Raw genomic sequence first — 113,988 nt, forward strand, 5'->3', positions numbered from 1 at the left:
CATCATCTTGCTTTTTGCGCCTCTCGCACAGTTGTGAGAGGCGCGGGGTGGGGTGAAGGGGGGGGGGGGATTGGACGTTAGCCAGCCGAACGCTACGCCTGGCTTACACTGACATTTATTAGGTAAAGGAGAGAACCCTCCTTGTGTGTGCTGATGAGATGTAAAGAGCGGCCATGTTTGGTTCGCTAAGTTATGTTTTTTCGTTACCTCCGTCCCTGCATCTTTGTAGCGTACATGTTCCTATTGTATACCAGTGTGATTTACGTCTTGCAGTTTACCGTGTCAATAAATTTTTCTTTAACCCTGTGACCTCTTTCCATTACTGTTTCGGCTCCGAAATGGCTGATTGAAGCCGAATTAGGTGTTACGTGCAGTTCCTTGAGTGACCTCTGCAGGATAAATGGAGGCGTTGTGATCGCCATTTGGCGCTTCAGCCGGGCTCTTGGGAACGAATAGTTATGAAACGAAAATGTAGATAGCGCTTCGATCGACGCTTGGCTAGAGTGCCTCAATGTAGCCGGCAAGCAACATTGAGGCACTCTACGCTTGGCTAGAGTGCCTTCATACACACGCGCGCTTTTGCTTGAGTGGTGACATCTCAGCCATTTTTTCGCCCAATCGTTTTTTTATGCATTTTGAAGTGCGCACAATCCGGTGTCACTCAGCTCGAGCGCGTAGCTCTGGCTGATGCATAGACGCCATCTTACCGCCCAAGTCACGCACCGAGTGCGCGAGAGCGTCACGCGCTGGCTTCCGGACAACAATGGATGTCTTCACCCTGAGACAGACAGACATCTAGGCACCCTACGCTTGGCGGTTTAGAGTGAGTGAGGGGGTACCCCCCTCCGCGGGAGTTCCACGTCTGAGGCAATCTAATAACGTTGGCGCGGGCAGAACTAGGGCGTGCACCAGACGCATGAACGAACTGTTCAATACACGCGCCCTCACGAGCTCCCGTTGCCGAGCCGCTCCGGTCCCAACACCACGACCAACTCTTGTGCCCAACACTACCCAAGCATTCTAGTACACTGAACCGAAACTGAAACTATGTCAGCACCTGGTAATGGCGCTGACAGATCCGTGAGAACTATGTATAATCAAACACACTCAACGACGTGCCAACGCTTGCGGACATTGACACGTACAGTAATCTTTTCTTCTGGGTTAGACGAATAAGAAACAATCGAATGCTACCCTGAGCAAATATCGATTTAAAATCTTAACATCAAACGAAACCAGACAATCCAATCCAGAATGCCCGTGAGTGATCAGAAATGTGTTAGAACGTTGTTTCTTACGTAAATGCGAAGTATAACCAGTATAACGTCGCTGCCACAGAGCAAGAAGATCGAACGTGCCCCAGCAGTGGGCTTCAGAACCATGAACCGTCTTTCGCGCACACTTGGGTTAGATCGGCGCGTTGTAGCGTGTTCACTTGAAAGCTGACAACGAGCAGCTTGTGCACTGTGTGTTTCCCCGGGATTTTCGACAGTCGTACTACAGAGACCAGTACCCTTTCTAGCCTCTGTAGTCGTACTCCCCCGAGGGCATTGTAGCGCCTGCGGCACCGCAATGAGGAAGTGCTGCGTCTTTACGTGTGGTGCCTGCGAATCCGACGGTGTTTCGCTCTTCGACTTTCCCAGGAACCCTAGACTAAGGAGTAAATGGATTCGGATGGTCGACAGGGATCGCTCTGACATCTCCGATTCCACCGCGGTGTGCTCTAGACACTTCCCAGAACACCTGACAGGGAAGAAGGCCAATCCCAGACTGAAAACGGGCGCCTTTCCGACGCTTCAGCTCCAAGGAGCGCCGACCGCGAGTACCGGAAGAAAACGACTGCGCTGTCGTGCCGGTAAGGGCCTTTGGTGATCGCGGCTTGCCGGTTTAACCAGTCGGATTGCTGTACTTTGTTTCACCTGAAATCAGAGTGTTGCCGACGTTACAAGCTAGTAGGGCCAATGAAACAGTAACAAAAAGCGCGTCATGTTGTTTGCCAACTTTGCTGAAACAGTGACCGCAGTGAATGCCATGACCTGGCGTTTTTTAGGGTGTGTGTGCTTTTTTTTTTTTTTTATATATTCCAGTCTTTGACTACTCTCAGACTGGCATAAACGGAGGGGCATAAGCATAGAGTTATTATAATGTACGCTAAAGGTTCAACTGGCGCTAGTGTCTATGCGACTTCCGTGACGCAAATTGAAGCAACCAGTCTACTTTTCCAGTCTTTCTGTGTATTCCTATGGGAAAGCGCGCGTGCATTTTGTCTCTTCGCCGGAAAATAACACGGAACACTTTGGTTATTTGGGTGGTACCGAATAGTATGTACCTTGATTAACACTGTAAAAGTGTAATTGCTTTAGTTAGTGCATTTTTCTTCATCAGTGACCGATGTTTAACTTCACTACATTTCAGTCCCAAACGTGTGTTCCGCAGCAGGTGTGTAGAAACAAGTGACGATTCGAAGCAAAATTACAATCAAAAGGAATGTAGAGTGTGTTCAAGGCTCTCCAGCAATCCGGTGACGCTTATTGATAATATACCAGTCCTGTCACTATATAAAAATGACCCCGTCGTGCATGAGCGGATAAAAACATTCAAAACGTAGAGAATAAAGTCCGTGGGCTATAAAAGTTGTCTCTTCGTATTGTTTTCTCTGCCGGGCAGCTTTTATCGGGCACTTGTTCTCAAAGATTTCGAGCGTGCGAGTGATATTTTGAACGTAGAACAAGCAGCTTCGCTCAGAGCAGAAAGAATAAAAACGGTACTTACTTATTTAAAATAGGAATAGATTACGTGGCCTTCAATTAATTTTAATCGTATATGCTCGTGTAGTTACTGATCCGGTGTTACTGCGTAGTTCTTGCCGTCTTTTTTTAATTTCCAGATGTTCTTCGTTCGTTTGGCAGGTATATCCCCCACGCTCAAAAGCGTCGACGTCGTGTTCGCGCTAAAGTGTCCGGCAGTGCACGTAAATACACGAACGAAGCTTTTTTAGCACCGTTTTTAATGCGATGAATTTGAAATAAAAACACCGTAACTGACCAATTATTTCGTCGGCCTGACTGAGAAATGTTCCAAGCTACCTAGTACGTATGAATTCGGGATATTTGCTCTTATGATCGAGCGCAGAGAGAAAATGCACTCACTTTTTCCCGTAGAAATGCATTACCGCGTTGATCGACTAATTCTGTTTTTATAGTATGAAAGAAACTTTCAGCAACGCGGAAGTCAATTTTCGACTGGTTGCTGTCTGCTTCAATTTGCGTCAGCACACTAGCGCCACTTGAACCTCTAGCGTACATTATAATAACTCTATGGGCATAAGCGCAGCAAGGGGGGGTTCACACATGCTCCCATTATTCGCTAAAACGTCGATTCACTCAAATGTCGCTGTTCGCTAAAACATCATTTTGCTGATGTCATATGGATCCCAGTTTTGTTCGCCTTGCTGCCACACTTCTAGCGCACATAGTGCTGATAGTCTCGCAGTGGCAACAGTTTTATGCTGTCTTGCTCAGCACTGCCAGGACAGAAGCTACCTGATGTAAGGATTGTAACTTCACGCACCGAGGACCGGGGGGAGGGGGGTCCTTTTTTGACCTGCGACACTACCAAACCTATCGTGACTGACATGTTGTAAACTCGGCTAACATAACTATCACAACTAGTTTATCTAGAAGGCTGTCTGACTGCAGCAGCATATTGTGCAAAGTACCTTCATGATCTCTGCTGTGATTGAGAGTGGGCAAGCATGATATCCCTGCTCATTCAAGAAACTAATGAATACAAAATTATTATTGTAATGGCCCGAGAAATAGCCCACCTAAAATCGAGAGAAAATAAGGAGGGGGCTAGCTTTCGTTGTACAACCAAGAAAAGTTGAAAAAAAAACTATTTTTAGATACTGTTTTTCTGTCAAACTTCTTATTGTGGCGAGGGACAATGAAGCAAAGACGACGGCACTTCCCAGTCAGCAGTGTACGCTTATATCCCGCCATAGCTACCTAGACGCATTTACGCCGAGGTCATTATTGATCCGAACACTACTATTACTAGGAAAGGGCTATCTTTCGGTGTTTAAAAGAAAATAGCATATCAAGCTGAAAGTAGGGGGTGGGTTATCTTTTGGGGGTGGGGGATCTTTCAGGATATTGTAGTATGTGTTTTGGCCAGGGTTGTCTATTTTCTTATTTACAAAGTACCTAATTTTCCCTGTGGGCATTATCATACTTTTTTTAAAATATACTCTTAAGTGAGAAAAGAACAAGTCATAATCGTCAATTGTCACAATCTCTTTTGGAAGGTTGCTTCACTCAATTGCGGTTTTAACAAAGATTTGAATTGGCAAAACTGTCAGTTCTATAACTGGGTACTGCAACTTTTTTAAATGTAACCATATCGGGACGAGACGTAGGATGGCTCCAAACGATAGGCGGTTTTATCAATCCCTGTTTTCTGATGAAACACACAATGGGAGTATTTTAACAGGGTGTCAAACCGAAATGATTTTCGTTCCGGTTCAGGAAAAGCGGTTCAGCTCCGGAGTGAAAAAATAAAGGTTCGAACCGGTTCGTACTCATATGCTACAAAAACATTTGACGACAGCTTGTTTGCATGCATAGTTTATCTTTTATCCCAAAAGAAAAACTATGCATGTTTTATGCAAGTGTTACATATAAAAAGCAAAGGCTCACATTACCATGTGAAACGTACGAGCTAGTGCTGGGGCACCTCGGGACGTGGGAGAAAGCGCAGTTGAATGTCAGGCAGCTGACCAATTAAAGAAGCAGGATGTTGTCAAGCATATCCGGGGAAAGACGGCACCTTTGAGACGATAGAATGAACTTCAGTGCTGAAAAGGCTCGCTCCACGCTAACCTGGGCAGCAGTCACTCCCATGGCTACTTGCGCCAATGCTTAGAGTTCTGGATGGCGTTCCCGTCATTCCTTCCAGAACTGTAACACGTTTGCGTGCCTTGAAAGCCGCCTCTCCTTGTCTAGCATTTCCAGGAGCAATGCCATATCAAGTGGTTCACCTTAGTTAAACATATAAAATAACGCAAAAAAGACAAGAAGAAGTATACAGGACAAGAGCTATTAAGTGGGCTACTGGTACTGCGAATGTGCACGCCAGCCTCAACCTTTCTTTCCTTGAGGAGCACTTCCGGCATGTCTTCCGGATCTTCTGAAGCCGCCGCAGTTTTCAGAAGACAGGGTAGAAACTTGCTCTCATTGTAGAGCTGTGATCCGCCTCCAAGTCTTTGACAAATGCAACGTGGCCCGGTACTTTTGCTCGGGGGGGAGAAGGCGGTAGCGGGGATCCATGTATACTGCTCCACAGAAACATCCATGTCAAGAAGTTGTCGCTCCCTCTTTTTCATTGACTGGACGAAGGCCTTTGCTAACGGCGAGGATATCTTGGAAGAAGTGTCCATGGAATATGTCAGCCACGCTTTGTAGAAGAATCCTACAGTGATCTGTTTCTCCTGCAATGTCTTCGTCGCCACTTCTGCCGGGCGAAGTGATACTGCGAGCATTTCGACTTCCGCCCATGCGTCTTCAGTCGCCCCGGAGCTTTCTTCTTTTGAGAGCAACCCTCCTGCGAAGCCTCCTAGTTCAAGTAGTCTGGTGAGCATATGCAGCGTGGAGCGTGGACACCCACCGCGTTCGACAATCAAGCACTGGTTTCTTCAATCCTAGCTTTCTGATCAGGGACATAACACATTAAACACATAGTCTCTTAACAAGCGCACGGCTTTCCCTGGTTTGTGCGAAAATAAGATTAGTTTTCTTTACATTTTTGGTTTATTTTTTGGGGGTACTGTGTTTTTCGCCACACATTTTTTACGTGACCTGACTTCATGTATGAACCGAAAACCGCATGGAAGACATATCGGTTCTGCTCCGGAGTGAAAAATATTATTTTGTTCTAGTTCAACCGCAGTTCGTGCGAAAATGATGTTTTTTTTCCGGTTTTCGGTTCACGGTTCGGGTTCGGTTCAATACCCTGAATTTTAATTTTAGTATTTTTTTTTCTTCTACATTTGAGCGTTTCCCCATCTCACCTCAGTTTTGATTTCTGAAACATTAGCATAAGAATCATTGTTAAGTACAAAGCGTTCTGCCTAATTCTGAATTTTCTCGAGTTTGTTTATAGGCAAGTGTTGATACGGGTCCCACACAACGCAAGCGTAATCTAGGATCGTCCTTACTAAAGAAAAAGTTATGTGTTCCCTTATTGTTGCATCATGCAGAACTAAATTTTCGACACAAAAAATAATTTTTAGCTTTTTCTATTGTTTGTCCTCTATGAGTGCTCCATTTTAGGGTCTGTAAATAACACTCCAAAGTAAACACACTCGAATACCGTACTTAAAAATTTAAGGTACCGTTGTTTAGGTAGCTTTAGGAGACGTGTGGCCGACATCTCGAGAGAGATATATGATTACATTTATTCAGACTTAAGCTCATTTTCCACTGACTATACCAACTAGAGAAAATGCTTATGTCGCTTTGCAATGTGGCAAGGTCGTCTGACGAATTTATCTCCCTCTATAATATGTTGTCATCGGCGAATAGTTTAATATGAGACTGTACATTTTCGACAACATTTTTTATGTATATAAGAAAAAATAAAGGCCCAAAGACACTTCCTTGTGGCACTCCCCAAGTAACCAGAGTTAGTGTGGATGGGCTATTATTTAGAACAACAGGCTGTCCTCGACCTTCTAGATAATTTCGTATCCAGTTCAAAACGCTGTAATCTATGTTTAGCATTGTGAATTTGCGCAACTATAGCTGAGGTGGAACCACGTCGAAAGCTTTACGAAAATATAAGAACACGCAGTCAACATATTTCCTGCTATCTAGTGATCCGGATATCTGACAATAAAAATTCTACCAACTGTGTATTGCAAGAATATCCGCTATGAAATCTGTGCTGTGAATGGGAAAAAAAAAATGTCTTGAATCCAAGAAGTAGTGAAGGTTACCATAAATAATGTATTCAAACAGTTTGCGCGAGATCAACGTTAACGAAATTGGGCGATAATTTTCAACATTGGCTTTAGATCCGGGTGTAAAAACAGGCATGACGTCTGCTATCTTCCAATCCCTTGAAACCACCCCCGTCTTCGAAGACTCAACGAAAAGATACCGTGCTACATATACGCACATTTAAGAAAGGTAACGAGAGAAATACTACCAGGTCCAACGGCCTTCGTAGTGTAAATTGCGCCCAGCAGCTTACAATACAGTTCATATAAATTTTCATTTTGGGCATTACGCCTGCCCTGTAAAGTAAGCCACAGGAGCTGCTCTGTGCGTAAAGTCTTTAAAAAATACTGTGTTAAAACACTCAACCTTAGCATTATCAGTCACCACAGCACCACCATCAACCAACAATGCTGGAATAGAGGTGTCTTCCTTTCTGCTTGCATTTACAAGCTTCCAAGATACTTTACGATTTTCTTTTCTAATTTTTAATAAACGTGTCAAACAACGCTTCCTTGTTTACCGTAATATCCCGAGTCATCGCCCATCCCCGAGCCATCGCCCACCCCATTTTTTGGGCCAATATCGATTTCCGAAAAAACACCGAGTCATCGCCCACCCCTTCAAATACCCCAGCGCGGACTTTGCGATCCCGAACACTCATCCTACCCGAATGACGCGGCCGCGGACCTTACAGTTGGAGGACGTCCGTGACAAAGTAAAACGAAGGAGGGAAAGACACTTCTTTTTGTTTACGCATTTCCTCCGTGAGCGACCCCAAAGTGGTCGTGTATCCGTGCGAAAAGAAAACGATGGAGATAACAAAATAAGAGTTTGTTAATGTAACCGCGGAGTGTTAGGTCAAAGTCTGTCTCCGCCGAAGTAAGGTCACCGCGAACCCGCTTCTTCTTCCCGCCCGTCGCGACCGCGGTTGTGCAATATTTTAGGCAAAGCCAACGCGTAAATAAAGCTTTGCTGGAACGCCCTACACAGACGTTTGCAGAGCGTCCCAACCGTGCATTGATAGCCCGCCGTGCACGGACGCACGTATGTACGCACCAAACAAGAAAGTTGCGCAAGAGCTTGCAATTGACAAGGCGCCCGACTGGGACCGACGCCAAAGTATTTGCCAACGCGACCGCCGGCTTTCCCAGCATTGCTCTTGGTCGCTTCTTTGGTCCGCTCGCTCGCTCGCTCGCTCGTTGCGCCTGGTCGGTTTTTCTATTTTCTTGTAGACTTTTCTTTCTTTTTTTTACTAACTAGGAGAACATAGTGGTGACATTAATTTACGGAACAGACGTTCGCGCTCTATGCAGATCGGCGGTGTTTCTAGCGCGTATGCAAGCAACGAACTTCGCTATAGTAAAATATTCTTTCGTGAGCATTTTTTTCTATAAAACAATGAAACTAAATCGAGTTTTGAGTTTGATGTATCTCTTGTGCATTAGCGCTAGATACGCAGAAAAAAATAGGCGATTTTTTCCACTTTTTTTTTCAAGTGTTTGTGCTCACCCGAGACATGGCCCACCCCCCTTTTTTAATGAATTTCAGGCGGTAGGGGGGTGGGCGATGACTCGGGATATTACGGTAGTTTTATTTGTATTTTAAGAAGCTTATTAACCTCTTTGTACCTCTGCTCATCGAGCACTGACCAACTTTTGCAAAGTTGTAAGTTTATAAATATCTGCGTTAAACCGAGGTTTATTTTTTTATGATGCTTTATTTGTTTTGAGCTAGAGGTATGGCTCCTTGCCTTTTGCGATAATGGAGCAAAGAGCTCTCCTCTGAGTTTGCTTTGTATTCTCTCTTACAGGGCCTCTCAACACTCCTGATAGTTCAGTCCGTGTGGTCTTTTCTTCTGAAGATGCTGATGGTCTGTCATCTTTGAATGAGCACCTGAATCTAGACCAAGCAACCATCACTGTGGTCAAGGAAGGCAAGCTCTTCTTCCAGCACAACTCTTGCTGCTCTATAGAGTGTCCAACCAGGGGTGGTGAGAAAGCTGAACACTGAAGCATAATGGAGCATAAAAAGTTCCTGAGCTATCAGAAATTACGTCAACCTTCATGTCTCACGTGCCATTGGGCAAAGAAGTTCCTCAATGTTACGAGCACAGGTTACTTTTTGCCGATCGTGGCTATCAGAGCTGAAATATAATGATATGGCTTCATCTTCAGACCTACTCCTGCCATTTGAGCCCTAAAAATCGATGAAGGGTTTGCGGTAAGTGCCACGCTTGCGAGCTTGCACCAGGTTCATTCGTGGCTGTCAGCAACGACGACGCGCCGTCTATTTTATGCTTGACTTAAGAATTGCTGCTACGGAGGAAAAAATACAAACACAGAAACCAAAATGTAGTCGTCAAACTATCTATGAGGGGGTGCAGTTAAGCTGGAAGCTCCACGGTAATTTGAAACGAACCTCAGTGTCCATCGATCACGGGTGATCGACACCCCATGGGAGCAGTCAGGGAAGAGTGAAGGAAAATGGTACAGGATTTAAAGACATACTTTGTAAACATGCATCATTGTCAAATATTCAGGGTGTCTAGCAAACGGGAAAACTGGGAATCGTCAGGGAAAATTTAATTACCGGGAAAAATCAGGGAATTATCAGGGATATTTTCAACAAGTCAGGGAAAATGAGCTGGAAACGCCATTGAGTGCCCTGAGCAAAGACTTGAGGACTTGGGTGCAGAAAAATAGGTAATTAATTCTGCTTAGAGTGGAGCGCGGGCTCTGCTCACCCGATGTAGAATGTGCTAGCCGATGCAAAGGGAACCGCCGACAAATTTAGTCCAAGCCATGCATTGGATTGGATTGGATTGAATTGAGGGCGCGACACTAGGCTAGATCCAGTCAAAGCCACTAGATTTAGTAACAAATGGAAAAGCCGCAGACCGCAATCCAATCCGAGCCGAAAGTATCCGAAAGTGTGCATCTGGCGGCCGTGCATTCGGTTATTGACGTGTGCGGTTAAGCGTCGTGTTTTCATTGTGTTTTTAAAAGTGGCCTCTTCGCTGACGATGTCGGCGGCAAGAAAGTGCTTGTTTAATCCGGACTCAACAAACCCGAATATTTTGGAATATGCAAGTTGGATTAAGCCCATGCAGAATGATTCTCACAGTGCTCAATGCTCAATGCCTTGTGTTGTAATGGTCTTATATATCTAACCGCCTCTACAGTGGTCAGGGAATTTCATCTGAAATTGTCAGGGAAAACCTGGAAATGTTGGGGAATTTTAAAATGATAATTCACTAGACACCCTGGATATTATATTTTCAAGGCCTAAGGGTCATTACATAAATGGGGTACATAAAAGGGATACTGAACTGAAATTTGGATATCGCAAGATAAGGCCACAGAAGCGTTGAACGGGATACTACTAACTCCAAAACATCACTTGTACATTGACATCTCAAAGAGATGGCTGTATTTTTGGAAATGAAGGGCGCGATCAAGTGAGGACTATGACGTCACAGTCCTCTTGGAACAGTTGACAATCAGTGGAAGTGGCCTCGCTTCTCTCCTCCTCTCGTCGGTTTACCAGCTCGAGGGGACAAAGCAAAGAGGAGAGGGAATGAGAATCGCGACGTCACATGTCTCGTCGGAGTGCACTTCTTTTCCAAAAATACGGCCATCCGTTAGAGATACTGCTGTATGAGCAATGTTTTTGGGTTTTGCAGCATCCCGACTATCACTCCAGTCTTGTTTTGTGAGCTCTCAATTTCAGTTCAGTATCCCATGTGTTTTTAATTAGTCCAGAATTAAATGCATAAGGAACTGGCAGTGTGTTTTTCTTACACAGTGGCCCAAGTTTCTGACCATGGTGGCTATTAGAAAAGATATGAAATGGTAAACTAGCTAATTAACTAAAACATTTCAATTACCTTTGTAAATTTTCGATTTTGGGGCAATAATGTATTTGGAAAATTGGAGCTTGAACTTTAACACAGTCCAGTCATTTCATGAAATGTTGCTTAAAATATCTTGCCGCTGTATTTCAAACTAGTGATCGAGTTGTCATGTGCAGAACTGCATTTTATGAGGAATACTTTGGGTGCTGGCGTCCAGTCTCGGCTTTTCTTGCATGTACTGCTGTGTCTTTTCAAAGCGTTCCCACCTCCACCGCTCCCATTCTTTTTTTGTCGCAAAACATGTGCACACACTACGAAGGCAATGCACAGAGCGAGGTGAGGGGCACAAGAGCATTGTTTGGGGTGACTTTGGAATGTATTGATGTACGGCACATGTGAGGACGTCCAGTTCAAGGACAGTGGAGGCATTTGGCAGCTGGCCAACCACGTGACACTTGACACGGGTGCTTTCGAAATCTGACTTTGCTTCCAAACAAATGCAATATAGCTTTAAGAAAAAATGAAAGCCGTTTACAATTCCCTGTAACGCCAAATCAGAGTGCAGGCATCCATTTTCTATATACTTCAGACCCCAAAAATTTCAATTACTATAGTTAATTAGTTTTTAGTTAATTAGCTACCTAATGAACTGATTTCATCTTCTAGTGGCCGCCGTGGACACCAGCTGGGTCTTGGGGCTAGAAAAACCATAATGCAAGTTTCCATTAAAAAATAATTCTGGACAGACTAAAGAAAAGACACCTTCTATGTCTGCTTGCATTAGCTCCTCTTTGTTACACAGAATGGTGTTTCAGTCTCAAGGAATTGCTTCTACTGTATTAATTTTACAGTCAAGAGTTGCTCATAGGCACATGGCTACATAGCTTCTATGCATTAAAGGGACGACTCTGACTCCAGTGATGTTGTGCAATTTTAGAATGTTCTCGGAGCATGTATATTTCATTATTGCCCTTAAGTGTGGACGTGGAAACCATTTTAGCAGACGTCTAATTAGCTATGCACCAGCTGCCGTATGTCAAGCTTCCCTCTGGTAACCAGGTGGTTACTCAACGTCTGTTTTTGGGTAAGTGGTGCAAGCTACCGCCCATTATGATTGGTACTGCATTTAGCACCATTCCATCCATCCGCATTAGTACCCACAGATTGTGACAGCTGGGGTATCTTTTGACAATCTATCATTCATGATCACTTGTTAATGGCCACTGCTTACCTATTAGTGTGTACCACAGCACATCCTCGTTACTATAGTCGGTGACAGGCTAAAAACGAAGTGGAAGCTCCTCCTCCCTCTTTCCACTTCAGTAGAGTGAATGCTAGAGAGGAGGCGACCTCCTTTCCACCGTTTGCTCAGCTGAACTGGAAAGGGATGGGAGGAGCTTCGACTTCGTTTTTGACCTGTTATCAGCTATACATCATATGGATCTTTCCCTGTCTTTTTATGCATATTTTGTGTTCTGCCAATGGTAGTTATGTACTAGGTGCACTCCATCAGCTTGGTCATAGTGGTCATTACCATTTTGTCTGTCGAATATGTCTCTTTGGGCCAGACTCAAAGCAACATTCCTGTGCTGTCTTTCCCAACAGAACCCGAGGAGGTACTAAATACTCCAATGGGTGAAAGTCTGCATTGGGAGGACTATGATGGAGTGTCCACCACTCCAACGCACTTGGAAGATGTGAACAAGACTTGTCCAGTGAAACAAGGTGTGCTCTCCTGATTGTCGTTATGAGGCTTCAGGAATGTTTCTTGTTATGACGAAGTGTAAGCAAAAGTCATGTTCTTGTTTCGAGGAATCTAGCTGCAAAGAATTACCGCATCTTGTGAAATATAAATAAACAATTTTAGACTTAAAAAACATTGCAGGGTTGACTTTGTAAAAAGGGAGACCTCCGATTTGCATACCATAGAGTTCCGAAAGAACGCCCGCCCATAATGAAGAGATAAATGGTGAAAAACATGGGGGTGAGCTATCTTTGAGTATGCCACAGCAAAGCTTTTTCACAAATTAATGATGAACACCCTGGCACCGGGTACGAACCACGTGACGTGGAAACTGATATTGCATATTGCGGACGCCGCAAATTCGCGTTTCACGATGCAATAAACACGCGGAAATTTGCTACAAACTCCTGTGTCCTGGGAAAGGACATTGCAGGTTGCAGACACAGCAGATTTGCGTTTCACGGTGTGAAGGATTCACAGAAACCCGTTGAAACTCACTTCACAAGAACAAATGCTGCAAATCGCGGACGCAGCAGTTCCAAGTTTCATGCTGCAATGAACATGCGGGAGCCTGCTATAACTTGCCTGTCACGGGAACCGATATCGCTCGCGCAGATCGTGGGCGAAAACACAGTAATCCACTAAAACTTGTAGGTTACGGAAACCAACACCGCAGGTCGCGAACACAGCATAATCGTATTCTAAGATTTAAAATAGAAGTAAATAATATTTGGACAAAAAGATATCCTCAATTTGTAACAGATAATCAGTATTAAAAGACATTTCTGCGGCGGCTTTTGGCAGTGGCAGCCTTGCGATTGACAATACTACCGCAATATTCCGAGACTTAGCCCACCAAAAATCAAGAGCGAACTGTGCGAAAATTGGGAGTGGGCTAACTCTCAGTGTGCAGTAAAAAATGTTGAAAAAATACTATCTTTAGGCTATGTGTCCCTGCCAATCTTCTTATCGTGGTAAAGGTTAATAAAGCAAAGGTGACCACATCCCAGTCAGCAGTGCTCGCGTATATCCCACCGTAGCTAACTAGCCCCATTTATGCCAGGACCATCATTGATCCAAACACTACAATACTAAAAGTGGGCCGTTTTTCTGTGTTGAAGAAAAAAGGGCATATCAAGCCAAAAACAGCATTGGGTTGCCTTTCGGGGGTGGGGCATCTCTTGGGATATCACTAGGTAATTGTCCCACCATAAATCGTGCAAACAAGTGTTGCTTCAACGAATGTTAGTACTTTCAAATAGCCAAACTCCTGCACACAGTTGTTAAGAAACTTCTCTTCCCCTTTCATGAAACCTACATGTCAGTGATGGAAGTGCTGCGCCATTTGCACCAAATTGCGCCATGAACGAAAGTTTGCCACATTTTGCGCCAAAATGCCATTTTTGGTAAGAATTACACCACACCTGTGCCCAGATTGGCTTAGATTGAAAATTTTTTTATTGTTTTATTATTGGTCGAGTCTAATATTTGGACACGTAGAAAAAAAGAAATTGTAGAAATATGAATTTCACGGCAAACACACATGTTAAAAAAGCGCAAATCACGGGACATTCGCTGCACTTGATTAGTTTAGCCTATGAAAGAACTCGTACAAGGAGGGGACGAATGCCATAATGTCACGCTTTGATGCTGCGAATCATCGGGCCAGAGCCATTGGTGATGGACATCAACCGCTCTGGCCGGTTGATGCGCTGGTTGGTTGATCGCTGACATTGTCTGAATTTCCGTACGATGTCGTTGATGTAAGCAACTAAGGATCCTCAGAAAACTTTACAGAAGAGTAGGATTGTCGATTGCGGCTACTGTGACAAAACCGAGCCAGGGTCTTGTACTCCTGATAAGATCACTCGCCTTCGTTCCGTGGCTGCAGAAGACCGTACCACTTGAGCCGCTCGTGTCTTGAGCCGCTCGCCTCAACCTTCACCTCTCAGGAGCGTGCGCGCGTTGAGCTTCACCGTTTTGCACCCGAGTGCTAGCAGCAACGACTGCTACATAAACTGCTACAAAATGTCAAATGCCGCTTCCATCACTGACAGGTTCACATTGTCCACTGTTCTAAAATTTCAACTCTATCTAAGAAGCACAAACAGCATGATCCAAACTGGAAGTGTGTTGACATACTGTACAAACCTTGTCGAGGTGAACGGGAAGCTCTCTTTCAACAGTAGCCCAAGATTAAGAAAAGAAGCTAAATTGGCCTCTCTTTAGGATTGCTTTTTAGGATCACTTCCAGCAGGCAGCTTTGAGATAGCACATACCGATATTTGTGTTTACGGGCTGGGATCCATAAAGGTAAGTACACAGCACTGGTTACAGACAGCTAATGCTGCTAGCACTGCAGTAAACTTTTAACTCCACTCTTTTTGTGCACTCTGTGATATGAACTCGTGTGGCGTCCTTTCCCACGAGTCACCTCTTTGTGGAGGTCCCTTGCCGTGAAGTACCAGCGACTGTGAACCTAACAGCGAAAGAAAATGTTGGCAGGCAATGTCTAAATGAGAGTTCCCCGGACATTAATTGTGCGACACCACATTTAATTTGCTTTTGTCTTAACGAAGAACACAGTCAGTCATGTCATGCCCTTTCAGTTCCACTGAGCCAGATTACAACCATTGGCTTGTGTTGTTCCCCTGATTGTAGTAGAATGCGCCTACATATATAGGGTTTCTCTGCTATTGCAAGCAATAAGATAGAGGATGCTCGGTGAGGATTAAATGATTTCTCATTTCCATCAATGTTTTTGTGAAAGGTAATAGACAGGTGTCTTGTGCTTGTTTCTAAACAGAACCGGAGGAGTTTGCTGCCACCCTTGGGATGGAAGGTGAGGGCAAGACCTTTGAGGCCTTTGACTCCATGCCATTATTGCCAGTGCTGCTGGAAGGACAGCGGAGGGACGGTTCCCTTTGTGTGATTGAAGGCAAGCTCTTCTGCCCTATTTATTCTTGTAGGCACCATTGATATCATCAAATGAGAAGCAAAGATTGATTGTTTGTCTTCCCTTTGGTGAGTTGACATATCAACATGGTAAAGAGTTTTCTCATTGCCCTAACTCCCTAAGATGGAACGGCGTGAAATTCTTTGAGTGCAATATAATATTTAGGTTTGGACAACAGACTTACTATGTTTGACCCTCTGTACCCTGAGCTTGACTACAGTATTTGAGAATCGTCATTCAGATATGATGCTGTATGGCAGGGGTCTCTAAACTCTCTGGCTAAGGGGCCAGGTCGGATATCTGTTGCTGTCTCGAGGGCTGGATAATAAAGAAGTAAATATAAATTGGAAATAAACTTAACCCATTCGCTGCCGTTTGCGTCGCACGCTGCCGGGCCGTCTATACCATACATTTTTCCCTTAAAACAGGGCCACACTAGGCGTGACTGTTTTGCTTGTATAATAAGCTTTTACGGTAAAACTCAGTGCAGAAAACAAGGAAACATGTTTATTTGCATGCTTAAGTGGTTTGTTCAAGTCTTTAAATCAATAGACCCTCACAGATTCTTCCTCGTATGAAATATCTCGAAGCACTGCATCCTCGGTCGCTTAGGCGTCGCACAACTATTGCACTCTTGTCGTGATTCGGACTCCGAAATGCTGTCTGAATCGCTCCCGTCGTCGACAGAAGGCTCCGAAAACTCACTATCCTTACCAGACGTCCCATTATCATCGCTGTCGAAAAGGATATATATGATTTCATCGTCAGAAAGGCCACACCGCACACTGGACGCTGCCATCTTCTCCAAGCAGACAGTGATCAAGTGGGAAAGACGACACACAAAAGAACAAGCTCATACAAACACAGCGGACAGAAAAACCCTCGCCACCTGTTGGTAATGTATCTAACTGCACTACCCCAAATCTACATAGCACGTCATCTATGAATGGCTCTTTAAAACAGAAATTCATGCAGACCAGCGAATCGCGGGCAAACCGACGGCACACCCGGCGGTTTGCCGGCTTTGGTAGCGAATGGGATAAATAATCATAGATCAGCATCTAAATACAAAACTGAAAGTTATGGTAAAAAAAGAGAATGTATGGGGGATAAAGATATACTTTATTTCGAAATTAAATATTTAGCTAGAGGCAACATTACACAATAATGGGGACCCAGAAAACTCACAAAGCATAAATCAAAGCACATAGCAACTTTGGCATGTTCACGCGCTAGCGCAATATACATGCAAACAGGGGTGAAAGTGCTGCGCCATTGTGCGCCATTCCACTTTCGCTGCGCCATCCTGCTCCCAAGTGCAAATGTTGCACCAAAACTAAGTGAAAAAGTTTTTTTTTTTTTTCTTAAATTTAAAATTGATTATAAAAATAGTAAATTTTTGTTTGATGAAAACAGGCACCAAGTGCCAATTTTTATCTAACGAGAATGATCATGATTTGCTCCGGACCAGGTACAGTGTAGACCGCATATAACGTATGTCGCGGGAGTCACGAAAATCCGCACTATAAGCGGTACCGCGTTATAACCAAAACATCAATTTTTCAGGCCAAAATACATGCCATGGGACAACCTACCTTTGTAAAAGAATTTATTTTATGTTAGATGAAAAATAAAGCTTAGTTTGAGGAAAGTCTTTATTTCACCAGACTAGTACATATCTCTCTCAAGTGTGTCACACATTTTGAAAGAGATAAGCGGCTTTTGCCTGGCGCAGCCTTTTAAAGGCGTCGCGGGTTGCGGACGGACGTTGCGAGCGTTCAGGATTGCTAACCCTAATCACTTTTCTCCGGAGATAAAAACGCGTGGTAATTCGCATCCTTCATACGGTACGCGCCAGTAATACCTTGAACTTGAGCACAGGCATGAAATGCTCCAAATAAGAAATCCGGACGATGTTCGAAAACACAAATGCTTAGAAAGCACCACTTTAGCCGAAGTAAACAAACACGATGACACGGGCGTTTCTGCCGTCTTGAGGGCGCCGCCACATCGCCGCACGAGTAGGTGGATCTTCCCTTCTAGTACGTGCTGGGTTATCATAGCGACACACAACGAAAATTCACTGTCAAGGATAGCGTTTTTACGCGGAACGATGAGATGAACGCCACAACCGACGCCATGTTTGCGGACAGAAGCCGCCGGCCCGCGATTGGCATGCAACGCGCGCGAACACTTCTCGACCTGCGATTGGTCTGTCGTTTCGGTTGTTTGTTTCCAACGCAGCGGAGGGACGCACACACATGAACAACACGTGCGTGCGTTCTTCCGTCGCTATGGCAAATGAAGCCTCTCTCTTCGCTTCCTCGAGCAACCTCCTTGCCCCGCGAGTGCCGTTTGCGGCTCGCGCCGTTATCTAGTGTCGCACAGGGAAGCGTGCTTGCTGCTCCGGTCGTCGGCGCGGTCGGCGGGTTGTGCCAGAAACCGCACTATAACCGGTATTGCCCTTCGCGCGCCTGCATTTTAAGCGGTATGTAATTACATGGAGTTCTATGGGAGGCGAACCGGTGGTTTAAATAAACCGCGTTATACCCGGTCCTGCACTATAAGCGGTTACGTTGTAAGTGGTCTATACTGTAAATAAAAAGTGTTCCATTTCGTTACCCAAACATTACCCCATATTTTTTACCATTTATCTTTTCATTTTGAGTGGGCGTTTCTTTTTTTTTTTAAGACTCTACGGTATATAAAACATGTCTAGAAGCCTCCTGGCATGTGTTCACCTTTCATCTAATCTTTAGGGAAAGCAATAACTACTCTACAAAATTAAACAAACTTTTGGCATAATTTTTTTTTATTGTTTGCGTCTTTAAGGTGTTTGCTTTTGCTGAGACCGCTTCCGTATTCCTCATCCCTGTCCTAAACATAACAACAAAGCAATAAATGGTTGCCTCATCTGTAACATTGTATGTTTTGCCTGCCACCTAAACAAGCTTTTTTTTTTAGTCTACTCAGTCATGCTTGTTCTAGTAAGGGTTTAAAGGGACACTGACAGGCTATTTATGCTCGCCGAGGTTTTTAGTTGTACGTGACACATGAGAGCCCAGCTTCCCAGAACAGAATTTGCTGCTCAAAATTCAGATTTCGTTTCGCCCGAAAACCGCTAATCGAGAACTGGCCGGTTTGAGTCGTGCTCACTCTCTTTTCTGTTTTCACGAGCCGTTTTCTAAGGTTTAGACACAACCACCAAATTTAATCAAAGTCGTAGGTCGTTGAAGGCACTCACACAATATTAAAAATAGAAAAAAATATGAAACCCATTTTTTATGGCTTCTAAAAAGCTGCGAATAGGTTTATTGAAAAGGAAGGATGTGACAGGCATGTAGCGCCCTCTCCCATGCACCCGTCGATGGCCGCCAGGCTCGGCGGGCAACATTGGTCACCACGCCAAATAAACGGACCGGGGTGGTGTACGCTCCGCGGTGTTCCAACTCTCCCGGCGGCGTGGGCCGAACCGTGCACATTGGTGTCCTCCAGTGCCACGGTTCCTCGTCGCCAGAGAGAGTGTGAACACTGCGGACGAAGGGGGACCAGAAGCATTCTGTGTATTCACTGCGTAATTCTCAACATGGCGTCGTTTCGCGTATCGTGGGGCTCGCGGGGACGGCGATGGCAGCAGACGACGGGCGTGGAACCTCTACTTCAGAACTGTCGTTCGCGGTACTGGCGAATTTTGTCTTCCTTTAAAAGAGAAATTTTGAACCGATCAAAAAAATTGGTATTCATCCCGTATGACATGCCCGACCACCAAGCCGATTTGCACGAAGATGTCGCCGAGCTGTTGCCGCCTTCTAGTGGTTGAAGACATTGCTTGCGCAAACGTCAAGCATGAAGTGTGTACTTCGGATTGAATATGCACGTGTACGATTTCTTTACTGCCGTAAAGTCCCATAAGGACGCCCACCCAAAGTGAAGAGATAGAAAAACATGGGGTGGGCTGTCTTTAAAGATGCAACACCAAAACTTTATAAAAAAAAGGCGAAAAGACACTGGGCTATATGCTACAAACCACATAAAGCGGGAACTGATACCGTGGACTGCGAACATGGCAGATTTGTGTTTTATGATGCGATAAATACGGAGGAACTTGATATGACATCCTGTGTCATGGTAAAAGGAATTGCGGACGCAGCAGATTCACTTTACCGTGTTTGCACGATTCTAACGCGCTGGCAGATTTAGCTTTCAGATATTGGAAAAGTAAATTGTGGCTGATTTTACCGTGCAGGTAAAATAATGAAGATTGAACACGTAGCTCATAGAACAGATATTATTAAACGAGTGCCAAAACAAAAATAAATGCCATGCACTAGTTGCCGTTTTCACAGTCCGATGACGGTTCTTTGCTGTCTACAGAGGTGATTTCTGCTTTCATCTAAAGCGTTCTTTCGCATGTGCATACAAGTGCGCATTCGTCGGCTTGGGGGGGTCGTCTTCCAAACAACACTGCGAGCTCGTCGGGTCGCTTGGACTGCGAGGCCGTGTAGTGCTGCTCCTTTGTTATCTTTTTTTAGTTTTTTTTTTTAAATAAAGTCTTCTAGTGAATTTTGTTTTCCCATCTTAAAAACGGTGCGCACAAGTCTGTAGACGCGAAAGAATGCACACAATACGAATACCAAAATGACGAATATAAAGAGAGGGTCACGATGGCATTGAGGCTAGCCACCTTATACCAAGTACCGTTTATACAGTTTTTAATTAGTTTTGGTTTTTGGTTTTGATTGTATTGCACATGTGGTTTGGGGCACCGGTTTTGGCGAAAAGAAGTGCGCGTTAGAATCACGCAAACACAGTACACGGTGCAAAAGTCACGCAGGAACCTGCCGCGAACTCGTATGTTACGGGAACCAATGATGCCAGTCGTGGATGCAGCAGATTTGCATTTCATGGGGCAACAGACGTACGGGACAACCCGTATGTCACAGGAATTGATATTGCGTGCACCGATCGCAGGCAGAAAACGAGGGAACCCACTACGAACGCGCATGCCACGGGAACAAATAACGCTGATTGCGGACGCAGCAGTCTCGCATTTCACAATGCAATAAACACGCAGGTTTCAACTTGCACATTACATGGACCAATATCGCGTGCCTAGATCACGGACAAAAACGCGTGAACCCGCTAGAAACTTCCTTGTCAGACGTACCTGTACCGCAGATCGCACGGTTGATATGATTCCTGTTGGACATTGCGTGATGTCTGAAGGGAATAGGGGGTGGGTGATATTTTGGAATTTTTATGTTTTAGATATTCAGTAAAAAAAACGGGATGGGCGTTCTCAAGGGCGAGAGCGCTCTTAGGGGGTTTTACGGTAGGTGCGAATGTGGTTAACGCTTGTTGCTGCCCGACTTTGGACCCGGGAGTGCTTTTGATGGAGGAAAATCGGCAGCAAACTTTCCAACCTACAGCTGACCGGCTGCATTATTACTAACGAAAACGTTTCTCCAGTAGCTCGGTGGAAAGATGTCCGCTTTTCACATGCTGCGGAACCAGTTTCAATCCCCGATGTGGGCGGTACTGTTTTTTTTGTTTGTTTTTTTTCAAACATTTTGCGATATATACATTTCTTTTTTCTACAATTATCACTGAAAAAAACAAAATGTAGGGGGCAAAACGTCGCTGAACTAAATGGTATGAGATTTCCTTTTAGACACCTGCGAACTCAATGTATTCACTTTTCACAAAATGCAAGGAGCATATAAATCAGGTAGCGTCCGCTTTCCGAGGTGCCCGTAAATGTTCTACAGGAATTGCAGTCAGCCATTGGTGTTGAACTTGTTGATCTATCGGAAACTTCTGCAGACTCTGCCGCACAATGCCACTTTTTTCGGACGCAGGAGCTCTTCACGCAACATCTTGGGGGTATTCTTTTTGGAGCCGATCACGGAAATTCACCACGGGCACTGACTACTCATCACGGAAATTCACCACGGGCACTGACTACTCATCTCCAGCTTTTCAATGTAGAAAACAACTTATCTTGAACTGCAGAACAGCGAGCGGAACAAACATTACAGCAAAAAAATCATACAACAAACGGTTCCCCGCCATATATGTCATCTGCTGCGCGCAAAAAAAAAAAAAAAAAAACAGAGGGGAAAAAAAGCGCATGGTCGGGTGTAGCTACGTGACTTTCACCACTCACTTTTTCCTCTCCACTTCTCCGAGCTCCGTCCGCAGGTTTCGGTTTCGAGCAGTTGCATTTTTTGGCTTTATTAAAAATATATGTGACTCTGTTGCAAAATATTAATTGGGTAGTCTTCCGACACCATAATAAATCGCGTGGCAAGAAATTAAAAAATCTTTTGGGGGGGGTGTCAGTGTCCCTTTAAGCGCATATGTATGAGCAAGGATGATATCATGAAGTTTTCAATATTTTGCATTTGTACTTTTATCAGATAGGGTAAATTTGTATTTTGTTAACTTGAGTGTTGGAATACGCTTGTGTTTGCTAAACAGGGTCTTTGAACATTTGTATTTCCTAAAAATGAAATGTGTTGTCAGTAAGTATTGGAATTTATTACCTAACATACTATTGCATGCCTACTATTGGAAATCCCTAAGAGGAACCAACCCGCTACCAGGACAGTTCTCAATTGCTGTCATTCAGATAAATTGGAATTACGCTGTTTGCTTTTTATGCTATGGACATGAATATATTTAAGGAAAGGGTATGTTTGGAAATGGTTCTGGAACATCACATGGAGATGCTTTTCCATTGTGATATTTTTTTGCATTTACAAGAACACCTCCACATTTATAGCCCCAAGTTTGACCTGGGTGACCAGCTCCAAGATGTACTTACGCTGCTACGAAACTCGACTCTCGTGGCTCCAGAGCTGCTCGAAATCCGAGCTTCTGCTGTTCCAGAGCTGCTCCAAAAGGGCATATTTGCTGCTCCCAGACCTGCTACAAAAGGCTGTGAAGCTTGCTTCCAGCGCTGTGCAAAGGCAAAGGAATTTTAATGTAGTTACACATTTCTGAAGCAGGGGACTAAGAATGGTGATCGTGGTGATGACAATGTCCAATCAATAATATGACAAGAGGACACGCTTTATTGATTGGCAGCTTTCTCTCGTGTTTTTATTTATGATATCTTGGTTTACGCGATTGGTGTGCTTTGCGACACCGTTCCTTTACGTGGGCTTATTTTTGCTCCGATAGCGGCGGGCCTGCTGAAAGCGAGCCACAGGCAGGCTTCATTGGAAGTATGCGGCCAGCCGTGGGCCCGGGTTTGGAGACCCCTGCTGCATGGGCACCCCATTGACTCCAGTAATGATTGATGGGAGAAATACAGGCATTGAGGCATTCTTGTGAATATCAGAGTACGCTCCTAACAAATAAATTACAGAAATGCGATTTATTTTCCTCTCACTGCGTGTGAAGTCATGTGAGGAGACGCACGCCTTTTTGCGACTTTGACTGTCGGCAACAGTGGCATGTCATTCTTTCCAATAGTGCCGGACGAGATACTGCCCACTCCAACGGGCGGAGGTTTCCGTTCAGAGGACTGCAACAGAGTGACTTGCCCCCAGCTGGACCTGGAAGTACACAACAACAGCTGCTTTGTGAAGCAAGGCAAGCTCGGCTGCACTTTACCTTGTCATCATGAACATAACCTTGTCATCATCATTAGCTGCAACGAGTAAAAGCTTCCTTGTTCTCATGGTTTGAAGAAAAGCCCGAAGGCAAAGAGCATGAATGCTTAGATCTGGTGCCACAAACCAGCTGCAGGAAAACATCTCTTCTTTTTAGCAGAGTTGAGTTTTTCAGAGTCAGCGTGCTTCGTCTTTAGAGCTGCAAGCCTGGTACTTTGTGCCAATTTGCTTGAATGGTGCCCTTATATTTTTGTACCAGGTCAAGAGTGTGTTGTATACTGTCGAATGCACTTATGGCAATCATACATATCTGTGCCTCCAGTCTGTAGCTCGCTGTCTCACTGTGGAATCGGAAAGCGCTGTAGTGAGGACGCCCTGGTTCTCTTGCTCAGCGGGCACAGTAGAACAGCTCGCAATCATGGCTCGCAAACAGTCATTACTAAATGCAAGCAACCCTCTTCACTGTACCAATGCAGTGCTGCAGCCGGTATTGGTTACCGTATTTACTGGCACAATGAACGCACTCGCGTAATGAACGCACCCCCAAAGTTGGCTCTCAAAATTTCGACTTTTTTTTTTTCACTCGCGTAATAAACGCACCCCCAACTCTGACGTCAAAATTTTGACCCCCTCCCCCCACGCGCGCGAAACTTGCGAAAATGAACGCACTTTTCTATCCTGGTGCAGCGAGGTCGCGAATGCATGGGCAGTGTGGGCGAACAAAACGCCTTGCAAAAGGCGTTAAAAAAATTCGCAAAGATCCAGCGGAAGCAAGAAAAAAAACATGGAGAGGAGCTTTTTTTTTTTTTTAACACAGCGCAGCCTGCACGTTAGGGTTCGCGCGCCGGCGCGCGCAAGCAGGTAAGAAAGTGAAGCGCTCTAAGCGAACGAAATAGCTCGCGAAAGGCGGCAAAAAGAAGAAAAAAAAGAAGACCCACTGAACTAAAAAAAAAAAAAAGCTTTTTTTTTTCTTTTTTTTTTTTGCACAACGCAGTATGGTTACGGGTGGTCGCGCCGCGCGCAAGGAGGTAAGAAAGAGGAGCGGAGAAGTCCTCTAAACAAAGGAAACAGCTTGCAAAAGGCGGCAAAAAGAAAAAAAAACACGGAACTGAGAAAAAGGAAAAAAAAAAGAACCTTTTTTTTCTCTTATTTTTTTCGCACAGCGCGGTTTAGTTATGGGGGGTCGTGCGTCGCGGGCCGCGCGCAAGGAGATAAGAAAGATAAGCGGAGAGCCCACCCTTGCCTAAGCAAACAAAACAACTTGCAAAAAGCGGAAAAAAAAACAAAAAAAAAACATTAAGGAAGTAAAAAAAACAAAGGAATTTTTTTTTTTTTTTTTTTTGCACAGCTTAGTTTGGTTACGGGGTTGGGCGCCGCGCGCAAAGAGATAAGAAGTTACTTCGATTTTTCGGGATAAAAGGTCGGTTCATTATGCGAGTAAATAAGGACGCAAAAATTTTACTTCGCGTAATGAACGCCCCCCCTAACTTTGCATCGATATTTCGGAAAAAAAAGTGTTCATTCTGCGAGTAAATACGGTATGTTGTTAATTACGGGCTTTATGGCACAAAGCTATTATGGCCATACTGCGCCAAGCTATTGGTTATGTGTGTTTGCGTTAGAGTTGCATGCTCCACGCAGCGCATGCACATCGTTGTCATGCACCATTTCAAAACTGTAATTTTGGACTTTGTACACGTGCATTGTGGAGCATGCAATGCTAACGCAAGCACACAGTGCTTACATTCGCTCGTATATGCAATACTAAAACTCAGTACTGTTGAGACCGGTTGTAACGAAGTCGACAAGAATCTGAAATCTTTTCGCTATAGTATCCGCTTGTTCGTTATAACCGCCTTCGTTATAAACCGGTCTGGACAGTACTGTTTTACGTTTTTTTTTTCCAACGCCAACGAAACGTGCTGCAGCAAGGAGACATGCAAGCGGTTAGGCGTTCCTTTTCACTGGGAAGGGTGAAAGTGGCAAAACAATAACCCTACAAAATTTAATTACTAAAAAAAAAAAAGACTGAATTTTTTTATTTTTAATTTGGGGTATTTGGTTCAAGAGGATTGGAGGTGAATTTGGAAGTTTGATTGTCAAAAGTTGTGACTTCGATAACACAATATCCTTTCCCACAAATATTTTTTTTTAATTTTACGTGGATTTCTCAGACCAGCTAGAATGTTTTAATTGATTTTACACTACTTATATTCTCTAACTTGTTAATTAAAAATGCTCCATTTGGCACCAGTGAGCATAATTCACAAACTTTGAATTGCCATAGTTGTTTGCCCGTTTGAAATAAGATAATAAGCAACAAATTACATTAAAGCTTAAAAACATTTCATAAAATATCTTCTTTGTATTATTACCACAAATTGTAGTGATGTAGGCCCCCAATAAACACCACCATCACATAAATATGCTATTTAACCATAATAGTCTTTATAGAAATATTACTTTTTCCTTTTAGCATATAAAAAACTGACATCATTATCAAGATAGACATAAACACTGAGTGTAATATAAAGTCCTATGTGTCACCCGTTGCCTTAAAACCACTTCTGTTGTCTGTCTTGGTTTCTTTTTGGGGGTTTTTGTGCTGAGAACAGCGTTTTGTTTTTAATTTATATGTTTTGTGAACATATTTTAAACTCATCACCCATGGCAATATTTTGTAAAATTTGGATAGATTCTGTTATTCTTCTGCTGGGAATAATGCTAAAGCAAATAGCCATCTAAATGCCCAAAAACCCATTAAAGGGCATGTCGCTCATTATTTCACATAACAATTATCTGAGTGCAAAAAGTCAGCCAAGAACATGCAAAAAGGTATTATCAGCACAGATTTTTTCGACAAATACAATATTCTATGTTAGCTCTAAGCTAACATGTATGAAAGACCCTCTCTTTAAGGAGTTTTCTCTATGTTTTTTGAGCTACCAAAACATACTGCATTTTTTTATTAACTGGGCTTTAGTCTTCACGATATGCTATTTATTGTCTCAAAATTCAAAGTAGCCATTGAGAAAACCGTAAATGAAGATGATGCAGAAACCAACATTTAAATTTCCACGCGCTCTCCAGTGTACCGATGTCAGAAACGGTACAAACTTTCAGGTCGCGCAGTTAGTCTCAAACGGAGTATGTCGAGCGTTTTTTCATGCTTTTCAGTAAACGAGCATCCAAGCATTCTTTTTCCACTGTCAGATCTCTTGTAATTTGTTGGGAACATTGTTTACTGCCCACTTTGCACCGTTTCTGTCATCACACTTCAGTATTGCCAGTAGGGGCTCTCGGTTTAAAAAACACAATGAGAACGGAATTCTAAAATTTAATACCTTTGCAATTTTTTTTTTATTTTCACACAATACTTGGGGGGGCTGGTAAATCGGCAACCATAAACAAGTCGCTGGAGTACCCCTTTAAGGGACACTGAACACTCGTAAATATTTTCAGGTGCCGGGATCCGACATGCATGTCACAAAATAAAGCTTCCACTGACAGTTCCTTTAACTCAATAATTATGCAGCGAGACACATCTTGAGTCAGCAGAAAAACCAAACTTAATACCTATACCAAGAAAGTTATTCCAAAATAGAAGTTAGTTTGGGTTTCCCTCCTGAATTATAGCGTGCTTCGTGGCGTAAATATCACGCTAAACACCGTTTTTGTTTTCAGGATAAAGAGGTGACCTGCATGCATAACACCCTAGCTTCCTCGTACAAGCGGGAATAACTTATGTCGCCCACTGAAGCCAGCACACTGAACAGGCTCAGCAACCGGTATACCAGCATGCATCTCCGACTCACACAATAACCGCCATTTTCGAAGACGAGTGGCACCACCTATAGACAGTTGGAGTCGCAAATAGCGATCTGTAGGTTATATTTACTAGATTTAAAAAAGTCTACGAATTGGAGACGCTAGCTATTGAAATTGTATCGAGATGTGGCAACCATTTTTCGAGCAATCGAGAAATTCCCGGAAATAGAGGAAGCAAGAAGACCATGCTAAAATGCTTTCCGTGTATCAACCTTTAGCTCAATTGGCTCGAAAAGATTTCTCACTTACAATTTTAGAGCGCAGCTCTTAGGGGCCCGTTTCCGGCTTGAGCGGCGTCGGAGTAAGCGCGCGGTGCATTATGGGAAATGTCCCATAATGCACCGCCGAGTCACGTGACCCCCCAAGGTCACTTGACCCCCCCCCCCCCCCCCCCAGTACCTTTCCCTCCTCCTCCTCAAGAGCTGCGCTCTAATTCGGTGTTACAGGGAGTTGTAAATGGCTTTCACTTTTTTTGGCTGGAAATATTCCAAAGCCATAGCTTGTGTTTCGAAATTTCAATTGAATGCCCATGACAGTGCAGTGGGAGCTACCTACACAATCGCTTCCACTTCATTTTCTGACCCCGCGCTCTGAGCAAGGGTATGGGGCAGGTGATGTAATAGTGTTGTGAAAGGTAGACAGATCACGTGACCAACAGACACGTAGCTTCCACCTCACTGTCGACTTAGGGGTAAACATAGTGGAGCGCTCTTCAAGTTCGAGTGTCAAGGTGAAGGGGTGGCTTCAAGGAAGAGGGACAGTGGGGGAGCCTGGAGGCACAGCTTTTTAATTTTTCAGCGGGTTTACTAAGTGGCCGCTGTACTAATCTTTTCTAATCCTAAGCGGCGACGGGAAAAGGAGGGGTTATTTCCATGTTTTGAACCCTTAGATCCGAGAGCAACACAGGAGGTGTGCTCCTCCGAGTCAACCAACTGGCAGAGAGAGGAAGGCGGTTGCTTATATAGTGATTGCCTCCTCTCCCCCCTCCGACATGCCCCCAGCCAATCCCAGAAGGGAATGGGCGGAAAAGAAGTGCGGAAGGCGTGAGGGCATGTCGGCGGGGTTCTGCGTCGTTGGGAGCCACTTTGCTCTTAGGTCTTTCTTTATTGTTAGTGCCGTCATGGCTACAGTCAAAGTCCACGGAAGGGCACGGAGATGTCCACTCGTGATGGCACACCGCAGGGCACGGTTGTCCGTGAAGATCAGGGACGAGGGCGGTGCGAGGAGGGCCGCAAGGGTCCAGGCGACGGCTTCCCTCAAGTAGATGCGTGGGTCCGGCGTTGTCAGGATGGCGAGCGCGGAAGATGGGGTCACTACACCAAGTCCGTCGTTCGAGGCGTCCGCAAAAAGAAAGTGCACAGGCGGTACGGGGACGAGCGGGAGGGTGTGCGGTAGGGTGCGCCAAAGTTCTTTGAAAACAAGAAGCCACTGGAGAGGGGGGGGGGGGGGGGGGGTTGTAAAAGTCGAGTCGAAAAGCGGCCGAAGGGCGCTATAGCCAGATCTATACAATGAAAAGTAAAAGGCCCAGAGACCTGCTAGGCGGCCGTATTGGGCACGAGAACATGGGGTCCTTAGCAACGGGAGAGTGTCCGCCAGGCACTGAATACGTTGGGGTGTGTGCCCGATCGTGGAAGTGACAGTGTCCAAGCAAAAGCCAAGGAACTTAATGGTCTGGCAGGGTAGGAGACTAGTGTCCTTGGGGTTAATACGGAACCCACACGCAGTTAGCTGTTGCACAAAAAGTTGTGTCTGTTGTCTAAGGAACGAGGGATCTGGGTGTGCGAGAAGAAAGTTATCTATGTACGCCCACGCCCAGATCCCGCGTGACCGAAGGGTACGAGAAAATGCAGTTGCAAGAGACTGCATTAGAAAGGGCGCCGGTCGGAGACCGAACGGTAGACGCGTAAAAGAAAAATAGGCGCCGTCAAGGCGAAATGTTGTAAGCCGTTGAGCAGAAGGGTGAAGAGATACATGATAAAAGGCCTCCGCCAGGTCCACCTTAGTAAAGTATGCATGTTTGGGAAGGGGGACCTGGAGGAGGACTTTAGGTAGTGGGTCAAGGCGAAATGGTGGCGCACTGAGATGCGGGGTAAGATGGCTAGCATCCAAGATGAACCGCGACTCTGTGGCGGACTTTGGTGCCAACTGTATTGGACTGAGATAGGGTCCGCGGTGAGTACGCCTGAGGATGCCGGAAGTGGCCATCGAAGCGACTGCAGCGCGCAGAATGGGCAACTGGTCGGAAGGGGGGGGCGGTTGTTGACCACCGAGGTCGCGGTGCAGCGGATCCTCAAGTTGGCGTAGTCGGCGGGAGGGAAGAACCCAAAGGTTTCGGAGGTAAGATCCCAGTTAACAACTGGGGGAGGAGCACTGGCTCGTACTGGTTGCCATGGAAGGCCAGGTAAAATGGGAAGACGGGAGTCTTCCTCAGGCGACTCATCGTCCCCGTCAGAGGGCTCATCAGAGTTTTGGTCCTGTAGCCACCGCAGGATGCGGTCGGCCACGAGGACCCAGGTGTCCTCCTCCTCCGTCTCCGAGGAGGAGAGGGAGGAGGAGGACAAGGAAGGGGCCGAAGAGGATGGAGCTGGCGAGGCTCGTCCTTGCAAAGGAATGTCAGCGGCTTTAAGCGCTTGGAGAAGGAGGTCTGGCGGATCTATAACATCCTGAACAACAGCCACTATGTGTTGGCCGGCAATGGATACTAAGACTGGTTGAGGTTCATGTAGGACTATGTCTAGGGGGTCTATGAGTTCTTGCACAAGAGGGGGAGGTAAGTCAGAACTCACCACTGTGGGTGGCGGTGTGTCGGGGAGGGGTGCGTAGTCCACAGAGTCCCACAGGGGGAGACGCTGGAGCAGGGAGTCAGGAAGGGATGCCGTCGTCCGTCGCAAGGGCGGAAACAGATCACTCAGCGGCGTCGGGGGCGTCGCGAGTGCGGGTGGCGGGCTGGCGTGGACGGCCGCCACGGTTTGCGGTACCTCTTCCTCTGTTGGTTGGCCGGGAGGGCCTGTCGGATGCTGGAGGGGGGGCCTGTGGAGTGGGGAGCGGGGCTCCCAAAAGGTAGGAGGCCGTGGGGTCAGCATACCCCTGGAGGGCGGCTTGCCATCCTGTGAGCGCGACGTGGTAAAGGAGCCGCACCCTGTCGAAGACTCTGAGTTTTGCGGAGGCACGGAGGGAGGGGTCGGAGTCCCAGACCTGGAGGAAAAGCTCCAAGGTCTGGAGCTCGACCACGTCTCGAGTTCCGAAGAAACGTGACTGGCGGCTGGCTCGGTCCACGTACAAGAGGGCGTTGCGGAAGTCCCGGCGTGTCGGGGGGTCGTGCGTGGTGAAGAGCCGTTGCCCACGGCTGCCGGTCGGGGCCCGGGATGGACGGATATGTCTTGGATACTGACGGTCTCGGCGCGGCGGGGTGTCACCGCTGCTACTGGAGCTGTGGTCTGAGTCGTCCGGGCTCGGTACCGGCCAGCGGGGTCTTGGCTGGAGGGATATCCTCTGAAGATGAGGTCCTCCTCGTCGTCGTTGGTCGTCGTGCCGGCGATGGGCTGAGCCACCTCGGAGATACGAGCACGTCGGGAAGAAGGCGCCTCCGGGAAGGCAGCCCTAAGGGCGAGTGTGAGGGCGGAGACGAGCTCCTGGGTTGCCGGCGCCGGGGTGCCGGAGGGTCTGGAGGCCACCGGGTTGGATGGCGGAGCGGGAATGGAGCTGAAGGGGACCCTACTCTGAGGGCCAGGCGGCGTAGCTGCTGGCACAGGGCTTCCATCCTCGGGTGCCCCACTTCTGGATGTGGGTGGGCGGGCTGATTGAGATCGGAGGGATCTCTCGGCTTTTCTTGGGGGCATCGGATGGCGTCCGCGCGTTGTCTTGAGGTCTCGACGGCCCCACTGAACCCTTAGATCCGAGAGCAACACAGGAGGTGTGCTCCTCCGAGTCAACCAACTGGCAGAGAGAGGAAGGCGGTTGCTTATATAGTGATTGCCTCCTCTCCCCCCTCCGACATGCCCCCAGCCAATCCCAGAAGGGAATGGGCGGTGAGAAGAAAAAGAGGGCTGGCGAGGATGTGCTCCCTCCTGTCTTTTTGTCGGTCAACCTTGTGGGTTTCTTTACGGAGATCCCTCTACTAGTAATCACCGCCCGATCGGTATGCGGTCCGCCCGTCACCAAGGGAGTTACACACTGCAACGAGAAGACAATGAATGGGTTTACTGTACCTCTCGGTTGCCCGTCGTCGAGAGCCGGTAGTCCCGGCCCGCCGACCTTTGTTGTCGCCCGTCGATCAGAACTCACAGTCGGGGTCCGTGTCCAGGCCTGCAAATCGCCTTTCCCACGCCGGCGCTGCGTAGGCTGGCCGTCCCGAGCTATCAATGCCCGAGTCTCGCTGCGGAACCACCCCGGGATCGTCATAGCCCAGGTCATATGGCCCGGGCTCGCCGTTTCCACCGGTCTTGCTCCAGACCTCGCTGGTGGACCGCTCCGGGGTTTGTTATGGGCCAGGCCAGGCAGCTTGGCTTCGACGTTCCTTGTCCAGCTACCAGCCTCGCTCAACTCGCACTGTCTCGCCTAGCTCGTGCCTTCTCCGTCGACCGCCTGTCACGTGCCCTCTGCCTCGTCGTTCACCCTCGGCTCCCACAACCTAAGCATCATTTTAGCAGATGTGAGCCTCTCATTGATGCATGATTATGAGCCAAACAGTCCTTACTCTGCATTATTGTTTAAAATGCTTCTAGGCTTCTGTACAGATGTATCACGTCACTCCCAAGTACTAAAGGGGTTCCCTGGTCGTCTATGAAGAGAAATTAAGTTTTCTCGAGAAATTGAGAACCCCTGCACTAACGTCTACAAAAAAAAAAACAATGCATCTCATGTTTTTTTGTTTTGTTGTTGTTGGAAGCATAGCAGCTGGAATGAATTGCATCTAACATTGCATAAATCAAATGGGGTGGGGTACACTTTGGAATTTTAACTCTGTGGATATTTAGCTAGAAACACGGCATGAGCGATTTCTCAGAGGATCATGTTTATAGTACATAGGTTTCTATGGAATATTCAAATAGTCAGGAGCTCACAGGTGCAAACATCCTTGAGAAATGAATTGCTGGAAAATAAGCCCTTCCTGTATTGTCGAAAGCTTTATTGGCATTGTTATTTTTTTCCATACTATACTTTTTTTATTTATGGTTCAATAAAAAAAAATCAAAGCCGTTTACAACTCCCTTTAACGCCGAATTGGAGTGCAGCTCTTGAGGAGGAGCAGGGAAGGGTACTGAGGGGAGGGTAGACCCCACCTCCCTCCGTGGGGTATACCCTCCCCACGGGGAGGTCACGTGACCTTGGGGGGGACTCCGCTCAAGCCGGAAACAGGCGCCTAAGAGCTGCGCTCTAAAATATGTCTAGGATTCTGCTGTATATAAATCTCTATAACATAACGTGCGTCGAGCGTTTCCTTTTTTTTTTTCGTTGCAGTTAATGTGAAACTATTCCAACCTGCTTAAGTTTTTAATTGGTCAGGGTTTACTGCAGGTCTTTGACATATGTACATCTGTCTCCTGTAAGGTGTATGTAACTTTTCCCCTTCCTCAGTTGGAAACAATGGAAGTTGTCCATTCTGTCTTTTCAACAGAGCCGGTCGATATGGCAGGGGAGAGCTCCGACTGTGGGGGAAGCAACAGCTTGTCCTCTTCCAAAGAACGATCGGACCAGGAATGTCTGGACAAACAGGTGAATCCAAGAGATGGCTGTGTTTTCGGAACCTGGTCCAGCATCTCCACAAGCAAGATCATTGTGATTGAGGGCACACAGACGGAAGAAGGGTCTGAGAGGCATTGCTTAACTACTTCTGAAAGGGTTCACACTGATGAAAGGCCCTTTAAATGCTTCGCCTGCCCTAAAGCATTTAAAACAAAGTCATGCTTGACGAAGCACAAGATATCTCACAGCGATGAAAAGCCATTTAAATGCCCCATCTGCCCTAGAGCATTTAAAATAAAGTCATACTTGACTGTGCACAAGATATCTCACAGTCATGAAAGGCCATTTAAATGCCCCAGCTGTCCTAAAGCATTTAAAATAAGGCGAAGCTTGATTGTGCATAAGCTATCTCACAGCGATGAAAGGCCATTTAAATGCCCCAGCTGCCCTAAAGCATTTAAAACAAAGTCACTCTTGACAAAGCACAAGCTATCTCACAGTGATGAAAGGCCGTTTAAATGCCCCAGCTGCCCTAAAGCATTTAAAATGAAGTCAAACTTGACTGTGCACAAGATATCTCACAGTCATGAAAGGCCATTTAAATGCCCCAGCTGCCCTAAAGCTTTTAAAATAAAGTCAAGCTTAATTGTGCACAAGCTAGCTCACAGCGATGAAAGGCCGTTTAAATGCCCCAGCTGCCCTAAAGCATTTAAAATAAATTCAAGCTTGACGAAGCACAAGCTAGCTCACAGCGATGAAAGGCCGTTTAAATGCCCCAGCTGCCCTAAAGCATTTAAAATAAATTCAAGCTTGACGAAGCACAAGCTATCTCACAGTGATGAAAGGCCGTTTAAATGCCCCAGCTGCCCTAAAGCATTTACAATAAAGTCACGCTTGACGGAGCACAAGAGGTCTCACAGTGATAAAAAGTGGTTTAAGTGCCCCTTGTGCGCAAATTTGTACCGTAGCAGAGCTTCCCTGAGTGTTCACAAGAGTCTTCACCACAGAGATGAAAAGACCTTCAAATATGGAACCCTTGAAGGAGCATTTGCAAAGAAACAGCTCTTGACCCATCATGAGCTAATTCATGCGGGCCCAAGGCGCTTCATGTGCTCCACCTCTTCGGAAGAGTTTCGTTTTCGGTCTAAGATGAATGCTCACGAACCTATTCACGTGCCTGTGGCTTTTAAATGCCCCACCTGTCCGAAATTATTCCGTGCGAAGTGTTACTTGGATGTTCACGAAAAACTTCATAAAAATGAAACGACTTGTCTAAGAGACATCTGTCAAAAGTCGCACATTAGTAGTCACAAAACAGTTAATGAGTATAAAGAAACTAGCAGATCTGACACGTGTGACAAAGTTTTTGAACAGGAAGCAGGACCAAGTAGGGTCCAGGCTATGCATAAAGATGAAAGGCTACTTAAACGTGGCACCTGCTTAAAAGAGTTCAAGGTAAAATCGAGCTCGAGTGAGTCGCATTTGACTGCCCGTGGAAAGATTCACCAAAATGAACTGACCTACAGACCTGGGACTCATGCTATAGCAGTCACTGACCAAGAGCACCTGAATGCTCACCAGGCTGTTCACAAGAGTGAAAGTCTATCCAAATGTCCCATCCAGCCAAGAGCGTTTAAACTGAACTTCCCTCTTCAATCAAAGCTTTTTTTTCAGATGAAGCTTCCCTTGAATCTCCTTTCAAATTACAAGGGTACAATCTACAAATGCAGTACTTGCACCATGGCATTCACTGATGAACAGCACTTGAATGCTCACCAGGCGGTTCATACAGGATGAATGCCCTACAGTGCATCACCTGTCGATGAGTTTCACAGAATGTCTACCTAGCATTGTTATGAGTTTGAGGCTATGCATTTGATACCTGTGAACTGGCTTCAGATGAAGTAGGAGCTTAGAAGTGCATGATTCGTGTATAAATGTGTACAAACCTGTGCCCACTTTGAGGTGTGCGAAATGCCAAAGCCTTGTCGAAAGGAAGCTCTTGCTGCCGGCGGGACAATTGAAGCTTCTACCTGCTATTCTCACCTTGTCAGTGACTATTGTGCGTTTTTGTTAAAAACAGTGACACATGTCAGTACATTATGATCAAGCATCGGTTTTTACAAGAGCTGACCCATCATCTCACTATTTTTGTATATAAAGAAGGGAGAATGCTCTACATTCCTCTCACATGGCTGCTTATTAGTAAAAAGAAATGTCTGTCAGAGACGAGGTGTTTGTTGTGACATGATTTTGAGTGAAGTGTTGCTAGATCCTAGAATAGAAAGGAAGAACTGGAACATTTTTTGGATAACATTGACATGCTATTAGGCTATACCTTGTTTTAGTGTGTTATTTTATTCAGAGCACCTTTCTGTATCGAAGAGGCTGCATTTTGATTTCAAAGTAAAGAAACTCTGCTTTTGGAATTATGTCCGATGCGAGTCAGTGCATTACATATAAAGCCGCACCTGCTGTGGAACCATTGTCGGAGGACTTCGCTGTGTTGCAGCCCTCCCATCATTCAACTACTGCTGTGTTCCAGTCCTCCCATCATTGCCCTCTTTCAACTTGGAACTCCCTAGGTGTCTACACTAGAGATGGGGCTATAAACAATTCTGTATTTATTTTTTTGAACAATGTGTATTAGCAGTTTGACCTGTTTGGCACGTCATATAGTTTACTCGTAATCCTTGAATACATTGAAAACAAGCTGGGGAGGTTATGATTACCAGATTCTTGACTTTGCTATGTTGTATGTATGTTTTATGCGGATAATTGAATAAATAAATGCTTTTTACTTTAGTTGCTCCTACTGACGTCTGCCTCTAAAAACAAACTGTTGCTTACTGCTTTCAAGATTATATCAGGCGTTTCTGCTAATAGTTTCAGAAATCCCTACGATAAAAATGGTTAAGCAAAAAAGAAGAAAAAAAAAACTTGGGAAGAACCTGTCGGTCAAAGTGCTCGCGGCACTTGCGGTCCAGAAACAAGACGTCAAGTAGCGACCGAAGTGGGGGGCGGGGGGATGGGGGGGGGGAAGGTATGTGTTTTTTTTTCATTCTTAGACGATTTAAAGAATACTGCACACAACAGCTCCACATCACTGGTCAGTGCTGGCTTATTATCAACTTACTTAATTGCACTTGACGTTTGAGCTCAGCTCGCCTAATAGTGATTGGTCGACAGATTGCACTAGATCATATGGGCCGCGCTTCAAAGATTTTTATTCTCGCCGTCTTGTACTTTAGCCTCCGAAAACCCTTCTTGCTCCACAGCGTTGCTCTATTCATGCTCCCATGTGATCCGTTATAGTAGATTTGGAGCATAGCCATGGTTAAAGGGGCCCTGCAATCATATTTAAGCGTCTGCCTTTCTTGCGGTTTCCACATCCCTCGGGGTTCAGGCAAGCCAGCGGGCACGGAGAGGGCGACTAAATATCAGTGCGTCATATTTTAATCGGACGACACGGAAACCTCCTCCACCTACGGGGGTGACCCGCGGTGCCGAAAGCGCGCAATATGTGAGGTCCTGGGCTTACTACTGGTCAGAGCTGCTATAAGCTTCTTTTCTGTCGAAATACAAAATATAAGTGGCACGAACTGTTTCAATTATTTATAAAAGTAGTTTTTGTTCACTATTTTAGATCGGAAAAGAAACAAATAAATACAGTTTAGAAAGTATGGAAACAAGAAATGACCCGTCGACATACCCGCCACCAAGCGGCGGAAAAGGCGGTGCATACTAGAAAGGTGTAGTGGGATCGGACACCAAGGAGCAAGGAGCGTAGCAAGGTCCCAGATGTGCATGGCGGCACTGCGGTCATACGGACTGGGGGATCCGACCAGTTCCGAGCATTCGCAAGGCCTTTGGCGAGCAGCTTTGGCTTGCGGTTTGGCTTTTTTGGCGGTATGGCAGCGCGAAGTGGCTCTCGTTCTGAAGTGGTCTTTACCCCGTGTTTGCTGTCGTTTGTGGCCAACGAAGTGTCATGCCTAATTAGTGTTGAATCACGCAGCACATGCAATGCGAGCCGCCTTGGCTGCCCGCTTCATACAACCTATCCAGAGCATGCTTTAGTTGCGCCCTCTCGAGCCGCCGACACGGAGTGCCGCAGCCGTGAGCGCTAGTTCACGGCCACTCAAGCAACCAAGGATGTCTTCAAGGGGGTTATTTTTTGCTTGTTTTTGTAATTTTAATTTGCCTATAACTTTTAAAATAAAGCGAAATTCGAGAAAATAAAAGTTTCATTAAGTTACTACGTTCAGTGCGCTCAGGTTCGGTGTTACGTCCTCCTAACGATATCTGACTACTTCAGCAGCGTCAGCGAAATTAACGAGGCTCGTTACACCGCAAAACTTCGCGTGAATAATCTGACATGCGGCGATTCATTCCGCGTGGACGCCGCAGAATGTACGCTAAAGCCTGATTCACATGATGAGATTTCGCTCGCAATTTTCAGTAGCGACGTCGCTCGGACTGCAAAAGCGTGAACCGTAGCTGAGATGGTCGACGTTGGTACTGAAAATCGCAAGCAGAATCTAACCAAGTGAATCAGGCATAACAAGTCGGTGATGGCCACTGGTAAATGATCAACACCTCCTTGTATCTACTGTTTACGTCGAGCCTGCTTACCAACCTTCAAACTCAAGCCTTTTGAGGCCTGCACTTACTTCTTATCGCAAGTACCGGGCCCACGTTTGGTCTGCGGGCCGGTGTCCTCTAAAAGAGCAGACGACAAGCAGAAACGTTTTGAAGAGCAGACGACAGTTCGAACGATCAGGCAACCGTTTGAACTTGAAGACGCACTGAACGTAGTCCGCAGGTGGTCCGTACAACTTGACGGTTTTCCGGCATTCATTTTGGAACAAAACAAATAAATCTGATGGCCAGAAGTATCCGTGAATTCAACCCAAAATGCTTCCCGCCCAAACAATCGTGGTCCGACGGCGTCTGGTTTTCTTTTTTCATGGCACATATCCACGTTCTCGGACGAACCGAGCATGAAAACTGACCCTCAAACCTTTCTCAACCCTTTTGGTACAGCCCCAGTCGCAGCATTTTGACAAGAATCAGGTTTTTGTCTGGTTTCTTTCAAAACAACGCAGGAATACACGTCTCAGATGGGCACTTCCGCCCACAGCCCCGGACCGGAAGTGCGTCCGACACGCTACCACCGCGCCGTGACGTAACAGAGATGAGTTGGTGCACACGCATTTGACCGCAACGCCCTCTCCTGTATGTTGAGGGGCTACATGCAACGTTTCATCCATGACTTCCCCAGCTCTTGAGTTACTACCACATCTCGGAGCACCCTACTCGTCCCGCAGTCGTGGCCGAGTGGTTAAAGACCGACGACCAGTTCGCGCTTTCCACTTTTCGCCCGCTTCATGCTCTCCCCCTTCTACCCTGTCCAATGTTGCCCATTTCCCCCTCCCCATGGTGAAAAGGATCTTCTGCCTTGCAGAAGATTAAGGCGATGGACTAGAAATCCATTGGGGTCTCCCCGCACAGGTTCGAATCCTGTCGACTGCGCAAACATTTTTTTCTTTTTTTAAGAAGAGAGCTATGGGATGGCAATCGATGTGAGCACGGACGCCGGACAAGGCTAGACCCTAAGGAGCTTCGCCCCTAAAAGTAACTAGTTACCGGTAATGCGTTACTAGTAACAAGACTGGCTTTGCCGTCGCGCTTTATGGGCGATACAAATTTCGTAGCGAAGTTGCAATCGAGTGGCGCACATGCAGCTGCAGCAGCTTCCGCATCTGCTTCTCAGTACAGCTGGCAATGGTGGCCGGCCGGTGGGAGGGAGTAGAGGAAGTGACATCACGTGAGAACTACGCTTACTGCCACCAACGACTGCAACACTGCTCACAGAAATATTGTGCTTTGTCATTTAATGCTAAATTTCATGTGATGCCCTTCAATATTCTGCAAATGTGGTGTCTGTAATGACATTGTGATGTTAGGTTCCGTGAAAACTGTCCAGGCTGTCCAAATCTAAGCTGTTCCGTTTGCCGTTGCGGCATCACTAGCAGCAATGCCAGCAAGAGGATATTAAACGAAGAAATGTGCAATTGTACGCTATTAGGTTCGCTTCTTAGAAGGCTTTCAGCAAACAATGCTGTCAAGTTTTAGCGTAGGTGAAACTCGACAATAAAAACACAGACCATGCATTCGGCTGCGTTCCGAAATTTAGTCTATCCTAATCCAGGGCAGGGTGTAAGATAGACAACGAGAGCCAAATAAGCGACTGGATTGTGTACTCGGTTTTCTCTTTTTCTGTGGCGCCACCTATGTGGAGTACCGCGAACTCTCACTCCGGGTGGGCGACCGGCTAAATTGACGGAGATGGTTTCTCGTGGATTTTCAATGGAGGACTGTCGTGCTCTCGGTTTATTTTGCGCACTCTCTCGTAAAGTTCCACGCAAGATCCGATTCCTATTTTTTTTCTCGCGCCGCAGCGCCATCTGTTGCAAATCGGGGGTACCCGCAAGCAGGCGAGTACACAATCCGGTCACTGCGCTGCGGTAGGCTTCTATGGGCCGTTTCCCCACCAGGGTAAGCGTTTTGTACAAGGAGGATAGAAGGGTAGGAGAGGGCATGACGTCGGCCGCGTAGCCTCCACAAGCCATGCTCCCTTGCTGCCTCGCCTCTTTCTCATTTTCCTCCTTACTCTTCTCACTTACCATGCCAACGTGACCGCATCACAGATTGAAAAACGTCCAGCGTTTTTCAATCTGTGTTGTCACGTGACACGAGCTATTGTGTCGTCTGCTACGAATCCTTACGAATCCTCACATGGTGGCGCCCCCAAATAGCGTTGCGCAGGCGTTGCGGCGACGGAGCGCCACCGCCACCACTGCTTCGACGGTCAGCCGGTCAGCCAGGTCAGCCCCACAGGTTAGCTGGGTTAGCCCCACTGCTCCCAATCGGCGCTCGCCATCCAGCCCCTGTGACCTCCACCGTCACGCAACACAATCCGCACTCGGAGTGTGGATTGTGTTGAATCCATCTGCTCACGGAATGCGGATTAGAATCAACCACTATCCTCACTCGGGGTGCTCAGGAGGAACGGCGCGAAGGCAGCTCGCGCGGACTGCGTTCTCGCGGTCGGCGGCACAGTCAGCACCACAGTGGTCAGCACAGTGGTCGGCGGGGTCCGGAGCCTGACCGAAAAGTCCGGTCAGAGTCTGCAGGTGATTCCGACGTCGTCCAGAAACTTTAAGACTCGACGGTCGACCGCGGGCCAGCGCAGCCTCGGACGTCGCAGGTAGGCTTAGCTGAACGTATCTTTGTTCCGGGGTCCATATCAGAAGAGCGAATGACATTTTAGCGAAAGGCGACATTTGAGCGAATGGTCGTTTTAGCGAATAACCTGGGCCCGCGTTAACCCATCCGTCGCGCTGCGCTTTACGCCGCTTCGCGGCGACAGTCTACGGGGTCCATATCACAAGAGCGAATGACATTTTAGCGAACGGCGACATTTGAGCGAATGGTCGTTTTAGCGAATAACGGGGGCGCGCGTTAACCCATCCGCCGCCCTGCGCTTTACGCCGCTTCGCGGCAACAGTCTGCGGCAACTCATTACAAAAATATGAACTCACTTGGCCCACCCGAAAACGCCGCTTCGCGGCGTCCGACTATTCGCTAATGTGTCGTTCGATGAAACGTGGGCGTTCGCTAAAACGTCATTCGATCAAGTGAGTGCCTCCCGTTTGGTCACTCACTGGAAGGCGATTTCCAACCCGCGATCCCGGAGCCGCAGGGTGAGCGACACGACGGAGCGGGCGAGCGGTGGGGTGTCGTCGTCGGGGCGGAGTAGATGCCGCTGTGCCGTTATAGCCGCGTCCCACTAGAGCGACAGACAGCAACAAGCGACAGCGACACACGACAACGAGCGACAGACGACACCGACAGACAGCCTGTTTGTCGGAGTCCGCCGTCCCACCTGGCGGACACGACGCAGAACACGGGGGCAAGAAAACTTGTTTCCTAGTGGGACTGGAGTTGTCAACAAAACACTTCAGAATACAAAGACAAACAGAGTCTGGCGACGCGGTTTTCGTGTTTTGCTCTTTGGGCATAAAACGCGCCGACAAACACGGGGAAAGTGGAGACGATTACTTTATTTCTTGATTAAAGCTTCCGCTTCTCTTCATTTGCCGTTGGCGACTTTCCGTAAACAGTCGTGACAATCGACACCAAACTTTTTCCGAACTAGAAATACCCGAATCGTTCTTTTTTTTTTCTTTTTGGCCGTTCGAGGCATTCTAGGTGAGCGCCACGGAGTTTTACGGTGGTTTTGAGGATCTTTATAACTTCTTATTCGAATGATCGAGGGCAGGCGGACAATACGGCATCCCGATTATCACAAAACGTGATGAAAAGTCTCTCGTCTGCCGGAATGGCTTGCCGCGGAACGTCGTGTCCTACTTCGTGGTGAGCGGTCTTACTTTGGTCAGTCCTCGCACATGGGTGTATCCATCCTGATGCAGGGGCGTAAACTTCGGCGTCTTGAAGCACCACCTCGCGCACCAAGTTTTCGCGAGCAAAACCAGCCACTGCAAATTTCCTTTCGCAACACGACTGCCCGGCGCCAGCCAGCAAGCCGCGCCCGCGACCACTACGTGCAATCGAGGGACCGGAACTGCGGGGCCGGGAACGAGGAGTGGCCGCCAAGGGCTTCTCGTTCCGGGAGGAAGGGTAGAAGGGTGGGAAGGGAGGCAACAGAAGGCATAAACGGGCGAGGAGGATAAGTTTGTCTCCGAGAGATGTTCCTCAGTGGGACTGCTTGCTGCGTTCCAAGTCCAACGACAGACAATAACTCGTCCGTCGTCGATCTTTTGTCGGCGCTTGTCGGCGATTGTCGCGGGTGTCGGTCGTTGCAGTGGGACAGCATCGGCGACACGGAACTTTGTGGTGTCGTCGGACAAAACTCGGTGTTTGTCGCTCTAGTGGGACGAGGCTATTAGAGTCCGACGGGACGACCGCCCTCCCAGGCAACCACGGTAAGAGCTTCCGGAGCCCAGTCTCGATCGCCGTCAGCTTCGTCGTCGTCGAGGAGGCGAGCCAGCGTCCGATGCCGTGCCTCTCGCGGGGTCGCCATAGCCATCTGTGTAGACTTGCAGCCAGTCCGCCATCTGCCCGGTCGCCGGCCAGGTGCTGAGCACCAGCTGCCTTGTGACGGCCGTGTCCTGCGCCCTCTTGCTGGTCATGTTGGCAAGGTCCAGCGACACATCGACCTGCTGGGACCCGAAGAAGGAGGGGGCAGTGACGTCTGCCCTGGGGGTCCAACAACCTCCATGTGCCTCCTTAAGAGCACCTCCATCCGGGTCTTGGGGCATCGTCGCATCCTCTCCACTAGGGTGGCAGTGTCTGGCCGGCCGACAAGCTGCGTCGGGTCATTCAACGTGTGCCTCTCGCCGTTGTTGAGAACAGTGTTCCTCCCCGCCTTGAGGAGAGTCTGGGCCGAAATGGCATACCTGTGGGCATCAAAACACACCTGGAGTCCCACCCGCTGCAGCGTCTCAAGCTCCTCCCTCTGCAGTCTTTTCAGAGACAGGAAGGGCAGCGCATAATCCAGGCCCAGATACAACTACAACATCATGGCAGTGAAAGTGCCCTGTGGAAGTCGTCGACACAGTGGAGGTGGGACCGGGTTCTTGCGATGATGGTGGTCATGGCTGGCCTCTAACCGCCTGGTCGATGGCAAGTCCAAGGGACGTCATCGTCGGGGTGATCTTGACTTCAGGTCCAAGGAAGGTTAGCTGCCACGGCACTTCAACAAGTCGCCACTTATGTATGAGGGAGAGTCTTCTTGGTGGAAAACTTTAGTCCAGCAAGGGAGGTGGCATAGGCCAAGCCAACATTCTCAATGGCTTTCTGAAGCACCCTTCCCAGTGTGTTCAGTCTTCCCCTGTGGCTTGAAGCCCACAAGGCGACATCGTTGCCCTGTGGACTTCGACTGCTTGTGGGCCGAAGCTCAATCGAAAATTGGCGCCTCCACATGGCAGTCTAAACTTTTTGTCAGTGGTGTATTTCACACGTGGGTTTTACCTTGTAAAATTGCAAGGTGTAGCTCCCTTTTTGTAATTAAGGGGGCCAAACACTTACTACGGTCAACGTCGGATGGCGGCAGAGACGACAGTTAAGTGGTGGGGTGCATTCGGTGCACATATTCATAGATGGTGCTACCTCCGTGTTCCAACTTTAGTTCTAGCTGTCTCTTAAAAAAAACAAAAAAAAACATAGAAATTGTCTGCTACACCCGTGGTCTATTAAAATAAACATTATTTTTGTAATGCACCTTTGGTTTCAAAATAAATGCAGACAATGGTGGCACTCCCGCTGAAAATTGATTTCATCTGCTTTCACTGGTCATAATACAGGCTTGGTCAGCTACACAAGTATCGCCATCTTTCAATGTGTGCCCCACACGCGCTTCGCCACTCGACTCTGTCATTTGTATTGCCATCCACTGTTGACTCTGCCAAGTTTTTTGGCCCCATTTTTTTTACAGAATGGGAGCTATACCTTGTAATTTTACAATGTAAACACCATCTGTGAAATACACCTTTTACGAAAAGTTTAGATTTCTATGTGCAGGCGCCGATTATTATGGCTCATTTTAATTCAAGCTTCTGCCGCCTCGTTGGCTCCGAGGCGAGAGCGCCGGCCTACGGATCCCCATGTGGCGGGTTGGAATCCCAGCCGAGGTGCCCGCAATCTGACGGAGGCTTATTGCGGAGAAGGCGCCGTGTAACCGAGCTTTCGGTTGCACATCAAAAGATCTCCAAGTGGTCGAAATTAATCCTCAGTCCGCTGGGGCGTGCCAAATGCTCGTCGTTGGTTTGGCATGTAAAACATCCAAATTTGACTTACGGTAGATCAAGTTTCTGCATTTCAGGCGCTCTAAATAACCAACTCGCCCAGCAGATCATTTTCAAACAAACTCGCTATAAGTAAACTAGCATCTTCGATTCAAGTTTGTGAAAGGTGAGGAACACTCATCCCCATTACGAAAATACAAGTCTGGTATTGCATAGAGGGATATGTGGAAGGTTGTCAATGGGCTTTGATTATAATGTACCTCTACTCTAGCACAGTGGTTCTCAACCATTGGTTTTACGGACCCCTTGTGGATCGGCGGAGACGATGGAGGACCCCGTTCCTAATGAGGGGAAGGAAAAGGTATATATAGGTTAATTATGATAATGATTTAATAAATGGATATAACTGAGGGCTAGTGTGAACCAGATTTCTCTCATTGGCTTACACACGTTTCTTCTCAATCTAAAAAAAAAGTAGGACGGTAAAGCATTTAAGAGTTGTGAATGCGAAAGCATGAATATCATTCTTTTGCTTTCTTAGTTCGCCTGCGGTGTCGTGGCATGGACGGCCGCATTTTGCTACTGCCGAGGTTGTGGCCGCCGATGATGTAGATGCGTCGGGTAGCCCGAAGAGGAGCGGAAGTGGTCGAACCCCGTGGTTGAACCCTCCCCTCCGGCAATGCGTGACTCGAGAGTGGCAGCCAAGCACGCCCCTTCCTGGCGTGCAAGCCAGAGCGCCAGGAAGAGGGCTTCTTCGTGGGGTGGCATTCCTTAGAACTATGCGTGCCCTCCCAGCCAATGGTTATCTAGGAGCTGTCTTGCTGGGGATTTCTTTCACGTTGTGCAGTTTTGCTCAACCACAGACGCCGCTGGTTCCTGGGGCTTTCTTGCATGTTTTGCGCGGTTACAGATGCTGCAGGATTCTTGAACATTTTCACAGTTGCATATGCCGCCGGCTCCGCTCCATGGGACAGTTAATGCTTTCGCATTAAAAAAAACTTTTCTTGCCGGGCTTAACTTATGAGAAAGGGCTACGCGGACCCCAATGAGCTCATAGACCCCCTTTGGAGAACCACTGATCTAGAGCATAACTGCTTTAGGTGCAACAAATGTACCGTGTGCACAAAACAAACCTTGGATCTTTGCATTCGTCACGTTAGAACAAGCCAAGAAAGACAGGGTAGCAGACGCAGTTTAAAAGGATAGTGAACCAAACATTTTAGTGTCTATTATAGGTGGCGCTTAACCTTTGCACGAGCCAGCAGCCAACGATATGCACGAGTACACGCAACGAAAGTGAAGTCAGTCCTCCATTAACGTTTAAGATGGCAGTGAAAATAAAGACGGGCTTTTCATCTCCACAAGTGAAAGCTACATGCTTGTTAGACCAATTAATCGCCTACCTTTTACACCAGACCATACTGTGGAGAGAAAAGTCTTTCTTTATTCTCCTTTTCACCATAGCCCACACATTTCACTGTCACATGTCAGGCAGGTAGCCAGGATTTTGTTTCGGGGGGGGGGGGGGGGGTTTTGCTTATGACAAAATGCTGTATGAGGGGGAGGGGGGAAGAGGAGGGTCCCAGCAAAAATGGAAAATTTGGGGGGGGGGGGGGGGGGGGGGGGTTTGGGCCCCATGGGCCCCCCCTTGGCTACGTGCCTGTCACATGTCACCGTCATGGAGGACTATGACGTCAATTTCGTTGCATGTGCTTGCACACACAATCGGTTGCTGGCTCGTGGAAAGATTGTGTACCACTTAATATGGACACCGAAATATTTGGCATAGCATTCCTTTAGGTTTCAAACCAGCATTTGCATCTCATATGGCTCTTATCAACTAAAAAAAGAATATTGCGGGCATGTTTTGTGGAAAATATGGTTCCTGCTTTCAGTGATGCAGCCAGATTCATAATTTAGCGGCGATTCAGTTTAGTTTGTGTCTTCTGCTCATAAAGATGCATATTTTGTTCTCCGTTGCCCACGAATCATGAAGGAGAATTCAGTTGACTTATGTATACATGCATTGTACATGCCACAATTCACCCTTCTAGGGTCAGCATCATTCATGCCTGCATAAGGTGAGTGAACCACCAGCCTCATCTCTTTTTTTTTTTTTTTTGGGGGGGGGGGAGGGGGGAGTCTTGAATGCATGGAATGGTTTGTATTTTATGGGGATTCCTGTGCTGTGCATGCTCCTTTGTCTGTGTTAATTTTAAGCTGGAGAAGTGCTGCTTTTAAAGAGGTTGTATTTGCTATTCCCTGGATCCCAGGACCATGTTGCTTGTAACTGAGTCTGCACTGCAAGTGAACTTCGGCAAGATTTTACACCATCTCGAGCAGCATGTCATTTTGTGCGCGGTACTTGCACCAGAGCGACAGCTTCATAATGGGCCTACAACCAACATTCTTAGGCTGTCAGTTGCCAATCTCCAAGGAGGAGCGCTGTTTCAAAACAGTCTCTTTTCGTTGCCTGTTTGAGCGGTACCGCTGGTGGCGCTTGGACCACTCAATATCCACCCGTATCTGCTCACATGTGGGCAAGGTGGGAAGTGCTGATTGTGACCTTGACATGCTATTTTTTAACTGCAGTTAGGGCTTTTGATAAATTGTTCCTGGATTCCAGTGCTTTAAATGGTTTTTTTTAAACAGCAAAAGAAAAAGAAGCTACATGCTGCATTTAGTTCAGTTTTGTTGGAAAACTCACAAATCAGTAATCATGCAGAGATTGTATATAGATAAAGTTGCTGCCCTTTTAATGATGTCGCATTAACCATAGATGGACCAGCGTGTCATTTTTACCACAATGTCGCTGTTTAATATTCATGTCGCAGGCTAGCAATAAAAAAAAGTAAGACAGTGTTCTTCATTATTAAAGACACGGATTTTGGAAACCATGGTTCATGTCATTTGAAGGGAAGTCCCATTTAAATCAACACATGGAGGGTGCAATATTGTGTACATTTTGGTTTAATCTTGAAGCAAAGCGCTTAACATGTAGCGTCTTGTGCAAGATGATTGAACAATGTAGAATTTAATCAACACATGACTGAAAGGCAATTTTTTATTTATACCCTGATATTTCTACAAACTGGATCTTGCAGATTTATTATCACTGCCAGTTGTGACTTTTATGAACCTGTGGTTGCACCATGGGGTTCATATTTTGTCGAAACGATATGGACCCATAAAACGGACATCTTTTCAGCAATATATGGGCATTTTCATACTTTAGCCCTATGTTCAAGCAAAAAAAACTGGCTGTTGGATGGTCAAAACAACATGCTTTTCGTGCAAGGCTCATAAAAATATTGGGCACTGGTGAAAATCAGCCATCTTTATTAAATCCTTATCTACTCTTTGTTTACGTTCTGCTTAGCGTTCGCCTAGCCTTGTTGGAACTGCCAAGGGCTTGCCTGGCTACTGTTTATTGCTCAATTTTGACCTGCACAAGGGCATGTCTGACTTTGTTTACGTTAGCAGATGACATTTGAAAGATGGCACCTGCCATTGCTAGCTTCAGATGCGTTCCTCCATAAAAAGCTTTGTTGCCATGGTGACGCTGACCATAGCAGACGGGCTTTATTGTGTGGAAGGAGACGGCGGGGGTGGCGATATCAGGTGCTTACTTGGGCTCCTTCGTCGGATTTTTCAATAAGCAGAATGTGAACAAAAAGAGGGAAAGAAGGACTTAACACAGATGGCCGATTTTCTCCAGTGCCTAATATTCTGACGAGACATACACAAACAATGTTTTTAGCTGGCAATTTAGACAAAGTTTCTCTTACTGCAACATGGGCCTAAACTACCAATGTACCAATATATGTTTCGTCTATACTGTTACGTTTCCTGGAAACTTGTTACCTGAATTCCATACCCTTGTGACGTCCTAGGGACAAATTATTTTTGTTGCTGGGTGGATTAGATTACTAGGCTTCATTTTACTCACTGGAAGTGTGCGAGGCGACTCAAATAAAATAAGAAAAGGAAAACAAATCCACGATCCCCGAAGTAGGCGGGATCGGCAAGCCAGGCTTCAAAACGGCGTTACACGTGGGCGACCACGCATAACGCTGTTTTGAAGCCTGGCTTGCCGATCCCGCCTACTTCAGGGATCGGTGGATTGGTTTTCCTTCCCTTAATTTATTTGAGTCGCCTCGCACATTTCCAGTGAGTAAAATAAAGCCTAGTAATCTAATGCACCCAGCAAAACGGGAAAATGAATACTAGTTATCTCAGGCCTATACTTCGTGTCACTAGTTGTGTGCAGTGCAGGCGAAGGCAATGCCAGGCAAAGAGAGAAAGGGCAATCACCAGAAAGGCACGACGGGAGAGGACAGCAATAGAAGGTGAGGGGAAAAAGGGAGAGCACTAGGGACATTAAAGAGGAGAGCCTTGTCTCCTTCCCAACCTTCCTGGTGCTTGCCCTTTCTTCCCTTCCTTCGCCTGGCTTTGCCTTCACCTGTGCTGCATGCAACTAGTGATGCGGAGTATAGTTTATGGCAAGCCTCATTAGAATCACCAAGGGTTTGGCAATGTACTCTCAATTACTTCTATATAATGCTAACCAGTATTCCATGCAAACTTCTATAGCACATCATATCGTCACACAACAAATGTTTTCTGAAAACAATTTTTTTACTTTGACTTCCACAACACAGTTTTCATAGTTTTATTTGCATGCAAAATTCGGCTGGTACTAACATTCATCATTACCACTCATGACCTTTACCTCTTTATGGATTGTGGTTCCCAAGTTCATTGCATATTTCTCGATTTTGCCAAAGCATTTGATAATGTCATGTATAATCTACTGCTTCATGGTTTACCCCTTAAGTGCCACTTTTTTTTTTAAGGAACCTAAAAAGGCCATATATTTTTATTAAGGAGTTTTAGTCCACTAGTATAACAGATAGAATTTCAAAAGTGTATTACACAAAAATCAGTGGCGGCGAAAAAAAAAAGGCGCCAACTAAACTGAGTGCTGCCATCAATGATCAGCGCCGCAAACTACTCGGACGAGTTGTAGTATTAAGGACTACTGGAAAAACCACTGGACGACCTGAGCTTGTCCATGGCATTTTCAACCAGAAAGCGGCTGACGAGCACAGCTCGTCCAAGGCACTTATAGGGTTAGCACACTCAGTGATGAATCCAGCATGCTTTCCTAAATGGATGCCCTTTTAACTAACCAGTCGCCATTTGTATTCGTAAATAACACTTTCTTGCCATTTGTTCCTATATAGTCCAGGGTAAGTCAAGGTTCTGTTTTGAATATTCTTTTTTTATTATTTATCAATGACTTGCCCTCCTGTGTTTCATCCTCAGTTGTCTAGTTTGTTTGCTGATGACTTATACATGGTGTGTTTTTCTAGGCTTTAGATTTCGCGAGTGTTCCACTAATGCAATTTGTGTGGGTGAGTTATACGGCCAGGGGTGGGGGGGCAAGAGGCTAATTTTCACAATATTTTGTAAAACTAAACATATCTTTTTCGTTAGAAAATTGCTGAGCATCATGGAAAACCACTAATTCAGTCAATTTTAGAAATATTTGAAGAGCATAAGGAGTGTGATTATACACCGAGGTTGCCACTTGTACAACAGCGCGCACAAGACAAGATTGTTAAAGCACGGATGATAATTTCATCATCCGCATTTTTGCGCTGTCGGCCTTGCACTTGTGCTAATTATTTCCTGGCAGTGACCTGTTTGGTTTGTTTTTGCAGCATTCAAGCAATGTGGTTGCCGCCTGGGCTGCCGCGTGAACTTGATCACACCGGAGCCGAGATGGTTTGACCCATCTGATTTGATTCACGGCACTCCTGCAAACAAAATTAGTTTAATGCTGTTGTCTCATTGCAGACGCTTGCATCTAGTGTTTGAAACTAGGAAACGTGAAAAGTGCTGCTTGGACCACACTTTTTTACTAGTTGTTGTGTGTTTTTCCTGGACTAGAGAATGATATTCTGTGTTGAGTGCTACAGTGGCATTTTGAAGAATATTCCACCAATGGAGTGATTTGTTGCAGACTTTGACCACCTAACAGCAATTGCTACAGTTCTATCTAGTTTCCAATGCGTTTCTGGAGGTGAAGAAAAAAGACCTGCACATGTGTCAGCACAGGTCATAACGACACATGTTATGCTGTGTCAGTCAAGGGTAGATATGAATGCACAGAAATGTTAGTAAGAGTGTGCAAGTCTATTTTTCATAACCTTCAAGTGTTGTCACTTTTGTGTTGCAAGTGCTTTCCTTTTAAAGTCCTGGCCTATTGACTTTGATCACTTGTTTTTCAGTTCTGTAATGGACGACATCCAATATTTTCGTATGCTTGCGCAATTTCATGCCAAGTTCCAGTATTACACGTTTACACTAAAACTTGCATTAATTCGACCCTGGCGTAACCTTAAAATTTAAATAAAATTATTCAGAGATTGTATTTAGGCGGGAAAACGGCCCAATTAGGGGGGATCGGTGGCCGAGTGGGCTGAAGCGCACACCCAGCTCGACGCGCGTGGAGCGAAAGCTCGCGCTGCAGAACCCAGGGATCCTGGGTTCGAGCCCCACCCCTGCCCGTTTCGATCTGGATGAGCATCGTACCGGCGTGCGGTCGTGTATCACTACTGCGTGGTGCACGTTAAAGACCCCAGGCTAGCAGTTGTACCGCACTGGCCAAATTGCTCATCTACAGCGAGTGACTCGTCGCAACTTTAAATGGCAGACCAACAACACGCTGTATAAATATCCCCACAAGCCAATTATTATTCTGCGTCCATCCTGCGACCAGCCACATTGGCTATATGATTTCATATATGATTTCATAAGCGGTCTGCAGACTCTAACACTAGCCGCCTCGGTGGCTCCAAGGCGAAAGCGCTGGCCTACGGGTACCCATGTGGCGTGTTCGAATCCCGGCCGAGGTGCCCGCAATCTGACGTAGGCTTATTGCAGAGGAGGCGTCGTGTAACCGAGCTTTCGGTTGCACGTCAAAAGATCCCCAGGTGGTCCGAATTAATCCTCAGTCCTCCGCTGAGGCGTGCCAGATGCCTGTCGTTGTTTTGGCATGTTAAAAACCCCCCCAAATTTTTGACTCCAACGCTATTATCCACGTTCACAAAGTCTTAAGGTGCCACCCAGGGCGGGGAGCAAACCAGTCTTCAGCCGAAGACCACGTCGGCGGCTCTCGAATTTCACGGTGCTCGTCATGCACCGGCGTCTCTGTCACCACGGTGCAGCGTGTGTCTGCACGTTTCCGCTTCGGTTGGATTAAATGGTGCAAAGTCCTTGCACGTTAGAATTAGAATTTATTCCCCCACAGAAATGTATTGGTGCCCACGAGGACTTTTGAACACAATCGAATTAAAGAAAAAATTCAAACAGAGGTCTAATCAATGCAAGTTTACTGTATTTTGATATGCCAGTGCTCATGTCCTAGGTATTTAGAGTTAATTGTTTGAGTGCTTAACACTGCATTTTCTTCATCCGTCTGAAATAGCTTGTGATATGTATGTCCTTTGCTTGGTGAAGGATTGTGTAGGGTACCTGAATTACAAAGTGCGCCCACTTAATTTTTTAAGAAGTTGTGTTATGTTCACCTTTAAATTTTTAACAATCTTCCGCAATTGCTGCACTGCTCTCGCAGTCCGTCTGAGTTGACAGCATCTTGCGTGCAGCTGTGATCCAATGTCAACGTGGTAGAACTCAAAGAAACCGATAGAAGTTGGGCAAAATGGATGATCCCAACCTTTCTTATTTCTTGCCAACAGTGATAGTCACATGGCCCGCCGATTTGGAGTGCGTCACCTTCAAAGATGAGATCACCGAGCCCTCTTTCCTGAGCAGCGAGTTGGACGTGCAACAACCTAAGATTCAGCACCAAGGGAATATACGCCGATGCCGCTTCTGCCCTTATTGGAGTCGCCATCCGCAACATTTTGCCAATCACGAAATGACGCACACGGGAGAGAAGTCATTCAGCTGTCATGTCTGCCAGAGAAGGTTTTCTAAGAAGGTCAACTTGCAGAGACACATGAGGATTCACACGGGTGAAAAGCCGTACCAATGCGAGGTTTGTCAGAAGGCGTTCGCACGGAGTACTGGCTTGATGTATCACAGGAAGGTTCATGCGGAGGAAGGACAGTAGCATGTAGCACTTGTGGGAAAGCATTCAAACGGTATTCTAACCTGTTGGTTCATGATACTAGTCGCAAAAATCAGTAGCTGTATAGGTGAGAGAACTGTTGGAAAACATTTGTGCCGAGAACCCATCTATATGAACATAAGGGTGGAAGAGGGATCCGCATTCCCTTATACCCGTGGGGGCTCTTGTAGATAACCTTTTCAGAAGTTTCACTGTGTGTTTTATTTCCTGTCCATATTTGTTCAGCAGGAAGCAACTTTATTGTTGAGTCTTAATTTGCGTTCACCATCAGTTGTTTCAATTGCTAGTCCAGAAATGGCTGCAGTGCCATTGATATGGGCCAGTTTACTGACAGAAGCAGGTATCTCATCTGGCATATGTGAGGTCTTTTTAAGTGACATGATCAGCTCTGTGGGCCAAAGAAATACGAGCATTACTGAGAAATGACTTGGTATGGCCTTGCTTCAGTCTTAGAAAAGCTATCCAGTTTGCAGAAAACAGGTAATATGACTTTAAATTGGAGTGAAATGAAAAGCGACCGTGTACTTTAAGAGGAGCTGCATGCAAAGTTACCGTTGATGAAGGTAGGGCTGAATGAAAATAAATTAGTGCTAAGTGGAATATAAAGAAAACAGTCTGACATTAGGCAGTCATTCAGTTTGTTGCTTGGGCACAAAGGTGGGTGCAAGGGGAGAGATACATATCGGGTATCTCCCGCTTGCACCCTCCTTTGTGCCCTTTAACATCACGTGATCAGCTTTGTGAATCAAAGAAGTACTAACGTGCTGCCAATATCTGCCCATTATTGAAGCTGCAAAATGCGATTCAGTTTGCAAAAAAGGAACGAAGGAACTTGAAATCTTGAGGAAATTAAACGCTTCTTAGTTTAGGAGCTGCGTGCAAAGTTAGGCTTGCATATCTAGAGGTAAATGAAAGTTAAAAGAAAAGAGCAACAGTCAGTCAGTCCGTGTCTGTTCAGTGAGTAGATTGGGGGAACAACATAACCAGTTGATCAGGAAATGGTTAGAGAAAATCGAGTGATCGCAATACGCTAAGTGTCTGGAAGCAAACAACTAAGGTGTGCTTGTGTGGGATAGAACACACAAAACAGCCGCCATTGCTTACTTCAAGACAGTGTGAATTATCCCGACATTTTTTCACTTCAGTGCCATCTTATAAATGAAAGCAGCACATCTGCAATGGCAAACATCAAAGATTTTTTTTAATTGGGAAGCACTGCCATTAGGGGAAAGCTCCAGGTTCAAAGCAGCAGCAACAAATTATAAAACGTTGTTTGCAGACGGGCTAACCAATTACTTTTAAATACTTTCATGAGCTTAATTACAAGGGCATTGTCGTCGCACTCTACTTGCAGGCGTTATTCGCCCTCTAGTGTTGAAGGAGTTTGTGCGTTCAAGGCTGTACAACTCGCTTTCTCTTTTGTGTCGCATTTAGGCTGTTTTATTATGCACTGTTCGGTGCACTTGTTGATGCACTGGGTTGTGAAGAGTATACAAGTGTTTCATATCTTATTATTTAGTGTCATTATATTTCTTGTGTTGGAGAGTTTTCTTGTTACCATATGGGGTATATGGTAATGTATGTATAATATAAATACAGAGCTGTATATTGCGCAACGCCCATCACTGGTTATAATTTCGTTTCCATATATATCTATGTCCCCAACTTTCTTGCTTTCACCCTCATGTAATGCATTGTAGATGTCTTTAAGGTATAATAAATGAAATGGAATAATACTGTTTTTATTCTATGTAACATGCATGACGTCTCAGCGCGCCTGGAAGTTGTATGCTACGTTGCTATGTGTTTTCCTTTGCTGCATATGTAGTTCTGCATAAGTTGCAGAAGAGATTTATTTTGTGTGTGTGTGCATTGCTTACTCGCATTTTTTAGTGTAACCTGTCGGCACCTGCAAAAACACCTGGAGTACTTCAACCGTATAAAATATACTGTCATCTCTATCTGTTTTTTTGTGATCTGAATCGCATTTGTCGTATTTCTGAAAGAAAACAGATGCCGGCAGTCGTGTCAGCAAGTCTGAATGTGTCGATGTATCCCTTGTCCTCGCAGATATTTTCATCACATCGCAGGTGGCATTACATTTCCTCATACTTGCTAGGTGGAAAGAAAACTGGTTCCCAGTTTCCTTTCTCTCGCAATCTTCACTCCTCTCCCCACAGGAGCCGGTGTCCGAGCTACTGGCTGCCGAAGGAAAGAGGGTCTCGGATAAAAAAAAGTGGGATTGAGGAAGAGTTTCCCTTTTGCGAAATATTGATGGTCGTTGATTTTTTTTATAAAATTTTGACCATGTACAAAATATCCGCCTGCAAGTATGTCTATGAAATTTAATCGTAACATTCATTTTCCTTTGAAAAAATTTTGAAATTCCCCAATAGGGGCAGATGTTTGCAAGGCACACTTTATTACTTGAGAGGTGGGAAAGGCTTGGGTTTCTTTACAGTCCAACTAGTTTTTTGGAGGGGCAAAGAAACTGTCGCTACCATGTTTCTTGTACGATGACTACGAGAGTGAAAGCATGGTAACTGTATATTTTTTTTGTTAATTTAATAAACAGCATATACTCCAGTGAGCCAATCAGTACTATGGAGGGAGACGCCAGACTACGCGGAGCACAAGTTGATCTGCTTCTTGCAGAGGGGTTGCAATGATGTCAAAACGCCGAGCCTATATTAGCTGATGAGAAACAGATAATATTAGATGTCGGAACATTGAGCTCTTATTAGCTGATGAGAAACAAATAGTATCAAAGTGAATCGGAATTCATTTTCGTTCCGACATCACCGCAACCCCCGAGCAAGCAGACGACTTCCTCTCCGCATAGTGGCCGTCTCGCAGGTTGCGCAAGCTGCTTTTGAAGCCACAGCCGAGAGAGGAAAGCCACTTTTGCACGATTTTCGGGTGACTGGCTCATTTTTCAAAGGGGACAAAACGACGTCTAGGGCACACAAGAGGGTCCAAGTAAGTGTGGAGTTCCTCTTTCCCCTCTTCAACTGCTTGGGTTACCCTCACCCCTGTAGCTTTGGCAAGGGCTGCAGCATGCTTTGCCTGTTGCTTCGATGGGCCTGAGGGGGTTTTAGTGTTTGCTTTTTGCCAAGTTTTAGTGAAACAACGTATACGAGTAGCAATTTTAGAGTCTGCAATAACCAAGCGCAGCAGTGCCTACCGTAGCAGTCTCAACTGGGCCCTGCAGTAGAATGCGAGTATAGGCCTTTTTGCACAGAAACCCCATCGAATGACAAAATGGAAGGGCACAGTATGCAAAGCTTCTTAAGTCTGTTTAATAGTACTAAACACTGCAATGTTGATTCGTTTTGTAGGAAATCTTAGCAAAATCTGCAAGTAAATAAAGGAATACTTCGTGCACAATGGTTTTAAGTGCAGGTAGTTTACATGTAATTCAGGAAGTATATCTAGTATATAAACCCGTGGGGGGAAATTTTTTTTGCAGCAGCAGTTCTGGGTGCAAAATTGAGCTGCCCTCCGAGTAGCAGGAGGAAAACTTCGAGATCGGTAGAGAAAGGAACAAACGCACTTCCCAAACTCAACTACTTTATTCAATCGCCCGCCTTATATACGCAGATCCACACGGCAGGGCATTTTATTTTTCAAAGACTCGCACAAAAGGAACATTTTACGAAGCTCGATTAACTTTTGGTTTCACAAATACTTCTGGACTGCCGTGATTCTATCTCTAGAGTTCAGAATCCTAGAGTACAACAGGCTTTTAAATGTGATGCACAAAACTGCAAGGTTAAACCACCACTTTGTGCCCAGACGTCTACAAGAGTCTTGACTAAGGGGACGACCACCACTGTTCTAACCAAAAATGACTAAGTGGACAGGGAACAAACATGTCTCAACCAGCTTGCCTGTTTATCGATCTCGTCTTCTAACACTGCCAACTTATTCTCACGAATAAAAATTTTAAAAGATCATTGTGGTAAACTCCTAACAGCTCGCTTGAACACCTCAGTTTTGGCAGTGCTTTTTTTTCAGACTGATGAAAAAGATGCCATTTCTAACACTTGTGTCTCCATTAAAGCATGTGCGAGCCTTGGCAGTTAGATGGGAGCAGAGCTTCTACATTGTAGACTTATCGCAAAAGGTCTATTGCAAACGATGGATATTTTAAGGTTTGGATGAGAGTTTCATCTGGGCACAGAATGACATTTTTGTATTTTGCGGACGATTATCATTTCCAGAAGAAATTAACACTTAACAGAAGCAGAACAATTATTGTGACCAATCAAACGCTGATAATACATCGTTGCAGGGGTGAAAGAACCTGTGTAGGAACTCTATAGTTCCTGATCTCGAACTTCACTCTGCTGGTCTTCTGGTTACGGCTTAGGTTTGTTCGTTTTCCTCAGCATACCATATTTTCCAGTGTATAAGATGCACCCCCCGCTTTTTGCAAGTTTCGAAGTAAAAATTGGTATATAAGACACACCTGTCTATAAGACTCGCTGCAAAAATTCTGGAAAAAAGAAGTGTCTTGTACACCGGTAAGTATGGCATATGTGACTGTAGCAAAAAATATTCTCACTGTGTCTTGGAATTATTCCACTAGTGCTTCGAGTGAATAATTATATTTTTAGGGTGTTAGCTCTTTTAGACAAACGCCGCTAAAAAACAATCGCTTGTCTGGAAATGATAATTTTCTTGCTGAAGGAGACCAAAATACATGGATGCACAAACAAAATGTATGCCCTAGCAACACATATGCCACAACATAACCAACACCAGAATGCTCCCCTCCAAGAACATTCCACGAGTATCTGAGCTTAAAGGGTCGACACGCTCGAAACCTTTGGGAGGCAAAACCCTATAAAAATTTCTGCACAGCATACCTTGACACACCCCAGAAATAGCCCACCTAAAATCGAAAGCAATTGGGCGAAAATAAGAAGTAAACCATCTTTCAATTTCAATAAAAAAAAGTAAAAAAAATGCTATTTTTAGATTTTGTGATGATGAACGACATAGTGTCCTTCCCAGTCAACAATGTTTGCTTATCTTTCGTTGCAGCTAAGTAGCACTATTTCTGCCGAGGTCACCATTGGACAGGGCCCTACAATTGCTAGAAGTGGGCTATTTTTTGGTGCTTTCGAAAAAATAGCAAATCATGGCAAAAAAAATGGGGGCCCGTTGCAGTGATTTACTAGCATTTTATACAACTGGAAAAAAATCGCCACTGGATGCAAAGTAGGAAAAACTAAAATTGGGGCTGTGTCATTATTTACCATTTTGTGCCCACTGTATTTGCTATGTTCACAAGCTGGCACTTAGTTTCTGCGCTTGTGAAAACAGCATCCAAGACAGCATCTAGCGTGTCTGCTGCATTACACACCACATTTTCCCGTAAATGTAACTCCCCACATAGGAAAGATTTCCCTGGTCCCTTCAGATTTTGTTTAGACCCCTGTACTGAAAGGGGCACTAAAGTCAGTTTTGAAAAACGTCGTTCTTGATCTCATATTGTTTAAAAATGCGTTAGTTCCCACATATATTATGTGGGAACTAACATATATAATGTGTTAGTTCTTACAGTCCTATATTCCAAAACCGCATATTCATCTCGGGAACAATAGGAAAACCTGGACTTTTTTTTTCTCGCGGACTACATTGTGTGGACCAATGAAAGCCCTACAATGCGTGCAGATTCCAAATGGTTTTATTATAACTCGTTTCGAAGAGAGTTTGATAGGTACACATTCGGATATGACTCCTTTTCTTCTGCGAGGGAAGCCATCACTTGCAACTCGTCGACAAGCGCCCTTCGTCGACCACTCTGAAAAACATTTTTCCGAAAAAGGATGTGTTGCAATCTTTGACCACATTTTTAACGAGGAAATAAGCTACGCACGATTGTGATTTTGGGTTTGTTGGGATGCTTAGTGTCTAGATTGATTGCCACCACAAAAGAATGACCTCAGAATCGACTTCAGTGCCCCTTTAAGTTTGATGCCTTGTACCTTACTCTACATCAATTTCTTTTTGGCGATGAATTCCAGCATGATCTTTTCAGTAAGGGTGTGGCATCAGCAGACTCTACCTTCAGTGTCTCTTCCTATGAGCCGACAGGTGACTGCTCACCCTGAACGCTTTTCCACAGATATTGCACTTGAAGGGCTTCTCACCTGTATGAACCCGCATGTGCCCTTTAAGGGTGTATTTCTCGGTAAATGCCTTTCCGCACAGATCACACTTGAACGATTTCTGTCCCGTGTGTGTTCTTTCATGAACCACGCACTGGCTCTTCTGTGCAAACATCCTGTGGCAGGTACGGCACTCGAAGGGCTTCTCTCCTGTGTGGGTTCTGCGATGAACCTTTAGGTTACCGCTGGTGAGGAAACCCTTGCCGCACAAGTCACACTTGTAAGGTCTTTCCTTGTTGTGGCTTCGCTTGTGGATGGTCAGATGGGCTGCATCTGCAAAGGTCTTGTTGCACACGGGACAGCTGAAGGGCTTATCACCCGTGTGTACCCTTTTGTGGATATTTAGGCTGCTCTTGGACTTGAATTCCTTGTGGCAAAAGCGGCAGTAAAATGGTGGTTCTCCCAGGTGGATCTTTTCGTGAGTCGTGGCGCTGGTCTCGGAATGGAATATGCGCGGACAGAAGCGGCAACTGTGAATGCCGTCACAGTGTTGACTTTCTCTTGCTTGCACTTCATCCGATCGGTCTTGGGAGTTGATCTGGCTGTTACTGTCTTCGCGGCTGGTGCTGTTAGCTTCGTCGTCCAGCACCGTGTCGATGGGCTCTGTTAGAAGACACACAAATATAAAAATTTTAATGTGTGCAGATGATATCTGTCGTGCCACAATAACCACGTGCCAGTTTTTTTCTTCCCGACAAGTTTCTTATCAGGGAGCAGCACACGACACTACAAATTGTACAGCTAACGACCATATGCATTCCCCAAAAAGTTTTAATGCGAAAGCATTAACTGGGGGGGGGGGGGGGGGGGGGGTCCCATGGAGCGAGTTGACATCATCCACCAAACGGCAGCTAAATTCCCCTGTCCTAATGGAGCAAAGTGAAGCCGCGATTTCAAGCATCCCAGCTTTGAAGCCGCGCAAAACAGCAACAAAATGAAGCCGAACTCTGAGGGATGCGGCCTCCGCACATCAGTTTCAAGGAGTGCCACCCCATGGTGCTCTGTGTCCGCGCCACCAGCGCACCAGTAAAGAGAAGCGGCTGGGAGCGGGGCCAGCCGACTTTAGAGCGGCGTACGGCCATGTTGGCGCGGCGCGACCACTTCACGATGCTGCGCGCAAGATTTGCATTTGCAACTCGCAAAAAGTGCTTAGGTGTACCTCGAGCCTTTTTTATTCACCTCTCAACACTCTGCATGCTGCGTGGTGTCAGAAATGGCTGTAGCAGGCTATACCCGCCCGCGGGACTAGTGTGCTTGCAATGACCATTGTTTGGGAAACCAGAAACGGTGTGCAATGGCAGAAATGACGCCCAACAATTCATCCCGCAATCTCTGCTGAAACTACACGACATCCCCGAGACGTCTGGCAAAACTAAGCTCCTGATAAAGTGAGCAAGCATTTTTTTTTTGTGGTGACATCATTCAACCATCAACCAAAGAAGTAAAAGTGGCAACATTATTAACATTATTTTGAAGAATTAAAGGGGTAAATAAAAATATAGAGCATGTTCCTGTCTGAAAAAGGTAAAAACAAGCAAGATGGTCAAGGGCTTCAAAAGAACTTGGAAAAGTTTCTGGAAACCTACAACCAACCTATCCTGCCAAAGATATTGCTTGGGGGGAGATATGAGAAGAGTTCCACCGAATGAAGCTGGTCTTCGTATACTGGAAAAAAATAATTTCGGAAACTATAATGAAATAATGCTTTGAAGCCGGAGCATCTTACAAGGCGACACAAAAAAAGAAACCACAGCTGAAAGTCAGGCAACCAGCGTATGGAATTTTACCTCCTAACTTTTGTGGCATTGAATTTCGAATCCACTTGTAGCAAGGCATGCCAGGCGTGCGGCGACCAGTCATCATCATGAAAGCGTTTCTCGTTAATGCAAGTGTCTGGTGCTCTGTAAGCAATCAACTACTTAGGCTGACTTATCTGCTACAATCTCTCAAAATTATGTAATCTTTTATCCATTTTTTTTGTAAAAAGTGAATGTGTAATACCTAATATATTATGTCTCAAACGGGACAACCGCCAAAATTGAGTGCCACGACGCTTACAATCTGGGAGAGGTGCTGCCAACTTGTGCACTCAATTGCTGGACTCTTTGTTTGAGAAAGCATAATTTTGTTTACACCTAAAAGGGAAAAAGGCTTACCGTATTTATTGAAACATAAGTCTACTTTTTTTTTTCTTTTCTTTTTTCAAAAGTGTTAAAAATTAAGCATCGACCTACAATCATGACCAGAGAATTTCAATCTAAATTCATACCAAATTTCGCACCCCTATCGAGTGCATGGATCTAATGAGTCACCGAGCCAGCATCGCCGTAGCGCCTTGCCGCTTCTTATTTGATCTTTTGGAGTAAGCTTTTGGTGCACGAAAACAACCGGTACATGTAGCAGCAGCCAGCGGCAGGCCGTTGCTCGCACGCATCCCTCAAGCGTTGGGTTTCGTGCCTGTCCGCAGCTGCCGCGGCCGGCGCTGCTCACGCATGTTCCTCGCGACGCAAGGGGGATGCGACCAGGGTGTCGAACCGGAACCGAACCGAACCGAACCGAAAACCGGAACCGAACCGTTATTTTTAGCCGAACCGGAACTGAACCGAACCGAAATCTTCGCCACCATCTTGAAACTGAACCGGAACCGAACCGAAAAAAAATATAACGGTAACCGGTTCAAAACGGTTCAAGGTATTCTTTTTTCGTTTTTGTTAGTATCACAAAACGAACATATGGGAATATGAAATTGGCGGCTGTATTTCTATCTATTGTTTGAATTGTCACATACAGAATTGCAATGTATGGTAAACTGGCTTTTCGTGGCGCTTTTGTACTGGCACTATGATTAACCATGTATCACGTCACGTGACGTCATGGTGTCAATACATGCTGTCAAGTAATGTCACGTGACCCTGTGACGTCATGTGACTCACTGCGTCAAGTCGATTTAATTTGAGAAAGTCACTAGATGTATTAACCTTGTTGACAGTGTGACGTAACATGATATCACGATTTTGCACCGAGTCACGTGACACCGTGACGTAAACAATTTTCCTAGCCCCGAATCAGGGATGGGCAAAATACATGCATATTTTTATCAAAATACAAATACAAAATACTTCGTCAAAAAAGTATTTAATTACGACTCTAATTACATTTCCAAAAAAGCATTTAAGTACAAGATACAAATACAACCAAATGTATTTGGTCTCCAAATACTTTTCCAAATACATTCCTCAAAATTTGCTTCAGCGACTTCAGGGCACCTGCAACGGGTTTCTGGGTATCTCATTTTAATTTTGCATCGCACACTCGGGAGTTAGTGTGCGAGGCTCTAGTAACGTAATAGAAATATAATCACAAAAAATGTAATCAGCTTGGACGTAATAGGTGAAAAAAGTACAGAGCTTCAAGCAGCTTTCTTTGTCGATTACATTTTGGTATAGACCAGGGGTGGCCAGGCTGACCCGGCCTAAGAGCCGCAAACAAAACCACGAAACTTCCAAGAGCCGCAGGGGGGGGGGGGGGGGGACAAACTTTAGTCCAGAGCAATAATCGAAACTCGAACTGGCTTTCAGTCTATTCATGTCAAAAGCAGTGTAACTTTACGTAAGGTAGGAGAAGCACAATACTACGAAACCGCAACCTGTCTTTCGATTTAAAACGCGGTCCATTTCTTGCTTTGGGGAAATGCAAGGGGGGAGAGGGGAGGGAGGCGCGAGTTGCACTTTAATACGCGAAGAGCTGCATACGGTTCGCGAGCCGCAGCTTGGCCACCCCTGGTATACACCAACAAAAAACCGAGACGACCAAGACGCGCAGCCCTAGCTGGAGAATTTTTTATTGTTGCAACTCGCACCAGTTAAGAAAATCTGACGACCCGCGCATCTAAAATGTTCCAGGCAAAAATATAAATGGAAATCAGGCTGGAAAGCATCGCAAGTTGTCACAGCCACTTATTTAGCCAGTCTGCCTGTGAACGTCTATTTCGTCACTATTCTTGCCCTGGACTAGCACCGTAATCACAAAGTCACTAAACGCTTGTGCTTGATTGAGAGACACTGCATTCAGTGCAGAACGTAGTTTTCTTCCTGCTCTGGACAGTGCCTTTAAAATAAAGCCGGAGGAGAAAAAGAAAAAAGCCCCATGGCTGAATAAAGGATGGAGACTATACACCAACTCATCTCTGTGATGTCACGGCGCGGTGGTGGCGCGTCGGTCGCACTTCCGGTCTGGGGCTGAGGGCAGAAGTCCCCATGCCAGACGTGCATTCCTGCGTTGTTTTGAAGGGAACCAGACAAAAACCTGCCTACTCGTCAAAACGCCGTGACTTGGATTGTACCAAACGAGTCGAGAAAGGTTTGAAGGTCAGTTTTCACGTGCTCGGTTCGTCCGAGAATCTGGATATGTGCCGTGAAAAGGGAAAAGCAGACGCCGTGGGACAACGATTGCTTGGGCGGGAAGCACTTTGAGTTGAATTCACGGATACTTGTGGTAATCAGATTTATTAGTTTTATTCCAAATTGAACGCCAGAAAACCATCAAGTTGTGCGGACCACCTGCGGACTACGTTCAGCGCGTCTTCAAGTTCAAACGGCCGCCTGATCGTTCGAACTGTCGTCTGCTCTTTCAAACGTTTCTGCTTGTCGTCTGCTCTCTTAGACGACGCCGGCCCGTAGATTAAATGTTGGCCCGGTACTTGCTATACGAAGCAAGTGCAGGCCTCGAAAGACTTAAGTTTGAAGGTTGGTGAGCAGGCTCGATCTAAACAGTAAATAAAAGGAGATGTTGATCATTGTTACGAGTGACCGTCACTGACTTGCTATGCCTAATTGACTTGGTCCGATTCTGCTTGCGATTTTCAGTACCGACGTAGACTATCTCAGCTACGGTTCACACTTCTGCAGCCTGAGCGGCGTCGCGACTGAAAATTGCGAGCGGAATCTCACCATGCGGATCAGGTTTTAGCGTAGATACTGCGGCGTCCACGCGGAATGAATCGCCACATGTCACATTATTCACGCGAAGTTTCGCGGTGTAACAAGCCTAGGTAATTTCGCTGACGAATCTCAAGTAGTCAGACATCGCCAGGAAGACGTAGAATCAACAATTCGAACGCCAAAAAGAGCAGGGGGACTCACACCGACGCCGACAACATCGCATTTCAAAGGTTTGTTTATGGGCGACGGCGAACTTCTTGCCCACACCCCCCTCGCGCATGCGCGGCGCCGGTGGCGTCCGCTAGGGGCGCTCCGGTTTGTTTGTAAACATGAGTTGGTGTATATCTTACAACCACATGCATAAAAACAAGAATTGTAACTTTGGCAATAACATTTATTTAACGTAATAGAGGCAAGTGCCGCGGTCACCCGGCGTGCCCGGGCGCCCGCGGTGAGCGAGACGCGAACTGCCGCAGGACTGGTGTATGAAGAGATGAAGAGTTTCTTGGTTTGTTGCCGTTGGCGTTGAGATGAAGAAAGAGCAGCTTTGGACACGTCTTAGGATGAGCAAAATGAGTCCTGACAGTAAATTTGAGGGATGTATTTTCGCCCACAAAATTGTATTTAATTACAATTGTATTTGAGATACCCACGCTTTAGTATTTAAATACACACGTCAAATACATTACCCAATTTGTAATTAAATACAAATGCAAAATACACAAAGTATTTGAAATACGTATTTCAAATACTTGTATTTGAAATACTGCCTATCCCTGCCCCGAATCGAGTGCTCAAGTTCATGGCAATCAGCATCGCCGAACATTCGGGCAACGGCTTGTGTTCAATTAAAGATGATAATAGCCCAACTCTAACAATATCTGAAGCTCCAGCCCAAGCTTTTGCTTTCTAAACCCTAGCGCATGACTATGATGAACACTGACGGTATATAATTAGCGTCAGATCACGTGGCTGCTTGTTCAAATTGCGAGTTGAGGAGGGGATCGACAGCTATTTGTTTCTTTATTTTCTTTTGCATCTGCTATTTTTTTTTCGCAAGCTCTCAACGTCAGGGGTTACTTCTTAACAGCATTTATTGAAAGTACAAAAACAAATGTTGCACGACCAATTTTACATTATTGAAGCACCCAAAAATGTTTTCGTTATTGGGGAGGAGGAGCGACCGTGACGCCCCAAGCGGTTAACTTTAGAACTACACGGATGGGGACAATAAATACAATGACTCAGCGCTCGGCCGACATAACCGAACGCGGCGTCAGCGTTCGGCTGGAGTTTGTGTTCTCCGGTGAGGAAGAGGACAAGCACCACGGATTTTGGCCAAGCAATGGCCAATGTCTGGCGATGGTCTTTTGGCCAGTGGCCAGAGAGTGGCCATTCATTGGCCAATGCTTGGCCGATGGCTGATGGCCAGTGGCCATTGGCCAATGGCCAGTCACCGGCCAGTCTCTGGCCACTGTCTGGCCTCTTGGCCAAGGACCACAGCCAGCCACTGGCCGATGACTGGCCAACTCTTTGCTGCTTGGGGGGGCTCTTTTGTTTCCACTCCGGCCTGCATGAACAATGCAGCATGCATGGTCCCAGCTCAGCACAAAAGCCTAAGTGAGCCCAGCTCGCATTCTCTGAGGATAGATCCGACACTTAACGTCGCTTCGTCGATTGTTAGTATTTTTTACATTAAACTGTGCCTTGCGCTCTATTGTAGAAGATGACATGGACATGCACATAAGGCCTGTGTGCGCGTGCAGAGGGCTTGTGTTGAGTAAACACCTAGTGTGGGGAAACAAACGGGTAAGAACGCCCCCTATAGTTTGATCGCCTGCCCAATTTTTGAACTGTATGGAAAAAAATACTTGAATGAAAAACAGAAAAAAAATATTGACCTCAGAGGGAGAGCCGAACATTGGCAGTCGCTTTAAGGCTGTGTTCCAAATCTTACCCAAATGGATCCGAGTTACTCCCGCGGGTCATGTCACGTGACATCACAGATTGAAAAGTGCTGGACGCGGCTAGGTTTTGGAACGCCAGAAAACAAAACCCTTACTCTGGAGTAAGATCATGTAAATTTTGGAACACGGCCTAAGTCTCACACGAGATTTTGCTTAAAGGAACAATACAAATATTTCTATACATTCACATAAAGCTGCTTAAAATCACTTCCTAACGTTAATAACTAAATAAACTTGGCTTTGCTCTTTTTTTTAGGCAATGGCAGTGGCCAAAAAATTAGAGAAATATGAGCATCGTTGATCCCCTCAACTCGGAGCCAGAAGTGGCCTCCTGGCCTGGTACCTATCTGAGGCCGCCAACGTTAATCATGCCCCCGTGGTGGGGTTGGAAAGGAAGAAAACGCCTGCTGGAGCTCCAGGCATTTTTAGAGTTCGGCTAATCTCATCACCGCAGTGGTTGGACACAAGCCACTACCCGAGTGTCCGCCGAGGCATTGATTGTTACGAGCCGATGTACAGTGCTCACGCAGTTCTCGTGTCTCATCCATGAGCCGCGCTCGACTGTCGTCAGGCGGGTGGTTTCGATCCCCCAATTACGTCGTCAAGCTTTGTGAAGGCAATACTGAAAGATATAGTTCCCTTTTATTCTCGTAATTCCACCGTGACAAGGGAACTTCTGAATCAGTGGCGGCCTGTGCGAGTATACTTGGGTCAGACTAGGACGAATACGCCTCTGAAAATTCATGAACATTCCAACCCGATATCATTTGATGACCGCTTTAAACTTCGCGGGGTGCAAAATAATAATAAAAAAAAGCAATGGGGGGTTGCTGTTAACAAGTGACAAATAAAATTGTGGATTTAGCACACACAAACGGAGGAGGCAATTCCTCAGGAATAATTTCAGCCTTTCCACCTTGGTGAAGAAGGAACACCAGCGAAGCTGTACTATGGTGGGAATGAAGTAATGGGCCGGCCGCAAGTCGGCAAGCCAGAGTGCAAAGACCGGAGAGGTTGTCGCCATCAATGCGCGATGGCGGCAACCATACAACCGGGAAGCCGGTTGTCTGGTTGCCGCCGTCAATTATAGATGGTGGTAGCTGTCCAGAGTTTTGTGTCATTATTTGTTTGCTGACTGACATGATGGGAAACTGACACTTAATAGCTCCGCTGTACAAATAAGCGCGTGTGTGTGTGTGAGTGTGTGTGTGGGGGGGGGGGGGTAGTTTTAAAAACATACTCTGTTGTAAAGAGGTTCCTCTTTCCCTCATCTTTGGCGGAGACCAAACAGCATGGGCCCGGAAACTACTTTGTTTGCAAAAACACTCTTGCCAAAAAGCATGTTTTTGTCGTGCCAGACGGTCGCGCAGTTCCTCGCGAAGATGCACTACGAATAATAATACGTGCTTTTCAAATACTTGGCTTTCACTGAGCTTGAACCTCCTGCAGCGTGCATTTTGCACCATCGAATTTGATTTCCTTAGCAAGAAGCCACAATGACTACTAGCATATAGTATGATGACGTCACGTACATGCAATGCTAAACAGTTCAGCTTTCTGGTGAAATGTGATGTTCGCAACACTAGCAATAGATGTCCTACTTGTAAAGTTTTCCAGTATTTATTGCAGTCTCCCGATGAAAGATGGCAGCCCAGAAAAATGTTAGAGCGCATGATTATTGAAGCACAGTGTTGTAAAGCGAGGGCCCAAAACAAGTGCAGGTAAAACCGAATGCAACATTAGCCTCGCGAGGTAGTATTTTGCGAAGTTTCGAGCTCATGCAAGCTGATGAAATGAGATTTATATTAAGATTTTAAGAATTTCATCGGTCCTTCGCGCTATTCGTGTAAAATTATTAATTTCATTGCGTGCACCTTTACGCATCTCTTTTTGCAGTAAGGCGTTCTGTAAGAGATTATTTAGGAAAATACCATTATTTTCTCTTTTTTTAACATTTCGAGTATTTGCTTTCAGATCTGTCATGTGAACACAGAGTCTTTTTTGGCGTACCCTGCAACCCGATGTTTCACACTGCCAATCAGCAAACAGAAAAACACTTTTACGCAGACTCAACAGCTCGCGTAGTTTCGAGTATCTTCCTTCCGTGTCGGTCTCAAGCGGTTATGTGAACTTTTAAAGTAATATTTATTGATCATTATAAAAATATATTACATTGCTAACTGAATATTTGACAACATAAATAAATGGCCAACCACCCAAAAGCTATGCCCCCCAAAATTATTTGAACTGTGTTCTGCCAATCTTTTCCGGCGTTTGTATCCTCGACAGGCGCGTTGAAGGTTATTTGGGACAGCTTTACATACATTTCTGATTTTGAAGCTAATTTAAACAACAATTTGTACCTCACATATATAACTTCTTAAACATATAGAAGCCTGTTATTGCCTCTTCTATGTGGTAAACATTGCTTTAATGTGTCTCTGGGCTGGACAAAAACAAAGTAAACAGGGGCGCGCGGCTGAACCATGACGATTACGCACGCAAACTGTCAACCGTCCTGTCTATTTTCTGTCCCTTCTACGCTAGTCAGAAAATATCCAATTAAGTAGCTGCCATGCCGAGAAAAACTTTAAATACTACTTCGTTTTACTTAATAAAGAAGGTACTTTGGGGGACGCTTAAGCTTCGGCTTTAAAATCGCCTCCTTACTTGCCGCGCAAGCGTGTTTCGCTTGCCTAGTCAGGAGCGTCTGACTCGCAACCGAAGGGTCGTGGGATCGAATCCCTCCTAAAATTCTTTTTCTTTAAGGCAAAGAGAAATTATTAGAGACATACGGCGACCTGCAATTCACGTTACATGTCATGTTTTAATCACTTTCATTCCATGCGTGATGTCACGTTTCACGTGAGCATTGTGAGTTGTTTGAAATTCTTGAGCGAGGGCATGTAGCCCTGACGTCATGACCTTATCGACCATTCAGGATTTTCCAGTCACGCCACCGAAATCGGCTTTTCTGCGACATGAGCTTCTCAGTGCTATTGCGTTAAAATAATCAATTAGCAAGGGTGATGCTCATTTGCAAATTAAATTGACCGGCCTCTTGTCAAGAGCAAACCTCAATAGCCAGGCTATGCCAGCTTATCCTGTATAAGAAAACGTTAACTAACGTGGGCAAGCGCTATTTTGGGCCAGATTCGATCTGAGTGCGAATGTGCATATAGATTAGACTGAACAATTTTGATTGCTCCTTGCTGCATGATTAGTCGCATGCATTGCGGTGCGGAGTGTAAGCAATGTTTGGTTAAAACAACAAGCATTTTGATTGACGCTCGGCATTTCTTTAAAAAATAGACTGAAAGGATTATCCTAGAACTTTCGTGACATTTTGAAAATTTCATTGCTTTTTGCTTAGTTGTGTCGTCATCATATACATATATATATTGTGAAACATATTTAGTAAACAATATTTCACGATATATGTGGCCACGAGGCGCCCATTTAATAATTTTGTGCAGTAATTAATTCCTTAGTTCGAGGACACAATCACTATTTAACTTTTAATCAGGGTGTCGAACCGGAACCGAACCGAACCGAAAACCGGAACCGAACCGGTATTTTTTCGGGAACTGGACCCGAACCCGAGCCGTTATATTGTTATCGCAATGAACCCGAACCAGAACTGAACCGGAAAAAAAATAACGGTTACCGGCTCATGTCAAAACGGTTCGGCCACGCGCTGTTGACAATGAATGTGCTATCAATGCCTTTTGTTTTTTAAGTGCCGTCAACTGACACACACCTCGCTTACATATTTTTCTTCTCCACTCAGTCTTAGGAACATAAACGCTGCATCCATGAATCTTGACAAAAGCTGCATCCGTGAATCTTGACATAGGAACCAGTATTGCGCTGGTTGCGGCTTGCACGGAAGAAAAAAAATTGGAAGGCTGTGCAAAAAAAAAAATTGCGTCACGGGATTTTATTTTCCTACAATCTCGTAAATCCTAAATGCTGCTGTGTGCTCATTTCATAACACGTTTCTAGAATGCGCGAGTTCTTGAAGCTTGCATCCATCGGAATGAGAAAAGAAAAGGCTGTGGAGTTTGATAATAATGCATCCGGTTTCGTATAGGCACTTAGAAGCTAACATATTTGTGAGACAGCGAACTCTTCTATTTTAATATTTATCCTATTACGTCCTTCTGGCGTTGCATTCGGTGAAGTGTTTTTCATATTCCGTATCTTGTTTAATGAAAACTTCTTTAAGGGTCTAATTTGAGTTACCGAAGGCTAGTTCAGATAAAGAAAGCTGTATTTTCTCCCCACTGTTCCTTCAATTGCTTACACGCCGAAGTGGCGGGATAGTTAGCGAGTTCTACTTGTAAGTGGGTTTGTAGGGAGGTTGCGGATTTTACAGCTACTGCGTCGGACCCAATTAGATGAAGTCCGAATGCGTAAACGTCAGTGAGGTAACCTTTGAGTTCACATAAAGAAACCATTCCTGGTAGAAATCCCTGAGCCTTACACTACGATGTATCCCGTTTCGTGTGTGCTGATTTCAGATGTTTTATTTGTAATTTATTTTGATGTTGCAATTTGACATTTATAATTTCCGAACCGGTTCGCGAACCGGTTCGCGGATCGAATTAATCGAACCCGAACTGAACCGGAACAAAATAAATTTACCTGAACCTGAACCGTAACCGAACCCGTATTTTTTTCGGTTCGACACACTGCTTTTAATACTGCGACACAAAGTTGTACCAATCAAGGGTATTTTTGGTGACCATGCCACACTTGGCGTAAACGTTTTATACTGTGTGAATAAATCAGCTTGAATTTTAGAATTTTACTTAAACACAAAGAAAGGACAGGAAAAGACAGTATAGTTCTAAATTCCAAGCTGATCAATTTACAGGTATGTACCAACAAGCTCAGCTCCTTACTGTTATACTGAAACATTTGGATTCAGGTAAATATATGTTACTGGTAATGTGTATGTTATGTCGTATGAACACGCCGTTATGTATGTTAAGAAATTTAAAAAAAAAATGAATTTCATACTTTTGGTATTTGAAAAAAAAAAGTTAATTGCACAGATGAGAGGAGAAACTATATAGTTGATTGTTTCACGGCGTAAATAGTGTATAGTGTCAGAACAACGCGGAAAATATATTATCAATTTAGCGGTTCAAACCGGTTCGAACCGGTTTGAACCATTATTTTTTGCTCCCCGGAACTGAACCGGAACCGAACCGAAAGCCGTGAACCCGAACCGGAACCGAACCGATAAAAGTTTCGGTTCGACACTCTGGATGCGACGAAACCCTGCAGCTAGCCCCCTCCCCTCCATCCTTCTCCCCCTCACAGACAAAAAGCAGAAGAAAATACGGAGGTTTCGCTTCTTGTTGCTCACAGCGGCGTTGCTGCATGGCCGGGCTTATGCAGCCATAGCCTTGGCTATTGAAATGCGCTCGAGGAGCGAGGGAGAGAGAGAGGGCGAGGGAGAGTAAAGGAGAGGAGGCGCACCATGGTATAAGGTGGACAGAAAGGGAAAGAGTTTTTGCAGGGGTACTTATGTATACACCAGGCCTGCAACCTAGGGGCGCAAGTAGTCAGATGAATGCAGAGGATGGGTGAATAGATCAATATGGCTGGCTCCTTTGAATCGGGCGACAGTTTGCGCCACCTGACCGGTGTTCTGTGGCGAACGTGCAGCCCTGGTGACTTGCCTGGCATTGTCGTTGCTCGCGGCGGTGGCTCGCAGTGGTGCTCGCTTCATTATATTTGGTCTTTAGCCGTTTCGCTCGTCTCCACCGTTCGTTTCTTGTCCCCATTTTGCAACGGTGTCAGCGAGGTATTGTTTTGAATTTGTGAGGATGTCGACAAAGCTTCGGTTACAATGACATATCCGAAAGGTCTCACAATGACTAAGTTTTTGGCATCGCGCTGTGATTGAGCTGAGGGTGCTGTAAATAAAGGTTTGTTTCATTCTTTTGCCCAAACTTTTCTCTTTTACTAAAAAAAAAAAAGTCAACCTATATTTTAATTTTTTTTTTTTTTTTTTTGGCAAGGTTAGTATGACGGCATTGACCTGTATCTGCAAGTTCTGTTTTTAGAGATCAATAAATAAAGCATGTCCGGTGCTTGGACACAAATGTCAGTGTACAAAAAATTCTGTATGTAAAACTAATAAAGGCTAAGTTGGACGAGCGCGTGCAGAGTGGAGTGGCAAAAAGCAAAAACCTCCATATTGTGGCACCGCCAAGTTTGCTCGCTCGTTCTAGTGGGTGACAAGCTCCGCCCATTTGCCACAGTCTAGGTATAAACAGCTCTGCTCTTGTAGCAAGTCGATCAGGCCAAATTTCAAATGTGTGCACCGGCCTGTGGAATAGAGATGGAAGGATTTCTGACACCTGCCTTGCTTCACCGTAGCGGGGCTCCAGGGACGTTCATCCAGCGGCTGCTGCGGCGCAAGCCGAAGGTTCCCACACCAGATTTCTAGATGCGTTGAAGTGGGTGGCACCTCCTTGCCCGCTGCTTTGGTGAACGGAAATAAACTGAGGTTAAAAAGAGTCCACTGTGCAAAGTTCTTTTGTATAGGGCAGGGGTGGCCAGGCTGACCTGGCCTAAGCTGCAAACAAAACCACGGAACTTCTAAGAGCCGCGGGGGAGGGGGGGAGGCAAACCTTTTGTCCAAAGCAGTAAACGAAGCTCGAACTACTTTCAATCTATCCGAGTGAAGAGCAGTCCAGCTCTGCGTAAGGTAGCAGCAGCACAAGGGTACCAAACCGCAACCTGCCTTTCGATTTAAAATGCGTTCCATGTCTCTTTTTGTCGAAGTGCTCATGTGACCAGGAGGAAGGTGGGCAGGAGTGGGGGGGGTAGGGGCGGGAGCCACGAGCCGCAATTTAACACGCAAAGGGCCGCAGCTTGGCCACCCCTGGTATAGGACAAGTCAATACATAAGTCGAAAATTTACACAAACAAAACAACTTCAAATTCGGCACCCATTCTTCGCCGTTACATGGTAGCAACTATGGGCGAGATATCAAAACCAATGCTATCGGCGACGTGCGCGATCAAAAGGGTTTACTGGTTTTTAATTTGCACCGAACCTGAACGCACTGCACGTAGTAACTTAATTAAACTTTTCTTTTCTCGAATTTCGCTTTATTTAAAAATTTATGGGTAAATTAAAATTACAAAAACAAACCAAAAATAACCTCCGTCATGACGTCCCTGGTCACTTGAGTGGCCGTGAACTAGACGAGGGGTAGTGAGCTCATCGAGCGCTCACGGCTGCCGCACTCCGTGTCGACGGCTCGAGAGGGCGCCACTAAAGCATGCTATGGATCGGCTGTATGAAGCGGGCCTCCAAGGCAGCTCGCATTGCATTTGCTGCGCGATTAAGCACTAATTCTGCATGCCACTTCACAAACTGGCCACAAACGACAGCAAACACGGGGTAAAGATCAGTTCAGAACGGGAGCCACTTCGTGCTGCCATACCGCCAAAGGACCGAACCGCAAGCCACCTGCTTGCAGAAGGCCTTCGAACGCTTGGAACTGGTCGGCCCCTTGCGTACACCTGGGACCTCTCTACGCTTGCCGCTCGTCAGTGCCTCATCCCACTACACCTTTCTAGTATGCGCCGCCTTTTCCACCACTTGGTGGCAGATATTTCGATGGGTCATTTCTTGTTTCCATACTTATAAACTGCATCTGTTTCTTTTCCGATCTAAAATTCTGAACAAAAATTACATTTATAAACAACTGAAACGGTTCGCGCCACATATATTTTGTATTTCGACTAAAAAGAAGCTTTTAGCGGCGCTGACCAGTACTAAGCCCAGGACCAAAAACCTTGCATTTTGCGCACTTTCGACACTGCGGATCGCGTCGTCTGGTAAAAATATGACACACTGATATTTAGTTACACTCTCCGTGCCTGCTGGCTTGCCCGAACCCCAAAAGATGTGGAAACAGCAGAAAAGGTGGACGCTTAAATATGACTGCAGGGCCCCTTTAAAGCTCATGTGGGGCACATTGCTTTTTTAATTTTTTCCTTGAAAAAAAAACAACAAAAAAACATTTGCGCACTGTTTACATTGTTAGATGGAATTCAGGTGCAGCATAGCTAGCTATGCTCCATTTCTCAGCGCTTGCTCTTAAGGGAACAGCGGCAGGACACTTGGCAGCTCATTGCAGGTAGTGCAGTGCAGCTTTTAACAGCACAACCATTCTGGCCAGTAACAACAATCCTCATGCACGCGAGATGCTAGATGCGCTCGCTATTGAGAAACACGTGGACGATTGCATCAGTACCCCATCAATCACCGTTCACATAAAGGAAAGACAATACCTACGAAATGCCACGCCCCGAACAACAACAGCACGAGCTTGTGGTGGGTTAGTTTAAAAAACAATTGTTGTTTAGGGAATTCTGCGTAATTGTTCTGTATCATTTGTATAAGTGTAAATATTGGTAGTGATCTTTATTAGTGCAATAGGTTTATTCATGTAATAGGTCATCATGCTCTACTTTAGACTCCAAATGAAGAAGCAAATGTGCAAGGAAGAAGTGTACACTAAAACACTGTTGGTAGTCAGTTGTTTGTCCTTTCAGGTCCTTTCTTTCTTCAAGTTCAAGTTAATTCTAAAGTTCAAGCTGATATTTTTACAAGTCTCTACCTTTTCTTTAGCATTAATGAACCAAAAAAATGTATATAAAAAAAAAACAACTATGCTGTGTAAACAAACGACTATGCTATGTAAACAAGCAAAACGTTTTGTGAATACTCTCTAAATGTTGAGGGATGTAAATATGGCGTTCTTCAAAATCAACTTTTTTGCAGATTTTTTTTTTCTGGGTAGGTAGAGATTGAGGGATCTTTGACACTTGCCTAGCTTCATCTCGAGGGGAAGAGCACCCCATGGATGTTCTTGCAGTGGCTGCTGCAATGAAGGCAGACTGTTGAAATTCCCAGACCAGATTCCTCTGTCTGTCTGGGGAGGTGGCATCTCTTCCGGCACTCCTTGGGCGAAGGAATGTTGTGCTGCAGAGAAACAAAAAGGGACCCACTGTACACCTTTCCAACACTTATTGCCCAAGAGAAAAATGCTGAGTCACTGGGCTTTGGTCGTGTGCGCGGCATCCGATGATCCGCTGAAGAGAACTACACATGCTTGGAATACATTCATTCCAAAAACTAGTAGAAAAAGGCAGCTGAGCACACACAAATGGTAATATTGGAATGGTCTCTACAACAATTATAATATGTCTCTACAAGCCCTTCGGCGTACGTCTGAAATGAGAATAACAAAGCTGACATTCAATGTTTTTTTTTTTTTTTTACTGGAAATCGATCATCACATTTCTCTCATTCCGAGGCCCATACAGCATGAACGAGGCCCACGGGCCTCCTTTCTCGCAAACCGATCTTGCAGCATGTGGAAAGAACCTTAGAAATGATAATTCAGCCATAACCTGTGACCAACGTTACAAGAACCTTGAGTTGAGAAAATCACCAATGAAACCTGAGCCGCTGGCATCCACTGAGACCGAGCTAAATACGACAACAGCGCCACTTTTTATCATTTGTCTTTACTGTGGTCACCTTGAGCTTTTAGAAAGCATGTTTTTGCGTAAAAAACTTTTTGTAGTAACTTTTAGTGGAGTTTAGTACAAAATAAAGGCGCATGATGTTTTCTGAAATCTTTAGTTTGCAAGGTTACGCATCACAATTAATATTGTTTTTATACAACCATGCCTCAGCGATGATTTCAGGTAGCGCGTTCCGACCTAGGTGCATCATAACTTCAGTGGTATTTCGCGGCGCGTCCACTTGGGAGAAGGGGGTGGCACCCCTGAAACCCCTTCTACTATATCTGTTTCGGCTCCGAAATGGACAATTAAAGCCAAAATAGATGTCACGTGCAGTTCCTGAAGTAGCCGCTGCGGGAGGAATGGCGGTGTTGCGATCGCCATTAGCTCGGTTGTCGAGTACGGATCGGTGCCACTATTTCAGACCAGTCTCTATAAGAGTTTCCCAACTGAGTGGTTCTAGTAACGTTGCCTTTGAGACAATAACATTAACTGCATTGCGAATGTAACCGTTACATTTCATGTACATTTATGTATGGCAAATCACAATATCATAAAAATACTTTTTCTGGACTTCTAGGCAAGCTCTGCGCAGAGAAAGGCTCTTGGAGCACTGCTAGGTACATCGAAAGCATGTTAGATCGCTACAGGGGCATGATTGACTACAGCATTTCACATGTCAGGTGACTTCAACTTGGCTGGCACAGCTGGCTTAGATTTAGATGCCTTATTTCAATCAGCGAGCTGTCTTTTTTTCCATCGTAGAAGCAGTTCAGCTTCTCAAAACTTGGAAAAGTGGTGCTTTAACATATCCCATTGCAAGAGATTTAACACCACATGGTTACCATTACTCCAACATACAAGGACACACATGTAAAAGAAGCAAAAGCTATATAAAGACATATGTCTCAGAACTCGATAAACCATACACACTAGAATTAACGAAAAACAAAGAGACTGTCTATCTCCTTCCGTTCACAAACATATCCCATCTCGACTTGCTTCATGGGCAAAACACCAAAGGTGCATGAGCCCGGCTTTGACTGGCACAAGCACCTTTAATCCTTTCCCTACCATGGACGACCTGGGTTCGTCCACACTGTTTGTACTGCTCCCCCCCTAAGACGAGCTGGGCTCGTCCACATTGATTTGGGCTCCAATACGCTACCATGGACAAACTGAGCTAGTCCACGTGTTTCTAGTTAGCTTTGCCGTGGATAGGTGGCACTTCACGGAAAATAAAAACGTGGCAAATCTCTGAATTTGGCAGAAAATCGTTCTAGTGGAGGCAACAGGGGATTTAGAAATAGCGGCGCCAACTTCTGGTCGCTGCATCGTAGTGATGATCTTGCCTCGAAGGTGGGGCAAAAACAAAGATATTGTGACATCTCTGCAGATTTGGAAGACGAGGAAATGAATCTTTCACTGGACAGTGAGAGCGAAGCGACTGAGTTATTGAATTTTAGCTCAGACGACTCCGATTTTAAAGAGGACATCATGTTGGCATTGGACCAGAATCAAGGTAAAAAATCCCCCTCCAGCCCCTCCACGTTTTGTGTTCACTTTGCGTGCAAGGTAATGTGTGGCAGCAGAACTGCTACACACGGCCTGAACATGCATGTGCAAGGTGATGTGAACTGTCTGCGGTAATGGAGTAAAGCCGAACTTTAGTCTCCTTTTATTTTGCAGTGTGTTCAAAGATTTCTATATAATAAATTTTTAGGTGTTTGTTTTTGGCTTTTGTATTGCATGTTAAATTTATAGGGCACATAAAAAAATCAATATTTTCAAAGGTTTTTTCAAAATTTTTACAGTAGGCAAAAAGTTTAATGGCTACAAAGACCCCTTTTTGTTAGTGGTTTGGAGGTAAAATAAATAAATAATTACATAGATGTGAGAATGGGATGTCTCGTGAAAAGTGACTGCTTTGTCTCGCTGTCACTTGCCTGCCACAATACAAAAGTGAAGGAAACGCAAAATGCCGCCTTGAAGCGTCACCGTATCAAAGAATTCAGTGTGAGACAAGTGCACACAGTAACAGATAGCTAACAATCAAATAACACAGCCCAACAAAGAACTTTCAGGCGATGAGCGAATTCAGAAAACAGTCACGAAAATTGTCACTTGAACACATATCAGCACACTAGCACAAGCAAAAAGAACTGGTAGAGAGCAGATTCAGTGTTGCTTGCCAGCAGCTCTCCCTCATCACATTTTTTTTTGAGGCGCCGGCCCCGTCCTGCAAAGTTCAGAAGACAGTGAGTGCCCGATTTAAAGCCAGGCTCATGAAATGAGCACCACAGTGTGTGACACAAACATAACACATCAGTTTATATGGACTTGGGCTAAACGACAGGAAATAGCAATGGCAATTACAGTAACGGTATGAAAAAAAAAAAAAGAGTGATGAAAGAATGGGTGTACAGATACACAGATGGTACAATGGACCTTTTCCAGTAAGCTTCTGCACATGCACAAACCCTCTTCACTGCCAGCAGCGTGGATTTCAGCTGCTGCTGGAAAAAAGAAAAGAGTCCTTGTTCGTTACATCTCGTGCTAACTTTCTGGTCAAGTTTCCGCATTTCCATTCAGTCCAATCTTGAAATATCCAACTTTTGGAGTAGAGACCGAACTGAACAGAACACTTTGCATATTAATCTTTCATATTCAGTCATGAGGGCTAGCAAGTAAGGCACAGAGCTTGCCAGCCCGTGTAAAAATGCTGTTACTCAAGGTTAGGTTTTAGCAAGTCACGAGAAACATGCTCACGTGTGTCGAAAGACTCCCAGCACACACACAGGATCAAGCAAGTACCCATTTTTGGCTCTATTTTTAACACACACACTCACAAGTTTTATTATACTGATTATCACCCCATTTCGGTTCATTGTTTTAGTTATATCTGCCTAGCCTCCAAAAAGGCTGGTGCAATAGAAGCCTCATCTCCGTGACAGAGAATTGAAGTTTGAGAAATGGCACTACCAAAAGGCTCAACCTTAACATTGTTAACAAGCTTGATATAGATCACCTCAGTTAAAATTAAAAGCACTGGCTAGGCAGCATAACCTGCCACCAGATTCAAAGAGGTGACTGGTCTATTCATGCATATCTATCCAGCCCAGTACTATGTGGCATTGTGGCATGCAGTGCACATGAGCTAAATCCATCTTCAATTTTGCAAATGAAAAAATGCAAAAAAGTGTGGGTGTTCACAACAGCCTCATGTTATCTGCACTTCTTTCACTGCCATGATTAAACTTGAAACCTTGTTCTGGCTTATGGGGGCAAGAAGCTTGGTAAGCAAGATTTGGGACTAAAAAAACATTACTCCATATTTTTTTGTTTTGTGTCATGCTTTCAAAGACAACTATGTATTTCCCAGTGTATAAGATGCATCTGTGTATAAGATGCACCTCCCACTTTTTGCATGTTTCTAAGTAAAAATTTGTGTATAGGACGCACCTGTGTATAAGATGCACCACCAAAAAATTGTGGAAAAAAAGTGTGTCTTATGTATGAGACGCATCGTTGTATAGGACGCACCCCCCACTTTTCGCAAGTTTCATTAGTATATAAGACACACCTGTGTATAAGACTTACCGCCGAAAATTTTGGAAAAAAAGGGTGTCTTGTGCATTAGAAAATATGGTAGTCAATTGTTTCGAATAAAAAACGTTCTCACAAAGGCAGAACTTTTGCTGACATTTGTCAGTCAAGTTACGTTGGTATGAGGCTTGGATTCTGTTTTGAATGCTCAGATGGTTTTCGTTGGAACTACAGGGACCTATACGGTGAGCAAGTCGTCCAAAACACGTCCCTTCGCGCACGAGAGATGGGAAGCACAAAAAAGTGAGGTGTCTCCGCACACGAGAAAGGGTTCGGAAAGGTGAGAAAAAGCGATCACGCATGGAGTGAAGCTCTGCCCCATTAGACATAAAGTGACAAGAGTGGCAAGACATAAAGTGACCAGACATCCAGATTTAGGCAGGACAGGTCCTGCTGTCACTAGCGTGTTCGTAGGACAGTGCTTTGACCTGCTTTGGCTCCCTCCAAACCCAAAATAGATAAAAGAAGCAGTTTAACAAAAGGGTAGTTTCTCTGATCAACGAACAAGATATGGATGCCGGAGAGGATGCATGGCAAAAGACCACACTTAAAGGGACACAGACACCTCCAATATGTTTGTTTCATTGTTTGCCTGCCAGATGATTCATTAGGGTGTCAGAAAACTGCCCCATCAATATTTGCTACAGCATCACATGTATATTTAATAAAACTAAAAAAAAGCAACTGCTCGAAACTGAAACAAAAACTGGACTGGGAGAGGAAGAAATATAGAGGAGAGAGTTGGCCGAAGTCACGTGACTGTGCAACTATAGTATTTGCGGTTTTACAAATGGGTATCACATTCCTTTCCTATTTTTAATACCGAGTGTGTGCCTTCGATGATCGACGACTATGATTATATTTGGTGGTTGTGTCTAAACCACAGAAAACGGCACGTGACCACGGAGGCGACAATGAGCGCGACTCAAACCGGCCAGTTCTCGACCGGCGGTTTTTGGGCGCAGAAAGAAAGCAAACTTCGAGCAGCAAACTGTGTTCTAAGAAGTTGGGCTCTTATATGTCATGTACGAATAAAAACCTTAATGAGCATAAACACCCTCTTAGTGTCCTGTTTAAGTGATGCCGACGTCAAAGGTTAATTTGTGCATGACATGTGAACAGTAGTATTAATGTAGTATCTATACAAGGATGAGGAAGTTATCATTAAAGAAATCTTCTAAGCAAATGATTTAGATGTGTACACCAAACAGTATGCGAACTGCGAGGGAAAGAAATGTGCATGGTGTCACAAGCTGTAACACACGGGGTGCCTAGCCTCGTGATATAATCGCAGCGCTGGATTGGCTGGGATGGCTTGTGGCACCTGCTGCTGTCTATCGTAAGGAGAAACAGAGCTGCTCGTTCACAAAAAAAAGTACCCTTTTAGCAGTTTCACCTTCCCTTTTTATCAAAGGCTAATGTCTTGTTTCTAAAGGACACATGGATTCCCGAATGCCATAGGAAAGGCAAGGCTAGCCATTTTTATGACTAGCAGACGACGCACCTTAACCCCTTAAAGGAGCTGTGCAACAGTTTCAGTGCTTTGCTTAAAAAATTTGGGAGTTGATGTTTCGACCTTTCTGAAGTAAAGAACAGAAATCCGCTTTTGCCTGCATGTCCTAGTTTTTTTTTTAAATGGACAAAGATTGAGGTTTTTGGCACCTCTCAACCCCTTCACCATCTTTCAAGTCACGTGCGCTGTGACGTCAATGGGGGTCGTGCGGGGTTCCAGTTAAGCTCTCTCTCTAGAGCCATCAGTGAGCAGCGAGAACTCATCCGCTCGCGACCGCATGACCAAATGCTGGCACAGTGCGAACAATATGGCGAAAGGAAAAAAGACTCATCCGGGTCCGGCCATACCCATCCAGCTCTGTCCCCCTCCCCCTCCGGCTTCTGGCGGCTGTTCGCGGTAGCGGATGGAGCTGACGGTTTTATGGACCTAGGATAGATGGTGCCACTAAAACTCCGTATAATAAAAGATTTGTCGATGATACCAGGTTTTTGACACATTTATGTTCATGTTGGAACAACAAGATTTATAGAAAAGTTACCTTTTATCGAGCACGTATTTGCACAACTTGCTATCTTTCGACAAGACCCCCATTGACATCATGCCGCATGATTCTCGTGGCCACCGCTCAAAGAATATTCTCATTTTTGCCTCGCGATTACGCGGCGGAATTGCAACATATCAAAGGAAGGAGGTGTGTTTTCTGTCCTTTGTGACAAGATGAACAATGTCAAAAGTAGAAGACGTCAATTCTTTCAACGTTAAAATCGTTGCACAGCTTCTTTAAGTGCCACTTTTTTTTTAAAGAAAGCAACCTAAAAATGTTATATTTTTATTAAGCAGTTTTAGTCCTCTAGTTCAGATAAAACTTCAAAAGTTTATGATGCAAAAATCAGCGGCAGCAAAAAAAGAAGGCGTCAACTCAAACAAGTGCTGCCATCTATGATCAGCACTGCAAACTACTTGGACGAGCCTAGCTCGTCCGTGGTATTGAGGGCTACCAGAAGAACCACTGGACCATGGCATTTTCAATCAGAAAGCGGCTGACGAGCTGAGCTCGTCCAAGGCATCTGAAGGGTTAACTCGCTCATTCTGATTGGGGGATTGAGTGGGAAGTGTCTACCCACTATGTCCGCCAATCAGAGCTTGGCGACGTGACTGTACCCCGCAAAAAACAGAGACAAATTTGCTCAATGTATCATTGGATGGGCAACGCGTGGTAAATTAAGCTTTTTTCGCTTATGGCGGCAAATATGCCAGTTGGAAAAATCCCAGTCTATCTGAACTACTAAAGACGAAGCGGGACACATGGCAAAGCAGAATGAGGTTTTTATGAAGGAAATCTCAACCTGCAAAGGCATTTGCTTGCCCCTCTCGGGCGACTAGAGGTTTCCTGGAACTACGTGGAAGTTGGGCTAGTTTAGACGTTTCGATGTCCGAAGCGCAGGGCTCCTAGCTTAGAGACGCAAGCCCCCGCACAGCCGCGCTCAGGGACTGGTGCGTTTACCGCATCCAAAAAAGGGGTCTCTCGATGTCCACCTCACAACGTCACAAAAGTGTCACCAACCGCGATTCTGGTGGTGTCGCAGCAGCGGTGGTGCACATCGCAGATGCTCGTTTTTTTGTTGTTGTTTTTTTGAACATTTTGTTTTGTCGAGGCATTTGACGATATTTACGACATTTCTTTTTTACGATCAACACTGAAAAAAACAAATGTCGACGAAACTTCCCAGAACTAATTGGTATGGGACTCTCTTTCCGGAGGTGCGATCGGGGACAGCGGGGCTTGGGTTGCCTGCTGGACGCCGCGAATTCGTGTGCGGGTTAAGTTTTCTAATTAGTAGCCGCACACTGTAGCCGCGAAGCGGCGTGAACGCAGGCGGGAGGGTGTGTTAACGAGCTCGCCGGTGATACACGCGCCGTTCGAAGAGGGTAACCCAAGGGGCACGAGCTCTGCGCGTAGTGCGTATAGCCTTTTCCGGCCGAAGTGAACTACGTAGTGCGTATAGCTTTACTCAAAGCAAAATTAGGTATTTTTTCGAAAATCTCGACCTGCAAGAATTAGCAGTGCGGGTGGACGTTCACTCACCCCGCTCAGGCGACTACAAGTTTCCTGGGACTGCGTAGAAGTTGGGCTATGAGGCGAGAAGCTGAGAGAATGAGTACGGGAGCACGCGGGCACGTCAGAACGCCGAGCTCTGGTTGGAATGGCTAGTGGGCAGACCGTCGCCATGGTTCGATTGTCAAACGCCGGCGTCCAGCGTTTTGCGTTCGAAGAGTCGAGACAAGGGCAGCTAGCTTTACGTCTACCCAGTAATCATTCCAATCAGAGCTTGGCGTTCTGACCTGTCCGCGCGCTCTTGTCTTCTCCTCTCCGTTTCTCGGCGCATAGTTTAGTTGTATCGACTTCTGGAACGCGGGCGTTCCAATTTAGAGACACAAACCGAATACGGTCGCGCTCCAGGCAAAGGCGCAGAGGATCACAACGCACAAGAAGTCCGTGACCGAAGCTTACGCTTTCTTGCCGCTTCAAGGGGGGTTAAACATTACAATGAAAGGTTGAGCGGTGCCTGACTACCGAAACATCTGACAAGCAGACGAGCACAAGAACAAACGGGCCAGAATCCGCTTTAGTTGGACTGTCTACTATTGGCTACTATTGGCTATAGCTGAAAAAAAAAAAACACAACTAAAAAACGATTTATTAGTAAAATGTTTAGCGGGGCTGATTTTGCCTGGTCGGTGCATATTTTTCCTGGATCAAAAGATAATTGAGAAAAACGATATTTTTCTAGGAGCCCACGACTGCAGCATCTATTCCAGTGCAAAAATCTTGTCAGCAAGAAAAGCGCTACCGCACTTGGGTACCGTTTGAATTTCTTGCTGAGTTTTTTTTTTTTTTTTATTATTATAATTTTTTTAAATTATTTTTTGATCCAGGTAACGTCATGTTCTCAAACTTTCGCGGTTCTATCATATTTTTTTTTTATATAGTATGTATGATTTCTATGGGTCATAATCTAACGATCTATCTCAACCACCCTAACCGCTAGCGTCACATTCTCATCAGAGCCGTATATGGGGAGAGTTTGGCCAGTTTATGATCTCGCCGCCGTAACGCTCTCCTCCCAAGTGAGCCAATCAGCACGTGGCGTAGAGCGAGAGGCATGAGCGCATGCGCGTGAACTCCCGGCTGCAGAGCCGTATATTGGGGAATGATGGGTGGAACCAGCTGAACATTTAAGGAAGGAGACACAGAAAAGACAACCACTCGCTGGGGAAGTTTGGCCAGTGGGTGTGGCGACGAAGGCGCCGGAGAGGAGAAAATTAAATGAAAGGGAGGAGAGCGCCGAAGGAGCGAGAGAGAAAGAATGGAGCAGAGATGAGACGACCGGCATTTTAGAGCGCAGCTCTTAAACGCCTGTTCCCGGCTTGAGCGGCGTCGGCGTTGCCGTCGGCGTAACCGCGAGTAACCCTCGTAACCCTCGTGAGGGTTACGAGGGTTAATTTCACGAGGGTTACTAACCCTCATAGCCCTCACGAGGGTTACGAGGGCTATGAGAGTTACCTCACGAGGGTTATGAGAGTTACCCTCACGAGGGTCACGAGGGTTACCCTCACGAGGGTTATGAGAGTTACCCTCACGAGGATTACGAGAGTTACCCTCACGAGGGTCACGAGGGTTACCCTTACGAGGGTCACGAGGGTAACGAGAGTTACCCTCACGAGAGTTGCCCTCACAAGGGTTACTAGGGTTACCCAGGTCACGTGACCCCCCCCCCCCCCCCCCCCCGGGGTCACGTGACCTAGGGATACCACCCTGAGGTCACGTGACCCCCAGTTGACATCATCGCCACTGATGACGTCATCAGTGACATCACTGATGACGTCACCGGCATCCGGATCGTCATCGGCATCATCACTGATAACGTCATCAGTGACGTCACTGATGACGTCATCGGTATCCGCATCGTGATCGTCACGTGACCCCCCCCGCCCCCCCGAGGTCACTTGACCCCCCCCCCCCGAGTACCCTTCCCTCCTCCTCCTCAAGAGCTGCGCTCTAATTCGGCGTTACAGGGAGTTGTAAACGGCTTTCATTTTTTTAGCAACGCTTTCGGAGACTGGTTGGAGAAGAGCACTGCTGAGGCTACGCGTCGTCTGCTACGGGCCGACTTCTTTTTCGCATGAATAAACGTTTGTGGCCATACGCCGAAAAATCTTCATTTATTAGCTTTTTAACCCACTGAGGAATAACAGAATGTCATTTTCTTGCCAGAGCCAGCGATATAAAAGGCAATAATTGAGATTTAGATGCCGATCCCACGCATTCCGCCGGGAGAATGATCGAAGATGGCGGCCCTCCCCACTCAGGTGGGAGCAGCCGGGAGTTCACGCGTATGCGCTCATGCGCTCATGCCTCTCGCTCTACGCCGCGTGCTGATTGGATCACTTGGGAGGAGAGCGTTACGGCGGCGAAATCATAGACTGACCAAACTCTCCCCATATACGGCTCTGCCCGGCTGCTCCCACCTAATCCCACCTGAGTGGGGAGGACCGCCATCTTCGATCATTCTCCCAGCGGAATGCGTAAGATCGGCATCTAAATCTCGATTATTGCCTTTTATATCGCTGGCTCTGGCAAGAAAATGACATTCTGTTATTCCTCGGTGGGTTAAAAAGCTAATAAATGAAGATTTTTTGGCGTATGGCCACAAACTTTTATTCAGGCGAAAAAGAAGTCGGCCCGTAGCAGACGACGCGTAGCCTCAGCAGTGCTCTCCTCCGACCAGTCTCCGACAGCGTTGCTAAAAAATGGCGGTCGTCTCCCTCCCTGCTCCCTTCTTTCTCTCTCGCTCCTTCGGCGCTCTCCTCCCTTTCATTTCCTTTTCTCCCCTCCGGCGCCTTCGTCGCCACACCCACTGGCCAAACTCTCCCAATATACACGGCTCTGATTCTCATAACGTTTCAACAAAACATACTTTTTGTTTGTCTTTTGTTTGTGTGCGTGCGTGCGTGTGTGTCTGTTCTTTGCTATTTACAAGCTAAGTCCTTGCAGGCGAGGACAGTGAATACGGCTTTGCCAGCAACCATACTTACCTGAGTAAACAATTCATTTAAGCCAGCGACCATACTTATCTGAGTAAACAATTCATTTAAGCCCATAACTGTATTCAATTAATCATGTGCCCCTACTAAAGTCACTGGATCCTGGGAAGGGAGCGCCATTGCCTTCCGTGCCTGCTATCCAGACAAAAACAAATACAAACATGCAGACAACAAAACTTGTGGTGATTGGCTGATAAGTCTCAGTTGCAATGGCGAACGCCATTTTGGGCCTTTCAAATCTTCAAAGCTTTGAAAGGGTCGTTCCAATCAGCCGCACCAAGATCACTATGGAGCATCGATCATACTGAAAGCGTTCCTCAGCCAATACATACACAAACTCGACTCTGTTACGTCACGGTGCGGTGGTGGCGCGTCGGACGCACTTCCGGTCTGGGGCTGTGGGCGGAAGTCCCCATGTGAGACGTGTATTCCTGCGTTGTTTTGAAAGGAACCATAAACCTGCCTCCTTGTCAAAAGCCGCGACTGGGGCTGTATTAAAAGAGTCGAGAAAGGTTCAAAGGTCAGTTTTCATCTGCTCGGTTTGTCCGAGAAGGAGGACATGTGCCTTGAAAAGGGAAAACCAGACGCCGTCAGGCCACGATTGCTTGGGCGGGAAGCACTTTGGGTTGAATTCACAGATACTTGTGGTCATCAGATTTATTTGTTTTGTTCCAACATGAACGCCGGAAAACCGTCGAGTTGTACGGACCACCTGTGGACCACTTTCAGCGCATCTTCAAGTTCAAGCGGCCGCCTGATCGTTCGAACTGTCGTCTGCTTTTTGAAACGTTTCTGCTTGTCGTCTGCTCTTTTAGACGACACTGGCCCGTAGACCGAATGTTGGCCCGGTAATTGCGATAAGAAGTAAGTGCAGCTAAGCCTCAAAAGACTGAAATTTGAAGGTTGGTAAGCAGGCTCGATGTAGACAGTAGATACAAGGACATGTTGATCATTGTTATCAGTGGCCATCACCGACTTGTGATGCTTGATTCACTTGGTCCGATTCTGCTTGCGATTTTCAGTGTCAACGTCAACCATCTCGGCTACAATTCACGGTTTTACAGCCCGAGCGACGTCGCGATTGAAAATTGCGAGCGGAATCTCATCATGCGAATCAGGCTTTAGCGTCCATTCTGCGGCGTCCACGCGGAATTAGTCACTGCATGTCACATTATTCACGCGAAGTTTTGCGGTGTAACGAGCCTCGGTAATTTCGCCGAGGCCTCTCAAGTAGTCCGACATTGCCAGGAAGCAACAATTCGAACGCGAAAGAGTGCAGGGGGACTCACACTGACGCCGACAACATTTGATTTTAATGGTTTGTTTATGGGCGGCGGCGAGCTTCTTGCCCACACTTCATCGCGCATGTGCGGTGCCGGTGGCGTCCGTTAGGGGTGCTCCGGTTTGTTTGTAAACATGAGTTGGACGTCCTTAGCAGTGTGCATGCAATAAACTTATCACTCATGCTTATCTCTCCAGATCTCTTACAATTATGTTGCTATTCTTGCATATTTCAAGTAAGTAAAATTATTTTTCAATGCCTTCAAGCACTGATGTTGCATGTGATGACGGTACGAAGATGTACACCGTCCCATGAGGCGCTTGGAGGCATTGGAGGCAAGAAAAGCAACATAACTGTAAGAGATCTCGGGAGATAAGCATGGGTGATAGGTTTTGTTGCATGCACAGTGCCAAAGACGTTTATTTTAGCCGAGGAACCCTTTCAGTACCATGATGCTCCATAGCCATCTTGATGCGACTGGTTGGAATGGCCCTTTCGAAGCTTTGAAGATTTAAAAGGCCCAAAATGGCGTTCGCCATGGCAACTGAGACTGATCAGCCAATCACCATGAGTTTTGTTCTCTGTATGTTTGTATTTGTTTGTGTCCGGCTAGCAGGCAGGGGAGGCAACGGCACTAATTTCCCAGGATCCAGGGACCTCAGCCACTACCATTAATGAGAATTCGTTAAACGATAGCCCCCTCTATACTCACAAAGCCTGGCAGTTCAATGACGGAGCCATAGAGTGGCCCTGGTCACAGATTTGGAGCACGAGAATCTGGTAGCACAGAGCATTTCTCGGGGAGCCTGTAGTCAGCACACAGCTTTTGCAGCAGCGAGGACCCGAAGCATGGTTTTCAAACCCGATGAGAAAAGAAGTGGTAGTTCGAGAAATGCGAGAAGCACGAGCGGACACTCCATTGCTCGGGACAAGTGTGCTTCGGCGTCTCACCGCAGCGGGGCATCCGTTACATGCCTCTTGTCTGCCGCTCTACCTTTTCACTTCCAGTGGCCGCGTCTCGTGGCAATCAGTCAGGCTTTGTCAGTATAGACGCTTTGCAGCAGCTGTGCATGGACGCCGCCATAACTGACCTTCAGTTTTTGTTTCCTCCTTTTTCGTTTATTTCACTACATCATTACCATAGCAGGCCAGGTTATTGCCGTATTAGATTCAACTGTGTCCTTTTCTAAAGCATCGGCCTTTGTAGAGTATCGTCAACTACCGTTTCAGTTGCTCGGCATCTCGGTAAGACAAGAGAAGGTCAGCAATGGCGCCTGTAATTTGGCACGTGTGTAAAGCGTCTATAGAAGAGGCCGTGGTTAAACCCATCAACTAACATCGCTGAAATAGTAATGCAAATATTAAGCCAAAATATAATTTTTTTTTCAGTTATTGAATGCACATTTTTGGTCTTCAGTGTTTTTCAAAATGAAAGGCTCTACACGTAGCAATAAAAAAGCGACATAAAGGAAGGCAGGGGCTTACTCTTTATGCTGTATATGTGTTTCCATCTAATGAAAACAGCTTCGTGGTGTGAAATGAATGCTTTGAAAGCTCGCCCCGGCTCCTGCGCAGCAGCACAAAACGAATGCTCGGCAACTTGCACCTTTGATTGCAACAAAAAAGGGCAGGCGGCGCTGCTTGTGTTGGCAATTCATGCCGCCACATCGGACATGGCAGCACAAAAAATGCTGCCACGTCCGATAAACCTGTATCAGCATCAACCCGAAAAACTGCTACCAAACGCCCTGGGTTTAACGATCACGACAACAGACGGAGTCAGTGCGAACACCTGCACGACCAGCACAGCCACCCCAACAACGAAGAGGAAGGCTAACGGGTCGTACGTGCAGTATGTGTAGTCAGCAAAAGTGAGACACTGGAACACTGGCGGCGAAAGATTCTAGACAGTAGAAGATAATCATCTTAGTTTTTTGGCGCTTTTTGGCTAGGGCACAACTTTTGAGCTTGCCCGCTACAAAAAGAAAAGCCACATCATCATCATCATCATTCATAAGACGATGCCGCTAGCCAAATCTCCCTTTTTTTAATAAAAAAAAAAAAAAGCAAGTCTGGAACTAAGTCTTGTCACACACCATGTAGCGACATAGCCTGAGGCAGTCTTGAGCTTCTCCTTAGTGGCACAGGTTGGGGTCCTGTAGGCTGCGGCATTGTTGCTGCTGCTGTTGCAGGACCGGATATGCTCTCTGTTGTGACGAAGCTACTGTCCATCTTTGTTTGCTGCTAGGTAGGAGCTGGGTGCAGGGTCGTCTGTGACTACAATTGCTGGCGACCATTAAGAGGTCCGACTGTTAAGAATATGCTTGGGCCCTTTCACCCAACAAAGCAGTCGAGAGAGAGCATTACCACATGCCAACACCAAAGGACGTTGCCCTCCAGCGTGGGCTTGGGTACGGGCTTGGGTGTCACACGGAAAATATTTAAGCAAGGATTAATATTACTAGTTCTATATTACTTCATGAAGGAGGACTGCGAGAGGGTGTGTTGGCCAGCTGCTAGTAGAAGAGGTGGAGCGGAGGTGCACGCTGCAGAGCCCAGAGATCCTAAGCTCAATCCCTGGCACCGTTCATACCGACCTGCACCTGCACTCAACCGCACTTGAACGTGGTTGAGTAATCATTGTTGCATAATGCACATTAACTAGCTGCTTCATTTAATAATGAGTACTAGCGAAAAAGCTACGAGTGTGAAACGCTTAAAGCGGTCCTGCTTGCACCCACGCTCGTGGTGTAAAGCACTGTTAAGACTTTATGCTATAGGGGGTATTCACTGTATGCCATATTTTAAGGCGATGTTTAGAAAGCATGCTCTGAACGAGCTCACAATATTACGCTGTTAAGACCGGCAGTCTTGATAGAGCGGAATGCACGCTGCAAAAGAACTGAAAGTTCGCTGTCAGCACACGCCTGGCAGCCGCGCACACAGCTAAGGCCACCAGTGAATACTCTCTATACTAGTGGTGTAAAACTATCGATAGTCGCCAGAAATCTGACTATTGATAGTAAAAAAACTATTGATAGTCAACTATCGAAAGACTATTGATAGTCAACAATCGAAAAACTAAAGGAAAATCTATTGATAGTCAACTATAAAAAAACTATCGATAGTCGACTATCGAAAAGCTATGGATAGTACTATTGATAGTCGACTATCAGAAAATTATCGTTAATCGACTATCAGAAAACTATCAATAGTTGACTATCGTCAACCTATTGATAGTACTGTCGACGGTTTATTATTGATAGTTTTGCGACACTGCTAGCAGTTTGCGTCGCTCCCTCTTCTTTCGCTCGCTTTATTTTTTCAAATGGTACACCAACTAGCCCAAGCACTTACCATCCCAACTTTGGTTCAGCTTTCAGTGATGACGAAGACGGGAGTTTGGGTGGAGAAGAAAGGGAGGCGAGCGGCAGTGCGGCAACTGTGTTCGCTCTAGTGGTGCAAGGCTATCGATAATCGCAACAAATCTGACTATTGATAGTAAAAAAACTATCGATAGTTCTGCAACACTGTCGATAGTAATTTTTTCTATAGTTTAGCATCACTACCCTATACCCTATTTCGCCACAGGTAAAACCAGAGTTATAATCGCAAGCACGATGCCCTAGCGATGTTTGCATTTTGCAAACACCCGAGCTCATCACTACCCTAAAGGCCCATTCACACACTTGCGGCTTCTTAGAGCCGCATGCCTTGAAAGCTTTTAAAATCTCTGATGACGAGTAGAGAGCCTAGATTGTATGAGAGGGTTCAACTCAAACCGTGGGGAGCATCTGCAATTTAATGGCAGACGCCTCCTGCGGACATTGGTCTCAAGTGCGCACGGGCTGCGTTGTCGCGTGGTGAGGCCGAGGAAAGCAGGAGGAAAGGCGGAGACATTTGCAGACGATCAACGCTTTCGGCATTTTCTTGCAGCTCATATTGCAAATGCGGCCCATCAACCATGCAATGCGAATTGAGTGGTTGGAAACTCTCTGTAATACAGACTCTCTAACGACGAGAATACTCTAGCGCCACCTATTTCTGCACAAAGTTACTGAAGCCCCTGCTCGGAAACTATGCAACTGACTTCAGGGACAAGAATCCTGTGGCAAAACTGTATGGTGCAAAACCTTTCTCTAGGAAGTTCATAAAACTCAACTAGTATTCTGAATGGAATAACCACCTCTTGGAACTTCGTCTGCGTTCGTAAACAATTTTATTCAAGTAACTGCAGCAATGAAATCAAGCCACTGCGTCGGTGCGGTGTCTTGATTGCTCCCTTGTCATTTTCGCATCCCTCGCGTACAGTGTAAACTGTATTCCCGATTGACACCTAAAGTTTACTTGCATGCAATATTTTATTTCAAAGACACCCCACTGAAGAGCATGAAAAGCTATGCGGGCAGCTTTGCGTGCTCCGTTAGCTGGGATATAGGATGCTTGCGCCACCTGGTGTTGCAGCAAAGAGCCGGCCAGCCCTGCCTGGCTTGGCAGGGCAAGAGTGGCATCCGACAGGCATTACCCTATACACCAACACGCGGTGCTGACGTCATGCCACTGCAATGGCGCTGCTTTTGGCAGGGTGCATGATAGACTCTACACTTGACGCTGTTCGTGCGCATGCACAGTGCCAACACCTCATGCGAAAACTATGCGTTTGGCCGCACCTCGCTAGGGCTTGTTCGTTAACAGTGCGTTGGCCTATAAAGCCAGTGCCTCAGCGAATAGACGTAACGCAACTCTGCCACCAAAAAAGATCCTTGCAGTGTCTTGGAACCATTCCCCTAGTGCTTTGAGTGAACAAATATAATTTCTTTTAGAGTGTTAGTGACCTCTTTTAGAGGAAAGATCAATGCTAAAAAGAAGCACCTGTCTGACAATCACCACTTTATTACAGCAGGAGCACCCCAAAAAAATTAATGCACAAACAAAATACATGTGCTAACAACATCGCTATTTGAGCTTGAAGGGTTTAGGGTCAGCTCAAGACTTTGAAGGCAGAACCCCATCCCATTTCTACAAAAATACATTCCCAACACCTTTCTTATGAATTCTAGCACAACCCAGTGTCACTGAATTTACTAGCATTCTATAGTCCCTTTTATTGAAAGGGCAAGGAGGCGCGGTTCACCAGGCGGTCACCAAAAGGACCGGTTCGTAAGATTTGTTGGAGATAATTTAACTCCTGTATGATGACCGATTCCCTCTTATTTTTTTTATAGCGCAGCAGAAGGGCCTTGCAAGAACCCCAACTTCGTGAGTTCTGTAGAACTTTATCATCCCAAAAATTTTTACATTAACAGGCTCGGAAGGCTTGCCCCAAATGGGGCGTTTGTAAACAATAAGAGGGTCTATACAACAGGGCAAAAATCACACGAAAGAATGCAAAAGACAGGAAAAACTGATATTTGCATATCTCAGGGTTTTTGTCACTATTTCATGTGTTTTGTCAACTATATTCACTACGTTCACTACCTAGCTGGCACTCAAGGTCTATTCACACGGTGCATCTTTTTTTGTTGACGAGCCTAGTGTCGCAAAACTAGGCCTTGAAAAACAGATGAGCCTTTTGAACAGGACGGGTAAGGACGTGTGTATCCAGAAAAGGATGCGTGTGCTCCTCGCTCTTGGAGCGAGATTTTTCTGCCACCTCACCCAGACCTCTCAATCACCCAAATAAGAAATGCGGACACTGACAGCAGTCGCTTGACATCACTGTGACGTCTGACCTCCGAGGCGGTGCGAGGTTGTACAAAAGTCTGATTTTTGTCCGCCATCGTATACGAGCAAAAGCTGAAGAATAAAACGGACATGGCGGTGAGTGACAAGCGGTGACTGATCTTTTGGCGGTGCAAAAACTTACGAAATACATTGAGATTATACGCCTGTTCTTTGATGTTGAAGGTCTTTTCTCAATTTACCAGGCCTAGTAAACCAACTGAGCGAAATCAAACGAAGTTTATCCAGCGATATCAATAAAGCAATCAATAAGGTTTAACAAATTTCTCGTGAGTCGATACATTACAGTTGTCGCACGTCAAATTCGACATCTGAACTAGCCGATTTCACAAAATTTCTATTGTGAAACTTTTCTGCACTGTACTTATTGTGTACAAGATCCATGACAGCATTTAGCATTTCTATGGCATCATACACCCATTTTGCAGTAAATGAGACTTTTAATAAATGAAAGATTTCCGTGGTTCCTTAAGGTTACATTTAGAGAAATTCCACTGTATCTAAGAGTGATAGCCCACCCTAATGCTTTTCTCTCAATTTCTTTTCTGCCCTGAATTGCTTCTTGTATGCTCTCAACAGCGTGTGTGTGGCATCAGCAGGGCCTACTTTCTGTGTCTGCTCCTATGAGTTGACAGGTGACTGCTCGTCCTAAACGCATTTCCACAGACGCCACACTTGAAGGGCTTCTCACCAGTGTGAATCCGCATGTGCCCTACCAGGGTGTGTTTCTCGGTAAACGCCTTCCCGCACGTGTCACACTTAAACAATTTTTCCCCTGTGTGCGTTCTTTCGTGAACCACGCACTGGCTCCTCTGTGTGAACCTCTTGTGGCAGGTACTACACTCAAAGGGCTTCTCTCCCGTGTGGGTCCTGTGATGAATCTTCAGGCTAGTGCCAGTGATGAATCCCTTGCCACACAAGTCACACTTGTGGGGCCTTTCCCCGTTGTGGCTTCGCTTGTGGATGGTCAAATGAGATGCCTCTGCAAAGGCCTTGTTGCACACGAGACAACTGAAAGGCTTTTCACCCGTGTGTACCCTTTTGTGGACATTTAGACTGCTCTTAGACTTAAATTCCTTATGGCAGAAATGGCAGTAAAAGGGTGGTCCTCCCTGATGCATTTTTTCGTGAGTCGTGACGCTGATTTCGGAATGGAATATGTGAGAACAGAAGCGGCACCGGTGGACGACCTCAGAGTTTTGGCTGTCTCTCGTTTGCACTTTGTCCAATCGGTCTTGGGAGCTGGGCTGGCTGTTGCTGTCTTTGCAGGTGGTGCTCTTGCCTTCGTTGTCCGAATCTGTGTCCACTGGCTCTGTTCAGAAGACACCCCATTTTAAAAATTAAAATGTGCACTTCGCTAACCTTGTGCCACTTTCAAGTTTCTTATTAGAAGGGAGCATGACAACACAATACTGTGCAGCTGTTGGCCATTTGCATTCCCTGAATCAAGCTTTTATTCGCCTCTTGACTCTCAAGTAAGAAATGGCTGCAGCAGGCTCTACCCTGCCGGCAGGACTAGCACCTGCAATGACCGACGCTCACGAAATCAGTATGCAATGGCAGAAACAACACCCAACTATTCTTCTCGCAAGCCATGCTGAAGCCACTCCTAAACCTCTGTATATCACTGGAGACGTCTGACAAAACTGAAAACCAGATAAAGCGAGTTTCATCATTCTTCCGTGGCTACATTATTCAACCCCCAACCAAAAGGGGTGCAAGTGGCAACATTGTTAACGAGAAATAATGTGTGGCGACAGCTGACGTGTGTTGTGGAGCTGCCGCGAAATTAAGTCTTTCTCCGTCTTTGTTCTAGAGTGCATGGGACGTAGTAGTGTCAATAGAGTTAAATAGCAATAGGATGTTTGGGTAGCTTTTGATGTTAGGTTGGATTATTCAGCCTGGAATCAGAAAAGTTGGATTAATGGGGTCACACATGACAAGCTTTGTTTAAACGTTGGGCAGGCTGGTTTGGCCACTTTTTGCATGCGTCGAGGCAATGGTGCAATACATAGGGGCAGAGCCATATATTGGAAGAGTCTAGCCAGTGGCTGTGGCAACGAAGGCGCTGGAGAGGAAAAAAGTGAAGGAAAGAGAGGAAAGTGCCAAAGGAGCGAGAGAGAAAGAAGGAAGCAAAAGAGGAGACGACCGCCATTTTGACGCAACATTGTCGGTGCAGAGCACTGTTGAGGCTACGCGTTGTCTGCTTCGGCTTATTTCTTTGTCGCCTGAATCAAAGTTTGTGTTCACACGTGGAGAAACTTAATTCGTAAGCTTTTTAAGCCACCGAGGAATAACACTATATCATTTTCTTGCCAGAGCCTGCCAAATGAAAGGAAAGAACCGAAATTTGGATGTCGATCCCATGCATTCCGCCGGGTGAATGAATGAAAATGGCGGCCCTCCCCACTCAGCAAGGAGCAACTGGGAATTCATGCGCATGCGCTCACGCCTCTCACTCTGTGCCAAGGGCCGATAGGCTCACTCAGGAGGGGGGCATTATGGTGGTAAGATCATAGACTGGCCAAACTTTCCCCATGTACGGCTCTGCATAGATGGTTCCTGATGGGTGGTGAGAGGGGGAGCGCGTGGGGATGATTGGGTATGAGGTGATGGAGGCGCCTCAGAATGTGACGACCCTGTTGCGTGAGGGACAGGCGGATCCCTTGGCGTCTTTCGTGAACGGCAATGAGTTCGTCTATCGTATAATGGCAGCCTATTGCCTCAAAAAGATGGGTGCTCGTGCTGAGAGGGTACCCCTCCGAAGGAGGGTATCAAGTTTGTACTTCTGCTGTAGTGTGTGGGCTACGAATAGGAGATGATAGTGGAGGCGTGAAAGAAGTAGGGCGTCACAGAGACACAGCATGTCCACCCCTTTTAAGTTCATTAAAGTGAATTCACACTCTCCTTAACACGTGGAGGACCTAGTCACCTTGTTTGAGGATATAATAGGTGGTGCTTAAGGCTCTACCATCTTTTTGAATGTGGAATCCACGTAGGCAGATGGTAGGGGGTTGAGGGATGTCGACACCATTTTGTGTGATGAGGATTGAAGGAGGCTGCCTCTTGAATCATGAACGATTAGTGATCCAGACTTTTCTGGGGAGCACCGAAGGCCAATTCTCTGGGCCGCCTGATGCACTTGGTTGATGGTGAGTTGTAGAATGTCTTGTATGTGCCCTACCGAACCCGTAGTCATTCAGACCATGATGTCATTAGTGTAGATGGTATATCTGATGTCCAGTACATCTGCCGAGGCTCGGTCGATAGTACACTTGGCCAAATTGAACATGGGAGATAGTACCGAATCCTGGGGAATGCACCGTTGTGGTTGGGTACATGTGGAGGAGCTGGTGCCTCCCATGTCGAAAGAGTATGCGCGGCCTTGTGGAAAGCAACACACATAGTTGTATAGCCAGGAGCCACAGTTGGTCTTGTGGAACTCCTTAATTAAGGATACTGTCGAGGTCGACATAGTCAAAGGCCTTTTTTTACATATATAGCCAGCATGGCCCTGAGTTGGGCCATACTGGGTTGATCGGCGATTTCCTCTTTGAAATAGAGAAAGGTGTCTTGTGTGGAGATGTGCTCTGATTAATGTGTGGTTGATGCAATTCTAGGTGTGAGTGCAAGCGTTTTAACGATGATATGCTCCACGAGCTTGTCAGCGCAAGATGTGAGGGATATGGGTCGAAGGTTGTCGATGCTGTGAGGTTTGTCAGGTTTGGGAATGAGAGTAATTGTGGCTGTCTTCCAGATAGATGGGTGGGTGCTGAAGTTTAAAAGTAAAAATAAAAAAAGCACACCAAGAAGGACTTGTGACAACTTGAGGCTAATGAACATGAAGACTCCTGGTTGGAGCCATAGTCACCATCTTATGAAAAGATTGCAAGCCAGATACAGTCAAGATTACAAGCAAGCTCAACATGGGAGTAAGCTGCTCTTGCATATATTCCTTTGTCATCAATGTTTAACGTAGTCAACTTTGATGAGCAAGCTGTAGAAGCCGACTCCAACTTTGTAAAGTATTTCAGAATAATATTATGAGTTATGTTTATTCTTATTTTCAGTGACCCACCAACAGCTTGACGCCTCCTTAGTGGTGCACTTATTCCTTCAGAAATACAACGCTAAACAGGATAAAAGCGAAACGTTAGGAAAGAACAATAGCCTCAACACACTGTCGAAATTTACGCTTTTCATCAAATATATCAAGGCTAGCATTCGCACAAATCTGTTCTAAATGGTTATAAGTCAATTGTAGGCGTGTTATGGGTGCAGCATGATAAAAGTCTATAGGATAAAACAAAGTATAAAGTCTACAAGACTGACGAGGAACGTGCAAATAGATGTGGCTGAGTAGCTCTGGGGAGTCAATTATACCATTTACAATCTTATACAAGTATGTCAGTTCACGAATTGTTCTCCTGTTGTGCAACGAGTCTAACTTCACGAGTTCACAAATCCTCTCATAACTATAGAAATAATTCGGTTGAAAATAACGATCAAACAAAACACGAACAAACCTACGTTGAACACTCTCAATTAAACCTGAATTTGTCACTCCAATACAGTTCCAGACAACTGAGGCATATTCAACACGACTACGCACCAGTGAAGAGAACAAACGTAAAATACAAAGTGGTTTAGAAAAATCGCGTGTCACTCGTGTAATGGCTCCCAGCACTCGAAAGGAAGCATTCGTAATTGTGGTCACGTGATGGTTGAAATTAATTGCAGGATCCATAAAAACGCCTAGATCACGAATGACCTCAACGCGAGTAATATTGGTGGAATCTAATACATAGGGAAAACTCAGAATTTCACGCTTCCTAGAAAAGGACATAACTTTCGTCTTTGACTCATTTAAGAGTAGGTCATTTGAAAAACACCACGCCGAAATAGAATCTATATCGCGCTGAAGACATTTACAATCGTCAACCGTTTTAACCGCTGTAAACAACTTAATATCATCAGCAAATAACAAAAACCGCGTGTGTTTGATGCAGGAAGTTAGATCATTTACAAAAACCAAAAACAGCAGAGGACCGAGGTTACTGCCTTGAGGAACCCCAGAAGTAGATAAAAAAGGAGCAGATAATCGGCCGGATACTCGCACAAAGTTAAGCCGATGAGATAAGTAACTATCGAGGAGACGACAGTACTTAAGGGACAGACCGTAACTACAGAGTTTACTCAACAGTAATCGGTGATTAACTTTGTCAAAAGCTTTGCTCATATCAAAGTAGACTACATCCGCTTGTCCTCCGCTATGGACAGATGGTACAATCTGATGTAGGAAGGAACACAGGTTTGTTTCTGTGGAGCGGCCTTTCATGAAACCATGTTGCTCAGGAATAATTTTCCGACAAAAATATGCGTAAAGGCGGGTGTGCAAAACAATTTCATAAACTTTAGAAAAACTACAAAGGAGGGAGACTGGCCTATAGTTGTTAACCATGGATCGATCTCCCGATTTATGTAATGGAACAACAACAGAGCGCTTCCAAGCGGTAGGAAATGTTTCAGATGCAAGTGATAAGTTAAAGATATGAACCAAAACTGGACAAAGGAGTGGAGCACAACCTTTTACTATGAAGCTGGGAATTCCATCTATTCCCGTAGATAACTTTGGTTTCAATTTTTTAATTGCCTCCAAGACTTCAGATTCATTAATTGGAGCAACAGTCAAAAAATCCAGGCAGTTTATATTCGAGCTAGGCATTAGGCCATTATTTGTACTGAAAGAAGCACTAAAGTGGCGCGCAAAAAGATTAGCTACATCAACAGGGTCAGAGACGCAATCCTCATTATCTCGCAATGTGATCGTGGTAACATTCTCTTTGATGCTCTCTTTGACAAACTTCCACATACACTGTGGCTGTGTGCTCAATGATTGCTCGGCGATGTCAGCATGTTGTTGTTTATCTCGCTTAAACAATTGTTTCGCCTCTGCACGACATTGACTAAATCTCGTGTACCAAACGACATTGCCAGTTTTTTTGTACAGGCGATGATAGTGTAGCTTGCGCCTTAAGCAATGTCTTAGTTCCTTCGAGAACCATATGGGATAGTCACTTTTATGAGACACCCTCTTTGGTATAAAGAGTCGCATGCTTTCCTGGACAATAGTCGAAAGTGTGGAAGTTGATGATTCAACACACTGATCAGCTAGAACATTACTCCAGTCATAGTCCCGAAGATACTGATACAATGAATAGTAATCACCGTTGGAGTAGGAAAACCATGACTGTGAATGGAAAATTCGCTTGGCAAGTGGGAAGAAAAATGATACAATAAAAGGTTGATGATAGTTATCCACCCGAGATAGCGGAGCTTTGGCAAGACTGATATCAACAGCCGAAGTGACCAGGGCAAGGTCAAGTATGTTTCCACAACAGTTGCGTGGTGTCTCACTTTTCTGGGGCTCTTTATAGTTCTGAAATTAGAAGCCTGAAATTGGAGAGCCGGCTCTTCCGATTCAGACTTTCAATGCTTCTTAGAACTGGATTCAGAGGATGAGTGTTCACCATCCAACGGAGAAGCTCTGTAAAGAACTCCCGGTTCGGAATCTGAAACCGCCGGAATGTCGCGGTAGCTGAAGGGTCAAAATAAAGCTGGAAGGAGGAAAGGTAACAAATTTTCGTCTTCAATATTTCCATTTGATTAAAAGTTTCAAGTTTTGTTACAAGCACTGTTCGTGTTCCTGCTAGATACTCAAGAAAAAAACCTGCACACTGATACTTTCTTTTATACCATTCCTTTGGAAACAAAATCTGGCCACTAAAAAACATCTTTTGGGAGAAAAAAAAACTCGACCAGCAAACGGTTAAACAGGTTGCAGAAATCCGCTTTTTCGGCATAATGTGCTCCAATTTCCTAGAGCTAGACAATAAATTTTGTGTATGAAAATTTAAAAAATGCACTTACTTGAGCAAAAAGTAACAAAATCATTATGCTCCTTTTCTTACTACGTCTGTCTGCGAACGATACACGTCCGACAGACGGAACCACTGAGAGATGGCGGCAGGTGCTTTTGAAGGTAATCTGTATATCCAGAATAACAGCGCAAACTATTCTTTTTACTACGGTAGTTTTGTGCCAACCAAGTTTGATTCGCGAGATGACAGTATCAGATCCTTACAATATCTACCACTAGAAATCTTTCAAATCCTACACAGACTACAAATCTTTCAGTGTGGTTATACGCAGCTCGGAAGTTAAGATGTAGAGACAAAAAGATGCCCGAAACTTGCCTTGTTTTACTGGAGCAGCACCCCAGAGATGCCCATCTAGCGGCCGCTGCGACGCGAGCTGACTGTTGAAGTTCCCACCCCCAATTTCTCCATCTGTAGAAGCAGGTGGCACTTCTTCTTTTTCTGTGTGGGCGAGTGAATGCGGTATTCAACAGATTTTAAAAGGAGTGCACTACACAAAGCTATTTTGTAGGGTGCAAGTTAAGGGGGGACACCACTTGGAGAAAAAAAGATTCTTCAAAAAACATTGATTTTGAAAAATTACATATTTAAATCCATCTACATCCAGAAAGTATTCCCAGAAATTTTCACTAGTTCACACTGCATAGTTAATTTTTTATAAATTATTTTCTGTCCACCAAAACTAAAGGAAAGGTAGGGTTTAGATCACTTTGAACACATTTTTCTCCGTTCCACTTTTTTGTATAAATTCCATTTTAGTCAATCTATCGTTTGAGAATGGAAATACATGCAAGGCTCGTTCTTCCCTTTTCCTGACTGAAATTCAATAAGGAATGCGCCTATGGAGTTTGTTTGTCACTTTACGGATGTCTTTTATAAAATATGTTGACATTTTCTCGGAGACACAGAAGACCAAAAAGTTTACCAATTTCGCAGAAGGGAAAATTGATAGAAATCAATTACTTTTTACAAAAAGCTTTCCATAGCCGCACCTCCTAGGCATTCTGCTACATATCTAGCATATAAAAATCTTGAATATTGTGATAGTTTTCTGACGATAGATTAACTAAACAGTGTAGGGGAGTTGCTGATAGAAGCTGCTCTAATTTCCTTCCCACTTAACAGACAGACCTAAAAATTTGTTAGGCACCCTCTAGCATGACCACCAGCCTACCCTGCAAATTTCATTAATTTTAAGACAAGGGTTCAAAAGTTTACCCTCCCAGGGGGTGTCTCCCCTTAATACACAGTGTGTTTCTATTTTATGCTTGACAGATTTGTTAAAGGCCGACGACCAGACTCTAGATTCTGCAAGGCAGAAGATCCTCCTCACCATGTGGAAGGAGGAAAGACGCAACGTTGGACAGGGTAGAAGGGGGGAGAGAAGGAAGCGAGGGAAAAAAGGAAAACGCGAACTGGTCGTCGGTCTTTAAAGAAAAACAAGAAACATGAAAACTACACTAACGTGGAATGTGAGAATGAGTTACAGGCTCATGGGGATATGTTTTAGGGGGCTAATCGTCAGAAGTCAAATAATTAACTAAATTTTGTTCATTTATTTTTTAATCAGTGAAAATAAATATGGTCCTAATCAGAAACTTGTGGAGTGTCATTAAAAGCCACTAAATTATTAAAGCTTAGAGAGACTGAGCGTGTGGGAAGTCCGACAGTTTGTTAAAGTTGCCACTCGTCCAACGGGTGCAAAGGGTGCGAAAATGTGAATGACGTGAAGAAAAAACCGTACAGCCACATTTTGGCACCACCAGCTTTGTGCCTATAGCACGAGTGGGAAGTTTGGCACGCCAGCTCACTTCCCGCGCACTCCAAATCCTCCTAAAATTGGCTAATTTAGTAGAATAAAACTTTAGATCGGGCCAGTTTAGTGGCTCTCAAATGATGCTCAGCAATTTTCAAATTGGAACCATTTGTGCATTTTCATTAACTAAAAAGTTAATTGAAATCTTTTAGTTAATTATCGAATTTGTTGTGATGATTAGCCCCCTATATTATGTCACCCTGGTCATGTGACTCACCTGCACAAACTGCATTAGTGTAGCTTTCAGGAATTGTTTTTCTTTTAAACAGTCTTTAGGCCTAAAAAACACCCTGTAGAGTGCAACCCACTTATGATGATACCACATATAATGATGTACTGTCGAGACAGGTTATAACGAAGTCAACGGGAATCGGAAATCACTTCGCTATATTCCCTATTTCGTTATAACCGACTTCGGTTATAACGAAGTGAAAATGGGAACGGGGAATCGTGATCGCTTCGCTATAGCCGCTATTTCGTTATAGCCGACTTCGTTGTAACCGATCTCGACAGTGCCACTTATAAGATCAGTTTTTAGAGTTTCTAGACTGGAAATTATCATTTTCTAGTCGAGATGCGACAATAATCGGTTATAACGATTAAAATTTCGGGTTTTCTCATTATCGTTAGAAGTGGGTTGCACTGTATAACTTGCAAATCTTAAGGACTAACAACTTAAAATTTAGTACACATCTTTCTGCCGCTAGATTGCACTACCGATGGGCAAGAAATCAGAACCACAACTTATAGCATCTTCGATCAACTTGCACCGGAACTACTTTGAAACCAGGGCAGTGCTTGGCGCTCCTCGGTCGTGCAGCGCGAAGTCGGTGCAACATCGAGGAGAAACTGCGCCATACCTTGCATCACCTTACGTTTTGCTAGTTTTTTCTTGCGTACGGACATGCACAGTGCCCATCTGCTGTCAATTTCTCTCGTTTTTTTACTCACAGATTTAGCGATCACACACAAACGAACATTGTGGACGTGATTGTCGATGGGGTCACAAAACGGGCGACAATTCCACAGGCATATTTTGCCCATAATTGTTGGTTTGAGGAAGAGTACCACCAGATAATAACCATACATTAGGTGTCAAAAACGCACCACACAGCTTTCCGCGAAGTTCATAACTTTCGGGCGACCCTTGCCAACGCAGCAATCGCCGGTAGGTAATCACGGCGATGGTAAGGAGCTCGTCGTCTTTGCTGTCAGAAAAGCAAGTGCCGCTGCGAGGCGCGTTCGTTTTTGCAAGGTCGCCGTCTCGACAGACTAAACGTCTGCTATTCCCGCCATCTCCTCAATTCCTGCTCCAGGCCGCAATGCCTGATGGGAACGTCGATTTGTTTGGTGCACAATGGGGGAATGAAAAGCTGCACCGAAAGGGCGCGCTCTGTTGATTGAGGACGTCCGGCGCGCACCGCTGTACCTGATCGAAGGCGGAAGGGCGCACCTCGATGCACCGGTGTGGATGATCGAGGATGCTATTAGAAAATCTGATGAACACAGTGTTGTGTACTGCACGCGACCTTGAAAAAGATGGAGAGCACACCTGAATATCCGATTCTTGGTCGAATGTTTTCGTGCAAGAGAAAGCAAAAGTTTGGGCCAGGAATATTTTTTCCAGGTACTTGTATATCGCAGTTCAGCAAATATCTCGGCAAGCACGAATAACTTGTCCGTGCCCCTTCGAGCTAACTTTTAGATGCATTCGTCAAAGTTGATACCATGCTTGTATCTATTTTATGGTATTTTTACTTTATAATTTGCTGTCGTAAAAATACTTTAACCTTGGCACCTGTGGCCATCTTGTACTGAATGTGAAGGCTGTTTTCACGTTTGAGAATATGTTATGAGCAATGAATCAAATGAAATGTTGAAAACACCTATTAAAAGATTCCAACGTTGTTATTATGAACAAAAATAACAGTTATTGACATAAGGTCACAGTAAATCCCTAAATGGCAAAACTGTAATTTAGAGTTTGTTTTTATAAAATATTTTATTAATTCTTTGTTAAAGATGACAAGATATTTATGAAAATTATACATAATGTATTATTCTATGGCCCAAGTTGGCATTTTAAAAAGGCCTAACTAAAATTTACAATACGCAGTAAAACAACCATCATTGACTTCTCTCGAAAAAAAACAAAAAAACATGCTTTCATAGTGACTTATGGGATTTTTGTGAACATTTTAAACACGGCACTTTGTTGCTCTTTTTGTTAGGATTAAGGCAATGGGCTATGCATCATTCGAAATTGCAGAGAAGGGCCATTCGAGGCACTGTAAGTCCATTATTTCCAACAAGAATTACCTTAATGAAGTAAGACAACCAAAAACCAAAAATACAGAATGTCCCCAAAAGAAATTTTTTTTTTTTTTTTTATTTTTCACCGCAAAAATAAATTATGCATCACTGAACGTTCATTATCCTCCGAAAAGTAGCACTAGAGGTCCGGACCAGATTCCAAAGTTTCAGCATGAACCAATATTTTACTCAAAAGTTTCCTAAGTGACTTTCTAAAAAATTTCAATGGGAAAATAGTTGCCGACAGAGCCCTCAAATACACGGAGCTCTATGTGGCCAAAAACCGAAAACGGGCGAAAATGGGCCCCATTTTACCACTGAAATTTTTTACAAATCACTCGTAACTTTTGAAAAAAGATGTTGGTTCATGCTGAAACTTTGGCACCTGGTTCGGACCTCTGGCACTACCTTTTGGCGGAGGATGAGCGTTCTGTGACGTATAGCTTATTTTTGCGGTGAAAAAGACCCTGTAAATTTTTTTCGGGAACACCCTGTAGAATGTTGAATCCAACCACAACTAAAAAAGGAAAAAACATTTTATTGCACTTTACCAGGCAGCGTGAAAAGCCGCTTCTGAAGGCAGCAATAAAAGCTAAACACACACACGCAGCGCTGACGTCACACCGCTATTGGTGGGGCGCTTGCGCAGACGCTCCACTTGGCGCCCGAATCTGGTTCCTGCGCACACGCAGCACCCATACCTCAGGAGGGCTCGTTTGTAAACTGTGCACTGGCCTATATGTCACATTCTTAATGTTGACTGATGAGCGTGTCGGTTGAGTTGAGGAACACCGAGAGGAAAAGACGCAGGTGGGACGAGGGACGATGTACACTTTCTTTCAGCTTTTTTTAAGTGTTTTATAGCTAATGTCACGAACTTGAAAAGTGCATATTTTGTGCTAGCTTTGTCTAGAGTCACAGTTTTGAATCCACACTTTAGATGCTGAAGAAATGCAGACCAGGATGCCAAATCTCACAGATAATAAATACCGACGACAGGAAAACCTGTTCGCAACGAAGCATTTCCAGCTACGAGACCCCAGTTAAACTGCATAAACAGTTAAAGGGGCACTGAACTTTAAAAAAATATATTTTTTCGTTAAATGTTTTGATAGGAAACGTATTTCATAAAATAACCCCCCCCTCATAGACAAAAGGCTTTTCGCGCAATGTTTACGCCGCAAGGCTCACTTTGAGTTGCATTTTGGTACACCGTCCCAAAATGGAAGCACTGAACAGACGCGTGTCACGTTAAGGCTGGTTTACACATTTGCAACAGTTGCGTTCGCTAGCAACCAAAACGACCGTAAGGACCAAAACACCGCAACAACCGTGACTCGTGAATTGCTTCACGAAGCTACCACTTGCATCGCCTGCCATGCTGTGTACGGCAAACTCTTGTCCCAGTGACTTTGTCGTCACAATCGTTTAGGTTGCATGCGAATGCAACCAACGCAGATGTGCGAACCAGCCTTACCTCCAAATGAATTGCACCACCTAAACTCGGAGCAAAAAAAAAAAGAGCTTTTTTTCGGGAAAAGTGATTTTTGTAACATATGTGTTCTGTCCAAACACTTTTAACAAAGAAATTCTGTTATTTTTGTTTGTTTTTGTTCAGTGTTTCTTTCAAGGTATAGATGGAGGAATATCTGAAACTTGCCTTGCTTCACCTCGAGGGACAGAGCACTCCAGGGATGTCCTTCCAGTGGCTGCTGCGACAAAGGCTGACCGTCAAAATTCTCCATCCAGAACCCTCCATTTGTTGGGCGAGGCAGCATCCCTTCTGGCTCTGCTTGGGCGAAGTGATGTTGCGCTGCAGGGAGACGAAAAAGAGCACACTATACACCTTTCCGGCACTCGTCACCCGGCAGAAAAATGACGGGTCACAGAGCCATGGCCGTGCGTGGCATCCGATATTCCACAGGAGAGCTACTGCGCATGCTCGGAATGCAATTCCATAGCCCAGGAGACAAGGATGGCAGCTCACAGAAGACAACCATATTGGAATGGTCTACCTATACAACAATTGTTTGTGACGTGTGGATCTACAAGCGCTTAGGCATAGACCTGAAATGAGGATCATGCAGCTGACGCTTAACGCCAACCTTTTGTTTTACTGAAAATGAATAACCGCATTACCCCGATTTTGAAGCCCATACCATGTATGCGCAAAGTTCCCTATACACAAGATCTATTGCTAATTGAAACTTCATAAAAATTTATATTATGGGCACATAGTTTAAGAAGAAGTAGGCTCACATAGAAAGCAATTTGCATCACTACAGGGATGTGATCGACTACAATATTTGGCACGTTTGGTTACTTCTGCTTGACTGGCATAGCTGACATCAATACAGATGCTCTAGGCGAATCAGTGAGCGGTTTTTACAGCGGAGCTATTAAGGGCTGGTTTCCCCAGGGTAGTGTCAGCCAGCAAACAAATGTCGACACAACACTCTGGACAGCCACCGCCATCTGTGATCAACGGCGGCAACCAGACAACCGGCTTGCCAGTTGTCGCCGTCGCTCACAGATGCCGGCAACCTTTCCACTCTGGCTTGCTGACATGCAGCTGGCCATTACTTCATTCCCACCATAGTACAGCTTCGCTGATCTTCCTTCTTCACCAAAGTGGAAAGGTTGACAGTTTCTTTTCATCCTCGTGATATAAGTAAATCAGCTTGCCAAACTTGAAAAGGTGACATTTCAATGTGGCAGCCATAGCAAGAAATCAAACACCACACGATTACCGTCTTCAGTGCAACACCCATAGCGAGTGATGGAACACTGCACAATTAGCATTACTGAGTCACACAGATGCACACATGTAAAAGAAAATGCTAGAGCTACATAAAGAGACACACATAGACAGAACTCAACCAACTGTACAGACAAGAAATTAAAGACAAAGAAAGACAGCAAATTCCCTTCTGTTCACAAACAAATCCCACCACGATTCGCTTCATGAACAAGACACCAAAGCCACAAATGGCCAGTTTCGACTGAGACAGCCACTGTAAATGGGCACGAAGTAAAATAAATAACTATATGTGGGAATGAGATGCCCCCTGAAAAGCACCTGCCCTGTCTTCTCGCTGTCACTTGCATGCCAGAATGCAAATGTGAAGGAAATGTGAGAGAGGGGATGTCCGTTTGAAATGTCATTGTATCAAAGACATGCCAGACAAAGTTTCACACAGTAGCAGATAGCTAACAATCAAATCAAACTGCCTAACAAAGAACTTTCAAGCGACAAGAGAATTCAGAAAAACAATCACGAAAAGTGTCACTCCAACGCCTAGAACACCAGCACAAGCAAAAAGAACTGGATGGATGGATGGACGTTAACGGCTATACCCTTTGTAATGGGCAATAGCTTGCGCCACCTAGCCCAAGTCTAAAAAGACAACCATATGATTCCTGGTAGAGAGTAGAATCAGTGTTGCTTGCCAGCAGCTCTCCTCCATCACATTTTCCTTTGACACAGCCTTGACCTGCAAAGTTCAGAAGATGGTGTGTGTACGCTTCAGAGCCAGGCTCGTGAAATGAGCAGGTTAAAGAAATGGTGAACCAAAAATTTGGATTTAAAAAAAACAAAAACAATGCAGGATATGTAGACGGGACGCTACAATCTGTACAACACTATGCCCCATTTCACCTTACATCTGAGCGCAGCGGATGCTACGAGCCATCAAAGCCAATCCAAGGTCGTCCAAGCGTCACGTGACCTTGGAGAGGGGGCACAGCGACAAGCGGAAAGTGTATCGTAAGCTACATCCACAGAACGGGATCGGCTCGCATAGCTCATCGCATTCGCTGCGTCCGGGCATAAGGTGAAACGAAGTACACTCGTAAGGTGACATCTCGAATGGACGGCCATATTTTTGGAAAAAGAGGTCGAGATTGAACCAGGCCGACGAGGCATATGACATAGATATATCTCGTTTTCTTCTCTCTTCGCTTTGCTTCTGTGTTTAGATAACAGGGCATAGAAAAATAAGTTTCCATAAAATTTCGCCAAAAATAAAAACAATTACTTGTTGGTGCCAACGAGCCTACGACATAACTTGCCTGATACGCTCGATGCCACACACTAAAGGAGCGAACTTGCGGACGCCAAACACCCTCGTTCTCGATTGTTAGCAAACAAACCTCGGCGCGTTGGCCACCTCACCCGTGGGTCCTTTGGCTTCGCTCCTTGATGCATGTCTGCTAGTTGTTAGACAAAAACTCATTGTACCGCTCGAGTTATTTCGTCTGTCCTTTCTGAAAGGCGAAGTCGAGGTCGCTCGTAAAGGTAAGACAGCTGTTGAATAGCAGACGACGCTCAGATAGGGCATCTCGACGACCCCGTATCTTCCCACTCGAGCCAATCAGAAGTTGGCATTCTGATGTCACCGCAACCCCTGCGCAAAAAGCAGACGAACTTGCCCTCCGCATAAAAATTGCCGTAAAGCAATGAGAGTGTTTTCTGACTTTCCAAAGTAATTATTAATTTTAACATATGACATTAAAATGAGGGTTCTGTGGTGCATTCAGCTTTTGTTGTTCACTGTTTACCATACGCAACTTCCAGGAATGGGCAGTATTTGAAATACAAGTATTGTATAAGTCGCTGACGCAAATTTTGAGGAATGTATTTGAAAAAGTATTTGGAGGAGACCAAATACATTTGGTTGTATTTGTATCTTGTACTTAAATGCTTTTTTGGAAATGTAATTAGATTTGTAATTAAATACATTTTTGATGAAGTATTTTGTATTTGTATTTTGATACATATTTGCATGTATTTTGCCCATCCCTGGCACCTTCAATTATGGTTGGTGGCATAGATGAATAAAACTGTCATCTTTTTGCCTCGCTTAACAGCCTTGGTCTCGTCCGCATACATTGAGCTGGGTGTAGGCCCGTTTGTCATGTGCGCATTCGTCATAGGCCAACTGGTAATAGGCCCGTTCGTCACAGCGGAACATTCGTCATAGGGGAATTCGTCACTAGGAAAGTTTGTCACTATACGAACCGAATATTTGAATTTGCCCAACATATATTCACCTGGCTGTTCATGCAATAAAGATTAGTGCGGTATATTTCATTTTTACTGAAGAGAGGGAACATCCAAACAAGTCATCGTTGTACTTAGGAAACAACAGGTTTATTGAGCAAAATAAAAACAAATTAAAAAGCGATATTCCGAGCGGCCGTCCCCAAGGTTTCAAGACGATTGCGACCATTGTAGAGGCTTACATTGACTTGAAGACGCCGGTTGCAGTCGGCGTGCTTCTCGGACACCCTCGAAGATGTCATGCCGCACTCTGCTCGAGCCAGCTTCATCTCTGCCAAGGACTGCTCTCTCTCTTTATGCAGCCCAGGAAGACCCAGATATTCGGAGAGCTGCAGCCCACGTTGCTCGTGCATAAAAAAAAAAAAAAAGACACACACACACACAGGTGGAGGAAGCGTTCCGAGTGCGCACCATACTGAAAGTTTGAGCCACAAATGCAAAAATGTACTACAGAAAAATTCCAAGTTCTCAGAGGATTAGTTCAGCTCTTACCTGCAGTCCCCGGTGCCACGCTTCGATGCTGTTGTTAGTCCTTGGCATTTGTGCTAGTGTTGATTCTCTGACTGACCAAACCAGAGGAGGGAAGGTGGCCGACGACAAGCCGTTTCGACGGGGTCTCTTGATATACACGTCCTCGGAGTAGTCCGCCACGAGTGAGGAATCGGTGGGGAAAACCTCGAGAAGGTCCTAGAAGGCCTCGGGAATGTCGGCGATTGGCAAGAAGGCCAATGCTGGAACCATTCTCATCTGAAAATCTACAAAAAATAAAATAACCAATTGGCTTAAATTATGACGTCGAAAGAATGAGAATTCTTTCGCTGTCGCCTTCTCCGCTGTCGTAGAAGAAAAGGGAATCTCCAAGTCATTATTATCATAATATGTCGAGCACTGTGCTTTTGCGCTGCAATGCGCTTTACCTTAAACTCTTTAGGCATTCATATCTCGGCTCTGCAAGATGGTACGCTGTAATCGATTTTCGACCGCTGCCTTTGCTTGCGGATTGTGCGCCGAAGTGTTGACGGTGCGAGAATCTGCGATGCGCTGCCGTCACAGGCAGCCGCATCCAGAAGTATTTGGTGCGGTGCTAGACGGCCTTCTACTGGAATAAAGGACATTAGTAAGGATAGAGATTACAGAGAAGATGCAAGCGAGCTGGTGAGCTTTCAACATTGTAAAACCCGACACTTAGGACAAAAAAAGAACAGAGGGAACATGTTGTCCCGTTTTTCTTCCTTTTTTCTTGTCCTACGTCTCGGGTTTTACAATGTTGGACATTAGTGAACTTGTTTTGAGAGTATAAGAGCAGGAACATATTTTGGTACATACCAGCCTTTTCCTTCATCTGATGACGAATTCGAAGAACGTTTATCTCGGTGGAGTCAAATGCATGCGTATGGTCACTGGAATAAGAGATTACACGAGTCTTGGCGTGATCGGTGACTATTTTAGTTTTACGAACTCCTCTTCGGCGGCAGGCCGAATACAACGTAGTTTCGTTAACTTTAATGCAAGTGTAGGAATGTCCTTCGTGAAGACGGATATCGCCCACCTATCTTAGTAGTAACTACCCCCATTTTGAAATCGAGAGTGAGATGGGAAGCAAAATAGATCCGTCTTTTATGGATCTGGAAGCAACCGGCAAGATAAAACCCTGAAGCGGGTGACAAAAAGAGAGAAAAAAAAAGAATCGGCTTCAGTGGGCCATTTTTTTATTGTGAACTTTATGTTTTCGAAGTTCTTCTGTTAGTAAGGTGACCCAGATAAGACAACATGCAGGCTAAAGGTTGCACGTTATCTTTTGTTGGGGTCATTGGAAAACGCTTTTGTTCACGTTCGTATGGTAGTCAACCTCACTGACCTTAATTGTGCGGAGTTCGTTGGGTGACCCCCTTTCGTAACTTTCCTAAAGAAACAAAATAGAAAAAAAAGAGAACGTTTAACGATCTCGGGGTCACTTTGTGACGAACTGCCAGCGTAACGAATCATCCTATGACGAATATTCCGCTGTGACAAACGGGCCTGTTACCAGTTGCCCTATGACGAATCGACATGTGACAAATGGGCCGTATCCCCATTGAGCTGCTTGCGTATCAAGAACAATGCAGGCCAACACCACGACGTGCATAAAAGAAAAAACAAAGTTCAGACGTAAATTTGGTACAATTTCATGAAAAAGTTAGGGCCCAGTTCAATAGTTGCAAACGGCTTCATGCCACAAAACAACGTCCGCATGTTTCTTTGCATTGTCACCGTATGTTCTCGTCAAAAGCTGAGTATCAAGTGGCAAATAAAAATAAGGAAAAAGTATGAGCCCTGTTTACATTTGCGTTCATGTCATGCACGAATCGAAGGTTTAACGCTGCATCCGCAGTGTAACGCAGCAACGCATTGGCATCGCATCTTTCGCAAGAGGCACGGTCGCTTGTTTACATGGGGTGTTCGCCCATTGGGTCACTGGTTTCGTTTTCTCGCCGCTACCAAGATGGCGGATGTAGTTCTTGCCACGCTACTAGATGGCGCTCTACATTTCATATATGGTCTATTGACACATATTCCTTTTCATAACCTTGACCACTGAGAGGTGAAAATGAACATGTTGCTCAGAATCATAATTCTTCTTGGAGATCATAATGGTTAGATGACCAGAGTAACAGATGCAGAAATACAGTTCCGAGATGTTTTCAAGGAAGTTACCCCAACCTGGTTTTCACGCATGAATCACCTGTGCACAAAAATATAGAATTCCTAGACCTCGCGCTGATTTTCAATCAAGAACACCTGTGCTGGAGGTACGAACCCCAATCAGCAAAAGGGTTTCTTTCGTTCACATCTGGGCATTCAAAAACCACTAAAGGAAGTGTCGCCGGCACGGTCCTAGTCTCTGCCCTACACATATTGTGTAAACATGAAATAGGCCAGAGCTTTGAAAAACAGATGCAACGACTAGGAGAATCAGGGTATCCAACAAGTCTCATGCTACCCGTGTGCGAGAACATATGCAAAAACTTGAAGCATACAATGTCTTCGAACGAAAACGCGGAGAAACCTCGAAGAGAGATTGTGGTGCTACCCTACATTCACGGGCAGCACTCGTCTTTAAAGGCCTATGGCAGTAAAGACGAACCATGCTCGTCCAGCACGACGGCGTTTGCGCTGTACGCGGTGGTGGTGGGGCATCGGAGGGCATCAGTGGTGGAGAGAACAGCCAGAATAGCGCCGTAGCAGCGATGGTAGCAGCTGTGCAGCGGAAATGCCGGCAAGCAGAGCGGCTCAGTCTGCTGCACAGTGTGCCCCCAAGTCGTCGCTTGACTGCCTTACCACGGAGAACGGATGCTCAAGTCCCAAATCTGCGAGCACTCGCTATTTGCCAGGGGAAGGGGCTAAAAGCAAAATTATGTTCTTTTTCCAAGATCTCGACCTGCAAGACCAAGCAGTGCAGATGGACGTTCACTCACCCCGCTCAGGCGAATACAGGTTTCCTGGAACTATGTAGAAGTGAGGCTGTGCGAAGAGAATCCGAGAGAGAAGGGACGAGAGGGCGCAGGGGGTGGGCGGAAGCAAAACTGGCTGCCTTTCTCTCTGCTCACACTTCAAATGCCGGTATTGATGTCGCTGGCTTGTTCTAAGGTGGAGCCTTCTCCGCAAATAGGGCTTGGGCCGTTGGCATGCTGCGAGCGCTTTGCAGTTCCGACAAGGCTTGGTGCCAGCTCGGGCCCGAGATTACTTGCGACTTTCACGGCCTAAAGGGAGTGCGCTAGTTCCTATAAAAATGGCCGTCATCTGGATGATCCTCGTAGAACAGCAGTACGAGGTTGGACCTGCTATGCAGAATAAATTCTAATTTTGTGAAATAAGTGTGGTACAATTAAGAGCCGTGCCCAATACTTCCACGTCGGGAGGGAGTAAGCAAACACCCTCGTTTGACAGACGAACATCCAGGAGCTAGGGGGTGTGGTTCTCACACCACAATACCACCATCGCTTAAAGTTGCAAATGTTAGAGACTGCAGCCAAAGCTACAAGCATGAGCTAGCCAGCGCTCCTGGCTTTGAGACGTGCACTCCTAGCACGAGTGCTCGTTTTGCGGAAGAACACTTCAAAACAGCGACCTCGTGCTCTCGTACTTGCTCTCGTACAGTCTCAGCTTAAACAGCATGCCGGCGCTCCAAGCACCGCACGCGGAGGAGGCTCTGCCTAGGACAGGCCAGCGACATCAATACCAGAACGCGTTCGATTTCTAAATGCCAGCATTCCGCGACCGAAGTGTGAGTGGAGACAGAAGCAGCTAGCTTAGCGTGAACCCACTAACATTTCAACTCGAGCTCGGCACTTTGTCGTCTCCGCGTGCTCTTGCTTCCTGCTTTTCCTGCTTTGCGCACAGTTTAGTTGTATCAACCTCTGGAACGCAGGCGTCCCAGTTTAGAGATACAAACTCAACACAGTCACACTCCAGGTAAAGGCGCAGAGGATTGTAAGACACAAAAGGTCCATGCCTGAGGCCTACACTTTCTTGCCGCTTCAGAGAAAATTAAACACGACATGACATATTATCATGCAGGGCCGGCTTTAGGGGTGTGCATAGGGCGCCATCAAAAAGGAGGGTGCTGAGTGGCCGAGGGGCGTATAAAAAGGCTGGAAGGGGGAGAGAGAGGGATGGCGCCACGGCCGAAGTTGACCTAGGGTACTTGGGGGTGTAGGGCCAGCCCTGCTAGCAGGGTTGCCAGGTTGGGCTATTAATAGCCAAATTGGGCTACTTTGTATTGCACTTGGCGTCAAAATCTGGCAGTTGGCTATGTGGCTATTTTTGGGCTACTTTAAATCCTAATGCAAAATATTTTTTTTAGTGCAGAGGGACAAGAGGGACAGAGCGACAGACCACCCTTTCTGTATTCCCGCTTTCAGGGTTTGCGTGGGCGTTACGCCGGATCCTGTTAGCTCCACTGAGCTAGGTGACCAGCCAAGAAGGCATCGCTTTTGTATTCATTGTGACTTATCTTATGCTCCCAAGTTAGTACAAAGAAAGTCTGCCCTACTTCCTACTGTCGTGTTTTGAGACATCCAGCAGAATTCGAGGTCGTTCGATAACGCGTGCTGTACCCAAGGCGGTACCGGATATAACAAAGGAGGCTTTTCCGTGAAACATGAAAGTTTCTTAAAGCAACCATGACAAAAACGATGTATAGTTTGAACCAGCTAAAGTTCGAAGTTCGTCTCTCAAAAATCTGATTTAAGGGACAGGATGTCCTTTCAAACTCTTGAAAACATCCTTCATGTGAAGTTTGCATTTCTTGGAAAGAAGTGAAGTGTTGTAAAGATTTTTTGCCGTTTTAACACACGAATCGTGTAGGAGGGGAATCAGCCGAGCACCAGCGATTCCTGACGGTGTTAAAGAAATTGTTTTCATATTATGCTACTTTTTTGTGTTATTTGAAATAAAACGTTTTCAACACATTTCAAAGATGTCGTAGTTCTTGGAAGCTGCTCCTAAACCCTAGATATGCAGACGCAGTGTGTTTGCCTTGAGCAAGAGCATGCGAGTGCACTATATTTTGGATTCTACAAATATTTTGAATGTGGCTACTTTTGCGCTATATAAATATATTGCATTTGACTACTTTTGGGCTATACCGTCCGACATTTGGCGGTTCGAGCTAGAATCTACCTGGCAACCCTGCCTGCTAGTAGTCGGGAGCAAAAGTTTGGATAACACCGGAGCGCCGACCGAATTGCATCGTTGCGCTCCCGGCGCGCCGCCTGCTGCCAAGACTCGCGCAGTGCGCACGCTTGATTGAGACGGCGACAGATATCGCTTCGGCAGCCGTGATGCCACATCTTCGATCATCGCTTTGTACAGCGGCCGAGCGCGCCTGCTCTGAGGCACAGGCAGTTCAAGCGACACTCTCGCGCGACTCAGGAACATGTAATTGCACCAGCCAGTTTCGTCACACCGGCGCTGTCGGCATGCACCGTGGGAGCTGTAGTATTTCGGCACGCGCGACGACCCCACTGCAAGAGCAGAGCACGAGAAGGCACAAGCTGTCTCGTGCACTGCGGCCTGCCTCCTGCGGATTATGGCGGTGTCACGCATGAGCTCAGAACACCGTTGGTCGCTAAGGGTGAACTGCCCGTGCCGCAGAGCACGCGAGCTAGGCCACTCAGCCGCTGTCCCGAGTGATTAGCTAAAATTGTGGTATCTAGTCTATCGCCGTTTTGATCAGACCTGCTCGCTGCAACGCGCATCGCGTTGCAGCGAGCAGGTAAGGACGCGCGTGCGCACTGCGTGGG

General features: G+C 45.6%; 4 protein-coding genes and 1 long non-coding RNA gene across 8 annotated transcripts; 3 read left to right on the forward strand and 2 right to left on the reverse strand.

Moving 5' to 3' along the window:
- The first annotated feature begins 1,255 nt into the window (after positions 1-1,255).
- Positions 1,256-35,493, forward strand: LOC115328813 (zinc finger protein 708). Of its 3 annotated transcripts, XM_029990217.2 has the most exons (7): positions 1,256-1,855; positions 8,809-8,931; positions 12,457-12,576; positions 15,402-15,533; positions 23,031-23,150; positions 32,616-32,713; positions 34,358-34,536. In XM_029990217.2, the coding sequence occupies exons 1-7, from the start codon at positions 1,573-1,575 to the stop codon at positions 34,478-34,480; spliced, it is 999 nt and encodes a 332-aa protein (XP_029846077.2). In that variant the 5' UTR covers positions 1,256-1,572; the 3' UTR covers positions 34,481-34,536. The 3 variants fall into 3 exon arrangements, with proteins under 3 accessions (XP_029846077.2, XP_040062682.1, XP_042149143.1); XM_040206748.2 differs by having other exon boundaries at positions 32,616-35,493; XM_042293209.1 differs by lacking the exons at positions 1,256-1,855; positions 8,809-8,931 and adding an exon at positions 11,830-11,935 and having other exon boundaries at positions 32,616-35,493.
- A 4,026-nt stretch (positions 35,494-39,519) lies between these two features.
- On the forward strand, positions 39,520-53,647 carry LOC120837421. Of its 2 annotated transcripts, none has more exons than XR_005714898.3 (3): positions 39,520-39,953; positions 45,567-45,593; positions 51,279-53,647. It is a non-coding gene; the product is annotated as an uncharacterized LOC120837421 (long non-coding RNA). The 2 variants fall into 2 exon arrangements; XR_005714897.3 differs by lacking the exon at positions 39,520-39,953 and adding an exon at positions 41,753-42,445 and having other exon boundaries at positions 51,279-53,409.
- Positions 53,648-57,359: 3,712 nt separating this feature from the next.
- Positions 57,360-70,459, reverse strand: LOC115328814 (zinc finger protein 239-like). Its single transcript, XM_040206747.3, has 2 exons — positions 70,453-70,459; positions 57,360-58,539 (listed from the first exon to the last, which is right to left on the reverse strand). Exons 1-2 carry the CDS (start codon positions 70,457-70,459, stop codon positions 57,752-57,754), a joined length of 795 nt encoding a protein of 264 aa, XP_040062681.1. The 3' UTR covers positions 57,360-57,751.
- Positions 70,460-71,139: 680 nt separating this feature from the next.
- On the forward strand, positions 71,140-75,013 carry LOC120837419 (the record flags this gene model as incomplete). Its single annotated transcript, XM_040206749.1, has 3 exons — positions 71,140-71,285; positions 73,630-73,805; positions 74,907-75,013. Coding segments are annotated over 3 exons (429 nt in total), but the record flags the coding sequence as incomplete, so codon positions are not given.
- A 15,693-nt stretch (positions 75,014-90,706) lies between these two features.
- Positions 90,707-106,611, reverse strand: LOC115328815 (zinc finger protein 239-like). The gene is made up of 4 exons (XM_029990232.4): positions 106,000-106,611; positions 104,303-104,455; positions 98,832-98,954; positions 90,707-92,887 (listed from the first exon to the last, which is right to left on the reverse strand). Exons 2-4 carry the CDS (start codon positions 104,418-104,420, stop codon positions 92,178-92,180), a joined length of 951 nt encoding a protein of 316 aa, XP_029846092.3. The 5' UTR covers positions 104,421-104,455; positions 106,000-106,611; the 3' UTR covers positions 90,707-92,177.
- Between the last annotated feature and the right edge of the window lie 7,377 nt (positions 106,612-113,988).

The sequence above is a fragment of the Ixodes scapularis genome, unplaced genomic scaffold, assembly GCF_016920785.2.
Source record: "Ixodes scapularis isolate PalLabHiFi unplaced genomic scaffold, ASM1692078v2 PGA_scaffold4__175_contigs__length_147842914, whole genome shotgun sequence".
Classification (NCBI taxonomy): Eukaryota; Metazoa; Arthropoda; class Arachnida; order Ixodida; family Ixodidae; genus Ixodes; species Ixodes scapularis.

Bases quoted from the DNA above. Each gene is read 5' to 3' on its own strand.
- LOC115328813 (XM_040206748.2), top strand. From the start codon at position 1,573: ATGAGGAAGTGCTGCGTCTTTACGTGTGGTGCCTGCGAATCCGACGGT. The intron at 1,856-8,808 runs GTAAGGGCCTTT...TCTCTCTTACAG, and splicing joins ACGACTGCGCTGTCGTGCCG to GGCCTCTCAACACTCCTGAT. The intron at 8,932-12,456 runs GCAAGCTCTTCT...CTTTCCCAACAG, and splicing joins CATCACTGTGGTCAAGGAAG to AACCCGAGGAGGTACTAAAT.
- LOC115328815 (XM_029990232.4), bottom strand. From the start codon at position 104,420: ATGCTGCCTCGCCCAACAAATGGAGGGTTCTGGATGGAGAATTTTGAC. The intron at 98,955-104,302 runs GCAAGTTTCAGA...TCGCCCACACAG, and splicing joins GTCCCTCGAGGTGAAGCAAG to AAAAAGAAGAAGTGCCACCT. The intron at 92,888-98,831 runs GCAAGTTTCGGG...TCTTCTGAACAG, and splicing joins TGCTGCTCCAGTAAAACAAG to AGCCAGTGGACACAGATTCG.